Here is a 144,179-nt window from a genome sequence, read left to right as displayed (position 1 = left end):
TCTCCCACGGCAGCTGGTCAGCTAAAGCCTGATTTGGATACGAACGACTACCTGTTGGTCATCTAGATACTTGGAAGTTCAGGCTGGGCTCTCCTGTTGTGGCTAGTCTACAAATGTCTTTCATTTTCTGTTGACCGGTGGTCGATGCATCTTCTCGCAGCATTATTAGAAAGCCTCTGCTGTGGGGAACTAAGGAAACCCTGAGGAAATGAAATTCTGAACAAATGTGCGTTGATGAGCTGGCCATGTCGAGGATTCCAGAGCCTCAGACCCATGAGAAAATGGCAAAGATGCCCCCACCCCCACCCCGTGAGCTAAGGCTCACAAGGCAAGGCAGACCCTTACTCTGGTCCCTGTGTGGATGTTGAAAGCATATGCAGAAAATGTCTACCATAGCTATTTCTCCCTGGATATTTATGGCCCAAAAACCGCTCCCGACAGAGCTGTTCCTACTGAGATGAACTGAACCTGACTCCTTGATAAGGTGTGTATAACAGCCCTGTCTCTTTATTCACCTGTGTGTAATAAACCCACCTCTTTGTTCAGTTTTATGCCACAATTCTGTTTTCCTTACTCAAATGTATCCAGTAAATATGCTAAGCTTTCAGGGTGCTACTTGTTGTCCATCAGAGAGCCCAGTCCACCCAATCCCAGTGTTTCTGTGTGTCAGTGTGTTTGTATTTCCTTCATTCCCCTGCTGGTCCAGTCAGGTCTGTCCCTGGAGCTGGGATGGAAATAGCATTCTCCTGAAAACCAGCTTTAAACGCCAACTTTGTCATTCATAGTACCTTGCTCAATCAAAGAATAGTCTAGATATTTCTTTAAAGATAATTGTAGGTTAACATTTGAAAGCAGCTGACTTTAACCCAAGATAGGATTGGCTTTACAGAACAACTGTAGGCATTAAGAATAAAAACAGATTTTTTTTTCTGGAGAAAGAAATTTGCCAATAATATAAAAGTCCTGCTGAAGTGTCCAGGCTGTTTGGCAGATTGACAGGCCTCAATCACCTGAGTCAAATCTATAAAACAAATCTCTCCATGTTCACCGCGTGCCTCTCTGCAGATTCTTGGTTGAAGAAAGTCTACCGCGCTAAAGACTTTCTTCTTTTTGAAGAAACCATATTGAAGTTGTGATCTAAAGGGTAAGTGAGAGCCAGGATAAAGAGAGATTGAAGAAAACTTTAGGCAGAGAACATAAGATAAAACACAAGAAAGACTGGAAGGGCGGAATCTCATAAGAAAGATTAGTGCTAAGAAGGAGGGGCAGTCACCTGAGGTCACAGGTGCTCTGTGAGACTCAGAATTGGGGGTTCTTATTCTGCCAGTAACGTGGCAAATGTGCTTTAAACACAATAATGTAACAAATTCCTTTTATCACCATAACTACTGGGTGGAAATTAGAGACCAAGAGGGTGTGAAACTAATTAAAAAGTTCAGTCAAGTCTAGACACGAACTGATTCTTTGTTTCATTTTGTTTTGTTTTTGAGACAGGGTTTCAAAACCCTGTAGACAAGGCTGGCCTGTAACTCAAAGAGATCCGCCTACCTCTGCCTCCTGAGTGCTGGGATTAAAGGCGTGTGCCATCACCGCCCAGCAGGAGCTGGTTCTTTTGGACTGGTTTGATAATAGCAGAGAAGATGCAGGTATAAGATATGTGAATCATATAAAATAAACAGGATGTGGTAACCTCTGGGAGGAAATGCCATTTATCGAGAGAGAAAAAAATGAAAGGAGAGCCACCATTGAGAAAGATCGGTAAAGGTAACTTTTAAATTTACTCTATTGAGGGATGGGTTTACTTTTAACACCAACAAAAAAGACATTTTCTTTTCCTGTTAATTGTAAAGTGGAAGTGTGAGCATGCTCGTAACTTGAATTAATCTCAGGTTTATATTAGCTCCTGAAACTCATTCTCAAAATTACTTCTTAATATGTGACTTGAGATCAGTTAATATGAGCCCAGACTGCTCTAATAATTTATGGAGTATGTAGAATGAACTAGACTTTTGTGTTATCAATATCTGTTTCAACAAAATGAGACTATTCCAAAGCTATTCACAAACTATGGTGACACATTGAAAATTACGTTTGTAGGGTTCCAGGGTTATGGGTTTCAGTATGATCATTTACTCTAGTTCTTTGCAATAAGATAATCTTATGACAGCCACTGAAACGAGTACCAGAAAATGCTTTAAGGTTGGCTTGTGTCAGACAGCAGAGCTATTATTAACAAAGCTGATAAAAACAAAACGGAAAAACTGCTAACAGGAAAGCAGCCTCATTGTGTTTCCTGATGGTATCTGACTGCACATACCATCCATATGATTCGCCTGGAAAATAAATGTGCCCAGTAGCCATGCTTTCTTCTTGCCTTCTGTAGGAGCACGAGGAGATGCTATCTGTTGGCTGAAATAGCATCATTATTTTTAGTTCAAACCTTGCTAATAATACATGTTTTGCACTGACATATTTTCATAAATATTCAGCTTTGAATTTTTTGAGAAAAAAATCATGCATTTCCATTTTTAGGATGTGAATACCCAAGAGAATTTCCCACGCATAAAAATTAAAGGAGGAATAGATAAATGGGTAGATTTCAGCTCAGTGTGGGTGGGGACACTTCGGATGGTGATTGAGTGACAGGCAGCTAGCTCTTAACGGTCTATTTTAAAGCAGTTAAAGTTAAACTTGAAAACAACAGATATATTCAGAATCTTCATGGCAAAGTGCATATTTCTATGTGAAACGTTCAAACTCTATTGTTCTGAAATCTGGAAAATACACAGCATTTTCAGCAGCATAGTGGGGTCACAACACGAAGAACCTTCTTTTGGTAGAGGGAACCGCCTAGTTCTCTCTTCTAAGTCTCTATGGCAGTTATGGAGGAGTGCTTCTCAGCTCTCACTTCCAGAGAACTTGTCAAGTGGAAGGCTGCCAGTTTACAGCTGCAGCATCTTCAGACTCTATGGTGGTATTCAAGCCAAAGCCTACTGACTGGTTAGGATGAAAATATACATAGAGGACTAGAAATGCAGGGTGCATGTAGAATGTTCTAGAAGGGAAGTTACTACACTTACTCTTAAAGGATAAAGAAGTGATACTCAGGTAAGGGTAAGGGAGAGTGAAAAGGCCATTCTAGGCAAAGCCACTACAGCCAGAAGGATCTGGTAGTACCAGGAACATGGAAGACGGTGTTCAGTAATGAACATATCAGCGCAGAGTTAAGTATGTGCACAGTCACTGCTAATCATGTTCATTGCTAAACATGTGCCATGATAAGCATATTCGGTGTTGAGTAAGTTCAGTGCAAATCAGTGCTAGGCGTGTTCAGGGCCGAGCCTACTCAGTGCTATGTTTGTTCAGGGCTATGAAGGTTCAGTGAGAAGTGTGTAGTACTGGACACATTCAATCTGAACATGTTCGGTGGCTAGCATATTATTTACGAGGTCAACATGTTCCATGCAAAGCATGTGCATTACTGATTATGTTCCACAATGCATGCTCTGCGCTAAGTAGCAATATTGTGTAATAAGAATCTGAGTGGGACCAAACAGATGACAAGGGAGGAGATGAGCACACTCTATGACCAGCCAGGAGTCTCAGCTGGGTCTGTAGGTTACAGGAAATCCCCAAGTTTATTAATCCACTAAATGCATGCATTTCCAATTATTCTTGAAATACAGTTCACTAAGTATACATAGTCAGAGTTTTAGGTAAATTTCTCTGACGACAGTGTGGAGAAAGAGTTTATAGAGGGATCAGATGAGAGATAGAGAGAACACAGCAGTTTAGAGAGGTGGCTCAGCTGCTAAGGTTTGGGGCACCCCCAATGCAAACTTTAGATCAAACACCCATTTTGTGTCCTGAGGGAAAATTAAACCTCCGCCCAAGATTTTTTTTCAAATTCTCAAAGTTTTCAGTGGAAGACTCCTGTGATAGCTTCAGGTTCAAATTATCTTCTTCAGTTTAGTTTGTAAAATATCTTATCCCACGCTCTGCTATCTTCCCTCCCCACATATCCACCAAGACACAGAATGCAGGGCCTGCTTCATGTCCCACCCACCTTCTCCCTCTGCACATACTTCCAGTACATTCCCACAAACACAGCCTTTGGGTAAATAGCAAATTGTGCTTCAGATTTTTAGGGAGGGTGACTGGGGTGTTGAAGAATGAGTTTGGGTTGGGAATGCTTTCTTTGGAGAAATAAAAAGCTTTTTAATGTTTGTTTTAATCCCCTGTCTGTCAGTATCTTAAAATATTCTCAGTATTTAATATAATCCATCAACCTAATGCCTAGTAATTTACTGAAAACTAGAAGCATTTAACTTGTGTGTATACTAGGGAATGAATATACAGCTGTTGATAATTATACAATGGAATATATTCAGAGCTAAAAACGAAATGATTTGACAAGCTGTGAAGACATGAGGAAAGTTAGTAAGTCCAAGAAGCTAGTCTGAAATGGCTACACATTATATAATTCCAAATAGGCGATATTTTGGAAGAGGGGGGAAAAGATAAAGAAAGTAGACAGACCTGATACTGACAGAGATGGGGGAGAAGGGAGAAATGAATAGGCAAGATGTGGGGGTGGGGGACGACACAGGTTTATAGGGCAGAGAAACTTCCATGCAGCAAAATAGAAGGACAGACTTGTCATTGTGCATTTGTCACAATCCATAGGTACAAAACAAAGAGGGAAGTTTAATACCGACTGTGGGTAACAATGAGTGTCATATCTTAATTATGACAAATACCACAGATTTCAGGCTTATTATAATGTAAGCTATTAATAATAGAGGAAATATGTGTAGGAGTAGATCTATAGAGTTTTAGTTTGAATCTGCTCTGTTATTATTCTCTAAACTTAAACTCATGGGTTCTTAATTCAAAATATCAACCAATAGCCTTAATAGAGTCTTTGAGGGGCCCTAAAAAATCTCTCTTTACCTGCTGAGCCATCTCACAGCTCTAAGTTTTACTACTATAATAGATTCTTGATCTATCTAGAAAGTATCAGGACACAGAACATGAAAAATTTCAATCAAACTTAACATTGAATTTCCTCTTTGAGATGTAGTAGTTAGTCCTTAAAAATGTGTGTATTTTTATAAGTCCTTTGAGAATTTCGTAAAATGAGTTTTGATCATATGAACCTTTCCTCCAACTCTGCTCAGATCCTGTCTCCCTTCAAAATTTTGTGTCTCGTCTCCCCTCTCCATCTATCAAGTTCAATTTGTGGTGTTTATATATGTAGATATGTAATCTTCCCTGGAACTGTGGTCAACCTACCACTCTCTCTGTTTGTTTGTTTGTTTGTTTTGAGACATGGGTTTCCCCTGAGGACTTGATCACTCAGTATCTGAGGATGCTGTGCAAGCTGCCAAGGGGAAGGAGCAATCAGTAGTACCACCAGCTATAAAGCCTGTGAAACACAACATTGTGGCAAGCTATCCACAATGGTGCAAGGGTGGCATTTTCATTTAGAAGTCAATTAACAGGTCTAATTGGAGTTAAGACCCGAGTAATAGGAGGGAAGGAATTCATGGTAGGTACTGTAGATGTAGCCAACTACCTGTGTCTCGAGGGCTCATAGACCCTAGAGGAGAACCCATTACTGCCATTTGTAGAAACCAATACAATTTTTAAGTGTCTTATAAATACTTAGCTTTATACTCAAAGACAAGTGTAGTTCTTGATCCACATCAAAGGAGCTTCTTTTGGCATCAGGTGGAGACTATTAAAGACATCCCCAAGCCAGGTGGTGGTGGCGCACACCTTTAATCCCAGCACTTGGGAGGCAGACGCAGGCGGATCTCTGTGAGTTCGAGAACAGCCTGGTCTACAAGAGCTAGTTCTATGACAGGCTCCAAAAAACCACAGAGAAACCCTGTCTCGAAAAACCAAAAAAAAAAAAAAAAAAAAAGACATCCCCAACCGGCAAAAATACAGAGAACGGTTGACTGTAGTGTGTCCAACCACAACTGATAAATCTGCAATGAAACCCCAATACCTACAGCCCCAGGAAAATGTGAAAATGGGGGCCAAAGTTCATATGAGCCAGAGGCTAGGATGCCTAATGTCAGTATCCGTCAGAAATGGCAGGTAACACTCACTCATGAAATCTCAACAATCTTGTTGCCTGGATAAGATCATCATAACGACAACAACAACATACCTACCAATGAGGAAATTCCACAGACTCCCCACCCCAAACAAAGAGCTATGGGGGGTGCAGAGACTGCTCAAAGAGGGGGAAGCAGCTTCCTATGGGGATGAGCTTCCACATAGGTTATCCCACCCCAACTGGTCAGGCCTGGATACATGTGTATGAGCAATACTAAACAGACTCAGTATGGTGTGCATGGGTATGTATCAACGATAGTTTAAACAGATCATGAAGTGAATTTCTGAGTGGGGATGAGAGGACTTGAAGATGAGAGAAGGAGTGGAAGTGACATAGATGCAGTGGTCATGTATGACATTCTCAAAAATTATTTTTTCAAGGTATCACCAGGATAGACACATTGATGATACAATGAAAAAAAAGAAATATAAAAGACCAACATTAAAATTGGGAATCAATCTACTGTAAGATCCAGCTCTACAACTCTTGGGCAATATACCCACAGCATGCTCAATCATACCACAAGGACACTTACTCAACTATGTTCATAGCAGCTTTATTTGTAAAATCCAGAACAGGAAACAACGTAGATGCCCCTCAACCAAAGAATGGATAAAGAAAATGTAGTACATTTACAGAGTGGAGTATTACTCAGCTGTTAAAAACAATGACATCAGGAAATTTACAGGCAAAAGCACGGAGCTAGAAAACTCATCCTGAGTGAGGTAACCCAGACCCAGAAAGGCAAACAAGGCGTGTACTCACTCATAAGTGAATATTAGCTGTAAAGCAAAAGAAACTCTGCTTTTAATCAGCCAATATTAATTAAAACCCAATAACTTCCCATTGGACTGCTAGATCAACAAGGTGTTTGAGCTGTTGGAAGTTTGAGCTAAGCACGAAAGCCCAGAAAGCACAGTCTCAAGTGGGTACCCAGCACTGCGTATGAAAATCACATGTGTTGAATTTGGACCTCCACTTAGCTGGATGATACAGATGTGTTGCAACAGAACTGGAGAAAGAGGACTTCTATTAGGGACCTTTCTTGGCTAGGTGTCTCTAAGTTTTGGTAAGACAACAACCTCCCAAAGAGAAACACATGCTAGGCATAAATTTCAGCAAAGTGGGGACTTACACCAGCCCATACAAAGGGCAGCTTTAAATGTGTGGCCACTTCACAGTGTGCTGAGCCAGAGCTCCAAGGCACCATGGATTTGCATGTTCCCTTGGCTTCATCATCCTTCTATATTCCAATGATGCCAAATATTCCAGAATCCCCATTATACAAATGAGACTCACAGGAGGCTCTTGCAATTACCCTCCCACTGCTCCCAATGACTTCCGTCCTTCTACCAGAAGCACCCTCCCTAAGTTCTCTAACAAGTTTCATCCACACAGCTCAGAGTCTGGAACTGTCTTACTTCTAAGGTCTAGGTGTGGATGCTGCACCTGGGGTGTAGTTTCAGGAACACAGGTCTTCAAGTGAAGTTCCTCTCCGTCTGTGAACCTGTGGCATCCGCGAATCCCATATGCAAGAAGCCTTGTCTGCAGAGGAAGTGAGGAGAATATCTGTGAAAAGAAAGAACTCAGAGCTGTTCACAGAACCTGTATCTTTTACTATTAACACTCCAGATTTCACCAGTCACACCCAGTGAGGCAGATGCCACAAAATCACAATAGGAATGCCATATGCCAGATCGTGTTGCATAGCTGTCTTTCAAAGTCAAAATACAGTTTCTTTTGGAGAGGTCCCATCATATAACTAGTGTCAATGCTTGAAGCTGCCAACCTGTTATAGTCCAAAACCCAGGCAGTGTGGCTAGATCCTTCGAAAAGTACATGGCTTGATTGTTCCAGAGACAGTCATCACTACAGAAGATTAGAATATGTTTTCATGGGTGCAAAATGATACCATAGAGTCACCCACATAAGGTGTCAGCTAAGGGAACCACCAAACACAAGCCCCAGACCAAGAGCTGTGGCAGAGATGAAACTTCATCAGGAAACCTTTAGGGGCATCTATGTTTTTATTTATATTCAAGATGCTTTTCTCTACTTATTCTCTGGTAGGAAATTCAAAATGAAACCCCGGGGGAAAACATATGCATTTAATCACCCTGCTTTTTTATGCTACATAGTCTCCAAATGATTTTTAAAAGCCCGTACATAGACTTTACCCAAATGCTTTCAATTTTAGCTTTCTGCCAGTATGAGAAGAGCTCTATAAATTTCCAGGCAAGCAATTATTCTTAAGTTGGAAGAATATTTTATATTTGCCTTGTTTGGATGGGATTTGAACATGGAGGATAGAAAGAGAAAGAAAAATCAAGTTAAAATATGAATAGGTATTGTGGAACAGTAAGTAGATCATAGGAGTTTTGGGGCAGGAATGGAGGAAGAGGAACTTTGAGAGTGTGGACTATGGACTGTGTGAGTTTAGAGAAGCCTTAGCTCTTTTCATACCACCCCCAGTGCCTACATCTCTATTTCCAGCCTACAGACAACTGGTCATTACTATAAGGGCTGCGTCTCCCCAACTTCCTGTTTGCTTGGGCCCTGGGAAACTTCAGACAGGGTGTGGAGTGACGTCAGACAGACTAGTACATGATCAGAAAATAAACGACTCCTCATTCTGGTTCTGATCCTAGAAAAAACAAACAGGAGACTTTGTGCAAATGATCCGATTCCATTGGATTCATTCTTCTCCATCTCTAGAACAAAGGTCGGAGTTCATTACCCCTTACACTGTCAACAGATGTGAGAGGCTATGTTTCTGGTATGTTTGTCTTTTCCATTTACCAAATTGCCTTCTAGGTTAAGACTTGTGGAAGTTCCAGTTTAGTGGAGGGCATTCCCCGCTCGAGCCCCCACCTTAACGCCGGTACACACGCCTTCCCTGGACCAAAGGGACTCTCTGTTTATGACAGATTGTCATTTTGCAGCTTCTTCTCAGTCCAGCTTCAGCGATCTTAAAGGAAGACATTTTAAACTACAACTATTAAATTATTCTTTATTTTAGACTATTGGCTAGAACGAAATCCACCAAGGATTATCTCTTAGCTAATACTATGTTGATGAGTTTACCTAAATTTTTCTATTATTGATAAAAACTCAGTAATCAAATATCAGGGTGAAAACCTGGTTAACCAGAGAAGAGGTAGAAAAGCCACCAGTGACCTCCTCTCTCTCCTTCCCTGATTCAAAGGGGCTCGAGAATCTTTCTAAGCCCCTCCCCACTACTTCCTGAGTCTCTATACATGGAATCTGGGTCCTCCAAAATTTCTATGGCTAATTCTGGTCAGCAAGTCTCTAACTCCACTCTAATTCAAGGTTAAACTTTATCATAAATAGTCTCGGAGTGTCATTATGAACTGCAACACTGTGTAATTTATTTGAAGCAGTGATAGATAACTTTTCTCTTTTCTGTTTTCTCTTTCCCTCTGAAATGTTCCATTGAAAAATTGAAATTTTTTTCAAAAAATATTTTCAGAAAGTTGCCTTAGATTTGAGATTGCTCTTCAGAACGTGGGACAAGGTTAAGTATAACCAACCAAGTAGAAGACATACCGAAGCATCTCCTAAAACAGGCTCGGATGACAGGAGACAACAGGGACTCCTTTGTTCAGAGAGGTTGTAGCTGTCAGTCCATTGGCTCTGTTCCCACAAGACTCCTCCTCTCCCTGTGATGATGGCAACATGCTTCTAAACCAGACTTTTTTGTTTGTTTGTTTGTTTTTGTTTTTCGGGGCAGGGTTTCTCTCTGTAGCTGTGGAGCCTGTTTTGGAATTCGCTCTGTAGACCAGGCTGGCCTAGAATTCATAGAGATTCACTTGCCTCTGCCTCCCGAGTGCTAGGATTAAAGGTGTGTGCCACCACCCCACGCGCAGGTAACATACGTCTTGATGGTATCCTCACCTTCAGTTTCCCTCATCTCTGTCTATTGTCTGCTCCAAGCCATTTTCCCACACCTGGAGATGGTGATCACTGAATAAAAAGGTCATAGAGAAGCCACCAGACAAGAATTTTTAGCATCTTTTGTTAAAAAGTAAAGGACTCTGCTAGAATACAATTTCCACCAGGCTCTCTGTGGTTCTTCAAGATTTCAGATCAAGCCGATTTCCAGGTGTTTATTCTTAATTTCTGTAAGCCTTTCTTTTCAGCTGGAGTCAGGGGCATAAGCCTATGTAATCACAAGTATTTTGAAAGCTGAGGCAGGGCTATCACACATTCAAGGCCTGTCTGTGCTGAACAGAGAGTTTAAGATCAGTCTGGGCAACTCAGGTGAGTTTTCTCAAAAGAGAAAGTAAAAATGGATGAAGGTGCAGGTCAGTGGCATAACACTTGCCTACATGCACTGAAGTCCAAGTTCAACCCCTAAGACCACAAAACAAACCCCTCAGTGTCCAGACACAGAAGAGCAAGCCTTAACCTATCATACACTGTTGAATGTATTCACTCCCCTCATCCTCCGAGTCTGGAAGTTGTTTCTCCATCTGTCTGTAGTTTATCCATCCTTAAAGCTTCACACATATTCTTTCCTTCCTTGGCATTCTTGATGGTCACAGACAACACAGTTCTGGATTCTTCTTTCCCAAACCACGTCACTTTGTCTAGCATACATCTCATCCTAATTTGCCTTAAAATTACAGTTAGTCATATTTTTTTCTTCCTCAGAAGCCATAAATTCCATACGACTAGGGTAAGAGTATGTCATGATAATTTTCCACACCCACGGACTTGGCACAATGTCTAGAACATAGTGACAGTTCAAAGAATATTTGATGAAATTTAAGGCCATGCCTTAACTCCAACTCGCTGCCTCAATTTGTCATACCCACATCCAAAAAGCATCAGAATGGGAAGCAATTCTGGAAAGAGACTAGCTCTGATGGTCTTGAGGAGGGGGATGGACTTGGAGAACAATGTGGGAAACCCTCTAGATAGGAGCATCCAGGGAGACACACTATTAGGATATGAGTATCCCGGCAGGCAGTCTTACAGTCAGGAAGCTTACGAGGCCAAGGGTAGCAGATGGTCAAGGATCATAAGACTGAGAGAGTTAAGTTTTGGGGTTATTAATATATATGGAATTCTTGCAGGTGGTAACTGATGGAAGGAGACAGTAGCTCAGGCTAGGAAATGCTGGGGGGAAAAAAAGGAAGCCTGAAACTTGTAAAGTACATTTAGAAAGCCCTAGAAGAGCGTTTGAATTTTGGAAGGAAAAAAACACAGATCTGTGACTAATTTGTAAGTCTTACTGGATTCGGCATTTGGAGTTGGAAGAAGAGGGCCAGTAACTGTCATGCCCAAGTGGTCTCTATCTGTCTGGAGGGGCGCTCTGGCTGATGAGATGAGGTTGCTATTGTACCATTTTTATCATGGCCGAAAAGTACTTCCATCACCAAGTGGGCCAGAGATAAAGGTCACAGCTCCAGGGATTAGATCTTAAATCTGGAAAAGGTGTGGCTGGGAGCTGGGATTAGCCAGGCTCCTGCCAAGGTAAATCATATACTTAGATTTCAATCCATTTGGATTGAAACCTTATTCTAAAACCTGCCTGCAGCATCTGTGGGGATAATGGAAAATGTTACACTGAAAAATGTAGGAAGGATTCAGGGATCATGCTGCAGTTTAGACAGAAATTTCACTTCTTATACACGGCTCTCCAGAATTGATTCCTCAGCTCAGCTGGCACCAGAGCACAGAGAAAGGAGGAAGGAAGGGGCTGACTTCTCTGCTAATTTCTGTGCCTCTATCACATATTCTGCCTACTCCTAGGCATTTGACTTTCGCTTTCTATAAATGATCTGAAGGGCCCCGCTGTAGCTGAGGCAAAACAGGGATGTGGACTTGGAATCTGACTTTTTCATTTATCTGCAGACCTGCCTTTGTTTCCCCAAGATTAAGCTTTCCCACTGACACTCAGATAGTACTCAATTACGGGTTTGCTGTGGGAACAACCTATTATTGTTGTTTTTTATTATTGTTATTTATTGTTATTATTTTCATGATTGGATGTGGTTGCTGCAATCATGACCATCAATGTCACAGTTTCCCAAATGCTACTTGTGAGTAAACAGTCCAAAATAATGACTTAACTGCAAGACTCTTTTTGAAATAACATATTTTACACTTTATGCAACAAGGCTTCAGTGCTCCATTTTTATATAATTGTTATCTTGCCAGATCCCTGGGTACTAGTTTCTAAAACACTGAAACACAATTACAAAGCCTAATGGGCTTTTAGAATACTAAAACTGTAATTATCTCCTAATTCCATATTTTAGTAGTTTCTCATGTCTAGGCAGTTACTTTAAAAAAAAATAAGTATCTTGCCAGTCATGGCAGTGAATGTCTGCAATCCCAACATTTAGAAGGTAGACGCAGGAATATAGTTAGTTTAATGCCAGCCTACACAACAAGACCCTGTCTCGGAAAAAGCATGTCTAAGACTGGGGCGCTATCTCTGTTGATAAAATGTTTGTTATATAAGCATTGGGGTCTGAGGATGGGTTCTCAACACTCATGTAAAAGTGGGGTATGGTGGCACATGCCTCTAACTCCAGTACTGACAGCTGAGCCTCATGGGTCATCCAGCCTACTCAGTACAACACGATTCAGGTTCTTTGGGGAGATTCTTTCTGAAAACCAAAAGGGAGGAGAAGGGGGTAGAGGAAGACATCCCAAAGTCAATCTCTGGCCCCCATATGTGAATACACAGACTAATGTATCTGCACACACCTGTGCACACACATGTTCACACACACGATGCCTTATTTTATAAGGTGGTGTGGGCCCATGGTCTGTATTCTGTCAATTACATTTTAAATAAATGCTGATTGGCCAGTAGCCAGGCAGCAAGTATAGGCAGGGCAACCAGACAGGAAATAGAGGTGGGTCAAGGAGAATAGGAGAATTCTGGGAAGAAGGAAGCCCATTCTTCTGCAGTCCTGACCAGCAAAAGAAGAAGCAAGATGTGACTGCCTCGCTGAAAAAGGTACTGAGTCATGTGGCTAACATAGACAAGAATAATGGGCTAATATACATTATAAGAGTTAATACGAAGCCTGAGCTAATGGGCCAAACAGTTTATACCTAATGTAGACCTTTGTGTGATTTCTTTGGGACTTAATGTTTACAGGAACTGGGTAGGACAGGAAACCTTCGACAACAATAAGGTATATTAATTATGTGTAATGTGAAAGTTACAAGAATGAATAAAGGTTAAAATATTCTACATGCACTATTAATAATTTTCTACCGTTTTTTTTCTACTTTTTACACACACTTATGTATAAATATATGCTATTCAAAACTGGATCATTCTGCATGTTGACTTTTAAATCCTAGTTCTGATTTTCTTAACACTTTTTTCTATAATATGACAGTCAGTGGCCACAAATATTTATTGTAAGAACGTATAAAGGGGCTGGAGAATTGGCTTAGATAAAATCAGGACCTGAGTTCAGATCCCACATGAAAGTCAGACATGTGGTGCACATCAGTAAACTCAGTGATGGGGAGATGGGCAGAGCTTTGTTAGCCAAGCAGCAATGTGGAAACAGCTCTGGGCTCAGTGAAAAACTTCGCTTCGAAGAATAAGGATACTAGACTGCACCTGTGCATGTTCACAGATGAGCACATCTGCACACAGACAGATGCAATACAGACACATGGAACACACACATGCACACACACCAGGTAATTAAGCATTTCCTACTTTGCATATTTTGGAGGAATGTTTCAGATTTATGCTTTGGCATCCAGATGTTACTTGTGATATTTTCTATAAGAACTCCTGAAGATTTTCATGTCTATGTCCACACCCTCTGCAGAACTTTCCTCTAGTGTTGGGCATATTTCTATGGGGATGACATTCCCAGGGCCAGCTCTGGCTCTCTTGTCTTTCATCACACTGTATTAATCTAAATTCTGAAGGGTTTAATTTATTTCTTTTCTTTTCATGCCTCTCTCTCCATTCTTCAAACTCTGACAAGAAACCGAGACCTTTGCTGCAATGCACATACACCATTCCACTGGGTGCTAACAACTCCAAATGAAGCTGTGTTGGATGCCTGTTAGCATTTGTCTAGAAGGACAGTTAAGACCAAAATCAATTTAAAATATTATTAGCATTTTATTAATGCTACGTCACCAAAAGATGAAGAACCTATGGGATGATGCCTGTGGCTCTCTGAGTCACAGGTCTTGCTTGGCTTTCTGACGGGTTTCTCACCCTTCCCTGCCACTGATGCTCTTTCCATTTTTCAGAATGAGCTTCCATTTTCACACCTGATAATTTCCTTCCTGTCTCTCAAAAATCAAGTCAGAGTTCACTCAAGTGTAGCTGAATCCAATATCTCCCAGAAAGTGTTCACTTATTTTTTTAAGACCAAAGAGATCATTGTTTGTGTGACTTTTAATGTATTCCAAATCACGATGAATTAATGTACTTAATTGCCTTTTTCTTTTTTACAGATGAATGCTTTGTACTCCAATTTATTAGTGTCATAAATAATCTTATTAATGACATTCAACATTAAACGACAGTTGGTAGAGGTTAAGATAAAATAGAAACAATAGTGAATTATATATGGCAAGAATAAATGTTGATTTATGGGAGTCTGAATATGTTTTGTGCTCATGGAGTATGATGTATAATATAAAATGAGTTTCTTACTTTGAATTACAGGTGAATTGCTTATTTTACCTTTGAAAGTAAGAATACATTTAATATCTTTTAGTCTGAGAGTCTTTAATGGAATCTAGTTTTGCCACACAGTAGGCAAGCAAGAAACTCTTTAATGAAAAAGTGAATAGATGTATTGTATTATAATGTGCCTTTAAGCCAGAGGAAGTTTGTCTCTGAAGAGCAAAATATCAGCAAGACAAAAACTTGAAACTTATAGTTTGATGAACCAAAGGTCAGCTAAAACTTCAGTTCACAGTGGTGTCTCCAAACACAAGACTTCTTGGGATCTCCAATTCCATAAAATACTTGACCACTTCATTTCCCGCAACTTCAGTTTCTTCCTGTATTTGAAAATGTAGTAAAATAACACACAAGAGTCCCCAGTTCTGGAAGCAGGGGACAGTTCACTAAAGAGCTGGCTCTACAAGTGGCCTTCTCTGTTGATGTTCTAGCTCTGACTGTTACTTTATAAGCTCTTGTTACTTTATCTCTAAAGCAAGGAGATACTCCTGACATCATGAGCCCAAAAGTCTGCACTCTGCATACTTTACATATCAGAGTTGATATTTAAAGTAGAATTACTGTGTGACCCACTCAAGACTAGTTCTCTCTGTCCTTAGAAATAGCACCCCATTTTCAACTAAAACTTTAGACTCTGAAGCTATCTCTGAAGGTAAGTTGACTACTGAAGAAGCTTCCAGAACTCTCTATAGACAAGGGTCTTTTTTAGATCTGGCCTTTAGCATTTTCTATCTATGTTTTGCTTCTTCTTGGAATTTAAATATGTTAGCTGCCAGGAAAGCTACCATACTTGACCATTATACAACCTTGGACATGAAAATGATGTAGATGGTAAAAAGATGGTAAAGCAGAAACAAAGGCCGAATTTTAAGAGTCCTGTTTCCATAGCAGCCCTGAAGTATAATGCTCTAAAGATTCTCTCACATAATGGGAAATTTAAACCCCATATTATTTCCTTTGGCATATAGCAGAAAGTAATTCTAGCATAAAACTCACTAGATAATGGAATATTTTTTTTCATATTAAAAACAGTTTTGGGGGAGGAAACTTAGCATTTAAATTAGCATCCATCATGTCATAGGTACCAGGATGCATTTCCCCGCCATTTAGTTATCACAAGACATGAATTACTATTTTTCCTTTCCAACTAAGGAAGTTTCAGTGAAGAGACTAAATAACACGGCCAAGAACACCTCTCTTCCCAGTAGATATAGAAAACGTTTTAGGACATACAGACGGTTCATTTCCAATGACACGATCAGCAAACATCACTGAGAATATAGGGAATAAAAGCTATTGTTCAGATATGAGCAATGCAGATGAGTTAGAGAGCAGAATAAAAACGCATGTCAATTTTAAACAAATGTACGATCCAGCTTTCTAGAGAAGTGCGTCTTCCAATAGGGATTCTTCAAGGGCAAAGTGGGCATAGCACAAGCTCCTGCCTCTTTCGAGGAGCAGGGGTGGTTCTCTTGATTCTCTAGTTCCCTCCACAGTCAGGAGCCTCTGGTGGGTGGGGTAATCCCCTGGTGATTTACCACTGCTGAATCACCGGCCCACTTGTCCTTACCTCTGCTTCCAGCCGGGTCTCAGTTCTGAGGAATGAGCCCTCTGCCATAGGTTTGCTGTTCCTGTGATGGAGCTACCTTGACCTTAGCCTTGAAAACGTGGGGAAATCCTCAGTGCTGTCAGATGATAAAAGCTGGTATCGTCATTGTTAGTAAGAGGAAGTGATGAGCAAGCCTTGCTGTTTATGTGGCTGCAATTTCCGGTATTTCCTCAGTTCTGCATCCCACTTTACCCTCCCAGTCTCTTACATAGATTTTCCTTTGATACAAAGTGTCAGTGCTTGTCCTTGGAAAGCTAATGTACTCAGAAATGCGTTGTTTCTGCCCAGGGGTTACAAGATGTAGAAAATGCAATCTGACTAGCCCATTACTATGTCTCCTAAGAAGCAAATTACTTTAACAATGCAATCTCATAAAGTTTATTACTGGTATTATTATTATTAAAGTAATACATGATCATAGTTGAGAAGTGAAGCTTACTCTCTGCCCTACCCCATTTGTGAGCATCAGAAGCACTGTCTGACTACACTCCATGCATTCGCTTATATGAGAGTGGACACCGACATGCTTTATTTTGCCATTTTCTACTTCACTTGCTATATCTTAAGCGTGTTTAAAAACCTGTGCAGTTTGTCTCCTTCTGCTGGTATTAAGAAATATTTTGAGAATATCTATTTCATTGTATGGGTAGATCACAAGCTATGAACTTGGAAACTATTGATAAAAACCTATACTATTTTCAGCTGGGTTTAAATTAATAAAAAAAATACCTATTCAAGTACTTAAAAAGACAATTTCTCTTTGACAAACAAGTTAAAAGAAGAAGTTATAGCATGCAGTCAAGAGAAAAATTATTCTAAATATCAATGCAAGTAGTAACTCATTCAATCTAAGGAATAACTTATAAACCTCATATGCAGGAAATACAAATTAAATTCTTCTGATAGAATATCACTTTTTCCTACCCAGTCAGGAACATTTGACATATATAATACACAATATTAACAAGGCTTGGGGAAAAACACACTCAACCATCACTCAAGTGTTGTTGACTTTGTACAACCCTTTATGTAAGGCAATTCAGAAGACACTGTGAAAACTCTAAAGGCCAAGTCTTTGTGCTCATCTCGTCTCCTGGGTGCCCTTGTTCAGATATGCAGGCACATATATTAATATATGTATTAATGTGTATTGCAGTTTCTAGTTGAGATTGTGACCTAACCGCTGTTTTGTCGTTGTTGGGTTTATAAGAAGGGAATAATACTTTTGAGGTTAGATTGGTAAGGGTAATCCGTTTAAAGTTCTTAGAATGGCGTGTGAGCAGAGTCAGTATGCAGTCAGTGATGGCTACTGCAGGTCTCAGGAAATGTGACGCTTTCCCATCTCACATGGAGACAGAGACTGGCTGTCTCTACCACAGCATCACTCTGGGGCAGAGAATGAATGAGCTCTTGAATTATGGCTCTTTCTCTGATAGTGTGACTTGCTTGAACTGGGGCACCGCCTTCTCCATTGCTCATGTATTTTAAATTAGGGAAATTTAGAACTAGGCTTCTTCATTTTACAATGTCTTATTGTCAAATAATTGCATTCACTAACAGCAGCCTTGCATTCTCATAGTGGATAAATAAAAACAAATAAACAAAAAGTGAGAAGAAATTTCTGGGCTTGTTAGCTCAGCAGGTAGAGTGCATGTCCAAAAAGCCTAAGAACATGAGTTTGATCACCCAGAAGTCACAAAAAAGTCAGGCATAGTGGCAGATACTTGTAAATCCAGGGAGATATGTTGTCTGAGGGGTTTCTGTCCTGCCCAGTTCCCGCAGTCATTAAGTCCCAAAGAAATCACACAGAGGTCTATATTAGTTATAAACTGATTGGCCCATTAGCTCAGGCTTCTTATTAACTCTTATAACTCATATTAGCCCATTATTCTTGTCTGTGTTAGCCACATGGCTCAGTACCTTTTCCAGCGAGACAGTCACATCTTGCTTGCTCTGTGGCTGGGCCAGGATTCCCAACCAAGCTTTCCTCTTCCCAGAATTCTTCTGTTCTCATTGACCCGCCTCTATTTCCTGTTTGGTTGTCCCCACCTATACTCCCTGCCTGGCTACTGGACAATTGGCATTTATTTAAAATATAATTGACAGAATACAGACCATTGTCCCACAGAGATATTTGACATTTTCTGCCCTCCTCTGGACTCTGTATGGGTGTGTATGGACTCATGTGCATACAGTTCCTCCACACATACCATAACACACACACATACATGCATGCACGTGCATGCACACACACACACACACACACACACACACACACACAATCTAGCTATAAATTCTAATTATCTATTCAAGTATTCTTTTCCCAAAAAGCTTGTGAATGAAGCATCATGTCTTAGCTCACCCAGAGCTACTGAGAACAAAATGGCACTAGAAGAAGACAAGGGGCTTGAGCTACGTCCTGAAAGACATAGGCAGGGTAGAAGCATTTCCAAGAGCAGTGATCTGAGACCCTTTCATACACAGTGATGTCTCCATCACTTTCTTTCCTATAGATAAGTCACTGCTGTAGTCAGTAGAAATCCATTACACACCAACTCACTGAGGACCCAAGGCATCAAACCAGTATTGTCCTAAAGAAAACTAAACGATGGGAAAGAATGCCAAAAGTAAAGAAGGAAATACATGCATGCAGTTTATAGAGATCAAACAAGGTGCTACAGGGCAAAGGGGAGTGTACCTTTAGGTGAGTGACCTGGGGGAGGAGTCCAAACTCGTGCCAACTGAAATATTGCATTCCATTGCTTTTCGTTGCATCTGAATTCTTTTTGTTTGTTTGTTTGTTTGTTTGTTTTCACTTCAGGGCAGCTGTGGAGGTGGTGACAAACTTCAGGATAGAATAGGTGACCAAATGAATGAGGCTAATAATATTTTATTACTCATTAGATGATACCTTTGTGCCTCTTTACTTTCTTTTACCCAAATATTAGTAACAGGGAGGACTAGCGGAGAGAGCCCATTGGAAGGAAACCTCGTTCTTGTTGATATTTCAGACTTAAGATGAGTACCAGGGAAGGATTGAACATGACTGTTTTGTCATCTCTCCATTTTGTTTTGCTGGCAGAGGGAAGTGTTCCCCATTAATCTCGTGTAATATTTAGCGTAACGTTTTGTGCTTTTCACATTAGGTTTAATTGTTCAGCAAGAACATGTTACTACCTTCCGTTGGATTAAAATCAAAACAGTCTTAAATGGTTGGTATAAGACAAGCCTCCTCTAGCCATCTGTTTGCAGAGAGAAAATGAAGTTCAGAGAAAATAAACAATTTGATACCTGATTTTATCATAACATAAGAGCGGGAAGAGACCTTGTTGCTTTAGAGGCCTCCACTCCATCCCTCACCTGAGAATGTTGATTCTACAAGGAAGATGGAGGTGCTCAGCTGTAACCTGGCTCCCTCCATCACCCTCTGTACCAAGTCATGGGAACTTGGAACCCTAGATTCCTTGTCCCCAAAGCCCACAGTCTGCTCCAGGGCCATGTGGGGCTCTCCAAAATGCTTGTCTTTCTGAGATGGAACATTGCCGCACTGTGTATAGAATTACGCCCAGAGAGTGGCTACTAACTAGGTAGCTGTTTGCTGCAGGTAGGTGCATTTGTCTATGTGGCCTGGGTATTCACCGGCATGTCCCGGAGTTCCCTTCTGCATAGAGAATGAGAGGGACAGGTATTAAAATGGGAGAAAATAGTAGGCCCTCTTCATACTCCAGTCAAGTTTTCTGAGGAGAAAAACTTCTAAATTTAACTTGAAGTTGTCAGGATAGGAAGGGAAATCATTTACGATTTTGAATGTCTTAACATTGGAGAGTTTATTGGTTATTTCAGAGGTTTAATGGCAGGTTGCCTTTGCAGTCTTAAAATTGCTGAAAACCTATAAGACTTTTTTCCTTATAGCTGTCGGCAATATCTATTGATATTTTGACACTGGAAAGTTAAGTCAAATTTTAAAAATATTTACTTACTAATATCTCTAAAGTGACACAAATGAATCCATTATGTTAGTGTCCACATAAACAACACGTTCTTATGAAGAAGCCCACTTTATCTGCATAAAACATTAGGAGCGAGAATGCTAGTACTTTTAATTTTGCAGGCTATTGCCTGACTTGAAATAAGACAGCTCGATCTTATCTGCTTCAACATTCAACCCACCCTAATAAGTAGTCTTGGCTGATGGAGTTGGAAGAAATCTAGCCTGGCGCAGATACACAGTTGGAAAAAGAAGGGCTGTTTTGATAGCCTTTTCACATAACTGTGAATATTTTTCTTTTCTTCTACATCAAATCTTGACAAGTAGTAATTTCTTGAAGACTCTCCCACATTGAAAAATCTGAAAGTATAGAAAAGAGCTGTTCAGGCTTGTCAGTCCACGGTAGTCTTCTACAAAGCAGGAGTGTGCTGGCTCACATGGCTCTTTAAACATCGGCAGGTTTCTTCACGCAGTTCTTTTCAAGTTCACGCCACTGAGTTATGATTGACAAGCAAGCACGTGTATACCTTTAATGCATCTAAGCAGATGAGTTTGGAGAGAAATGTGTGCCTGGAATATCACAACCCACGACATAAATCTGAGCACCAAATCCAAAATTTATTCCTGTTTTATTTATTAGTACCACGACTGATAAGAGCACAGTATAAAATCTGCCCTCTGAGCATATTTCAAGTATGTAATACAGCATTGTTAACTATAGCCACTATATTATATAGCAGACCACTGAGACGTGTTCACTTTTATTATTGCATGTGGTACCTTTTGGATAATGTGTCCTTATTTTTCTGGACTACCTCTGGTTTCCTTGGCAACCAACATTCTATTTTCTGCTCCTACAAGTTTGACCATCCTAGAAGCATTGCATACAAATGCCATATACTCCATGTACTTCTGTTTCCAGTGTAACTTATGTAACATAGTGACTTCAGGGCCATGCATTTTGTCAGCCGTGAAGACCTGCCTCCTCTGCTAGCACTGAATAATATTCCGTCACCTGTCTATGTGTGGTTGATGTAGCCATTCACCCACTGGTGAATATTTGTTTGTTATTGAAGTGGAGGCGTTTTTTGTATTTTAGATATTAATCATTTTCATTTTTGCAAATATTTCTTCCACTATATACATTTTCTTTTCATTGTATTGATTGTTTCATTGGCCATGCAGAAGCTATCAGTCTGATGTATTCCTTTGTGCTTCTAGGGTCAAACCAGGAAACAATTACTACAATCCATGTCAGGAAACTTTCTCAAACATTTTAATTTATGAGTTGTATAGGTTCAGCCCTAAATCTGCGATCCATTCAGAGTTGATATAAGATATGGGTATAATTTTATTTTTTCATTTGAGTCTCATTTTACTGGCATCATATATGAGAACCACTGCTTCTTTTCCATCTTGTGTTCTTGGCATTCTTGTTGAAGGTTACTCAATGATAAACATTCAGGTTTATTTTTGGGATATGTATTCTGCATCATTGAACTAAATGCCTGTTTTTATTCATTTTCTGGCCTTTATTCCTATTCTCTGATCCAGGTACTACCAGAGGCATCCTTCTCAACCTCAAAGCTGTAGGAAAATGTCTGTGTTCCTGAGCCCAATTATTCTGATAGTGGACTAATTGCGGACCAGCCTGCTGTTCTATCTCAATCTTATCTCAGGATCCAAACACTTGCTGTTCCTGGATTCACACGTAGTTTAATGCCTCTGGCTCTCCAGAGGATACTTTTTGTCTGAAACATTTTTCTATTTATAGTCGACATTTGAAGATGCATATCTTTCATAATAGTGCAAGACTCATACCCCTGAAGGCAAACAGCTGACCTTCATTGTACTCTCAACCAACTAGACTGGTCCCTAAGTGATACATACACCCATGTAGTGCCTTACTGGTTTGCTTGTGTTGCTCTGTCCCAATCAGACTGCACTTACCTTAATTTGTATAATTTGTCTCTGTTTTATTGGTTAGAAACAAAATTAAGGTGAGATTATAGTGATGAGGGCGGCTCCTAAGCTATGACTGATGCACTTACATAAAGATCAAAACATGGACACAAACACATAATTATGTAAATTATAGCAAGTAATTTCTGGATTTCAGGGCTACAGGCAAAAAATAAGTCCAAATATCTATAAAAATGGGAAAGGGGATGAAGACAAAAGTATTCTTAATTGTGCACAATTTCTGTGTATGAACCCTTTGTTTTATGTGTGCAAATGCATTTCATAGTGTGGTCTTCGAGTTATGTACAAGGAAACGGAGCATAGTCCTGAGCCCTGTGATACACCCCAGTGATCTTAACACATGAAGAATTAAGCATAGCTTTTCTTTTAAAATCCTATTTCTTTTCTCAGAGATGACTCCATATGGGGTTATTCAAATCTGAGAATTGAGGAGAAATCTGGGAGGGCTAGGATATCTCAGGGCTATGCAGGTGAATATACCTAGTGGTCCAGACTGATTTGAAAAGCTAAGATGTCAACTTCCCCTTAAAAAAGGGAGTGATGTAAAGGAGAGCTAACAGGCCATTACAGGCAGTGGCTGAAAAGAGAACATTCTGGGAAGCAGTGAGGGATGTAGCACAGATGTCCTGAAGGACACCTACTTCTGGCTTAGAACAGGAAGAGCTGACCATGAACGGATCCGTTCTGAGTCACGGTCTTAGGTGCTAATTTTGGTGAGACCTTGTAACTTCTACAAGAAAGAAGCTTGGGGGAGGAAACTGACTTGTTCAAGGTCATACAGTAAATTCACGGCAGTCATGAGAAGATTCCCCGCAGTCCTAAGCCAGATTCCTCCCAGGGTTCTGCTGTGTCTTTAACTAACCCATTGTGTTCTCTGACAAGATGCAGTTTTAGAGGGCATGGAACCACCTCACAAGATGCTCCCAAAGGCAACATTTATGCTTAGATGGTAGCTCTGGAGACTAGAAAAAAAACAAGGACACTCCAAAGACACTAGCAAGTGGCAATGTACTAATTACAGACTATCAGGATAATAACTTAAGCTTCTAATTTCCCCCAGTAGCCCACTTCTTTAGGAAAGAGGAAATACTTTGAGCTCATTTCATGTGGCTGGCAAGAACTGACTACCAAAACCGGGCATGTTTATTCTTTCGGATTCAGCTGAGTGACACGTACTATTCAAATTGACGCTACCATGATTCTCTTTATTATCTACAAACCTTACAAAGCTTGCACAAGCTATTTATCCTGTTTTGGGGACATTTCACTCATAGTAATACCAACAGAAACAAGAAGACAGAGTGCCCCCGGGACAATGGTCCTAGAAAGCAGTTGTTAGTCCAATGCAGAGGAACTTGACGTATCTAAGGAGAAAATGTTGACTAGCTAATTGTAGATTGAATTTTACTTTCTAAAACGATATATTGTGACCTTTTCATTCCTGAACACAATGAGCTGTGATCACCCACAGGAGACCTGTAGAAGACTGAGCCTGCCTGGAGTTCGTCACGGATGGCAGAGGAGCTCACAAGGCCCCAGCCTTCCCTAAAGATCGATAAGCAATGAATGGTTGTGGGAACAAGAGCGTTTTCTCCGGTGGTGTAGCCACTGGTACGTTGCTCATGCTTCAGGAAATAATTCTTCACTCATACCCTTGGAAGCAATCCTAGAGAAACTCATTGGGCCACTGACCTCAAAAGACATAAAAATAGAAGGTGGCAGTTGGTAAAGGAAGGGGATGAACAGGAGTCAGTGGCAGGCAAGAACTAGTAATGAGGGTGAATATGACCCCAAAACATGTATGAAATGTCATAGTTCATCATATATAAATCTATTATAATTAATATGTGCGGATAAAATGCCCAAGGTAACATTTTAAAAAGATGTGTTGAGGGGCTGGATCAATGATTCAGTGGCTAAGAGTGCTCTTGCCACACTGGGTGGCTCACAACCACCTGGAATCCCAGTTCCAAGGATCCAGCATCACCTTCTAGCCTCCCTAGCTAGGTACCTGCACTTATGTGGTGCACATAAACTCATATAATCAGACACACATCCATACTAATAACATAAGTGAACGACTTTTTAAGTAAGAACAACCAAACAGATATAAAGAAAGTTGGTTGTGATGGTGTGTGCCCATAATGCCAATATTCAGGAGGATTGCTCTTAGTTTGACCGCAACCTGGGGCTAAACAACAAGAATCAGGCCAATCAGAGCCACATAATGTGACACTGTCAAAATAGAGAAAAAAATTAAAAAAAGAAGGAATAAGAGAAAGAAAGGAAGGAAGGAAGAGAGAAAGAGAGAAAGAGAAGAAAGTCCTAACTACCAACACCTGAACATAGCCTTATTTGGATACAAGGTCTTTATTGGCATAATTATATCAAGATGATATCAGACTGAATTAGGATGACTTTTCCATGGATATGACTGGTGCACATATAAGAAGAGAGATATGTGGACTCAGGAGTTTAGATGGAGAGAGTCATGTGACAGTAGAGACAGAGATTGGAGCGATTTGCCCTTAAACTAAAGAATGGCAAAGACTTTGGCAATGATCCACCCCTTGAGACTTTGCAATGAGGATGGCCCATTGATTTCTGACTTCCAGTATGTACAGTCATGAATAAATCAGTATCTGTGGTTGTAAGGCATCTGGTCTATATCTTGTAGCAATATATTCAGGTATAATTTGAGTTAGTTCCCACAGTTCCATATGCTGAAAGTTTGGTTCCCAAAGTGAACTTATTGAGGCCATAGAGCCATTAAGAAGGGTACCCAGGGTGAAGGTTAGGATATTGTAAATGCTCTCCTCAGAAGAGATTCACACTCTTCTCCTAGAGTGGGTTGGATCTTGCAAGAGCGGGTGACTTACAAAGAATGGATTTTCATAAAGAGAAATGGCCTGAGATCTCTGCCAGTTTGGGCTTCCTTTCTTTCCATGTAATCTCCTCCCAAATGTTCCTATCACTGTAACTTCATCTGTCTGCCAGAGGCCTTCCAGAGCCCAGCGCAGGCCAGTTGCCAGGACGACGATTCCTTAGAACTGTCAGCTAAACCTTGAACACTTGTTATAGCGATGTGAAGCACACTAAAATGGAGTTCTAGGAGGCGAGCGTTTCAACTTGCCCTTACAAGATGTTACTAGATGGTGTGCTGCATTCTGTCAGTCTCGCACGAACTAGAGTGGCTTAGCCAAAGGGAACCTCAACTGAGGAACTTCCTACGTCAGACTGGACTGTGGACATCTATTGGGGCATTTCCTTGATTGATGATTGATGTGGAAGAGCCTAGCCCACTGTGGGTAGTGCCACCCCTGGGAAGGTCATCTTGGGCTGAGTGACATACAGCTGAGCCATGGGAAGCAAGTCAGTTAGAAGCACTTCTCCATAGCTTCTGCTTCAGTTCCTGCCTCCAGGTTCCTGCTTTGGCCTCCATTGATGAGGAACTATAACCCATAGGTCAAGTAAACACTTTCTCCCCCAGGTTGCTTTGGGTAGGTTTTTATGACAGCAGCAGAGAAGCAAAGGAAGACAGATAGGGTTTAAGACCTGATCATTAGGTTGGGACAATCATCCCTCTATTCGTGGGAAACTGAAAAACCTGTGTTCGGGCTCCCTGTCACCTAGGAGACAAAAGGAGAGCTTCACGTGGGCCTTTGGAAAGTTGACGCCTGTTTATCTGCTCAGCTTCTTATGGCTGCACCATTTTGCTTCAGACCCTAAGAACCACTTATATTCCCAGCATGCTTTTCACCATCTTCAAGGCACATGTTACACTGTTCACACCTGGAACACCTGGCTTATCCCGTGTCCACCCGGAGAGCATTGTTTATGCTTCACATCTCAGCTCGAGCATCACAGCTTTTGTGAAGGCAAATTTCCCTGTCTCCCTCCAAGTTCACCATGTCTTGTGTGGACACTGCCAGGTCATCATATCTTGTGGAACAGTTCTTACCTGTTTCGCCCCTCAAATGATGGAAAATATCCAGTCCCTCCTGGGAACGATCTTGAGTTCAAGGCTGTCCTTTCTGCGTGAGGCCTGGGAAGAGATCAATGAGCTAAATTTCAAACAAAGTATTACTTACATTGAGAAACCACAAGTTTTGTCTTCATGATGAACAGCATTGATACTTTGGGCAGAGTTCGTTGTTGTGGGGACAGTTTGTGTGGTCACCTTTAACTTAAAAACAACTGTTCTGGGCAGGTGAGTTACTTTTTTGTGGAGGCCATTATGTCAATTGTAAGATGGTTAGTAGAATCTTGGTCTTGACCCACTAGAGACAAATTGTAGAGTCCTGGCTGTGACAACCAAAAAAATGGCTCCAGAAATTGCTCAGTGAGCTCCCCCTGGGTGGGGGAGGGCACAAAAGACCTTGGATGGGAGTAACCGACATAAAGACAGCGGAGTAAAGCAGGACTGAGGCGGTGAGCTATTGGTCACCTTATATCAAAATGCAAAGTACTTGCCCTCTTCAGTCAGACAGTGTGGGGTTGTATAGAATGAAGACATTGAGCTCAGCCGGCACTGAGTTCATATTCTGACTCTGCTAGTTAACAGCCATGGGATCCTGTGATTTGGTTTTAATGTGGATGAGTCTCAGTTTCTCATGTGTGCCGTGAGGATGAGGCAAATGAGTAAGTACCCCAAGACCTGACTAAACCCTGGCGCATAGCTCGCTTCTCCTTTCCCACTGTGTTGCGGGGGGGGGGGGGGGGTACACAAAAACTAAAGCCCAGGAAGTTTGAAAGCTGGGGACATTCTCCCAGCATGAATAAGCAATTGAACAGGAGAGCTCTGCTTTCTGGGGCAGAGTGGGTAGAACAGGTTATTGGGTGGGAAGGGATGCCAGGCATTAGAAACAGAAGCAGAAGACCTCTCGGGAGCCTTGGGAACTGACAGTGTGTGTCAGAGCTGGAATAAGCAACACCGGATGTGTTTCAGTATAATTTAAAAAGCAAAAAGATGGCAAGGTATAACAAACACTGTTCTCACGATACACACTCAGAGCCCCGGAGAGACGCAGTTGGGGGGTGTATGCATCTTGCAGTCCCCCATATTCTTATTTTGTGGGACATGTGCTTGATTGGGAGACTGCCATATGGTACAAGTTGGTAAAGGAGTTTGGAGGGCCCTGCTCTGGTGGGACCCACATGACACACACATACACACACACGCACACGCCAGCTAGAATTGCCTTATTAGGGAACCTGTGAGCACTGGGCACAATAAAATGGTAATCACTGGAAAATGACTGCATCAAACACAGACTCTCTGCTCCACTTACCTAATTACTCTGCCCTTGAGATATTTTTGTTTGAAGCCACTAAGAGTGGTGTTGCCATAACAACCTGCTGTTGGATGCTGTTTGGTGTCTCCGAGTTGACTAAATCACCCACAGTCCTCATCAGTGATGCTCTAGTGGTATAATTTCTAAAAGCCGGGTCCGTTTTTCCTCTTGATCTTCCTGTCATGTCGAGATGAAGCTGGGCGGCCTCTGTCTGTGTAAGGTCTCAGTGTGTGTCGCTAGCTAAGAGGCTGCAGAGACCATATTTCAGAATGATGCTGTGTTTTCCTGGAAGGAGCCTTGGAACTGGAGTCAGAAGATTGGGGCCTTCATATCCCCAACTGAGAGATTCTAACAAGGCCCTTTCTTGATATCCCTGAGACTTAGTCTCCTCACCTGAAAAACAGGCTCGAGGTTGTTTCCTTTCTCCCCTCCAGCCTCCTCATGATGTAGGGGCTGCGTGAGACTGTCTATCGGGAGCTCATGGGCACTGGGGTACAGCAGTGTGGAGAAGGAAGACTTTGTGAGCCCCTGAGGCATGGCCCTGGTGTGTGTCCTGTTCATGGGGGTTTATAAAGGTCGTCTGCACGGAGTCAATACAAGCCAGATCTTGGTTATGCTATAGACAGAATTCTGATCTATAGAGTAGCATTTCTTATATAGAATTCCCAGCTTCATATGATTATATTGTCCTGAGAGGAGTGCCTCTTCTAGCTCTGGGTTTGTGAAATGAATCAGGCCAGACTCTGATATTGGAATTCAGACATGGGCTTCTGCCTCACCTTGAGCATACCGCCTCCCTTTTCTATGGAGTCACATTACGTAGGTCTGTGTTGTAGATTATTCTGTCTTTACAAAAGCTATGATTCTTAGCACTACATTTTACCTAGATCAGGAGCCCCACAAAAAGTAGCTAGTAATGATCATGGCCACATTTTCCCAATTACCTGAAATTTAAAATAGAAAAAAAATAGGTTCAAGATGTGTTATCCAAAATTTTTCTAAAGTGCATTAGTCCACTGACTTACTCGGAGGAAGAGTAGAAAGCACAGTTTAGTGACTCAGCAGTGCAAGGCAGCATTGGAGGGACACGAGCCTCATTTCTTGGGGAGGAAGTAGGGTTCTTGGGAGATGGTGGAAGGGCTAGGGTACAGCTTGGGCCAATGTAATACTGGCTTTAGATCCTGATCTAGAAAATTACAAAACAACTAGATTTCTATTGTAAGCATTTCTCCTATGAGCTTTCTCCCCCTCAAAAGTTAACAATATAACAAAGAGCAAACGCTAATAACGTCTAGCAATATAGGCTGTAGCCACTTTCTGTCCCCCCTTCTGGACATCAGGCACACTCAGTCCTACCTGGCTTGTGTGTGCCCAAAGAAAGCAACCCCTATACCTCATACTTTAATACCTCATACTGTCAGTTTTAGGACAAACTTAAAGAGTATCCTGAGGCATGATGTCAGTGTTTGTCGGTTTATTCTAGATCTACCTGGCTTCTACCTCCTCCTCCTGGGACAGGGGCCTCTACGCTGCCTATTTTGTCTACTTAAGACTGGAAAGAGACACTAGCGAGTGAGTCAGGCCCTCTACCCCTTCCTCACACAGCCTTTCAGAGTGCTGTTCCCAACTCAGTAGTTCTCCATCTTGCCTCAGAGAAAACGAGAAGAAAGCACACCGGGGAGAAAACAGCAAGGCTTTTGAGACAGCTGAGCATCTAGGAAGAATGCCAGTGGAGTAAGCTCCAGCATTCCAGAAGATGTAGATCAAGTGGATAAGGGAGAGTAAAATTTCACACAGGCAATTATCAGTTATTAGCTGGATAATGGTTCACATTGGAATTGGTGTTTAGTAATGCTTGCTTGGCTTCCTGGGGGCACCTGAAAATGGTACCTTAAGGACCCTGGATTCATTCAAGTTACTTCCTGACTCTTGACAACTTAGTCATTCATCAAGGCCTGCTTCAAATGACACATTCTGCAAAATTCTTTCTGGTTCTTTCTAAACGTATGCCAGTCCAACACCTCACTCTTCCCATCTCTCTTCCCATTTAACTCTTGCTAAGCACGCTGTGCCTCTCCTGAGACTCTCATCCGACACCAGTTTGTATTGTGTTGCTCAGCCTTCTTGTCGCTTCTCCCTGGAACAAGACTGTAAAGAGATTCAGAGGGTAGATGACCAACAACGCACCTCTGCAGTCTATCCTGCTGAACTGAAGGTTGCTAAAGCGAGAAAAGGTAAACGGTGTCTCGCGAGTAGTCTACAGGCTCCTATGAACTAGACTTTCACCTTGAGTTCCGTCAGCAAGGGGAGCCTTCCATCTGATAAACCAAATTGGAAACACAGGCTAAAATCTGACAACTTTCCTCAACGCCCAAATATGTAGATCAAAATTCTGAGTGACTTTCTCCCTAATGTATCTGATTCATCCCCACTATTCCAGTCACATTGCTTTTGCTCTTGTCTAGGGTTGGCTCGTTTTTCTTGTCTGTTAATAGCCAGCTTGTGAATATTTAAAGGGTTTTGAGAGCATACGCAAGTTGTGCACCATGTCTTCCCTTCTTTTTGCTACTGCTGAGTTCGTGACTGTCTTAGTCCCTTCAGGTTCGTATAACAATACACCATACACTACGGGCCTTAAAAAGAAAGGACGTTTCTCTCCCCACAGTTCTGGAGACTGGAAACCCAAGATCAAAGTGCCAGCCTGTTGGTTCCATTGAATGCTCTCTTCATGAATGCAAGCTGGTAACTTCTCTGTGTCCTCTCAGAGGAAAGGGTACACTCTAGGGTCCTTGTAGGAAGGTCATAAACCCACAAATGAAGATTCTACTCTCATGACCAAATTGCCTCCGAAAGATACCACCTATAAAAACCACCGCACTGGGGTATGTGGAGGGGGGAACAATTTAGTGCGTAAATTGGATTAAGACATTTCATCTGTTGTAACAATGCTTCAAAGTGAATTGAATTTTGTTCTTGGACCGTATGGTTTCCCAACTCTGCTTTAGTCCAAGCCAGCCTATCTTTTTTTAAGCTGCTTTACCCTTTATCCAGGATCTCTATGCCTACTCTCTGCCATGTTTTCAAGGTGTATCACAGTTATTAATAAAATTAATGCCTGGCTAAAGATAGCCAGGCATGGTGGTACATGCCTTTAATCCCAGCACTTGGGAGGCAGAGACAGGTAGATCTCCATGAGTTCGAGGCCAGCCTGGTCTACAAAGTACTAGGCCAGCCAAGGCTATCACATAGAGAAACACTGTCTTAAAAAACCAAAAAGCAAAAAGGAAAGAAAGAGATAGAAAATCTCTTTAGCTTGGCCAGTCAAGCCTCCAGGAACTGCTTTCCTTCCTCTTACCCTTTTCTTAGATGCTAAAGGTACCAGAGTTGCAGGACATATTAGCCTATCCCAATCAGAATTAATTATCAGTTCAACATAGCCTAGAGTCACCTGAGAAGGAATCTATTATTTTTTAGATTTTATTATATGTATGTATAAGAATACTCCTCCAACTGGATGTATGTCTGTGCACTACATGTAGACCTGGTATCTGTGGAGATCAGAAAGAGAGCATTGGATCTCCAGGGACTAGGGTTACCCATGGCTGTGAACCAAATCTGGGTGTTAGGAATTGAACCCATATCCTCTGGAAGAGCATATGCCAGTACTCTTAACCACTGAGCTATCTGTTTAGGTCTGTGAAGGGAGTCTTAATTGAGAGAGTTCCCGGATGAGACTGGTCTGTCTGAGTGTTTGGGAGGAGCATATCTTGATCATTAGTTGGTGTAAGAGGGTACATCCCAATGTAGTCACTACCATTCCCTAGGGAGGCACGGATCTTTGAGAGAGCTATCAATCAGCATTTCTCCAGGATGGCGGCTATGCTTCCTTGACTGGGTGTCAATTTCACAGTCAATGAATGCAGAACAAGCTGCCCCATGTCTCTGCCATCTTCACCACTGATAAGAACATCTGGACAAGGCATAAATCCAGCAGCAGAGTTCAACATCGGCATCTGGAGAAATTGGTCAATCGAGCTCATTATAGTTAGATACCTGTGACATCATTCTCAATGGCCAGGACATGTAGCAAGGATAAATTCACCTCAATTCAACCTCAGCCTGACCAGGTGTCTTCTTTACTTTCCTGTTGCTGTGACAACATGCCAGGATCAAGGAAAGAAATGCTTTCTTTCGACTTGCAGTTCCAGAGGAATAACAGTCCCTCGTGGCGGTGGCACAGGCGTGAGGGCCAGAGCAGGAAGCTGGGAGTGCATACTCTCCTTGCAGAGCAGGAAGCAGGGTGCCTTTAAGCAGGGAGTAGCATGAGGCCTTCAATCTCAAGGTCTGCCTCAAGTGGGGTTCCCCAAACAGTCCTACAAACTGGGAACCAACTATTCAAACACCAGAACCTATGAGGAGACCTTTCTTATCCAAACAGCTACACCCACACCGAGGGAGGTCTGAATCTTAAGCTATGCCTCTTTGTGTTGTGTCTGTAGAAGGCAAGGAGGCTGAACATTGGCTTTCCTAAACTGGGTAAGGCACTTGATCTCTTCGCCAGCTCCCACCTCCATGTTTGAAGGTGACTTCCCAGTGCGTGTTCATGCAAAGACTCCAAGAGTTCACCTTAGAAGCCAGCACTCAGAGGCTGGGAGAGAACCTCTTGTATACAGACAAAGGGAATCCAAAGATTCCTTTCGCATGCATGCTTCAGCTTTTCCTCCTTTTCAGTTTCTGATAGCCTTGAAGAGGTGTTATTTAATGGCTGCATTTTATACGGCAACCAGGGGCTGGCTGTATCTGTTTTATTCTATTCCACGGACTTCCCATACTACCTGGATCAGCAGATATCTGTAAACTGTTTGGTACAAAAAAAAAATCTACTCATATAAACTAAATTCAGAATTTAAGTAAATTTTCCAGGAACAGGAAAATTAATGAAATTTAAAAGACAAATGTGAGAGAAGTCATCCTTAGCTTTCTCTATGGCCCCATTTGTCCTGTGCTGTCAAACTCCCCAGGCCTTTGGGCTGGTGATTACTGGTAATGGAGCTGGGAGTCCAGGTAATGTGGTCAGAGCCTGTGCCATTTACAGCGTTCTCACTGCTTCTCGCGCCCTTTAATGGCAAATAACAGTAACTGAAGCTGTCACTTCCTGTGCTGCCTTCTACGGCCACAGTGGTGGATGCTCCTCCGGTTCCGAGGCTATGCTGAGAGACGTGGCCTTAAGCAAGTTCTCACCTTTGTTTTTCTTTCCTGTCTGAAGTTCTTGGCTAGTCGGCTCGGTTCGAATGGAGAGCACACAGTTACTCCTGGACATCCCAGCTCCAGACCCTCTGCTTCTTGATGAAATGAGAATGAGAAAGCTGGGTTGCTTTTCAAGACCCTATTCTGTCACTTAATAGTATGATTTTTGATACATTGTTTAAATTCCTTATCAATGACTTTGCTATTTAAAAGGTATTTGGGACCCCACTTAGGGAAAAAAATTCAAAATTACTTCCAGCTCTTTGACATCAAATTTGTTAAATGAAATGCAAATAAAAGTAAAGTGTATCGCTTGGCCACAGAACCATTATTTATTATGTTTTCTCCTTTTCTGTCATGAATAGAGGCAATATTGCAGACATGAGCACTAGAGTCAAGCCGTCAAGAGTAGTAGTGAGCACAGCCATACTTCATAGAAAAGAACATGCAATATTAACAAGAAATAAGGCATGTGTGTGTACATGTGTGTGCATGCATGTGGTATGTGTGTATGTGTGTGCATGTGTGTGTGCGTGCATGGTGTCTGTGTGTGTGTGTGTGTGTGTGTGTGTGTGTGTGTGTGTGTGTGTGCTGTAGCACAACCTGGGTTATCCTCACTAAAACTAATCTTATTTCTGAGCCTTTGACTCTGTAAAATACAGTTATGTAATAATTCAATCTCTACAGATTTACTTATTCATCTTCTCTTTTTCTTAAGCCTGTTTAAGAGCAACACACATACTAGACACCTATAGGTACCAGAAAATGCAATGGAAACAACCTCGTCACAAATAAGTACATAGGATTATAAAAGAAGGGATAACATTATAATCAGAATCTGTATTAGAAGTTGCTCAATGTCACTAGATATGAAGTAACTATAATACGTGGTTGGAATTAAAGACACAAGCTGTTTTCAACTAAATGCTCAAGAGATTGCCTTTATAGGAGGATTTGACTTTGATGGTTGGGTGGCCTTGAACTTGGGAAGCTAGAATAAAGGAAGCATTTCTTCTGACACTTTTTTTTATAGATGAAAATGACTTAAGCATAGGGAATCATAGTCCATTGAGAGATCAAATCAAATGTTTCTGAGTGTTTGTGGACTGACAGGAAATTAAATACCAGTGGTACTTGAATGTCATGTCTTGGTTAGACTGGGTAGGAAATTCCATTATTTTGAAGAAAATTAGTAGCATTAATTTCCAGAAGCATAGTTTGACTATAGTTTGTAAAATGAGTTTGAAAGAGAAGAAGTAACATGGAAGGCCAGTGAAGGGACTGTGTATACATTTCCAAAGATCAAAGATGAAGAATCTTCACCTTTGGGGTCATATGGTCTGTATTAGGACTATGTAACTATGGCCCTGTGAGGGTAAAAGAAGATATGGACTCAGTAAATAAATAGGTGAATGAGTGGATGTAGTTATGTTCCAATAAAACCCTCAGCCCTTCTGGAGATGTTCTGGGAGGATAAAAAAGGCCTCTTTCTTTCCTTTTCTCAGGGTTCCATGGCATCCTCTACTGAAAACTGATATTCTGGTTAATGACTTCATTTGAGGCACTAGTATTTCTGCTTCACAAATGAAGTGATCACATCTGCTCTGCAGGACAAGTCAGGAAGATTTAAACTAGCATGGTTAGGGATGGAGAGGAGGAGCAGAGTGAGGAACAATGTTGGTACTGGGGGTGGGGATTACCGTAATAAAGAGCGCTGAGGGTGGAGTGTCTTTGAGAGAGGGAAATTATTGCAATTTGGACATGTTGAGTTGGATGCGAAAGGCAAATGAGATAATGTAGGAAATAGTGCTTCATGAACTGTGAAGTGTTTCAGAGATGGATGGGTTATTTTAAGAGGAAATGGCTAGGACCATTTTTGTGACTCACCGTGAGCCCATCAACACTGAGGTAAAAACAATCAGAGCTCATGAGCCGTCGATTGTAGGAGAGCCCTGTCATATGCCTAGGTCAGCCCTGTGCTATTTTATTATTCCCACTGCTGTGATTTGCTCTCAAACAAGAGGCGGCTATTCCTATAGCTTGGTAGGAGTGAACTAAGTCTGATAGCAGCCTCAACAGACCTGAAAGATGCAAAGCCGTGTCCACCCAGAGCTTTGACCAGCTCTGAACTGGGGAAGATAGAATGGAGGGCATGTTTTCTCCTTGTCACTCTGAACTGGGGAATACAGAATGGAGGGCGTGTTTTCTCCTCGTTACTCTGAACTGGGGAAGATAGAATGGAGGATGAGTGTTCTCCAAGTTAAATATGATTTAAGAGTAAGAAATCATTCAAAAAATACTGCAGAACACTTGAGAAGGGATTGGAAATTAATATCGAAATGACCTTTGGGTACCATAGCTGAGGTAGCTTTGACCTACAAAAATGGCTTTTATTTCATAGAGACTTAGGATGTTTTGGAAGCTGAGTGTGGCAGTAGGTGTTATGAGTAGTCTTGCTGGCCTGAAGGAGGAATGAATGGAGTAGACACATGGTTGTTCTCAATAGAGCTGCCCACACGGGAGACAAGGATGGGTTTTAACATCCATGAGGGTTACCAGCGTGACCCCTGGAAACCAGCAGCACAGCTATAGTATTGAGCTATGTTTCTCTTAGCTGTGCAGCTCTTACATAGACCATTGGTTCTATTGTGCCTCAGGTTCTATTGTTTTAAAGTGGGAAACCCACCGTGACTATAGTACATCTCCTCTAAGACACATGTATGGAAGGCTTAGTTACCAGCTGTGGCATTATTGAGCTACAATAGATCATTAATGTACAGACTTCATCAATGATGAGTTTATTCCCCAATGGAAAATGAGAAGGCGGGGTCTACTTGAAGGAAGTTGGTCAGTGTGGTGTATGGTGTCCCTGAACCCTTCTTCTTTGATTTTTCTGCTCCTGGTGACCTGGGGTGAGCAGTTCCATCTGCACAATGATGATTCCACCTCCCCTTGGGACTGAAAACAATGGAACCGAGTAACCAAGGTTGAAGCCTCTAGAATCACACTTCTAAGTAGATCTTTCTTTCAGTGCTTTATCTTAGGTATTTTGTCTTAGCAGTGGGGAGTAAACAAGCACATCTTGATGCCTACCTGGAGGGTAGTTTAAAGGTTATACTTTGCTGTATTTGAAGCATGAGTTGCTAAAAACAGCATAGCAATGGGAACCTAGAGGAAGGGTTCAGAGTTTGAAGTGTTAGAATTTAGTGTCTTTGGCAGGGATAGAGCAGAGCGTGTCCAGATTTAGTATTGAGTGTAATGTGAAAAATACAAATGATGGCAAAAATGGGGGAACAGCATCACAAAGACATTGAAAAGCCAGGGTGAGTCTTCTCTGCTTGTAACAGTAGGGCAATCGCCCCCTAATCCCAAAGATAAGTGTTACAAGATGCCTGGCAGATACCTGAAGCAATGGATAGCATCAAACCCTGCATAGCAGCCTGTATGCCCTGAAGCTGCCACCTAGAACCAGAATTGATCTGTTCTTCCATCTTTTGTGTCCTGGTGTACCCGTTTTAACACCACCATTAAACTTAGGAGCCTTTGTTAAGAAAAATAAAGGTTACTTGGACACAAGCACAGAGATTCAATGGCAGTCCATCTTGAAAACTGAGATGGTCGCTGACTAATGGGAGGGTAGTGTACATCTTATCGTGCTATTCAAAGCAGCGTCCAACTTTAAAATGGTTTATTTCTATAATCTATCTAATATTTCCAGGCCGTAGTTGGCCAAATGGTTCTTGAAACCATGGGAAGTAGAGCATCAAAGGGGGACCATCTCGATGATGCACGTTGTTATGAGGGAGGAGGGAAGGTGCGTGGATTCAATCCATGGCCCCAACTTGCTCAGCGTGTGTTTCATCACTGAACCACACCCCCAGGCCTCCTGTACTTCTTTCTTTGGGACTATCTCGTTTCTTGCAGAGTTACTCCATAGATCTTTAAAGCCAGCATCTCAATCAGGCTAGTTGGTCTGATTTTCTCTTTTAAGCTAAATTGGGGCATTTTAGTGTACCATATTCTCATGTATCCCAAAACTTAGAAGCTTTGATTTGTATATATATATATATATATATATATATATATATATATATATATATGATACCGCTTTTTCGAACAGACTCCAGAGACAGGCGTCTTTGAAAGAGTGACACACCTCAAAACAGTGACCCAGGGAGAGGGTGGCACACTACCTCAGGTGGCACCGTCAGTGCTGAAAATATTCTAAGCCAGTTAGTGTCGAGAAATTTGTAAAAGCATTGTACAAAAGAGCAAAGGTGTCTGAAGAACTCACTATTGTGTGAGTTGATAAAACCTGGATGTACAAATTAAAACAGCATCTTTCATAAGTTCCTAGAGATGACAGAAGCCTGAATGAAAAAATTGACTTAGCTGCAATGTTAAGGGCTGAGGTAAAGGAGAAACTACAGCCGGCCTTAAGGGGCTGACACTGCTTTGGGAGGCATGAGAAGCCAAGACTGTGCCCTGGCTCCAGTTTCCATTCTGTTTTCTTTCCCTCTCTTCCTAGTCTGTCTTTGTAACCAACCACGTGTCCCTGGATCCAGACCCCATAAGCTGTTCCCTGGTTGCCTCTGAGATGTTTCTCCACCCCAGTGGTGAATCATTCCTGGACTGTTCCTCAATCAGCATCTTCCTGGTGTTTAGATCCCAAACAAATTCTTATTTTCTCATTTATTCCAGGCTGGCCTTGAACTAACTATGTAATCAAGAATGAGCCTGGGAGCAAGAATTCCTGAAAAGCAGGTGCTTCTGTATTTTTAAAATGCCTTTATTTAACTTTGTTTTGTTACCACACACACACAAAAGAAAGTACAAACAAACAAACAAAAACCTCCATGAAACTGCTTCTACATTGCAACACTATATTTCCCATGACCTAAATCTATGTTCCTAGGCCATGGTCACTCATATTTTGCTTCTGGATAAAGAGTGCTTTCTATTCTTTTGATCTGAGAGCTGCTTCTTTCAATGACAGCCTTAAACCTCCGATTGTCTTTCCTCCACTTCCCAAGGGCTGCATCCCCAAACCCAGGGCTCCGTGCATGCTAGGCAAGCACTCTCGCAACCGAGCTACAATCCCTAGTCCCCACCACACTTTAAAATCTAAGCCCTGAGAGTCATGATAAGGACAGCAGCCGAGACTGTAGCAGAGCGTGTGGGGATCTTGTAATACCCAACACGTTATAGCAAACCCATCGGTGCACAAGACTCTGCTCACATGGAATTCACATAGGAAGGACAGATGAGAAGTGGGACTGGGGTCAAAGGTCACGCTGCACGGCCACCCCCCCCACCCCTCCCCACCCCCCCCACCCCCCCCCCCGCCAATCTATGGAGGAGCCAGAATTAGAATCTAGGTCTGCCTCCTGGTAAGGTTCAAGCACTCAGCATGGCATACTGTCTCTTTCCACCTGCACAATGCAAATGAACTCCCACGAAATTGCTGTTCTATCTTGGGCTAAGCCTTTCAGAAGAAAGATTAAAAAAATCTTTGGAATAAGGTTGTTTTGGATCTTCCTCCACTTCTTGGAAAAGAAAGGCTTTGTCCCCAGTTAGTTAATTGTGTTGCTGCCTCTTCAGAAGGATATGCCGCCTGCTCGTGTCAAGGGTCAGGGTCAGAGTCCTTGGTTTATCATATGTGGTTGTGGAGTCAGACATGTTTCCCAAAAGCCACGCACACTGGGAAAGTCCCCGTGTGTCTTCCTGGCATGCGGCCCTCTCCAACCCCATCTGTTTGCTTGCTATCCTTTAAAAACTAATAATCGCGAACTGTCACTGATGCCAGGGCCACTGTAGGAAACAATAAAGAGAGAAGGGGTTTTCTCACAGCTTAGAGAAAATTGTAATCCGATAGAGGGTAAATATACCCTAACGCTGAGTTCTGGCTCACATCTGGCTCCAAAGGAGAAGCAATCCCTCTTTGAGAACCTGAAGGAAGCAAGGCAACCTGCGGCAGTGGCTGATTTCCTTGTGTCAGATCACATAAATACTTAAGAAAGATTCTCTTTTGGTCACCAGGAACAAAGTCTGGGGGACTTTCAGATTTTACCTGCACACCACGCACAGCTCACACCCTGCTGTGTGACGTCACATTGCAGGGAAGAAGCAGCTCTCTAGAGCTCCTGTCAACAATGCCTCCCAGACGAGCAGCCTTCCAAGGCTTAAGGAGCTCCTTTCTGTGCACGGCTCCATTTGAGTCCCACAGCCCGGCTGGAGACTATCACTACCACCACTTCCAGCGCCAGCTGGTTGCTTCACTGTGGCTTCTCTCCCATCCAACCTTACTGCGGCTCCCAAATTCTCGCTTGCACACTAATCTGTTTAGCTTCAATTCTTTGGCCAGCTCAGACCCTCATCAAGTAAACCATGGTCCTCAGAGTGATCAAATCAAAGATCAAGCAAACCCTTTGATTCTCAGAGTGCTACAGAGAAATCTTTTTTTTTTTTTTTTTTTGGCTTCCCTTTGGTCCGCCAATCCATCCCCGGCAGCCTTTAAGACTAGATATCTAAGAATAGTTCCCAAAAAGCCTCATTTCCTTGTGTTTTTCTCCCAAAGAGGCAATCATGACTACATAAACAATAAATGATTCTATCCTTCCTTGAAGAAATGATGCCGTTTAAAGAGATACCTGTGCCCTTTCCTTTGGCCATCAGATTCTTGAGACAATGAACCCAAAGAATTTGGAAATTCCCCCAGGAGCCTCATGCTAGAAGAAGAAAAAGGCTGAAGCCTGATGTCAGCCAGAGGTGGGATTTGTTTTCCAGGAAGAGAGTTCACATAGTTCTGACACGTTGTCAAAGCACCTTAAAGGACAGATTGGGGCCAAGACAGTGACTTGTGGGGACCTTACCTTGAGTGGGGCTGTCTTATATGTAAACCTAAAGCTCATGACAGAACTCAGTATGGGCCTGAACATCTCACTGGAGTTCTTTATGTGTTCTCTTCCCACTGTGGTCACACTGCACGGATCTTTCTTTGCCTTTCACTATTCTTGTCCGAGTGTGCACTGAAAAGAGGAGGCTGGGCCTAGCTTGTCAGGGCTGTAAAGGCCCAGGCTGATGTGGGAGTGTCATATATCAATCTGTTGATTTCATTGGCTCTAAGCAATAAAGAAACTGCTAGGCCCATTGGATAGGCCCACCCTTAGGTGGGTGGAGTAAACAGAACAGAATGCCGGGAGGAAGAGGAAGTGAGGTCAGACTCCACAGCTCTCCTCTCGGGAGCAGACGCAGGAGAGACGCCATGCTACCTGCTCCAGGGAAGACGCACGCTATGAAGCTCCAACCCAGGATGGACTTAGGCTAGAATCTTCCCGGTAAGCGCACCTAGGGGCGCTACACAGATGATTAGAAATGGGCTAAATTAATATGTGACAATTAGCCAGTAAGGGCTAGAGCTAAGGGCCAAGCAGTGTTTAAATGAATACAGTGTCTGTGTAATTATTTTGGGCATAAGCTAGCCGAGCCGGGCAGGCGGCTGGGGTGTTTGGGGACGCAGCCCTGCAGCCGCCCCTATTACTACACCAGGCTCTGACCGTAAGAAATCCAATAACTCTGATCTCCAAACAGTCCACTTTCCTTCATCTTACATGGCTATGATATCATTGATATTAATATCAGGACCTTGGCATTGGATTGCCTGAGATGGCATGCCATTACCACTACTCAGATGTGAAACAGCAGGAAAGTTACTAAAATCCTTTACAAGGACCCCTTTCTTTCAGGGAGGATTTTAGAACAGACAACTGTTATAAAAGCTTAAAATGCTGTCTTGAACAATTAATGACCAAAGAGTTCGAAATTAGTATTGTGCCCTAAATCACAATGATCTTGGCTTCTTTGTGTAACAATTGTGTCTCTAGCCATCCCTGACCCATCTCTTTTGTGAAAACCATTCAGATTCCGAGTTTATTCTCCATCTCCTCAAGCTCTCTTACAATCCTGTAGATACTGAACAAGTTTGCAATAGCTGCACTTAACCTTAGCATCTCCAGTGATCCATTCACGCTTCTTCCTCATCATCAGGTGAGCTGCCGAGAGGTACAAACCATTTCTGATTCCTAATTAAGTCACCAGAGCCTAAGGGAATCCTTGCTCTAGTGTCTAAGAAATTCTAATTTGGAAATAAGTCTCCATTTTGCATTGGACAAACTAATGACTTGGCATTCTAACTGCTAAATCCACTGATCTTCCTGCCTACACACCTTAACCCTTCCTCCCACATGAGCCAGCATGATCACATCTAATACCTGGCTTGTCTCGCTGGACTTTGTGATTAAGTCCAGTCTCCTGACCACAGCTCCTAAACCCTTGCAGCATCCGGTTTCCAGCTGCACCTCAGTTCCAAGCCACTGCCTTCTTATTCTCCATCATCTAGCGTATTACACCTCACCTCAATTCTGTTCTTCCTTAGTTTAAGTAAAAAGTACTGTCACTTCTGGACTATTATTTTCTAGGCTTTACCAGTCACTTTGGATAAACAAACAAACAAACAAGCAAACATCAAAGAAACAAATCTTTTGTCCTCTGGTTACCCTCTGTCACAACCCATTTTTTTTCTTCCTGGTGTGGGCCAACCCCTTGTAACCACTTGCCTTTGATGCTTTTCTGATTCCATCCACTGAGCTAAAAGCTCCGTTAGGGCGGAGGCTGTGTTGTTCGTTCACCACGTGAAGGGAGGGACTCAAAGGTGTGTGTTAAGTGAACGCACACAAAACAGAGCTTTTGAGAGCAAACCCATCCACATAAAAATCATGTAGGAATAAAAAAAACACTAGATAATAGGATTTGATGCTTTGTACCTATCGGGGGGGGGGCACTGTCAGGGTATCATGATGTGCCAGTCTTGCCTCCTCAGCACAAGCAGCAAGTCTCACTTAAAGATGAGCTAATGTATTGGAAACTTTCAAATGCTGTAGAAAGTGTTAAAGCTATTAGGAAAGCAAGGGAAGGCCAAAGAAGTGAATGATACACCTGGACAGAGTAAAGGGTTAAAGAATTTATTTTCTCAGAGAAGTAGTTAGGAAGTATACATGCACGTGCGTACACACACACACACACACACACACACACACACAGCTTCTTGAATAAAAGGTATAAAATTAATACTGAGCTTTAGTATCTGCTATGTATAATTTGACAATAAAAAGTATTTGCCAAGCACTCTGCAGTTTAGAAATATCTCTGTGTACATAGTGCCTCTCATTTGATAAGACCATTGAATGACAGGACAGCTCAATGGACATTCTACACAATCCAGTGTCAAGAAACCTGGGTCTGCATCCTGTCCTGTTACCAGCAAGCTATGGCTTTCCTTCTCAGGAATTCGACTGAGGGTATCGCGTGGTTCTTAAAGTCCATTCGGTTCACTTATCACAGTGACTCCTGCTTAACTGACGTCACACTTCTTTCCTTCTAGATTCAAGGTAAAACGTTCTCCCTTTGGGACTTTCGCATGCCTCTGAGCATCTTTTTGGCTCTTCCACTGATGTTCCCCCATCACACTATCTGAGTGATCCCTCTCTTAGGTGCGCAGGTAAAGAAAGAATGCTCTAGTTCACCGTGGAGGGAGAGCTTTTAACTGATCTCTTCTGATGCAAGTTCTGCCTGCACCCCCGGTCCAAGGTCTCTCTCACTTCATCTTGCACTGTGATCCCTCCCACACTACGGCCAAGGGCAGCTAATAACTTTCCTGAGGTTTTCAGTGACCAAATTTAACAAGTGTTTTTCAGTCTTCATTGGAGGAGGCTGGGGACTTGCCCCATATTGATTTACCCAGTTCTCTCTTTTACATTTCCACCTCCAAACTCTGTTAGCCAAGGAAGATGTGCATGGGGTGTCTGGATAAAAGGGGTGGGGTGTCCAGGGGAACAACCTTTCTGGTACAGACCATAGAGGAACATTACACGTTTCTATTTCCCTTTCTATAGTCTTAGTACCTTCGTGAGAAACCCATCAGTCAGTACCTTCCGTTCTTTGTGCAAATCATCTGAAATCTTATTGTTTTTACTTGGTCTCAGCCAAAGAGATGGAGAGGCAGTGATGTCTCTGTGTGATTTTTAAGATGAAAGCTGCCGTGGTCAGACCTTGAAAAAAAAAATGTCTCCCTTCTAGTCACAGCTTTCCAATGTGAAAATGGTCCCCTTGAAGTGCCGATCTGGGTATTTCAGCCATGATTACAAGGAGGGGTATACTTTCACTAGCCTGAAGAATGCAGTTCACGCTACTGAATGTGGAAGCGTTTCAGAAACACCAACAGGGATGAGTATTCCTGCACCGGTTTCTCCAACCTGTTAGTATTCAGGCAAGCTACATTTCTTTCTGCCTGCTGGATCTACTCTCTCCGGGTTTTCTTTCTTTGTTGAATAATAAATTAGAATTACATAAGGTCTAAACCCAGTGGCAATGAGAGTTGGTGTTTTATGGTTTCTTTACCCCCCTGCTTTGGTTTTCAGCTGCTGCTTTAAGCTTTTCCAGGAGGCAAGCCCCTTCAGGAAAGAATGTCAAAGCTAGGCTGCATCTTGTTCTTAGTGACATAGTTAGAAACGTCTCAAAGTCAAGCTGATTACAGACATACTGGATTTATCTTCCTTTGGGCTTTTGCTATGCTGCCGGGCATATAACTGTGTGCCATCCACACACATCCCTCTGTGCCTACCGATCAGGCAGACTACTTCCACAAATCAGTGCCCAGAGACCGTGATCTTACTACCAACTCCACCTTAGATCGCATAGAATGTATTTCTAATCCAAACGGGAAAAAGCGTATTGAGTCAGCAGCAAGACAAGCTGAAGAATTCTTGCTGGTTCCTTTCTTTCTGGGGGGCAACATCTTTAGACATTGCTTTTACAAGCCAATGAAAAGGCCCCCTATTTTCAGCACCACGGACTTTATATTCCCCTTCCTACAAATCCAGACCTTCACACGTTAGCAGAGACGCTAAGCAAAAAGCAAAACCTCATTCTCTAGATGCCTACTTTGCAAATGGTTTCCCTCTGCTCCGTCCCTCTGCATCCGCGATGCGTCAGTCCTTTCTTCCTCTCCCTTTCTAGGGGCTGGAGAGGCAGAGCGCCAGAATGGAGCTGAGCCTGCAGATCTGCCATCTGATTGGCTGCCCGGCCCGTGGCTGGCCTATAAAAGAGACCCCTACAGGCTTGGAAGCCAAAGGCTCAGAGAATTCTGACCGCATCTTTGTCTAGCAGAAGCAACTGTGCTCAAGACAGAAACGAGCTCTCCTCCTGCCTTTCTCTCCTCGCTGCGAATCACACAATTAAACACCATGTGCAAAGGACTTGCAGGTCTGCCGGCTTCCTGCCTGAGGAGGTAAAGCTTGGTTTCTGTCACTGGCCAGACTAAAGTTTTGCATAGACTTTCTTAATGACTTGCATGCTTTGCTTAAGTTCTTTGGGGTTAGCGGCGGGAAAAACAATCGTAGCTACTCTCTAGGACTAGCCAGACACTTTGATTTAGGGAGCGGGCTCCTTAAATACTGTATCCTGTGTGTTTTATTTCACATGACTTTAGGTTCTGACTTTTAAGTTTGGTCCCTTAGTCAAATTGTTTGGATTGCAAAGTGATAGGAGGTCGGGGATGGATCTGTACTCTCTTTGGGGATGATTGTCCCTTGTTTGAGCATTGCTGAGCACCCAGAATCACTGCTCTCTGATAACACGCTAGTTCTTGTGTGGGGAAGAAAGCCCAGAAGGAAGGTTGGAAACATTGTCAGAATGCTCTGTGTGGGTTCTGCAGTTGCTCCGCTCAACCAGAGATGCTTTTCCAAACCAGCTCTCTCCTATCTTCCTACCCCACCTCCAGTTGTTGACGGGAGACGTGGCTGGGAAATAAATCCTGATTGTAACTCATCAGCTTACAGTTTTAGAGGCATCTATGTGTCTTTTTTTTTTAAGGGCATGAATAAATTATTTCATAGAGCACTTATAGAGTAGCTGGGTAAAAAGGAAACGCGAAGCTAGTGTGTATACATGATTTCCTCTTGAAATTAAAGGTCAAAAGTGGGTCTCTCTGTGTGGGTCTACCAACTCCCTCTACCCCCCAAAGGATAACATTTGTGTGTTAGTGGGCCTGCTCTCCACAGTCTACCATCAATATATAAACACACTGACCACTTTTAAAAAATGAAGCAGGGGGTTTGGTGGAGAACTGGAAGGCAGACGCCTGTTCATCTTCACCCTTAAGTCCTGGAGTTAACAGAAGGCAGCCTTTCCAAGCTCCTGGCAAATGATAGAAAACCAGCCATGCAGAACTTAGGAGTGGTGGGAATCAGATTTGCCCCCAGCAAATAGTTTTTGGGACAGATGAAAGAATGTCAAGGGCTAAGCACCTCTGGGCTTCAGTGCAAGGGCTTCCAGAGGGTCTTATGATTGGTGGGGGCAGAGGAAGGAACCCATCCAGACTACCTGTCTCCAGTGACTTCCAAAGTCACTTTGGTTTTATTTTTATGCTTCTGTTGTGGTACAAGGTCCTTGCACGCACCCTTCCAGCTCTTTGGAAATACGCTTACGTTAGTGTTAGCAGTAGCGGCTGGGACTCAGACGGAGGCAGCACACAGAGATAGGAGGTCATTTCTCTTTGGGCTAGATTACAATGCATTCATAACATCACCGTAAAACTGGCCCAGCTCTGGTGATTTTATCTTGCTGTCACTGGGGAGGACTTTGTCACCAGTCAGCACCTGGGAAAAAAGAGAAAAGCAGAGAGCTTTGAGAGGGATGGAAAAATACTGCTTAAAGGGCAGCGCAAGAACAGCGCCGAGACTCAGACACCAAGAAAGATCGGCTGAGAAGCTCCCAGTGTGCCAGCAGCCTCCTAAAATGCCACTGTGCGCCACCCTTCTTTTTCGGCCCTCCAGGCAAGAGCATCTCATTCCTTGTTGCTTAGGAAACACCACTTTCCTCCAACCACTTCTTGGCTTTTATAATAAAAGAGATAACAGTAATAAAAAAAAGCTAATAAGAAAGAACGGCGGAATTGAGCTGGAAGTTCAAGTAGTCAGAAACTCTGCTATCCCCTAGTTGCCTATTAAATGTTGGCAGTGAACTGGAAAGCGCTCTAATTAAATAATTACTCACCTCAGTGATGACTCTGTCTTGCTTCTCTTATCCCAAAGTCTCATACGCCCTTTCCTAGTGTACATCTCCCTGTAATGCAATTTTTTTTAAAAGCTCTTGCTGGAGATTGCCTAGAAACGAGCCTAGTGGGGCTCAGCTTTCAGCCTGAGAATTTGTGTTGTTTCTGTTCCTCTTTACAGGGATGCACACATAAGCTTATGCTCTGTGTACACACACACACACACACACACACACACACACTTAGGAACTGCTTGGCTACCACACTCAGGGCTGGCCGAACTCACTCTAGTTTACTGAAGTGCTAAAGTAGCTCTCTCTAGGAGACAACACCCACCTCCCAGGAGGTGTTCCCTAAGGAGAAGATGTCAAGTTTTGCAGTTTTTGCATGCATTTCAAAAGAGCAGCCGTTTATTAGCATGGTTTCACCATAGATTTCAAGGGTCATAGGCAGACACAAGGAATCTTTTCCTGGGTGGCCATGGACTCTCAATGCCCACCAGTCTCTCTTTTAAAGAAATCTGCTTTTCATGTCAGTTCTTGTCTTCCTTGCAGTGCAAAGGATATGAAACATCGGCTGGGGTTCCTGCTGCAGAAGTCTGACTCCTGTGAGCACAGCTCTTCACACAGCAAGAAGGACAAAGTAGTCACTTGCCAGAGGTGAGAGAAGTGGCCTTGCAAACGAGCGGTTAGGTAGTAACTATCTGATGATAGAGAGGTTGTACGAGAAGAGTGGGTGGGAAGGCAGCCCTTACTTGAGCCATATTTGGATAAAGATGGTCTCCATTTCCAAGTTGAGGGCACACAATTGTAATCTCAGCACTTGGAATGTTAGGAGGATCATGAGTTCAAGACCAACCTGAGATTTATAACACACACACAAGAGAGAAAGAGAGAGAGGGAGGGAGAGAGAGAGGGAGAGAGAGACTCTATTTTCATGGCAACCATAATTAGATTTTAAATCTCTACATATTTTATGAAAAAAGACCCTGATAAACAATATATCACATCTCATCTCAGATTTTTTTCTTCAGTTCTATGCTATGTATTTAAATCATTCTTTTTTTCTATAATGTCTCCAGGGTGAGCCAAGAAGAAGTCAAAAAATGGGCTGAATCATTGGAAAACCTGATTACCCATGAATGTAAGTAGCCATGCCTCTGTCTTTCTCTCATCCCAAAACAAGCATGCGTGTGGGTGCACGCGCGCGCACACACACACACAGGAGACAGGAGGAGGATAGCAGTACTCTATATTAGGCAAGTCATCTCCTAGTATGTTAAACATACATAGTGGGAACTGCAAAGAAGGCCTGGATTGCTCTGTCTTCCAGATTCAGGGACAAACATTTTTGTCTTATAGCTGATGTATTTGAGAGCTTTGTCAAATTTGATGGAAAGTTAATTTAGGAACCATCTGGATCATCAACAAGAAAACCAATCTCTCTCATTGCATGGGCAAAATGGCAAAGAAAAGATTCACATAGTGAGATCCTCTAGCACAATGGACCACAACTCTCATTTTAAACCCACCGTGGCAGTTGATAGCCACACGGATGTTTCAGAATTATAGTTCCTTGAAAGATGATTCAATCTTATGTAGAAATTACTAGATAAAACTGGGGTCTTTTAGATATCAAACATAAATTTTGGCTAGCCGACTTCCAAAAAGGGAAGGAAGGGGGAGTTTCTTCAACTCACACCTGGGTTCCTAATTACCTTGGCTTTATTTGAAGTGTTCTATCGAGCAAGTCAACCCGTGTGTTAACTCTGGCTTTTTGTCATCCTTCACAGGTGGACTGGCAGCTTTCAAAGCATTCCTGAAATCAGAATACAGTGAAGAGAATATTGACTTCTGGATCAGCTGTGAGGAGTACAAGAAAATCAAGTCACCTTCGAAACTAAGCCCCAGGGCCAAGAAGATCTACAATGAGTTCATCTCAGTGCAAGCAACAAAAGAGGTAAGTTTCCATGGCAGAGAACTTTCTAGATCTAGGAATCCTAGGAGTGGCATTCAGTGTCAGGGATCTTTAGATCTACTAGTTAAAGGAAAGGATGGAGGAAACTTTTATAATCTTATCAATCTTTCGAGTAAATCTATTAGAAAAAAGGTTAACTTTGTCCATATGATTTCAATGACTCTCCTTAATAAATACAATGATAAATCTCCTCAATACAAAAGAGAGTATAGGAAAATAAAGCGCTCTCCCCACTTAGGAGCAGGGTGAACATTTTATAGTCTCACATATGCCAGGACAGAACCACATGCCATGGTCTTCGTTTCTGGAAGGAATGTAAAGAAGGTTCCTGGCTGTTTCTTATTGAGTAGAAGCCTGCAGCTTCCTCCCTTCATCGGGGTTCTAGATCTAATACAACCTTTATCTTTGCATTTTAGGTGAACCTAGATTCTTGCACCAGGGAGGAGACGAGCCGGAACATGTTAGAGCCCACAATCACCTGTTTTGACGAAGCCCAAAAGAAGATTTTCAACCTAATGGAAAAGGATTCATACCGTCGCTTCCTCAAGTCTCGATTCTATCTCGACTTGGCCAGTCCTTCCAGCTGTGGGGCAGAGAAGCAGAAAACACCCAAGAGTTCCTCAGACTGTGCCTCCCTGATGCCTCAGTGTGCCTAATTCTCACCAGAGGCAGAAAGCAGAAATGCCAAGACTCTATGCTCTGGAAAATCTGAGGCCAAATATTGATCTGTATTAAGCATCAATGCTTTCTCCACATTGTAGCCTAGTGTCCATGCTGCCTGCTGTGTGAGTCACTTCCATGTAAAACTAGACTTAGTTGTGGGTGTCGGGGTTTTCCTTGGGGTATGACCCAATTCATTTCAAATTTCCCCCAAGTTTCCTTAAGGGTGTCACATGAGCAAGTCTCCAAATAATGTCCCTGTAGGCCTGGATTTTCAAAGGTTGCTGGCAGTGCTCCCCTTCCAGCAGTTTGACCTCAAGTCAATTGGTTGGTCTGCTTCCTGTGACAACACACGCACACGCAACATCAGCCAGCAGCACTTCCTACAGACTCCCGATGTTTAGGTGAGATCGATGTGTGTGTATATGTATATATTAAATATATCTAATATATGCATATGCATTTTGTATATATTGTATCTATGTATTCAAATATGTCTGTGAATGTACATTCACATGTGCACACACATTTCTACAAGACTAGATGGGAAAGACCCTAGGTGCTCAAATTGGAGTATGCACGCATGCTTACACGCATGTTCTGATCTCTGGTCCTTCATACTGTGTTTGAACAGGGCAAACTAAATTAACTGCCAGGCAGGCTAAGAAAGGAACACTGGCTTGTGGAAAACAAGTTCTGTAGAACCACTGGGTCTTGATGCTAAGCACTGACGACACACCGAGCCCTAAGCTAAGGGGCGAACGCTCTGAAAACTCTGCTGGCTGACACAGAACTGCCTTGCATCAGTGGTCACGACTGGCACTTTTAGGTCCCTATGTTGATGGTTTTCCTCCTTTGCCTGGGTGCTCAGGGCATGCCGATTTAGCTGCTGGATTGGTCTGGAGTTGGGAGATGGGATATTTGAGCCCAATGAAGGAAAGTGGCCCAGGCCTTGCCGACTAGCCTGCTCACAGGCCACTGGCCATGTGAGGGCAGAGGACCTAAAGATTGTCCTGCTTCTTTCCTCTCTTGATAAGGTGCTCTCCTGTTCCCACCCCCAAGAGCTTCAGCCATCAGATGAGCCTCCTTAGTTTGCTGTGGTGGATGGTTCACTTTGAGAACCGTGGCCTGGCTCAAGGCTACATGCCTACATTTGTAAAGTCTCGCCACGGGGAAGGCCTTGTTTTGTAAGGAGGATGTAAGTTCTCACACACTGAAAAGCCCTCCTTGCTTTTCTGCTTTGAGGTAAGAGTTCGTCCACCCTATCCCAAACATCAAGGGTAGCAGAGACCGACGGAAGGAGAGAGGAAAGAAAAAGAAGAAAGAGGTCAGGATATCAGTTGGTAGCACTACTGTTTGGAGCTTTTCAAGGCACATGAAATACTTGAAAATTTCTCATTTGTGTTATTTATGAAGTTGTTTTGTACAATGTTTATATTACTGTATTGTTTTATAAGTGGAAGTACAGGATATTACCCGAATTACTAATGGATGCCCAGGAAGTAATTTTCTTCTCATTCTTCTAAAACTACTGTCTTCGAGAGCACACGCATACTCATGCGCACACTGTGCCCATTGCTCCAGCCTCGGTCACAAGCACAGGCACCTTTGTGGCTAGTAAGCCAATGTACTGGGCTGCAAAATGAAGACACTGGAGAAGTGTGTGTCCAAGTCTCATTGTATTGAAGAAATTGGTTTTCTCACTGTTTCCTGTTGTCTCTTTGACAGTCTTGTTTGTCCCTAGAGCTCCCCATCAGTGTTCCCCACCCCCTCTTTTGTTATGCACAGTTCCACGATCTTGTTTGTACAACTTTCTGATCTTGCCCTAATGTTATCCTAACTTGAGATTGTACCTGTACTCACAGACTGCTGTCTCAAAAATAGGTCTGGAAAGTCATTCTGAATGAGAAGTAAATTATTTTCTGTACTACATTTTGAGTGTGTTTTCAGTTGTATTTCCTTGGCTCTTTGATACGGTGAGCCTTTCTGCTGCTGATCCACACAGAGACTACTTCTTCCGTATGCATGCCTGTTTCTATCATGTGCTTTATGGGCCTCGATGCTGATGCTTCCAATGAAACACACATAACAAGAGTAAATAAATGCTTCCCACAAAACAATCGGCTTGGAAACACATTAATGACCCAGAGAGAGGCATGCTGTGAGAAAGAGCAGGGCCTAGGATGCCCTTCAAAAGTGACTCACTCTTGAGTCTTTTATCCCTTCCCTGCCAACCCTGGGAAGGAAAAGCAGAAACTGCACTGTTTATGCTCTGGTTCCCTTCACTGCTCTTCCTGCTTCTGCTCACAGACCCAGGGAGCTCTAGGTTCCGAGACGGCTGGGCAGACGCAGTGGTCACTTGCAGGTCTTCAGTGGGCTTTAAAAACAAAAACAACAGCAACAGAGTCTCACTCTGTTTGGGCTGGCTTGAAACTCAACTATGAAGCCTGGTTTGGGCTCAAATTTATGGCCATCCTCCCGGCTCACCCTCCCAAGCGGGAGCATGACGGGTACAACTCTCCTTGCCCAGACTCAATAGGGCTTTAAAGGATCGGGTTCACCTCCTGAGGGGCTGCTGCTTTCATCTACCTGCCCGAGTGAGAGGAGGTGATCATGGGGAAACCGGGAAGGTTGGGGTACCTCAAGGTGTCTGGGAGGCAGCTCTCGGCCACGGCTGCTCGCTATCCTCTTCGCCCTTTGCTAATTTCGGAGGAAGAGGCCACAGGGTGCTGGCATCCACAATCAGTGCTTTGTCACCTCACAAGAGCCCCGTGTCCTGGTGCTTTCCCTTCCTGCTCTAACAGCTATGCACACAGGGCAGCAGGCATAGACGACCGTAGACATTTTGAGTAATGCTCCTTGTAAAGTTCTGGCAGAAACCCTGGAACCTATACTTAGACAAGTACACAAAGGAACCCAAATTTCTCATAAATATTTATACAAAATGTTTACAAACCACCCATCGAAATACAGATTGAGATCTCCCTGTTCTTCTCATGTACACTTGCTTCTCACAACAGCCCTGAAGTGGAGATGTCAATCATGAGAACTGACTCTAAAATCTTTCACAGATGAGGTAACGGACTCAAAGAAAAAGTAGCTCACCACCATGCAGACAACAGAACTGAGGTGTGCACTCGGGCATTATAGCCCACAAAGAACTGGCCAGAAACTCACAGCAGCCTCCAAATAGCCACACACAAATGGATTCAAAGCCCCAAAGGTGTCAAAATGTATTTCTATTGTTCCCTTCTTCCTGGCAGCTTCCTAAGCTAGGTGTTCCAGAAGGTGCAGGCACAAGATAAAGGAGTGTTGGTGGTTAGAAGGTATGCAGGTTCTTGGCTATTCCATAACACTACTACTCAGACTGATACAGAGATCTGCCTCTTGAACTCTGCACGGTGCTGTTGCTATTCATTTGTGTCTGTGGTGGTGGCGGTGGTGGGGCAGTGGTGTTCCAAATTGTGGATTTAGATTTCTCATTCATCTCTATGGCTGTCTGTAAAGAGAAGCTAGACTTTGCTGGTGTATTCTCCCCTGTGGGCCTTGCCCTGTGTTCCCAAAAAGACACCTGTTGCCAGTTTGAGAAATTGAGAAATTTAAATTTTTAAAAAGATGACAAAAAGATAAAAGAAGAGAAAGGATGAAGAAGAAAGAAAAGACAAAGGGAAAAAAAAAAGAACCAACTGTGTTTTAATCCAGGCTAAACACATGGGACAAAGGAATCATTCCAGCAAAGAAAGTTCGAGTCAGCTCAAATAATTGATGTGACCAGGCAGCTGCAAAAGCTGGGGGTGCAGCCACCAGACAGCCCTGGTCATCCCACTGGAGGCCGTATTCAAACCAAGAATCTGCGTTAGGTCCTCGCGCCCAACATGATCCGCTTTTTAAAAACCTGTTGTTTTGCTTCTTTTATGCCTACGTGGTGCCTGGCAATGATGTGAGAAAGGAAAATGCTGGGATCTCTCCTTTCTGTTAGAAAAGGAGACAATTGGGTGAGATGGCTCAGTGCTCATTTACCTTTAGAACCCAATTATCTTAGATCGCATATGCAAGGGGCTAAGAAAGCCAATAGGAAAGGCTGTTCTGTGACTCCTACTGATGAATAATTCCCCAAGAGAGGAAAAGTTTCCCAAAGGAAGCCCACAAGTCAATGATCACACCTTACACACCTGCCATGAGTTCTGAGGGCCAAGCAGGTGCTGGATGCTTATGTTATCCTGTTTAACCAGGGATGATCTTTGTGTCTTTTCACTGCAGATGGGAAAATTCAGATATCGGAAAGTCCTGAGATGTGCCCAGTAGCATATACTCAGAGAAGGGGTGGAGGCGGCCTGGTGCCCAGCTTTCTGACTCGGGAGTTCACCAGTTTCATTACTGTAGCTGAGAAAAAAAGAAAAGGAAGAGGAAAAGAGGTGGGGAAAGGAAGTCATAGAAAGTGCAGGAAAAGTCCCAGGAAATGGAGAGAAAAGGTTAAAGGATAAGGCAAGTGGAGCAAGAAAGGACGAGGAGAAGAAAGGAAGTGGAAGAGAGGGACAGGAAAGCAAGGCGGGGTCGAAGGTGAAACAGAACAAAATGCTAACCACCGATCCTCTCCATGGCACAAGCTGGCTGGAGCACTGAGTGGCCACTGGGGTTTGCCCACGTATTGTCCAAGTTGGGGCAAGTGGGAATTCTTCACAGATCTGGCCAAAAGTGCATTTTGGAAGCAAGTATTAGATACTAAAGACAGTTCGGAGAGTCACTTTATGGTTCCTCTCTGTTCTCTAAACTTGCCAAACTCAGTACCATGCATGGAGCAGCAAATAGACAAATACTTAAAATAAAATTTAAAAAGAATTAAAGGTACCCTAGATTCTCAGACTCTACAGGGGTGGGGTGGGGGACAGTTACACAACAAGGTCATTCTGCCAGTAGGAATTATATGCATCCAGGACCACAGCTGGAAAGAGGCAGGAGCCCATGGTCCTCCTCACGTTCCTGCCTTCCCTCTGGGAGGAAGCCAGTAGGTCAAAGGGCCCTGTCCCCACTCCAGGAGTTCAGTTAAGGCAACAACATGTGCAAACCAGTGAGCTAGACCGTGGGAACCAGAGAGCGACAGCCTCCCAAGATTCGGCAAGACTGATTTGGGCTCATTGCTGCTGAAGTTAAAGGAGGCTATCCGCTCCCCTCTCCCACCCCCTCCCCCCTTTCATGGGGTATTTTGTAAGATTCCCAGATTATCCACCAACTACTTTCTCTCAGGACAGCATATCCCCAAAGATCCCCTTGATGATAATGAACTGTGGGAAAGGGACTAGCGTCTCATTGAAGACAAATTATGCATTCTGTCTCCTGCCACTCACCGGTTCTAACACTTGCTTTTCTATTCTTCTCTCCACTAGAGGACTTGGTCTTTTTGAAAAATTTGTCTTCTATGTGCGTGATCTAATGGGAGCTCAACAAATCCCTGGACTGGGACTGAACAAGCATGGGATTAAACTGGACTCTCTGAATGTGGCTGACAATTGGGACAGACTGAGAAGCCAATGACAATGGCACTGGGATTTGTCTCTACTGCATGTACTGGCTTTTTGGGATCCTATTCTATTTGGATGCATACCTTCCTAAGCCTGGATGGAGTGGGGAGGGCCCTTGGGGCAGGGTACCCTGCCCTCTCTTAGGACTGGAGAGGGAGGAGGGAGGAGGAGAGGGAGTGGGAGGGAAGTGAGAGGAGGGGAGGAAGTGGAAATTTTGAATGGTGTTATTTATAAAGTAATAAAAAAAACAAAGTAGCATTAAAAAAAGAAAATTTTGTCTTCTAATATTTTCTTGCCTTGTTGGCCTTGAAGAAGAAAACTGTCAGGAATGTTGGCAAATTCCAGCTCAAATGTTTCTCTCCCTCCGCTATATCCTACCTTAGCAATGGCCCTGAGCTTACATGGAGTCACCCCATCTGGAAACTTCAGAAACTCAGCAGACATCTGGCTGTGTAGCACTCTCTGGATGGAACTTCTCAAAGTTTCTCCACCTGCAGGCATGTCCCCTCATCCAGGGCCTGAGAGGGCACAGCCTGGGCTGTTGACTTAAACTGTCTACGGGCCTCTCGGTCTTCCAATGGGTTACTTCATTTCAAGTAACAGTTATGGTGTTCATAGGTGTGCACCTACCTTTTCCTGGAAAAGTACAGTGCTTCAAACTCTCCTGGCTGCTATTCCAGAGTCTGTAATATTGAAGTCTCTCCACCTTTCCAGTCTAACCTTCTACAACTCTCTCTTGGATCCTGCTGTGAAGATGGGCAATTTCTGAAGTGGTACATGGCCAATTGTTCCTGTGATGTTTCTGGTCAGTGCACCCCTTTCATTTAGTTGGTGCCTACATTCATTACAAATCCAGCTGAAGACCTATCCCCATTGAGAAACTTCTTCCACTTTCTGGCATGACTTAACTCTTCCCTAGGGATTTCCTTTACTGCTCAGTGTGCTTTTATTCCCAAAACATTGTTCAGCAATCACTGATTTTTGCCTTCCAAATCTGACGGTCAAGTTCTCAAGGCCATGGACCATGCTTCGTTGCTTTCATAAGGCCTGCACCAAGTCAAGAGCCTCGCATGTAGAGAATGATTGCTGGTGGATGACTCACATCAGTTTACAGACTTCTGGATGCAAGCGGGAAGTGGTCCATCTGGCTCTCCCCACTTCCCTGAGAGCTTACTGCAACCTGAGGATTGTTGGGATGTGATCTTCTCAAAGTCTACTATGTTCCTGTCATTTCTTGTAAAACACAAGGATGTTTTCCCCAGCCTTGTGGAGGAGGGGTGGGAATGACATGGAGTAGAGAAGGTATTGTCGGAGCCACTTACAGAAAGAAAGATTTTGTGAAAAGCCACAAGTGTGTTCATGTGTTGATTTTACATAGGTAATTAAAGTTCGTTCTGTTTCATAGATGGAATACATCTATTAGGTTCCTATTTTACATAGGTAACTAAAGTTAGTTCTGTTTCATGGATGGAATACATCCTGATTGGGTTCCTATTTTACATAGGTAACTAAAGTTAGTTCTGTTTCATGGATGGAATACATCCGGATTGGGTTCCTCTGTGTGCACCATCCCGTCAGTGACATTGCAGCAAATTCATTGACATTCATCATTTATTTTGTATTAGTACCACTTCATCTGCTCTAACTCTCTTAATACATAGAACCGCCATGATAAAGAGACTGTAACCAAAAAAAAAAGAGACTGTAACAATCCATGACCCTCCTTTCACAGATGAAAAACAGATGCACAGATAAGCAAATAATTACTCAAGACCACATATCTCATGAGCAAAAATATCAAGGCTTGACCACAAGACAATATGGTCCCACAGCCCAAGTATATCTCATAAAAGCCTGGAGTTATATAATATATATTACATAAATATATATTTTTTCATTGTCTACTTTTCTCTCAAGATTTTCTTCTTCTGAAAGTTTCTTTTGCTCTCTTATATTATAGTTAGATGCTCACTTTTGTGCCTGTCTTTTGTTTCTTAAAGGTTTCTGAACCTCCTGCCCTGGACCGTCATCTAACACCCATGTTTCTCTCACATCCCCCTTCCTAATCTATGTGAGATATCCATGCACTTCTGATGATATTTAAGACATTTAAAGTTGAACTAAATCCAGATCACAGCTGTACAGGCATTTTCATAATAGCCAGCTGCTTCGCTGCGCCTGTAATTCCTATCTTCCCATTAGCATCTGGACCCAGTAACTCCCTCAAATCGCTCTTTCACTCACTAAGGGTGTAATATCACCTGAGGCAATTTCATGTGATGTTAAACTTATCTAGCCTTAGATAAAAACTGATTAGGAGCAAGAGAAAATGCTCGCCTAAAGCAAAAGTTGGAGAGATTTATTGAAAGTGATAGATTCAGAGCCCCCCCCCAACACTAGAGGTTTGGTGTTTTAGGGAGTGTCTTACTTGATTTCTATTACTGTGATAAAAGCAGTTTATAGTCCATCATGGGAGGAAGTCAGGGCAGGAGCTCCAAGAAAAAACTTTGCAGCGGGAACTGAAGCAGAGACCATGGAGGAACGCTGTTTACTGGCTTGTTCCTCCTGACTTACCCACTTTGCTTTATGATATACCCTAGGACCACAGTGGTCTGAGCCTTTCTAAGTCAATCATCAGTCAAGAAAATGCCCAATAGACTTGCCTACAGGTCATTTTCTCAATTGAAGTTTCAACTTCCCATGTGATCCCAGATTGTATTAAATTCACAAAACCAATTAACCAGCACCAGGAGTGATTTAAAAAAAAAAAAGAGGGAGGGGAGGGAGGGAGGAAGGGCAGTGAAGGGAAAGATGGGAAGTACAGGGAAAGGAATAGAATAGGAAAGAGAAGTGAGGGGAAGTGGGGCAGGGAGGGAAGGAAGCAGATTTATGTTAGCAGTAAGTTAGCCGCATATCAACTTCAGTTAGAAAGTATTGAGCTAGAGAAGTTAGCTATGGTACAAGGAGCTGAGGCTGTGCAGGCACTCATTCAGGTAAGCTGCCATCACTCTCTGTGTCTTCACGTTGCCAAAATGAACTTAGGGCCAGCCCTACCTGTGAGTCAATGCCAGGAGCTCTGCAGGGAATACAATCTGCATGTAAGGAATTTGAAGGCTGACGGGAAAGGGCCCTTGGCCCAGTTACTTACCCTGATAGAGACCAGGAAGCATAATATTTTGGAAGTCACAAGGCTCATTGGCTGAGTCTACACTCGCAAAAGCCTATGAAGTGGGTGTTATTCATTGTTCTGATCTCCATTTAACAGGCGAGAAGAGGAAAATTCACATAGCTAATAAGTGGTTGAGTGTCCAGTCATTTAGCTCTATGTTCTTTCCATAGCACCATAAAGCTTTCTAAATTATAATTATCACTTCCTGAGTACAAACAACAGGACAAAGGGAAATTTAATAGGGACATTATGTGACAGTGTATTGAGAGGATATGGTTGTTGAGGGAGCTCATGTACCTTCAGAAGTCATAGGTCCAAAATTTTGGGCTTACCTCAGGTATCTTTGAGAGACATGTTTGCAAATAATAAATGTGGAGTGGAAACAAGCTACCCTGAGTACTTATCCCTTCTCATAAAGATGCTCTGTAAGTCCCGAGGATGACACTAAAGTCTCACACTAAATATCGAGTCAGGTTGAGAGGAAGTTAGTTGTAGATATTTCCTTCAGTTAGATCAGCTGTTATACAAAGAGCAATGTACCACTCGAGGTCAACGATACTTCATGTGTAGCGTCCATGTAGTTAAATGTTCTACTGATTTGGGAATGCTAGGGTGTATCTTTGAGAGTCATTGGGCCTTTCTGGGGTCCTGGCTACCAAAGCTAAGCAAGTGGCTTTAGGGTTCTTGTCTCAAGAAATTTGAACAATGTGGAATGCGTTCATACTTTTCTTTTTACTTTTAGTGAATCTATGTGTGTATTACTACTAGCCTGTATCTCACTGATTCTTTGTTCAATTCACAAAGAACCTAGAAGTTGAATCATGGATCACTCCCCAGACACCCTTCAGGGACATAAGCAGCCTGTGTGCTTGCAGCAAGAGGCACCAGCACAGTGAAGAGTTAGGCAGAGCTTTGTTTAACCAACCCTGTGATTTATCTATTAGGGAAAGGTCATGTTAAGATGGCTAAGTAACACCCGTCAAATATGTTTATTTGAATATAATGGATCAAAGAAGAGTCTACATCAAGGACATACAAATGGATCTCTGATATAAACAAATATCAGTGAATGATACCTATTATACTGTAAAAGAAAAGTACTCTCTTTCTCAAAGAACAAAACAAAACAAAAGCTCTAGAAAGACCTAGATGTAAGAAGAGAAAGAAAATTAAAGGTAAACCCATTCTCTTCTTGTTGGCTTGGTAATTTCGTCTCTCCTCCTGGCTGTACCCTCTTTCATCTTCTCTTTAAAAACCCTCTATCTGAAAAAAAAAACCCTCTATCTGCTTTTTTTTTTAATTCTAGTGATGCGTGACTCTTCTAGGAAGATATCAGCAAGCCCTACTGCACCCAGCAGCTCATTTGTTTGCTAATATACACACCTTCAGCAAAACTCAGCCTATGCTGCCTTGTATCATTTGTTGGTATCTTCCTAAATTCTTGTTTCCTTTAAAAAGCAGGGAGGTTTTGATAGCAGCCTTCATACAGAAGGTTTCTTCTGTGTGCTCCACAGGTAGTAGGCATAGACACCAGTGGCCAGCACACACTCATATCATGACATGAACTTGCAAAGGTAATCTTACGATGCCATATTGATTAGTGTGTTTCTGATATGGGCACAGATTCCTTACACGGTGAGAATTTAGGCTCTTGGACCTGAGTCATTTCTGGAGAACAGACATAGAACTAAAGTTGATATCCAATGGTGTCTATTGGATGCAGGAAGGGAAACTGAATGAGGAAAATAATAATTAAAAAGACTGAGTAAGGAGGAAAGGAAGAAAGAAAGGAATGAAGGAGAGAGAGAGAGAGAGAGAGAGGGAGAGAGAGAGAGAGAGAGAGAGAGAGAGAGAGAGAGAGAGAGAGAACAAGAAAGAAAGGAAAGATAGATTCCTAAAAACAGAATTTCATGAAACATAAAGGCAAACTTGGCAGTAAGAAAGCTAGCACGTGACCTTCAGGCATAACTTGCCTGGTGACCATTGGTGCTTAAGTGAACACACTCCCTGCCCATTGAGTTAAATTACCTGAAACAGTTGAAGTGAAAGCTGTTGCCAGAGAGTTTTGCTGGAGAGTGAACTGTCAGCTGTGTTTCTTCACCACATATGCCCGGGAGAAAAGTCTACACAGTGACCGCCACTGGGCCAACAAAGTTATCAACAGGATCCTTCCTTGCCCTGCAGTCTTTCTCTTGCATAAGCTTCTGCCAAGAATTCAGCCAGTCCAAATAAGTTTAGGCATTGCTTCAGACGTTTATTTTAGGTGAGCAAGTTCTTCTCACAGTGAGGTCTGTTGACTCCAAAATAGGACAAGACTCGTTCTTCGGAACATTCTCCTTACCGCCAGAAACTTCTGGCTTCACTCTGCCTATTTTTCCACTTCTCTTCGTCAGGTGACAACGATGTAGTCACTGTTGCTACCATAAAGTGTTAGGTGTAGCTGTCACCTTAATGGTTCTAGGTGTGTCTACCCAACAGGGTTCTCTTTGAGACCTTGAGACAATACTGTGTGTTTTTTCTCCCCATCCATCAGCATTGAAGGGCTGGAAAAAAAAGTGAGGAAGGGAGGGAGTTCACCAACTGTACAAGTTCAAAACAAAGCTGAATCTTAATACATTTCTTTTATGTGGTTCTTCATTTCTAATTTGGTGTGGGATGTGATCTGTGATTTCATAAAGGTAAGTAGAACCTGCTTAAGCTCCCCGAGTCATGTTTAGGGATGCTGCTTGCTGGCTGGGTCACCTTGCCTTGACCAAATCACTACCTCATTATGTTAGCAATACCTCTCTATTTCATCTTCCATTCTTTGAATGGGGCATAAGGGGTTTGATTTAAGCCAATCAACCACATCAAAAGCCATACTAAGTCTATGTTTGTTCTGCTGAGTTTTAGGCTTAACTGCTCACACTTGAGGTACATCTGGGTGCTGCAGCGTCATGTGGATGTACCTTGAAGCACCTCTCTGGGACTGAACCATGGTTGCCTCATTTCTAAAAGATGGGTCAGATCCAGAGAAATAATAGTAAAATTCCACAAATGAGTACTTGACCAGGTCATGCACGTATTAGATTCCTTAGTAGGGCATTGTTTCACCTTTATGTGACCGGAAGTCCCATGTCGGCTCCCCACATGTAGCACTGCTAGAACTTAGCTGGCGATTTACGGGACTTGCAGGTATTTGGATTTTTCTCCCTTTCTGTCTTTGCATTTGGAGGGTAAAGGCTTTATACTCAGCCTTATTGAACTCTGAATGTAAAACCAATCTCTGGGCTACACAGCTGAAGAGGAGGCACTGGGAAACCTAGAGAGAAGGTGCGAAGATGTCTTTAGATGGGGCTATGGTTTGGACCCGAAATGTTCCTAACGTTCATGTATAGAGGCTCGGTCCTCAATACATCACTGTTCACAGTTAAGGCTTCTGGAAGGTGATTAAATGGTGAGGGCTCTAGCCTCATCAATAAATTAATCCATTGTATAGAGTCCTGTTTCTCTCCCTCCCTCACTTCCTGGCTACAAGGTCTTCCCACCGCCAACACTCTGCTTTCTCTCAGTTGAGCCAGCCAGCCATGGACTGAAACCTCTGAAATCCTGAGCCCAAATAAATCTCTCTAGAAGTTGTTTTTCTTAGGTATTTTGTCCCAGAGCAAGAAAACTGATAAATGTGACTCCAGGTAAATCACTTTTTTCTGGTCCTCCACTTCTTCCTCCATTCCACAGGCAAAATCTTAACTATATTATGGGATTTCTGTGATATATTAGCTACTCTAACACCAACAGCTCTGAGCCCATAGAAATTGCATTTCAGTACTGAAAGCTCGGGAAAAATTTGTATTTTTCTTTCCTTTTGCAGCATAATTTCTGAGTGCAAATTGGGATCTACCGAACGGAGGGAAGTGTGTGAGTCTTTAGTGTCAAATGGAGTTAGATTGGAAGAAAGTCAAGATATGACACCATTGTTTCTCTGGCAAGGCAGGGGTGTAAAATTCTAGGTCCAGCATTGTCGAGGTGACCTCTCTACTCCATCAACCTTATACTCACCTTGTCCTTACTCGCTGAAGCTATGGCAACTTCTCTAACTCCATAGTTCCTGGGGAGGGGTATGAAACAGCTCCATGTGGTGTTGAAGTCATTTCGGAAGGCCCAGCTGAGAGTCCAAGTCTGTTGGCTAGCTTGGCCAACAATTAAGTGAGCTGTCTACAACTTTTAATAAATTTATTTTCTCCCAAGCAATTACAGCCATTTCATTTCTACAGCTAGGAACATGATGAATAGCGTTCTTTCTGAAGGTATATCTCAAGGGCAGCCTTCTTTTAGGGAATGGCACTTGTGATAATGGAAAAGTTTTGTCTTTTGGGTCATTATGTATTCAAATCCAGAAGCCTCGTCAGGCATGGAACATAAGATAATGACTTCACTAGTCTGCTATTCAGGACATCCATCTGTAAAATGTTGTTTATATCAATACAAAGAGTCTTCTATTTATTAAAAATATTTATTAGCTATTTTCTCTCATCCTTGGCCTGCTAATTTCATATTCCCTGATTCCCGAGGACAGAGCTGGCCCCCTCTGTTTTCTGCTTCCATGAGTTTCTTTTATATTTATTGTTATGTTTAATAGTTACTCTCATCTGTCTTCCTCCCTAGGCTGAGTGCCTAATAGGATAAACACATCTCATTCACATTTCAACCCCCCACATTTTTATTATCACCACAATTTCATTATCATCACTCATATTTGTTTCTATTACTTGACAAAAATGTTTGTTGACAGACTAAGGGGTAAAACGAAAGAAGGAAGGGTGGGAGGGAGAAAAGAAGAAAGGAGAGGATATAATTTATATCATTCATGACTTGTCTCTTATATTTGTCTAGGGGAATGCGTGTGTGTGCACGTGCTAAAGAGAGAGACAGAGAAAGTAAGTAACCTAAACTGGCCTCTGATCCCATTTTCTCCTGCCTCACCTTCCCCAGTGGCTGGGATTACAGTCCAGTGCCACAAACTCATTTACTCAAAAGGAAGAATACATGCAAATTTGGGAGAAACCCAGAGCTCTTAATGAAACTGTGAACACATGTGGGCATCTTGGTGCTGATGATACAGAAAGGTTCCTGCAGGTAATATCAACAGTTTTAGTGGGAGGTTCCATTTTCCTAGGAAAGGGATATTTGCTTGGAAAATATTAACATTCCTAATTCAATAAGCTGACCTCCCTAAGCTGGAAAGGAAAAGCAGGTCTGTGTGTTTTCTGCCTCATGAGGGGGAATTTTCTCCTTATCATTATTCAGATAAAGCATTGATTTGAAGGGTTTGATTTGCTTAATGAGTAAATGAGTCCTGGTTTATTCCATCACAGGACATTCTGGAAAATACAATAGAGACCATTCCTGCTGATTCACGGTTTCTTTTCCAAGTTATGTTGTCTTTTCGGAGCCTTGTTTCCATAATGCAAAATCAAGGATATTGGAAAGAGCCAAGACAGTACTAATAAAAACACAATTCATGTTCACATAGGTTTTTTTCCTCAAAGGCTAGCAAATCAGACGGCATTCTTTTATCTCTTTTTGTGTGTGTGTGATTTTCAAGACAGGGTTTCTTTGTGTAGCTTTTGTGCCTGTACTGGAACTAGCTCTTGTAAACCAGGCTGACCTCGAACTCACAGAGATTTGCCTGCCTCAGTCTCTTGAGTGCTGGGATTAAAGGCGTGCGCCGCCACCACCGCCTGACTATTTTATGATTTCTAAGATTACATTTATTTACTTGAGGGGATGTGGTAACTTTAGGTGTTGGTGAGCCATTAATGCGTATTTAAGATTTCCCTTGACTTTAAGCTATTTTTTATTCACTCTTTAGTGTGTGTGTGTGTGTGTGTGTGTGTATTACCAATTTCTAGATAAAAGGGGGGAAGCCAACAAGAAGGAAACTGCAGTGATGGTTGCATTTGCCACCTATATTTAAGAGAAAAGATTGTATAAGAGTCAGAGAAACATGGTCAAAAGACAAATATTGTTTTTATAAATGGGACTGAGTCAAAAATTAATGCCAAAATGATGAAAAGTATTCATATAGAGCAGGAAATGGTGTGTTACAGAGAGTTTCATATGGTGGCATTGATCCTGGTGAAGTCAATAGGACCCATGCCAAGCCCCAGAAATTAATACGATGTTGCTACAAAACTAATTGCGTCCCTTCTCTCTCAGGCTTGCTCAAACTCCTAGCCCAGTGTGTGCCTTTGCCACACATCTCCATAGCCTGAAGCTCTATGGCTAGAGAGGACACTTCTCCTCTCCCAGATAGTCGGGTTTTCTACTGATATAATTAATAAGTGAGGAGATGTTTTGTACAGAATGGATCTGGTATTTGAGCCATGAGTCACGAAGGCTGCTGAGAAGTCAGCAGAGAAATGCTGTTCAGCCAGAGGCAATGGAGTCCATCATTTTTCTTTTTCCTTTGACAGTGATTCCACTACAGAGGAAAATACTACCTTGAAGTTAAGAAGAATGTGTTGGGTCTGACGTCATCACCACTAATAAGAGGAGCTGGGGTTTCCTCCAAATTTTGCCATGTTCTTGGAAAAGTGTTAAATGCTTTGAAAATGGGATCTTGGCTAATTATTGCCACCTTGATGCTATTGTTATTATCTCAACTTATAGAAGTTAAAATTGAGTCCCAGAAAGACTAAACTCCCTGAATGAGTTTGTTAGTCAAAGGGCAGCCCTGAACAGAGCTAGATGGTGCTGTATTCTGGAAAAAAGAAGAGTGGATATCTCCAAGAAACTTTAGTGGGATGCAATGATGCTGAAAGCTCTAGACTGGAAATGACTCAAAAGAGAGTAAACAAAAGGACACCAACCACACAGGAGCAAAACAATGAGAAGAAGGGATCCAGTTCTCAGTGGGAGAATGACCGAGCCAAAAGGGACCCATTAGCGGGCATTTAGAGAGGAGCCTCGGCTTTGTAAGTTCAAAGAAGACTTGACCAGTGACCTGAGTCAGTTCCACTCAGAAAACTGACTCATTCTGATATAATTCACCTGAGTCTTGTGTTGATAAATGAAATAGCAGTGGGCATCTGCACGGTTCTCATTAAAGCACTCTTCTCCTGCAGACAAAAATAAATAAAGACCCTGAAGCCCAGAGAGCAATTTGAATCTATTGCCCTATTACCCCACACCATTCTTTGTTTCCACTCATGGTTCTGTCTGCTGCTTTGTAGTCCCAGGCAGCAAACCAGCCAGAAGCTATCACTAATTCTAAAATCACACACACACACACACACACACACACACACACACACACACACACACACACACGACACACAAGGGAAGGGAAGGGAAGGAAAGGGAAGGGAGAAGAGAAGAGGAGAGGAGAAGAGAAGAAGAAGAAGAAGAAGAAGAAGAAGAAGAAGAAGAAGAAGAAGAAGAAGAAGAAGAAGAAGAAGAAGAAGAAGAAGAAGAAGAGAGAAGAAGAGTGAGGGGGAGGAGGGAGAGAGAGAGAACATGCAAAAGCAATGTATACAAGATTTACCTGAAGTTCTTGGGATGCAAATGGATTTTTCAGTTTAAGAATAGCTAAAACTTAAAATCCCACATTAAATGTCCCCATTCTTTTTGTTTGTTTGTTTGTTTTTGTTTCTGTTTTTTTGAGACAGGGTTTCTCTGTGGTTTAGGAGCCTGTCCTGGAACTAGCTCTTGTAAACCAGGCTGGTCTCGAACTCACAGAGATCTGCCTGCCTCTGCCTCCCAAGTGCTGGGATTAAAGGCGTGCGCCACCACCGCCCAGCGAATGTCCCCATTCTTAAAACTACTTCAGTCTCTCTGCCAGAATTACCCAATAACACCTTCTTCTCATCTATTTTCTTTTCTTCCATTGTGTCTCTGGCGTCCAAATTTTACTTCCCTTTGGTTTTTGTTAATGTTTATTTTTAAATTATATATGAGACCCACAATTACATTGAAAACAGTAACAATATAGGACATGGGCAATAAAGGCCAGTCTCAAACCAAAATATTTTGCTCTGTATTTTTCTTGAGTATAAAATTTACACCATTTTCCTTGCTTGTGTTGGCTCCTACTTGGAGAGTTCCTCCTCTAAACTAAACCTTGTCAAGGTATTTTCCTAACAGTCACAGTTCCTTCCCAAAGAGTGTTCTCAGACCAGGGCTTAGGAGCAATTTTAAACCATGTGATGAGGTTTGGTGGTGAGCACAGAGCCAAAACACAAGGACATGCTTGATATTCTCAAGAGCTTGTTGGACTTGGTGCTCGAGGCACCTACATGGCTCCCAGGCTGTTGCTTTTGAGTGCTCTTTGTATCCATCTCGAGCACTGTAACTCTATCGAGACTTCTGCTGAGCTGATGTTATTATCCCAAATGAGTTTAAGTTTCCATATTCAAGAAAATTATATTTCAGAGTTCTGATAATAATAAGCCTAAATCATGGTCAATGATAACAAAACTTCAAATCAAATGATTATTCTCTAATCTTTACATTATTGAAATGAGGACGAAATCCATGCAAGAGTCTTGTGAGCTCAGGAAAATCAAAGATGTTCAGGAAAGAGATTGTTTAGAAGGCCATGCAACTAGGGAGCTCTCAGCATTACCAGAAGAAAGCAATGTTTTATCACGAGCAAGTCAAGCAATGGATTTTATGCTTTATTAGATAGATTTCCTGGAAAAAGCAACAGGGAACATCAAAGATAACTATATTTATATTTAAGCAGAATGGCCAATATCATACTTTAAAATGTTTTTGGTTGTCAGATGCAAAAATGTGAGATGAGCAAGAGCTCTGAATGCATATATGTTATTAATAGCAGCATCTGAAAGGGAATGGCAGCATCTGGACAGGGAATAGTTGAACAAAACAGACCCAAAGATAGGAGCCATGTGAACATCTGGCAGGAAAATAATAGTAAGTGAAAGAATAGCAGGTATAGAAGTTTAGAGTATGTGTGGAATTTGTGGGATATTTACCGTGTGGAGCTGAGCTTTCGTCATCATGAGGTCATGGAAGATGCTCTGGATTTAATTCTAAGTGTGGTGAGAAGGCATTGGGGGCTCTCAGCTAATTTATGTCCTAAGTTTTTAACTAAAATTTTAATTTGAGAGAGAGAGTGTGTATATGGGGTGTGTGAATATATGTATATATATACACATATATATGTATATGTGTATATGGGTGATATGTGTATGTATATAGGTATGTAGGGTGTGTATTTGTGAGTATGTATGTGGCGTGTGGCATGAGCTTGTATGTGATATGTGTATGCTGTGAATATGCTTTATTATCATTGGTTAATAAAGAAGCTACTTGGATCTATGGCAGGGCAGACTAGAGCTAGGTGAGAAAACTAAACTGAATAGAGAGAGAAAGAAAACAGAGTCAGAGAGATGCCATGTAACTGCCAAAGGAGAAAGATGCCAGAACCTTACCCAGTAAGCCACAGCCTCATGGAGATACACTGATTAATAGAAATAGGTTAATTTAAGATGTAAGAGCTGGGTAGGAATACACCTAAGCTGCTGGCCAAGCAGTGTTGTAATTAATATAGTTTCTGTGTAATTATTCAAGTCTGGGCAGCCAGAAAACCAATGTGCAGTCTCCGTTTGTATGTGTATGTACGAATGTGATTTGTATATGTGTATGGGGTGTGTATGTGTGTGTGTGTGCGCGTGCGTGCATGCATGTGTTTTAGGTAACTCAGGCTTCACTGTGAAGGCTGTATGAGAGGAAATAGAGTATAGAGATTGGAGAAGGAGTCATTCCAGAAGCTTAGAGGAACAGTAAAAGAAACATAATTATAATGTTTTCTGATGAAAATCAAGTTTTTTCATACAATATATTCTGAGTATGGTTTCTCCTGCCCAAACACCTCCCAGATTCTCCCCACCTCTTCACCCACCACCCAAATTTACACCCTTTCTTTCTCTCCAAGGAACACTTGGATGGACTGGACAAAGGTCCAGTGGCAAGGTTAAGAGACAGATGCATACTATTCATGAAGAAAAGGAGTACAGTGTGCAGACAAAGAAGGAAATAGAATGACTACTGACTCTGGCCAAGTTAATTTGAGGGCAGACAGCACAATGGGAAACACTAGAGAAGGACCCGATGAGCGTTGTGTTTGAGAACACAATGTCTGACTGATATGAGTTACATTTGTTTTAAGACATCAATTTTGCTTCTAGCAAAAGGCAGCATCTCAAATCAGTAAGAAAAAAAAGCTGATTATTAAGTAAATAGTTTGGAGAGAAATGGAGAGCCATATGGTAAAAATAAAGTTTAGCATGGACCTTATGTGAAGACACATACCAAGTGAGTCAGTTTAAATAGCAGGGGAAGCCATAAAAGTATGTGAAAATCATTGGGAAATTATATCATTGTCTTAATTTAGAAGGCAGTTTAATTATGACATATTTTTCATAAGCTCTCCAACCTTTCCTGATTCAAGGTAAATTGTTCTAGAGCTCTTAGCTCTCATTCCAAGAATGTATTAATATGTCTGGAAAATTATATTCAGAATTTGGGTTGATTTCTCTGCAGTTTCCTTCCCTTTCAGTGCTACTGGCTTATCAAATTCTGACTGTCTCTGATCTCCTTTTTCAGTCTAGTGACTGGACTATGAAACTCTAGGCTACATCACCACCTTTTTAGAATGTATACTGTATTAGGAATCCACACATTCTCTGAGGAGAAAGCATAATTCTGTAGTCTTTGAAAGTTTTGAAAAATGCCTATCCACCTGAAATACATCTCTTTACATCTAGAAAATCTAACTAATATGACTACAAGCTTGACTATTATAGATGACTATCTATTAACCTATATTTCTTAATAATACATTACATTTTTAAATGAACTGCACACACATAATACCTTAATCAAGAGCAGAAATATACATATAACAAGATTGACCTTACATTTGAATCAATAAACCAAGATCCATGCCAATGAAGATCTATAAAAATGAACCTCAACAAATTTTCATGATTAATTTCTGTAAAGTTGACACATAATTAAACAATATAGTTAAGGTAAGAGTAGACAGAAATAAAGAACAATAATGAAGCGAGAAAATACATGTGGAAACTGGGACATGCATTGCTAAACAACTAGCAAAAGAAAACTGTAATGGAAAGCAAAATTTACTTAGAACTAAATAGCAATATAATCATTATTACCAAAATTTGCATAATGGCATTGCTTTGCAGATGTATCATTTAAAAAGCTACAGCAAAAACATTAGAAAAGCTAAAAATAATGAGATAAACATCCAACTTCAGATGTTGCAAAACAGAACCAGATAGACCATAATAAGAATGTAGTCACTAAGCTGGAGCAGAAACAAATGGAAAAGAATAATTAAGTCATAGAGATAATCAGTAAAGTCAATAAACTAATTTTTTTAAAAGCTGGTAAAAAGAAATACAATTCACAGATGACTGACGACCGGAAGAGATCACAACCCAGTGATTTTAGAAAAAAAGTGTATGTGTATGTGTTTATAACAACTACAATTACTCATTGCTAAGATATGATGAGAGATATTTTGAATCACCATGTAATGTTCTAGAACATACATCATTTTAATATAAAACATTCCTCATGAGAAATTAAGATTCAGCAGATGATTTATTGGATGCATTTTTGCTTAATGGTATTTGAAATCTATGATGAGCCGGGCAGTGGTGGCGCACGCCTTTAATCCCAGCACTCGGGAGGCAGAAGCAGGTGGATCTCTGTGAGTTCGAGACCAGCCTGGTCTACAGAGCTAGTTCCAGGACAGGCTCCAAAGCCACAGAGAAACCCTGTCTCGAAAAACCAAAAAAAAGAAAAAAGAAAAAAATGAAATCTATGATGAGTTTATTATTGCATAGTCCTATCAGGACTTGATGAGTATCCATGCTGAAAGTCATATGACATCCAGGAAGACTGAAGCAAAACAATATAACAGATACTCATCCACAAATTTGTCTATAAATTCAAAAATATCCTAACTACCTTCTCAGAAATTTTAAGAACAAAGTTGATACAATGATTTAAAATTTTACATGAGTGTACAGAAGCCCTATAATAACCAAAACAAACTTTAAAAGGATCAAGTTAGAAGATTTAGCTTTACTTCTTTCAAAATTATTCTTAAACTGTAGTAATAAATGGAGACCAACACTGTTCCCATAGTGATGCATGAAAATTGATCAACTTAAAATCAAGACCCCTATATGTACATCTAAAATAAACAACTTATACAAAGACTCTAAAAACATCTAACTAGGAAAGAAAAGCATCTTGAACAGATGTTGCTGGAGATACTAAGTATGTATATGGGATAAAAATGCAGCTTGGCCTCTTCCTCAAACCACTCAAGAATTAAAATTGAAAATAAGTTTTTAAGAGGATAATATAAGACAATATTCTCATGATCTTGATTTATATCAAGATACTTTAAACACACACACACAACATTAGCCATGAATGAGAATAATAGAAATGATTTTGTATAATGTAAAAATTCTTCTTAGTAGATGATGGTGTTAAGAAATTATAAAGGCAAGCTCTACCCCAGGAGAATATTTGAAATAAACCTGACAAATGACCTACACACTGAATAGAGAAAGAATTCTTTTATTCTAATGATGAAAAGGCAAAACATTAAAAGTTGTCTACAGTATGAACAAGCATGGAACCAAGGAAAATATACAAATAGCTAACAAGTCTATATTTTGAAAGTGCTTGTCTGGGCTGGTGAGATGACTCAGGGTTTAAGGGCAGCTCTGTTGAGCTGGACAACCTGAGCTCAGTCCCTGGGACCTGCATGACAGAAGGAGAGAGCAGATTCCCAAGAGCTGTCATTGGATCAGTACCACACAGGTGCCATGGCACACCTGCATAAATGTGCGCACACACACACACACACACACACACACACACACACACGAGTTGTTCATCATTATCAGTAATCTGCTAAACCACAAATCAAAACCACAATACATGTATTCAAATGACTGCAATGCACAAGTCACGATGATCCTTGGTGAGAATTTGGGGCAATTTATTCTTACATATCCTACTGATGACATAATAGTAGAAGTATTTTTGAAAGCCACTCAGAATCTCTTATCGGAGTGACTATACGCCAAAGTGACTTTGTAATGTGTCAGCCTGACCAAGGTGAACTTCACTTCTCCAGATTCCTCTCCTGGTAGGTCACCAGTTAGAGCAGAACACAAGAAAGCCCCTTGTGAGAGATAAGAGTGGGAACATCAATCACCCACCATTTCTTACAACCCACACATCTTTCGTCTGCTGATTTCATTCCTATGGCTTGAGGTGATGTCTGGACCTCCACCCTCCTCTCTCTCTCTTCCAACTTTCCCATCACAGAAAGAGACCATAAGAACTAACACCAGACAATCCTGCCTCCACTTTGGGTGCTAACTAGTTCTTTTTTTCTCTCTCTCTTATTTTACATCTGCCTTTCTTCCCCAAATGTCCTCTCTGTGGATGTCAAGCTCCTGCATCAGACATGACTCTTGGAGGCATACAGAGACTGCAGGCAATTTCTATTGCATATTGTGCAATCTTTTTTTCTTGTAATTGCTTCTAAAATATTGTGGAGGCCCAAAAATGTGAGCCTATTTCCACCTCATCTGAAGGTCACAGAGTTTTAGCTTGTTCAAAGTTTTTGCCTGAATTCCCCTTCCTACTCACTCTCTGCCTGAAATTTCTTCCTATACCTCCTCCCTTGCTATTGGCTGTTCAGCATTTACTAGACTAGTCAGGTGCATTAGGCAGGCAAGGTAAAACAGAGCACGTCTTTACACAGTTAAACAAATGGAGCACATCTTTACATAGTTAAACAAATACAACAAATCTGTACAAAGTTAAACAAATGCAACACATCTTTGCATAGTTAAACAAAGATTCCACAACAAAAAAAAACATGTTGGTTGTCAAAGTATTAATTTGGCAATTATTTTAAAAAGTCCAATAAGAAACTTCCGAGTGGCTTTCAAAAACACTTCTACTATTATGTCATTGCCCCTGCCCCCACAGATCCTACCTGATTATAATTAAATATAACAGTTTAGCAGAATCTGGTAAATGATATGCTAATTTCTTTTCAAGGAAACCAGTTCATGTACACATAGCGGGTAACTGCAAACAGCTGAGTTTAGGGCAAAGGTTTAAAATGCGAAAAGCCCTGGGATTTGATCCTCTACGATCAAATTGGGACCATTGTGTTTATTCTTCTAGACTGCCATTCCCTACAAGGTTTTGTTTTGTTTTTTTGTTTTTGTTTTTGTTTTGTTTTTTGGCTTAATGTAACTTGTTCCAGTGATTGCTCATGATCCAGAAAATTGAGCCGTTTTCCTTCCAGAGCTTAGGAATGTGTTTTCCTACAGCTGCTGATTGACTACCATGACTCCAGTAATACAAACATGGTGTCTGGGCAAACTCAGAATGTAGTTGGGAGAAACACGGCATCGGACCAGTGCACTTAGGAGGAGAACAAGAGAATATTTGACATGGCAGCTCTCATGGAAAATCTCTGTAACACCTTGGAGCTCTCAGTATGCCCATGCCTCCTTATGCTCGAAGAATATATGAGTTCCTAGGAGTCCCAGAGGTGACACTCTGTAAGGATGGGTGATCATGGTCTTCTACAGAAGACTGGGGTACTAAGAACAGTTGTTCCGGTGGGGAAAGCAGAAAAGGCAGCCTGAACACAGAGCTCTATGCCACCGCATACCTAAAAACTCCTCAGCTTCCTTCATTGCAAAATGGCCTGTTTTGAAATTTAAAGTGGGGAGAAATCAAAGTAAAAGAAAGAGAGAATGCTCTGGGTGTGATGCTCTTCTCCAGCTGTGGGTCTGGTCACTTCTGACTTTCTTTGAGTCTTAGCTCCTCATGAGAAAAATGGAGTAAAAATCCTTATACAGTTCACTTTGTGGGGTCTGGAGAAATGGCTGGAAGTTTGGAGAGATGGCTGGCTACCCCAGCAAAATATCTGAGATCTATATTCCAGCTTCAGGGCATCTGACACCCACTGAGCTATCTCCCCAGCTCCAGCGAGAAATGTTTTCATTATTTAAACATTTTAATTGCATTTTTTGATGGTGATGGATATGCCAAGCTACATCTGTGAAGGTCAGAGGATAATTTTCAGGAATTGGGCTTCTCCTTCCACCATGTGAATTCCAGGGACAAGGCTCAGGTTGTCAGATTTAGTCTCAAGTGCTTTTCTCCATGGAGCTTTCTTGGTGGTACCCTAAATGAGAAAGACTTTTAATGAAAAAAGCTATATCAACTATTGTATACTTATACTCATGTCTACAATGGATCACCAATACATAGTTACCACTCAGACACCATTCAGGAGCTTCCAGTTTGTATAACCAGTCCAATACTGTAAATATTAAATTCGTTGACAGCAATACATAGAATCTGACATAAGAAAATGAGCTCCGAAGCTGGGCAAGGAGCACACAATCCCAGCACTGATGACGTAGTATCAGGGCACGACCAGTTTGAGAACAGCTTGAGCTATAGAGCAAGGATCTGCCTCAAAAAGAGAAACAAAAGAGAAGCAGGGAAGAAAAGAGAGAGAGAAAGAGACTGAGACAGAAATAGAAAGAGCACTCTGGCCACAGGGCCCAGCCCCCATCTCTCTTGTGCCATCCATATTAATTCTGCCGGTATTGCCAATGTGGTTTTGCACAATCTTTAAATTTCTAAGCTTCAGACTATTGTAAATGTAAAGTAAGCATTTGGAATACTATCCACTCACTTCATCAAGTTATAGTGGTGACCAAGTGAAATAAAGTCAGGGAAAACTGCACAGGCAGTAGTTATGATGAAGTCAGAGAATAGTTACAGCTAAAGAGTCAAGGCATCTCCAGCAGACATCTGGTAGACCAGGTAACTGCTTGCAGCTCTGTGTAACGAACAAAACACAGCTTCAGGCTTCTTGTAGCTTGCCGTTGGGAACCAGTAGTAAGACGGAAATGATGGCCTGTTGTATTTGCTCTTTCTCCTGATAATAACTAATGAAGTACCTCTTTCTCTGACTGGACCTTAATGATCCATGCCAGAAAGAAGGTGCCTTAGTTAGCTTTAACTGTTAACTTGACACACCTGAGAAGGTAGTCTCAATTGAGAAACTACCCATATCAGATTGGCTCACAGACATGTCTGTGGGAGGTTGTCTTGATTGTTAATTGACATAGGAGGACCCAGCACACTGTAGACAACACCATTTCCTGTGTAGGTGGTCCTTGGCTATAGAAGGAACCTAGCTATGTTTGAGTCTATGGATGAGCCGATGAGCAACGGTGCTCTGTGGTTTCCGCTTCAAGAACTGCTTGAGCTTCTGCCCTGATTTCCCTCAAAACTGGACCATGACCCAGAAGTATAAGCCAAACAAATCTGTTCCTCCCCTTGGTTGCTTTTGGTTACCGTGTTTATCACAGTAAATGAAAGAAGACGAGAATAGAAAGCGAGAGAAACAAACGGGCCAATTAGGGAGCCCAGAGGCAGTTTTGTCTCACAGGTTACAAACCTCTTGTATCACTAACGTCATTTACTTTGGATCACTTCTCTGTGCTACGGAATACAGAAGGGTAAAATGATTCAGCTCAAGAATTATTTGTGCTGTCTCAGGTCCTGGAGAGGAAGAATGCAGCTGCCTCCAGCTCAAATCATGTGAGTCCAAGCAACAGGAGACTGAGTCAATCAGACGGAGACAACAGTATGACTAGAAAGCCATTCTCCCAGCCTTAAGGTCGCCTTCTGATGCCTGTACTTACAGTTCAAAGGGACACGATTTTGTTTTTGTTTTTATCAGTCCGTGCCTTCTGGATCTTTGAGGTCTCCTTTCAGTCTGTTGCATGGTTTGAGGGGTTGGGATCTAAATAAGTGGTTTTATTTGGATTTCAGCTACCTTGATCCTCATTTGCCAGTGCTTTACTGGATGCTGATTAATAAAATATAAGACCCCTTCAAACAAGCTAAAAATATAGGCTGTTTGACTTCCTTTACTTACAGTTAGTCATTCTAAGAGAGTACACTGGGAAGAAACAAATCCCCAACGCCATTAAGCCTTTTTGGAGGAAGCAAGCAGGGCTTCAAATGAGTGAGATTAGTCTGCCCTCCATGTTTACCCCTGACTGCGAGGCAGAACTGGTGTCTGAATGAAAAGTCACGCAGTAGTTACCTGCCAGAGAAAAGAATCTGGACAATTCATTAACTTTTCTTGTTTTCCAGTTGCTGCTTAGAAAATTGGCTGGAGATGCATGGAGACAAAAAACGTGATGGATGCCTGACCTACTTATTTAGAAAAGGTGCCAGTGTCAGGGCCCAGGGAGTGCAATGCAGACATCTTGAAGGAAACAGAGTAGGGACTATCCCCAGAGGATTCCATGGTTATTGATGGTCTCACAGTCTCGCTTCTTCTTTGGTTCCAGCATTTGCTGCTCCTCTCTGAGTCAGTATTTCTCACCTTGGATGTCTGTGCATGAGGAGCATTGTTTCCTGAGGGTAGAAGCCATACTAATTCCAATGTCCTTTCTTCGTCCCTCTTCCTAGGAATTCAGGAGGAGATGGTATCTTCTGCATGCCTTTTTCATAAATTAGAACCTTAATTTTGCTAACATTCCTCCAAGAGGATTTCCTGACTGTTCTGGAAGGATGTCATCCTTGGTGCTTAGCTATGGTCTGCATGGGATTAAGACAGTGTCTCTGGAGAAGGTGACACTTGTTTGATAAATTCTCCAGAAGCGTCTCTGTGTGAATTGGGTGGAGTCAGTGGAACATAACAAAAGGCCTTGACTAGGAGAGAGACTGGCATGGCGGGAGCTTTAAGAGCTTTAGGTAGCAGGTTGACTTGCCAGCTTGGAGAACCATGTGTGACAGCTGAAGACTTAGGATGATAGTCACTGAAGACACAGCAGTCAATTTTAGTTAGAGTAACCTGTTCAGTGTGCAAGTGGTCTCTGAGGGAATCCACGTGAGACTATCTGCAATGCCCCTGCACATTGACTTAAATTATCTAAAATGGCAGGCAGTCAATACTTGTGGATTTTTGAACTGAGTTTGTACTTTGCTTTTAACAACAATGCCTGGGTTTTCACTTTTCTCTTTTTGAGACAGGGTCTCATATAGGGCAGGTTGGACTTAGATTTGCTATTTATCTGAGGATGATCTTGAACTTCTAGTCCTCCTGACTCTGCCCCTGGGTTCTAGGATTCCAGGCATGTACCACCAAGCCCAGTATATGTTGTCCTGGGGATTGAATCAAGAACTTCGTGCATTCCAGGAATTCACTCTTCCCACTGAACTACACCCGCAGCCCCTGAGAGAGTTTAATGCTTGGGTATGTGAGGTGTCATTCAGTCAGTGAACAGTGAAGCTGCCCAATGGGTCTGCATGTTCCACTCTGCCAGATCCTCTGTCTTTTGTGTCTGGTGTCTAAGGAAAGCGACAGAGCACGGGGAGCTATCTAAAGTCCAGAACAGTCTGATCCAATATTCTCGATCGCTTTCTCCTTTGTTTCAGAAAGTATTATTCTTCCTGTGAGAATTGGTTCATAGTGGAGAACTCCGAGGGATGGACAGTGGGTTACAAGTGGCAGCTTGAGACACACACGTGGGAAACAGCGTGAGGACGTATCCAATTCTTCATCTTCAGATAGCAGAGTAAAACACAGTAAAGGCTAGAGGAATAGTCTAAAAGAGCACTCTCTGCCCTGGAATTTATATTGGTCACCTGGCACTGTAAAATAATGGGGCCGTGTACAGTGGATATGGATTGCCAACGTTGGCCAGGACTTTTCATCCCTCAACCAAAGCAATCCTCACATCAGAGTCCCCTAATCCTATGGCTGTCTTGGGGAAGATGTTTTAAAATATTTATTTACTTGTGTGTTGGGAGGCAGGGAGGTGCCTTTGCCATAGCATGTGTGTCAAGGTCAGAGGTCAATCTTTCAGGAGTTGGTTCTTTCTGTCCATCGTGTTGAAGTAAGGAGCCTTTGGTTTGTGTTGTATCTTAGCCTTCTGAGCCACCTCCGTGGCATGGGAAGATTTTAAGAAATAAGTAATGTGCACAATCCAATTAGAGCAACGTACATTAAAGTGCTATGGCTGACAACTTTGCAAGGGGGTATTTTGTACTCAGAAGAGTGGCTTGTTAATGCTAGTAGCTGGAGAGCTGGGAAAATTGTCTTAGCATTTTTCTGAGACAGATTTCTTTAGCATCTTGTTCTGTGAGATCAACTTTAAGAACATCTTTATTATGATATATAATGTGTACTTATATAATAAGTATGTTATATATTATATATGTATTGTATAGATATACATGTCAATATGGCATAATATAAATTTGCAATTGGATTATCTAGAAGAATGCTGAAATTATCCATGATGTAACTGTAGACAACTCCCTACACCTCTACAGACCCAAATTTCTCACTGATGACCTGGAGACAGGGTGGAAGCATCAGGAAGGTGGGGGTGTCTCCTTATGTGTAACAACTGTGTATAACTGGTCACTGGAGAGATTTGACTGCGCAGGAGGGTCCATGCCAGACTCCAAGTCTTTATGCCTCCAGCTTCACGTCCCTCAGCTAAAGTGAATCTTTGCAGAGAGAGGAGAGGTGGCTCCCCATCCTGAAAGTGACAAAATTTTCTAAACCTGAATTTTTTAAAAAAAAAAAAAACCTATCACCTCTACCTACTCATTGTCAGTTAATTGATAGAGAAATCTTAGTAGGTTGGGATTTCAGTTAAATTAAGACATCCAAAGAAATGTTCAGTTAAAGGAAATAAAGAGCATCAGTCTCTACACACTCGAGTCATTTAAGCTTCTGTTGGTGCTCTAATACCCTTTTAAGTGTCTTTTATGTTTTCTGAAATTCTGCTTGGAACAAAGAGGCTTTGGGCATTTAGCAGTATAATTCAAGAGAGATATCAGTTCTTCCAGTTGCACAAGGCACTGTTTCCCCGAGCGTGGTTGTGGTCATGTCAGTCAGCTTAATACCCCATGGTGAAGACTGCTTGGAAACATGGTCTCAATGATAGAGACCTGGCTACCTGGCTAGGCAATCTGTCTGCCAAACATGGAGCAAGGACTCATAAGCTTGCCTTTTAATAAAATTATCATCCATGTCTTTCATTGATCTAACAATAAACCATTAAGAATGGTAGGGTTTAACCCAAAAGTTTATTATTTGAAAAGACCAATACCTGGCCTGATGAGACTCATTCAAACACAAACTGCACCCAGAGGCCATGACAAAAAAAAAAAAAAACCCATGGGGGAAACTGCTGTATTAGGAAAATTGAAAGACACCGATTGTGGTGTTTTGAATGAAAAATGTGCCCCACAATCTCAGGTGTTTGAACACTTGGTCCCCAGTTGGTGGTCCTGTGTGTGAAGTTTTAGGAGACCCTTTGCTGGAGGAAGTGTGTCCCTGGGGTGGACCCTGGGAGGTTACAGCATTGGCCTGCTGTAGTTTGTTCTCTCTGCTTTGAGCTTGTGGTTCAGGATGTGAGCTCCCAGCTTCCTGCTGACGCCACCATGCTTCTAGTTGACCATCATGAACTCTTTTCTCTGAAACTATAAGCTAAAATAGACTCTCCCTTCCTGAAGTTGCTTCTACTCATGGTGTTCTATCACACTAATACCAAAGTAACTGGTACACCAACAATTCAGAAAATGTATATTCATCAAAAATAATTGCTTAGATTTTCTAGTTTGGAGAGTCTGTCTTATCTGGGTCGGTTTCCCTGACACACAATAGGATTGAGTTTCACTTGGACATTGGTTCATTTGGCCTGCTTTTCTCAAGTTAAAGCCTTGAATCCCAGGTTTCAAGAGACTCCATGTAATTCCTCTGACCCTGGTGACCAATCAGGAATCTGAGAGCTGATCATATCTCTAAACTGCTGTGCCATTGTCTCCACAGTGATGCTAACAATGCCACCTGAAGTGTCTGTGGTCTTTACTAATAGTACTTCTTGTGGGAAACTCTCAGAACTCATCCAAGATAATAAAATCATAAAAAATAGATGGTATTGAAATGATTGAAAGGCATTACATCTACATTAAATATAGTTGGGCCTTATGGGGACTAGAAACAAGAACTCGCTTCAACCGCTTTCTAGGTCCCTCTTCCTCTTTCTCTTTCCCACATTCTCATCTTTGCTTCTTCTTTGTAAATCTAGCTTTATTGATTTCCTCTCATTTAATCTTTCATTTTTTACATAAGCTCTACCCTTCTATCCAGTTCCAATTCCACTAGATGTGACCTTAACACCTCGTCTAAACTATCTTAGTATCAAATCCAAAATCACAGGACTTGAAGTTAGTGGCTCTGGGATTTGTGGAAAGAAAAGGATTGCTATGTGCATTGACTAATACAGGGCCCAAACTATACTACCCTCCCACATCCCACATCCTCTACCCGCTTCTAACAGTGACCACAGCTGGGGCAACCGGTGATTGCTATCCCTACCTAAGGAGAAGGGGTCACTAGAAGGTTTGACACTTTGTATATTTCATTTTATTTTCTGAGTTTTGTTTAGCAGCCTCTTTTGGGATTGACTCCTGGTGAGGTCCCTTCCATGGATCAAGGCTTCACCTGTGGGACGCAGTGTGGGGAAGAAATGATTCTTTCCTAGGAAAAAATTACTTCTTGAAAGAATGCTCCAACGCCAAGAGAATATGTGAGACCATTACATAGATATATATTTGATATGTGATTTCTGTTACAGGTTAATATTTATTTTATTATCAGTAAGAGTGAGTTACATATTACTCAAAGTATTGGATACAATAATCAGAAAACAAACATAATTGGTCCAGAATTTAAAACTTCTGAGAAAAGTGCTGGCACAGGACTTGATAAACCTCTCATTTCTGTTCCATTTTACCCAAAAAAAGAAAGACTTCCCACGTTGTAGAATTAAAAAACAAAACAAAACCAAGTTTCCTTATATTCTGACAACTTCAGGACAGAAAATTTGCCATACATTATCCAAATTCTTTGCTCCTGTGGCGTATTCCTCAGCGCTGTCTTTTCTTTTGTCTCTGCTTTCACCTGTGCCTCTTCCTAAGTAGGAACTGAAGTGCTCTTAACATGTTTATTATTACGGAAGAACAGTGAGACACAGCATTTCAGACAGGGAGGGGAGAAGGGGAAGTGAGCGAAGAGGGAAAAGGCATGTATGTCAGACAAGGGAATAGGTACGAAACATGTTAAACTGGATATGAGTCAGATGGCTACATGGCTTCTCTACTTGATGAGTATGGTTATCATTAAGCAATTAAACAAGGTTAAAACTCCAAAGATTCTGAATGTGTGCTGTATTAATCACTCACTCTCATAAGCTTTCATTTAGTTTCCCGGATATTTCCTCAGTGGGGAAAGTCAACCTTTTCCGTTCCAAGATGGTTTTCTGGGGCTACAAAAAGCTCTTCTTTGGCTATCAATTCCTCTGCTTAGCCACTGGACTTACTTAGAAGTGTCTTTAACACAAGAAGTAGCTTTTAAACCGTTCACCATCGGGCTTTGTACTAAGAGAACGTTAAATGGATGCTAGAATGTGGGTAGAATAGAGAGACTCAATGCTTGGGAGCCTACACTCCAAGACTTTATATCCCAAACCTGCCTAGAGTTCCCTAGCTCTGAGGCTTGGGTGCTTGGATGCTCCAGACTGACCTCTCCACTCCCTGCTCTCTGGCACCCACAAGTTCCATGGGAATGCACCCTCCATAGTTGTTCTTGTCTCTAATCAATTTCCTGTAGGATCTTAAGATGAACGTCTTTGTCCTGCCTCATTGTGAGCCCCGAAAAACCTCTCTGCAAACCCACAGGAAGACAGCGAGATGCACTTTGGTCATCTTTCACACTGGGCTTTTCCCTCTGTGTTTCCCAGCCAGTGGGCTGATTTTACAGGACCAACCGGTGCTTACTTCTTTGCTAGTCCCTCTTTCTGCTTTATCCTCCTTCTCCATGTGTCCCTGGGTTCCAAATTTGCTAAGTTCCCAGGAAGTGAAGGAAACGCCTGGTAGGGTACTCAGTTTCGGGAGTGAACGTCACTTACAAATGAACTAGCCACCTACGTAATTCTTAAACCACCACTTGTATAATGGCATCATTTGGCAAATTCCTAGAAAGGAGTGCTTACTAGTTTATTAATTGGTTTGCTAAGGGAGATCTACTGCTCTTCAGGAAATAGTCAAACTCTTCTTGTTGAAAAGGATTTTACACAGAGAACACAGTCCAGTGAAGTCCATAAATGGGATTAAAATAAAAACTTTTTTTGATGAAGTTCACCTAATGCATTTGAAATGAAAACCTGCTTAAAGTTTAATTTATACAGTTAAGGGTGGTGGTGCTTGGAGTATGAGAAAAGAGAAAAATACTTCCATACATTTGGTTCTGCCTTTCAAAAGGTATCATCTATATAGGAGAAAGTGTGTGTGCGTGTATGTGTGTGTGTGTGTGTGTGTGAATCTGTTTACACAAACAGCCCTGTTCTAACAGACAAACATAAGACACAGCCTCCTCAGTTACTCTTGGAAGGATGGCTTCTTTTTGCTGATTTGATTTAAATATCAATCTCAATCCAGAACAATATCAAGCTCAGACAGAAGCCCAGATTATGGGTCAGGTCTGAGGCTAACCGTAGGCTTCCTTCAAGAACGAGAAGCGAATCCTTCTGTGCACTGACCACAATTTAGTCCCGACACTTTCCTACATCCCAGACCCACTTTCGGCTGTGGCTGTGCTCAGAAGCATGAGACACAAGCACTCCGGGGCTCACACACTAAGTTTCCTACTTTCTCAGGCAATTTGCTCAAGGGAAACTGGGGTGGGGAGGAGGCAGGGAGGCAGGGAGGAGGCGGGGGGATGCTAAATAAGTGTTATGCATTCTTTTCCTCCAGAGGTCATTCTACTTTTTCTAATTTCTCATATTTAAAAGAATGTATTTTCTTCTCGTTGCCATGGAAACTGCTGTTAACACAGAGAGGTTTTTTTTTTCTCCTCCAGAAAGTTTCCAGGCCAATCTTAATACATTTGGCCTCTCCTTTGGAGCCAGAATACTTACCGCCCATTTATTGCCTTAGATGTTAGAAGAATACACATGTGTATATATTGCTCTAAATTTGAAATTATATAGAGATACGGCAGATATACGGATATATGATGCTGCTGTTGGCTGCAGAAGCATGCCTTCCTGAATTCTTTCTTAGCCCCAGGACACCGCCCTTGAGGCGTCTCACCCCCACTCCCACACCTCATCCTCCTTGGACAAGCGTGGCCACTCACACAGCTTGTAAGAATAGTCAGTTGAGGTCCCCAAAACAGGAGCCACCTTGGCGAGTGTGAAACACTGAGTTACCTCTTTGGGCAGTTTTAGACATTTTGCTATTTCAATTAATATGAAGAAAATATTTAAAGTCAGAAAAGTTTTTTTTCCAAACAGTCCAATCAGATTCTTGGGTACTAGCATTTCTAACTGGGAGAGGCAAAGGTTGACTTTTTTCCTCATGGTTTGGAGGTGTAAGGGCTGAACTGAAATGGATTGGGCTCAGACTGGCTTTGCAAAGCCTACTCTATGCATTGTAGCTCCTCTTTAGAATGTATTAAGGAACGCTAGGAACGAGAGGCCGGTGTAGGAAACAAGGTACTTGCTTAAAAATCGAATGGTGGCTGCCCTTTAAACAGCTTCCTGCTTTTTACTGACTGAGTTCAGAAATCGTTAGAGGATGAGAATTAAAACAATAAACAAGACCAGTCAAATGCCCTGAAAGGGGACCATTTTCTTTTCAGCCTGGTTCAAAGAGCAATCTAACACCTATTCTTTTCACAGGCGGCTTTATGGTAAGCAGTATATTTTTCTGTGACTCGGGCTGACAGAAACTTGGTGGACAGACCTTCATTACAAAGCAGTCAGAAGGAAGAGATGGAAGCAAAGGCCTTTAGTAGACCACAAATCCACATCTGAACCAACATGAGCGAAAGAATTGGCAACAGTCTAGGGGTTGCCTTTTTTTGGGTATCTTGGAGCAAAGCTGCTATGGGAAAATGTGCAGGTGCTTGGGAGATGCTGTGTTACTACAGAGGATAGACATCAACTCACAGGGTGATTTTTGAAGCCTGGTAATCTGACAATTGACCAGCTGACTACTTGATTAGCTCCTTATAAAACTTGGAGCGCACAAAACGGGGCAGCGAATCCTTCTCCATCAGGGCGTAGATTCTTTTCTGGGCTAGGTCAAAACTGCTCGGGGACGGTTCCACCAGGTTCTTCATGGTGATGTCTTTAGTGAAATGATCGATGTTCACCTGTGGGCCAGGAAACAGGGTCACTGAGTCAGCGTAGGCTTCAGGATTGGATGAGGGGCCAGAGCGGCAGGATTCTCACCAGCAAGACAAGGACAGAAGGGATGCCATGCAAAGGGAGAAAGACCACTGCTGTTTCAGAAGCAGTGGGGTGAGGAAGCTGATGCTGCAGCGATCACGTGACTCGGATTCAGAGGCAACTGGCATTAGACACCTACCAGGGGCCTCCACCTGTAGCCAATCTATGCATATGCTATTTCATCCTTCAATAACCTAAGAATATATCTACAAGTTAAGCGGCTCAAGATCATATCTCTGGTAAGAGGCTTTTTGGTCTTTTTTTTTTTTTTTTTTTTGGTTTTTCAAGACAGGGTTTCTCTGTATAACAACCCTAGCTGTCCTATAAGTCACTCCTGTAGACGAGGCTGGCCTTGAACTCACAGAGATCCGCCCCTCTCTGCCTCCCTGGCTCTGTTAAGTGCTTTTATCAAACAGATTTGAATGCAAGTGAACTAATACCTGATTTCACAGACTTTCTACCCATTAGGTGTCCTGCCTTCTGATGACAGTGAAGAACTGGTGACCAGGGAGCCTTACTTTAGAACGAGTCTTCCCCGGAAACAAACCAGGAGGCAGCAGTTCTGACCAGATAACACGCACAGCGAGGAACCAGCGCTTTATCTACAGAGTGGTTAGTTTGTCCTGGGGGATTGAATCTGGGACCTGCTGCATACACACTAACCAAGAGCTTTACCAACTGACTAACATCTCCACACCCACATCTGTCTCTTGAAAGGACCAGCTAAGGATGCTACACAGCCAAAGGAATAAATATTTCATGTTGTCTTTATAAGATTTGTTACATATGCATAAGAAGAGAGATGACGGGAATCTTTCCCTTTACAAATCATCTATCAGTCACCCATGTGCTGGACTTGAAACCTTGATGACAATTCAGTGTCTACGTTGGATTCAAGAGAACCATGGACAACAGGACCTGACCAGATGGACAGGTCTCGCTGTGGCCATCTTGGATTTTTCAACAAGCTTTTTGGTTTGGTTTCATCGATAGCAAAGATAAGAATAGACAGATTTCCCCAAAGTTTCCTTGAAACCTGAGCATATCTGGTCTTCATCAGCCAATTAGTGGTATACTGGCTTTAAATACCTTTTGCACTGTTACCTTGTTTTATTTTGGTTCCCATGAACAGTAAATCCTGCTGCCTCAATAAAGGACGAATGTCAAAGGCTAGAAACAGGGGACTCACTGGCATCGATTAGTTGGAACATTCATGCACTTTTTTCTACATCTATTGTTTGTTTAATTTAATTCTCATAACATTACAAAACAGCTGTAGTCAGTCTTACATCCCAAATGGAAGAAAATAGACCCCACATTTTATCCCAAATCTTACATTGGGTTCCTTCGTCCTTAAGGTTGGTTGTATGGTACTGAAGAGCCATTGCTGCACAGTGGTCTGTACAGCATTCAGGTCAGACGTGCTTGACGCTGTCACACTGTCCTTGTATTCAGTAGCTACATACTGGGCACAAGCATAGGTAGCCTTCAGCTCAAATGCTGTGCCAGCAGCTCAGGAAGTTGTGCCTGGGAATGTGCTGATCTGGCTCTTACATGGATTCACTCAGCCACCTACCCACCAGTACCAACCTCTTTAGGGGCCTCTGTCTGGATGAATTCCTCATAAATTTGCTTTGCCTTCTCCGCCATTTTGACTGGGGATTTTATCTTCTTGTAATCCTCACAGGCAACCCAGAACTCAAGGTTTTCCTCACTGAACTCAGATCTCAGGAAACCTTTGAAGCTGGCAAGTCCATCTAGGAAGTGAAAAGTCAGTAGGGAGATTTCATTAATTGATTTGACAAACTATATCTATCTAAAAACCCCAATTTTACTTCCAGTACATTCTGTCATTGATGCAAAAAAAAAAATCTTACAAATGGAAACTCATTTAAATTTTATTATACACACAAAGAGCAGGAGCTATAAGTGTCCTGTTTTATAAATGAGGTCACAGAAGTCAAGCGACTGCTCCAGAATGTCCAGCAAGTAAGAAGAGGGTTGGAACTTAAAACCAGGTTCTGATTCTGTAGCCGCGCGCATTTGTCTGTTATTCTAAACTACTTCTCAAAAGATGTGTGATTCTGTTTCTTGGAACAGGAACCTTCCATTAGGAGTTTCCTATTCTCACCTGAACTTGAACTGAGAGAAAACCATAAGGTGGAACAAAGATGCTAGGGATGACATGGGAAGGCTCCATCATGCTGTCCCATGCGCTGACTTTTAGTTTATCTGCCTTTACCCCTTCATCCACATGCAGGCAGGCTGGGACAGAGATGCAGAGGCAGCAGAGAAGATCGCTGCTTGTCATCCACTCTGACACTGGACAGAGGCCTTTGCCTCACAGTCTTTTACACAAGCGAATGCATTCAGGTGGCAAATGTCCATGACACTGAGGTTTTGCCGTCAATACTGATGACATTCAGGGCACACATCAACTCCGAGGAAAACCTTTATTGTTAGTAGTGGAAGCTGAATGAAGAGCCTCGTGCATACTACACAAGTACTCTACCACAAATCTGTATTTCTAGCCCCCAAAAACATATTTAAAACTTGGTTTGTCAAAGTAAGTAATATTTATAATGAATGACTGCCAGAAACTATTATCCCGTTTCCTCTTTTTGCAGGTGACTTTTGAGTGACTGCAAATACGTCACTCTGGTAAATCAAACAAGCTTGGTTCCCTAGAAGACTTTAGAGATTCCACGGAAAGTAGAAAAAAAAAAAAACAATGAAGACTTATTGATCATCTGTACAACAGAAGCCATTGGAGCATAGCAACAGAGTCCCAGAAGGAGCCTAAGTTCAGTTCAGATAGAAGAAAGGTAAAACAGGAATTTACAGATTAACATCTAGATGACGGGGCCAGGTGAAGCTGTCACACACAGGTCGTTCCTGTGTCCACCAGTTGGGTTTGTGTCAGTGTGTAGAAGCTATGTAACAGAGCGACTGTGAGTCTGTAAAGGACTGTACGTGCTATCTGTGTACATGTGATAATCATGGGCTCTGCACTTTCCTCTTTCCTTCCCACCCTTCAGTACTAACCTCCCAAGTGGTAGATGCAGAGAGCTCATGAAGAGGACTTAACAAGGTAGTGGAGATGAATAACAAAGAAAAATAAATCTAAACTTATTTTTAGATTTAAAATGGGCATGTGTACGTGTGCATTTGCACATCATACATAAAACTATCTAAACCAAAACTAACAGTGATCTTAGCATTTGGTTCACAGCAGGAAGAGAACTGGTGAACCAGTTTCCCATTACAGAGACCTGTGCCCTGAATACTGAGTTCATCGCTCTGGTGAATTCCACAATACTATTGTAAGGCTTTTTGTCAATGTGTGTGCTTTAAACCAAAGCACACAAAATAGCTTTACGCCCCATTGGGCCGGAAGTCATTTAAAGCGACCCCTTCTCCCATCTAGCTTCTCAGTATCTAGGGTCATCCGCAGTCACTCCTCGTCAGCTTTCTGCACTCTGGTTTTCTACTGGTCTTTTCCTCAGAGGCTTTTTCTGTTGAATTTCTGTCACCCCTGGACATCTTTTTTGAGTCACAATTTTTCTGATTCCAGGCCAAATAGCTCTGTTTTACAAGGTACACGTATCTTTCTTACCCCACTTCTTTTACCTGGGGGCTTCCCAGCATGGAACTCTAGCACAAAATCCCAAGAAAGCACTCCAGGGCCTGTATGAACCAGCACAGAGCCCCAAATTACCTCTCAGCATACCCAGGCATGCCACTATCCAGGACTCTGATTAGTGGGATGCCTGGGTATCCATCTGATGATTGGCCATAAGCATTCTGTGGGTGTGGTACCCATACATCATATGGCACCAATGCATTATAATTTAGAGCTCACTCTAATGAGTGATAGCAATTTTTGACATTAGGGGAATCAAAGAAACAGCCTTATATAAGAGGGGAAACCACCTGTAAAACCCCTTTGAGGATAGTAGGCGCATTAAACAAACCCAAGACTCTAAATCAGATTGTTATAAAATATTGAAAATGAGATTAGTACAAATACTTCAGCAGAGATGAATTAGGGGAAGACACTGAAATAGCATTGGTAATTTATATTAAAAAAATGGCATGATTCATTGGTTCAAAACTCAGACTTCAGACCCTAGATTGCTTAGTGGTGAGTCTTGACACCTTTATTATGAAAGGACACATTTAGCCTCACGGAGCCTCTGTTGCTCTGTATGTCAAATGCAAACAATAATTAAAGCTGGATGACAGGACTGTGGTACAGGACTGAATAGCTCACGTGTGGCTTTTATATGGTGGCAAGCATAATTTTATAAGTTCAGTACACACTGGCTTTCTTCATCGTCATTTGCACCAAATTCAACACTACCACTTGTCACCATTACAAGCCCAACCCAAATGTTGCCTCATCCATGACATCACCTCCCCCCCCCTCATCTATTCACCCTTGAGGATTTTTGTCAATGGAGGGGAGACAGCGCTTTCTCCCTGGCCCACCCACCCCCACCAACTGGAAATACCTGCTGTTCAGCCATCTTTTCCATGAGGCTGTTAATTATTTGAGTTCTGAATCTTTGCTTCCCCTTTTTTACCTCCTTCCTCAAATATATGCACCCAATTTTTACTAGTGGATCTCATTGAACTCAGCAGATCCCTCCAACCCACCGGACCAAAGAACATGAACTTTAAAAAAAAGTAAATACCCCAATTTTGTTACTGCTACAGTATTGAACATCAGAGGCAAGCTACCTAGCTCTCGGAATAATGGATGCTTTTTCTGAAAAAAAGAAATGGTTGTTGTACTTAAGTCTCAAGATGACTTCAATCACTAAATAGACCAATATATGCAAATTTCTTAGTGTGTGTATGTATAGTATTTATAGAAAGAGAGGGAGAGAAATATAATGGAGAAGTGATGGACAGACAATAACAACTATACACACACATGAACAAGGCATACATGATACATGAATAAAAGTATCTTTCATATCACTTTCATTATTATCATTGTCGCAAGTGGAAATCATGGCTGTCCATCAGTGAGATGATGAGAATGGTGGACCAGGACATAGAAGGGAGAAAACTGGAAAGCAGAGAGGAAGAAGCCAAGGCAAGCTGTGAAGATGGAAGCTGAAGGATGACCCTGGGCCGGCTGCTTTGTACCTTGAGGGACAGTCCAGCCCACAGGGGTGTCTGAGGAAATGCTCTGACCTTTTACAACCCTTGGGAAAAGAGGACCCAAATAAAAACTGTGTTGCCACAGACTGACTTTATCCCTGTTTGCTCTTAAAAATGTTCAAGTGGGAAAATCCGTATCCCCGATGGTGCTAGGGGGAGTTATATAAGCTCCCCCCGTGCAATCTATTTTTGTTTTCTTAAAGATCAACATGCTTGTTATGTGCCCTATAGACCTAACAAATGGAAACAGATGGCTTCTCTCTTAGAACTGAAGGAGAAACTTTAAGAATGTGGTATATTTTAAGAAAAACGGCAAAGACCCCAAATGATTAAAAATCATTTTTAGGGCCAGTGATAAGGCTCAGCTGGTGAGAGCATGGGCTGGCAGACCTGATGAGCTAGTTCCATTCCCAAACCCTCAGTAACAAGAGAGAGCGCCAACTCCTGGAAGCTGCCCTCTGGCCTCCCTGCAACAAACACACACAGATGTGTGTGCATGTATTATTAATGCATAAAATAATTGAAAAACAAATTTGAGTAAGTAGGTTCTTGCTAACAAGAAAAGATTGAATAGCAGCCTGCTTGAGTTTATTTCTACTACAGAAAATTTTGATTTAATGAAAGCTTGGTTAACTCTATCAACCCTAAGAGGCAATGGCCCATATTAACACAAAAATTTCCAAATGTTCCTTATGAATCAGCAAAAATGTTACCCCTACCCCTCAGTTTTAATGTGTGTGTGTGGTGTGTGTGTGTTGTTGTTGTTGTTTAATGTCTTATTCTGTAGTCCAGATGGGTCCAGAACTCACCATGTGTCCCAAGCTAGCCTTAAATTCATAGCAATGCACTTGTCTCAGACTCCTGTAGTGATATTTTGTTTGTGATTTAGCAAATAAGGCTTGACTGAAGATCAGAGTGCAGAGCTAAACTATGACTTAGCCATAGAAGCCAGGCAGAGGTGGCACACACCTTTAATACCAACACTCAGGAGACAAAGGCAGGTGGATCTCTGTGAGTTCAAGGCCATCCTAGGCTACACAAGATTGAATCAGTCTAAAAGAGAAACAGAGCTCACACCTTTGGTGTTAGCACTTGGGAGCATACATGCTTTTAATCCCAGCACTAGGGAGGTGGAGACAGGAGTGATATGGCTGGGCGGAAAAGGAATATAATAAGGCGGGAGGAGACAGGAGCTCAGAGCACTCATTCTGAGAATTCCTGGGCACAGGATCTTGCCCCCCTTCAGTCTGAGGATTCAGTAGAGGTGAAAAGTCTCTCTGATGGCTAGCTGCTGTGTTTCTCTGATCTTGCAGCATTTACCCCAGTATCTGACTCTGGGTTTTTATTAGTAAGACCCATTAGAATTCCCGCAACACTTTCCCTACTGGCCATCTGGACAACTCCAGCCTCAGGATGCCCTTTCTGTGTTCAGACCACAACTTGGAAAAGGACATGAGCAGAAAGAAGGCGCTCTGTGTCTGTCCCCATTCTGACCCTCGTGAGAACCACATGAACTTACAGTTGTTCTGGAGAAGCTTGTCCAGGGAATGGCGCCACTGCAGGGCCTCGTCCAGCGAGGGCCTAAATCAATGATAAGGACAGAGAAGGGTGACCGCGTAAGAAGGAAGTTAACCACATGCATGACAACGACTCGATCCTGGTTTCTCAGATGGAAATGACACAACAGTCAGGACTGGGTAGTAGGATGATTTTCTGCCTTTGGGTCTGATGAGCTGTTGGCTATCTGGTATCTACAGTGCATTTTTATTGCCTTTTGAACAGTCTGACCAGACAGGTCTTTTTTGGAGTCTATTTGTTCTGCGGTCATATCTAACAGTCTTATATATTCCATAGGAGTAAGTCCAAAGACAATCTTTATTTCAAATGTGTTAATGAAATCCAACCATCCTGTCACAGAGGGTAAACTAATCTTAAGTTTCACTACTGACTTAATAGATGTGGTATTTGATTCTACATCCCAATGCCAAAGTCATCTCACTAAGACTAATAGAAGACAGTCAGCTTGATTTTGTCCCATATTAGAAGTATGGTTGAAAAATAAAATCTATATTTATTTATTATTCTCCTTCCAATTAACATAGAGAGACACTTTTGGAAGATTTTTTTTTCCAAAAGAAAAGCATTAGTATCTCCTAAGTCAGAGTGTCAAGCTTAAATGCTGGAGACACTGACTCAAAAGGTTTAGTCACCAAGATATAACTTATGCCTTGACTGCTGTTACCTGAACATCTGCATCCACAGAAAGCCCACAGCTGTACTTTGTTAACCACCAAGTCTCTTCTTTCATCAGAATGCACAAAGGTGAGCTGCTGTTGTCTGAGGGGAAAGAGCTGACTTTATCTTCCTGTGTTCACCGAGTTTGAACCCTTGAATGACTACATTTGGTCTTTATCATCCAATTAAAGCAGACTGGCAACTTTTGAGATAAAGTTGAAGACGTGTTTTTATCCCCAAGGTCTTAGATTGTTTAGTAACTGAGACAATTCACACGTGTATGTGTATTGTGTATGTGTGTGTTTATACTTTATTGTAACCTATATTATATCTAGAAATAATATATATTTTTTGCATGAACATGTTTACAATATGTTTAGTACTTTACATATAGCAGACAACCATCAAGTCCAGATGTTCTCAGAATCAAGAGACTGTTATACAATGGGACAATAGGAACTAACTCAAAGCAAAGGGTAGGCCTGGGTCACTCCCTGAGCCTCCTGATTTTATAAACAGTCTCATAAAATGAAATAGCTTGTCCTGCCCTTGTTCTTTGGTTAGCATAAAGGCACACAGGAAGAAGCAATGCCCTGAGCAGGTGCCCTGACTTACACATGTTACCAGATGCAATTTGTCCCAAACGGTCTCGTTATAAAGCCAAGTAATGGTCAATATCGGCAGCACAACATGACCAAGATTAAATTCCTGAAAGGGACATGTGCTGAGCCTGCTTGGGGGTGAAATTAGACCAAATTGATTTAAGGACATAGTTGAGTAGGACAGATCCCCCCACGGCATGTAGCCAGCGTTCTGATTACCAGTCGAGGAGGTAACAGGTTCATCCTGTCCTGATTCTCAGAATTTGCCAGCCCTCATTAAGCGTGACTTCTTTGGAAACAAGAGAGATGCAGATCCAAATGACCAATGAGCATCCGGATTGGCAAGGTCATTGCTGACCACGGAGCGTGAGCACAGAGCTCTCCCTGTGTGGGTGTGAGTGACGGGGAGGAAGCTGGCTCAGATGAAAAACAAGATAAACATTTATAGGAGTGACTGACTATGTGTTTTATAATGTCCAGTGCAAATACCACCTGATTCAGGAAGTGACCACATCGGTTTGGAAACGACAGCTTTTTCCCCTCCTAACTGCTTTCCACTTGCTAAACAGTTCATATACTAATAGGACACACAACCCCTGCAAAGGTCGGGTATCATTCCTAGAGAACGTTCCCATTCTTTCTTATTCCCACAGAAACAATCTGAAGGAATAAGTGAGGTTGGCTGCAAAGACAAAGAAAATATGTTCAATTTGGGACCTGCATATGGACATCAAAACAAGGCAAGTAGCTCATCTAGAGTTCCCATCTGTTGGCCATTGGATAAAGACTCAATCCATGTTTATTTAGACCTGATGGGTCATGAGCAAAATGTACTGTGAAGGACTTCTTTCAATAAACAGGGGCCAAATTGATAGGTAACCAAAGTCTGGCTCCGTTTACCCAGAGGCAGCTTTGTTGAAAACCACAGATGACTCACTATTTAGATTTGAATGAACAGAGCCATGAGCTATACCTGTTGGCAACATAGGTCAATACTAGTCTTGGGGAAGAATTTAACTTGGTAGCACCAATGGCTGGATTTTATAGTTTTGGTTTCCTTTTTGTTTTGATTTAGTTGGTGATCTATACAGTGTCTGGTGTATGTATACTTGATTATGCTTGATCATGTTTTCCTGGGTTCTTGCTTTTGACAAAGAAAGCAAACCTCGAGTTCATTGGTGTCATTTGTGAGCGCCTCCTTTTTTCTTCCTTACTGTCCTAGAGAACACATGCAGGCTCAAATCCATGAGCATTTCTTGTGTCCTTACCCCCATGGCCTTTTGGCACCATGAATATGTTACATACTTTTGAAATGCCTTTTCTTTGTATCCGTAAAGTTGCACATATTCCCTGTCAAGGCTCACTCTACAGTTAACCTGGTGCAGGAACACACAGGATGCCATGCTGTGAATGTTCGTCACCAGCCAGGGTTTGGACTACCTATTTGTGAAGGTCATTCTGGGGCTTTAAAGTGGTAAACACAATAATATCAATACTTTCAGTTAAAAATTGATAACAGATGTCAAAGAAGGACGTTTAGAGTATAAAAACCTCAAAGAAGGACATTTAGAGTATAAAAACCTCAAAGAAGGACGTTTAGAGTATAAAAACCTGCTTGAAAGAGTGTCTGCCCCTGACATCTTGTAATTCAGCATATTACAAACCATAATGCTATTACAAACTCAATGTATGTAGCTTACAAATTTTGGTTATCATTCATTCTGAGGACCTGCAGCAGAGCCTTTGGAAAGACAGAGAGTGGGCAAAGGAGGGGAGGGAGAGGGGAAGACAGGGCCAGGAGTTAAGGAAGAGAGTTCTGATAAGGAGGGAGCTAAGACAAAACAGGTCAAGTCTGTGTGTAGTCAGACACCCAGCCTTAGGAACAACAAGTTCATCAAGGAAGTAGGGCTGACAGAGCAGACGAAAGTCTGCAAACATCATCCAATGAAAGCAAAGAGAGCGAAAGGTATTAAGAGCCAAAAGGATGAGGGAGAGAATTTTTTCCAGCATGAAATAATACTTGTTTTCTCCTAATGGAAGAAGACCCAGGACCAGATTTTGAATCCTGAAGTAATAATAGAAGCTGGGATTTGGCATAAGACTATGGATAGCTTATTTTCTGTTGTTTTCCAGGGTCTCATTTTTTTTAGTCAGATGAAAAGTTAAAATATATTACAAAATAGAAAGTACTTCCTCAAAGTAATTGCCCAAAGAAGACGAGAGAAGCTAAAAATACATATGTTCAATCAAGAGATTTATTTTCTCCTCAGAAAATAAATCAGGTTAAAAAAAATACAGAGAAATGTGTAAGTGAAGATATGAGTTTGGCTGAGCTCAGGAAGAGCAAGGCCATTCCCTGAAGGCTAAAAGCCCAGAAACCCACCCTATGTAAAGAGGCAGAGCAGAGCATGCGTGCTTGCAAGGGGCACTCGTTCAGTTCACTGTGGAAGGCGGCAGTCACGCACAGCAGCCCCTGGGGATGAGAGGGGTTGTTCTTTTTCTCAAAGACAAACAATATTTTTGGAAGAAGAGAGGGGATAGAAGACAAGAAGAGCAAATAAGACAATGAATTTCAGGCCTGGGTTTCTCCAACCGTGGCTCTCTTGACTCCCTAAGAGCCAAGTGGTTCGGGTGTCTGGGTGTCTGTGTGGCGTTCTAGAGAACAGATCAAAGCAGGAAATAGAGAGCTACATTTGAGATGTTAATCTCAACAGATCAATAATTACCACATTGTTTGCCTCAAAATAGACTTTTTGACCCGCTGGCTATGCAGTGTGGTTTTTGCTGTCTACTAGGACAGGCAGCCTGCGGCTTCGGGCTTCACATTCAATTAGCTTCCCCTTTTTAAATGTAGAAAATCCAATTATGCCTCACTTCCGGTTTGGGAACACTTTGAAGTAATAAAAGGAGGAAAATGGAAATATCCACTTAGGATGATGGAAAATGACTTTAAAGCAGAATAACCCAGTTCTGCATCTTCCAGCCAGTCAACTATTATTAAGTTGAAGGTCATTTGGACAAAGAATGGGTTGGCCAATTTATACAAATATTAAATTAAGAAAGAGAAATGGAAGTTAAAAAGAACTCCTGTACTTTCCCCACACGTCTGTGATCTTGAAGCTTTTAGGTGGCGTGATGAAGGAGTTGGCATCCTTTTAACTTTCTGGCTTCCCTTCTTCTTCATTTCTATGGGTACCTCTGCTATAAAGGGGAGATTGAGAGCATCTGTCTGAACAGTAAGCGTCTAGCGAGCTAATGGAAGACGGTGGACCATGTGATGGTGTGGATGGCGTTACTGAGTTAAAGTAGGTGGAGTCATGGGTGTAGAATCAAGCTTTCCTGCCATGCCTACACTGATGGAAGGGCACGGGTGGGGAAGATATACACAGCTGAAGTTGAGACACAGAGGACTGTAAAATCTCTGTCGGGTGTTATGTTTTTTGTAAGTTGGGAAACAATGCTTGGTGTGCAGTGAGTGGGAACAGCTAGGCAAATCTTCATCCTGCCCTGAAGCTGTGGCTCTTCTCTTCTGCTGGACCTGGAAGGGAACCTTGTATGTTCAAGAAGAGACTGTTGAGTCCTAAATTGTCTGCTTTTTCCTTAGTGTGATCTTGCTCCATTTCCCTTCCAAGGAAAAGGCTTGGCTATTACTTTTTGGTGAGTGTGCCGAGCTCATAACTAATTGGATCAAGGTTACTTGACCCCAGCCAATAAATTATCAGATGCTTTGCCCTTACAGTCAATAGCTGAGGGGCTGTTGCCACTTCATAAAGTACAGTTCATCTTTTCAAAGATGAGGCAAGGTTCTACTTCTTTTCATTCTTGCAAATATTTAATGTTATGGTCTATACACGGAGGAGTTAAAAAATAAAATATTTATGAACCGACTCTCTGAGGACTCAAATGATCTTCAGTGAGCAATTGAGAGGGTAGCGCTACAGATGAATGATGGTGCTGTACACGGAAAAACAGCCCTCGTCTGGAGGAAAATATGCGGAATCCATATTCATGACTCACTTGTGGGTCTTGGCTGGCTTCTCCGGCTTCTCATTATATGGAATGACAAGGTCAACAGCAGAGTCTGGCTTCTGGAGGAGAATTCCCAACTTGATCTTGATCTCCTTGGCCCTGAAAGGAAAGATGTCAGGGAACAAGAATGACACATGAACACACAAATCTAAAACAGTGATTTCTTTCTGCATCAGAGGAAGAAAAATGGAAAGAACCTCATTTGCTCCTTTCACTCCTGTTGCGACAAAAAGAACATCAGGGTAGCAAATAGGATGCCCAAGTTCCAATAATAGTGTTTAGAAGACACCGACTAATTTGTATTATCTTATCCCATTCTAATGTTGTCTTCATATTTCCTAATTTCCATATGATTGGTAATCCAGTCTTATTCCCATTTCACAGAAAAAAAAAACTGAATGAGAGGAAGTTTAAATATCTCAGTGCAACCCAGTCAATATGTGGTGAAGCCTGATCAGTCTGTCTCCAGAATTCTCAAATATCTAATTACTAACTGAACTGTCTAGCTTGGCCATCAACTAGATGCATTACATTTGGGCAAGTTTGATTTTATTTTTACTGACAGATCGCTGTTCCCTTTCTATGAAATGACAGAGCAATGCTAGATGCCTTCGTAAGCCATTTCCAATCCTAGAACTAAACTACATTTGGCTGAACTTTTCTAAAAATCCTTGCTCACTGTCCCATTATAGCTGCTGTAGTATCCTCCTCTCAGCAACCTTCATAGAGGAGAAGAATCTACAGCAGATGGGCTACAGATTCAATAGTCTTTTAACTTCAGCATTGTAGTGAGCAGATATGGTCAGAATTCCAGATGGTCTTCCATCATAGCACAGGATGTGAAGATTTTCACCTAGTTTTAAAACCAATTTTTGAAGAAAATCACCTTTATTTTATACTTTAAACAGACCATGGAAACTGTATATACATCTATCTATCTATCATCTATCTATCTATCTATCTATCTATCATCTATCTACATACACGTACCTATAGTGTGTGTGTGTGTGTGTGTGTGTGTGTGTGTGTGTGTGTTTGTGTGTGTGTGTTCACATTTGCCAAGACACATCTGTGGAGTTCAGAAGACAATTTTTGTTTAGTCAAAGTCTTCCATTTCTGCTCCTCTGAGTCCCCCAATCGATGCTCTGGGAGATCCAAGGTAACTCTCCCATTCCCACCTCCCATCTCATTGTAGGAGTGCCAGGGTTGTAGGTGTGATCCACAGCTTCAGGCTTGTGTGTTTCCTAGGGATGAAACTCGGGTTATTGGCCTGTCTTAAAAGCATGTTTACCAGCCGAGACATCTCGCCAGCCCTAAAATGCTAATCTCGGATACGAGTTCCCAGGACACCCCAGACTGCCCTTCCTTTGTCACTGTGGCATCCCACGTGCACTTTTAAGATGGGGTTTATTGGGTCATTGTACTGCATTATGGTTATTGATCTGCGCCTGTTTTCCAAGCTGTATAGAAGAACCCTTTAAAGGTGGGAGTTGAGTCTTAAGTGCCTTTTAATCTTTGTGCCTGGTACTGTTGCTTGGCAACCTGGCAAATATTCGATAGTATTTGTCACGGTGAACTAAAATTATCCTGATTTTGTTTCTTACCAATCTGTTAATATTTGTCTCCAAGTCAGTGTCAAACATCAGCAAAGCCTTAAAGAGCTATGATGGGGTCACACTGTAGCCAGGCAGGATTTTGATAGTGCAAACATTCTTAATTTATGCACAGAGATGACAAAGAGGTGAAACACATGGCCAAGATGAATAACTATGCATATATTAAAGCCAAAGTTTAAAAAGCCTGGTCTTGTAACCTACAAATCCCACAGATCTCCAATTACTACATTGAACTTTCTTTGAGATCAAAATATGATGCTGTAACTGACTTAGAAATAGTTAACTCTGTGATATCTATTTATATCTCTCTTTGCTTCCATTCTTTCTCTAGAAGCTTCTCGGTGAGCAAAGCTAGCTCTAGCACTCTGTAACATCAAGTAGAGCTCAGCAGAACAAAGCATTGTGGTCGAAAGTATTCTGATAGGTGGGTCTTATATAACACATTGAATAAGATACCTCTCCCTTGATCCCAGGCTCTACAAGTTACTTAAATTATCTGATGTTAAGTTTTTCTGGCTTGGAAATTGGAAATCTGATGGAATGGTAAGTTCTCAGACTTTTGTGATGATTAAAGGTGCTAGCATGTGTGAGTCACTAGGCACAGCGTTTGGACACATTTCTGCTTCTGCAAAGTTAGCTTCAGCTGCATCATCGCTGTTTCCACAGATTTAACCTGTTTCCTACCTAAAGCACCAAATAGAGGGGTCAAAAAATTACATAGGCTATTTTTTAAATCACGAAAGCTTCCTCGAGTATTCTAACTCAGGAAGTACAACTATCTATATTACATTAATTGGAATAAAATTATTATTGGGAGTTGTTTGGGAAATGTAGGCAGCCCTTGGAGCTGCCCTCTGCTGGTCAATATGTAGCATTACGGCCAGAGATATAAGGTTTATCTTCTCTCTGCATTATCTGATAAAGAGTTCCCGCCTCTTGGCCTCCACATACCTCTTCCTCTGCACGTAAGGAGAGATAATAGCAACATCACACCCACCAACACTTACATAAACACTAGTGGTAAGTGCTCATGTTTGGGGGCTTCCTATTCTTCCTTCGCCCCCCCCCCCCCCACTTCTATGTCTTTGACCTTTTCTCTTTTGCTTTATCTAAGCCATTTTCTTTTATAAGGTAGAAAGATACTGGTTTATAATCTCCTATGCACAAGTAATAGTCATGCATTAGAAGGTAGTTAGAACAAAGCAGTTGGGCATCTTTAATATATGCATTCATTCACTCACTCATTCATTCATTCATGCATACCCGTGTTACTAATTTACAAACTATGTTTGCTGTATTAGGTAGCACATAATAAACACACGAACACCCATAGGCCTTGTGGTCTTCGCTGTCCAGGTGCCTACAGCCCATTGAGATCTTACATTGGGCTTTCCAGAAGGGAACAGGCCCTGCAGAGGAAGTCCCAGTCCCCTTTAGGGAGAGTCCAGGGGACTTCTCAGGGGAAGCAGAGGTAGAGCTGGAGAATGGCCAGTCATCACCCAAATGAGCGAGACCTGCTGTGTTCCTCCAAACTGGGGGACATTCACCTGACTGGTCTTCACGGCAGAGAGAAGGCCCTGAATGAACCGCTGGCTCGTAAGATGCAATAGAGATCAGACTGCTGAATTAAACGAGGCTGTCATGTCTTCTTCTTCCCAATGGAAGGGTGACAAGGGACACCATGCTGCACCTAGCCTGTGGCACACTTGGCATGAGTGTAAGAAAGAGTTAAAGGTGGAGAAAAGGCAATTCAAAGGCATCCCCCAAACCCCAGGAATGTTTTCTCTATATCATTTGTTCGGTGGGTTTGGCCTTGTGTGTGTGTGGAGTGATCTAGAGAAGGGCTGTTTACATCAGCTATTTTTTTAAAAAAAAATCACGTTTTGAGGCTGGGGATGAATCACGGTTGGCTGGATGTTCACCTCCCATGGGAGAAGCCCTGGATTTGACCTGCAGAGCCAGTTAAACTGCGTGTGGTGGCAAAGGTCTATAACCCCACCACTTAGGAGGCAAAGGCAGGTAGATGAGTAGTTTAGGGTTGCCCTTGGCTACACAGCCACCCTGAGATGTACAATACTCACTATATAAACACACACGTATATGTTTGTGTGTGTTTTCCCTTCTCAGAGCTGGTAACTGTACCTGAACACCAGGTACTCTTTTCCTCCTGTTTGCCTCGGGAATGCAGGTGTGTGTGTGTGTGTGTGTGTGTGTGTGTGTGTGTGTGTGTGTGTGCAGTGTTCTTTGGAAAATACTGTTTGGGAAGCACTTCATTCCTGCCTTAGAATACAGGCTGATGGAGAGAACATTGGGAAGTTAGCGGGAAGTCACCTGACCTAATTATTCATTTGCAGCAACACAGAAAAGCATAATTATTATTGCATTTATGCTCACCAAGCGGTAATCGTTTAAAGTTGACAAATAATAGAGTCATAGCCACTCTGAATACTGAGCATCTTAGAACAACAAAACAAACAGAAAGAACACAGAGTTGCTACACTGCTTGAGAGTTCCTGGAAAACGGCTTCACCTCGATTGCCTTCCTTCCCGTCAGGAGTCTCACACAAGTGTGGGAATAGCACAAATCCACAGGAAAACCAAATTAGCTCCACCTTGCCGAATTAGCTCCCCCTCCACTTTAATGATAAACTTGAATGCATCTGACATCAATTTGGTTTCATAAGCATCTCTATCTGGAGAGGAAAACTTTCTAATTTGTTTACCTCGCCAGCCACAATCTCTCGCTTTCTTTGACTGCACACTAGGCATTTTTCCCAGGTTAAATTACATTAATGCTGATTAACAAGGAATGATTTATATCTTCTCTGGTCTACCTCCCCCCTCCTCTTGTTATCCTTTTGTGTTACAAGTGGGAAAAACAAAAACAAAAACTTGTTCTGAAATAAAATCAATTGGAAACGCCCGGCTGAGAGTTTAATTGCAGGCTTGGAGGAAGATAGTTCTAGAGATGAGTCACGCCAGCGACTTCAAGCTGCAACGGTCTGCATAGTCATAGCCTTATGCCAGGCTCAGTCGCTCCCGTGTGGGGACGCTGGCCAGGGGGTTGGAATTCCAAGTTCTAACCTTCAGAGGCAATGTGTGTGTAAGGCCAGCACCAGGTCTCCCTACAAACAGAACCCACTCAGCCTCTTTAGAAATAGAACTGCACTGGAGAAAATGTGACTGAGAACCTATAGAGAAGCTCGGATTCTGGATGTTTCAAGGATTAAGATGGCGTTTCTGGCCATGGTGATGTTTGGAACAGCTCCAAAGGGCACAATTGTACACCGTACAAACGATATTGTAGATGTTTTCTCTATCACTGAAAACATTGATGAGATATAAGGGGAAAAGTCTATGTGCCTTCTTGCTTCCTACAAAAAGCAATAAACACCCATGGAAATGCACAGACGCACCCCCATGTTTGTTAGCGACCATCTTCAGCTATGCCCCCCCAACTCCCTGCAAGCAATAAACACCCATGGAAATGCACAGACGCACCCTCATGTTTGTTAGCGACCATCTTCAGCTATGCCTCCGCCCCAACTCCCTGCGATCTTCTGAATACGACTGCTTCAAATCACAGTCGACTAATTAGGTTCACTGGGGAGACATAAAGCCACCAGACGACTGCAAGGACCATAAAATGACTGAGTTCGGTTTCTCCCCTATAAAGTCACTGGCGATAGAGAGGTGTGAGGCTGAGGAGGAAGCGTGGTGAGTGCTTGCCTAGCATGGGCAAGGGCCTGCGTAGCTTTCCAGTCCTAAAAATAAGAACAAGGAAATGGAGAGGGAGAAGAAAACCGGCAGGCAGGGCTTAAGTGGGGCACAGATCCAGTTATCCACATCGCTCACATAGGATATATTCTAAGGAGACGAGAAAGCTGGAAATAATGCAAGGCTACATCTGACTATGTTAAAGACACAGAGGGGCCTTTAGGGGCCCCGTGCTTGTAACACATCTGGCAGTCACACACAGGTTTAATCCTAGACTCCAGACGCATTTCAAGTACATCCATGAAGAAAGACACTCTGCTGGAAGCTTGGGATGTGTAGAGCAGCATTTTCAACCCAGGTTTCCAAAAGCCTTGATCTATTATTGGATGGTTAAACTCAAGGCAACCCAAATCTGTGTTGCAGATGCCCCCTGCTGGTCACCAAGAGGCATGCGTCACAATGGCTGTGGGTTAAAGAACCTTGGATCTGGGTCCTTTCCACAAAAGTGGAAAACTGTATGTTTCTTCCTTCCTAAAAAAGCGATAAATACCTACAGAAATGTGTACACACATACACACAGACACACACACACCATATTTGTTATCTACCATCTTCACTTACCCCCCACCCCTCCCAGAGTTCTTCGGAACATACTGCTTTAGTCATGATCAACACTCAAAGTTTGGGCGAAGGCAGGGCCGGGCCACTGGAATAGGGAAAGACTCCATCACTCTGGCATCTGCTACTTCCACCTGGCTAAAAAGAAACCCCCCATTGCACTTGCTCTAGCCATCTAATACAGAGTGGTACATTAAAATACATTCCCATCTTCTTACCTGATTTATGTCATTTCTATTTGGTACCTTAGGTAAATGACCCTAGGGTTAGTTTGCATAAAATAACCCTCAGTGACAGAAGTGGGAGAAAGGTGGAGAACGACGGCAAGAGATATCCATGCTGTCATTGTTAAGGAACTGAGATGTGGCTGCATCAGGGACAACTGTTTCCCAAGGCTCGTGTGACTGGCTACATTATATGACACTCTGAACTATATGATGGTTGGAAACAAGGAATTGACAATGCCAGCTGTCAAATATGGTATATTTATAGAAAACACATTTATCTCATACATCCTTCAAGCTCTTGCTATGGTCAACCATTTCCTGTCAGACTTAATAACAATCACTGCCACTTTGTGTGCAAGCTCTTGCCTCCGCTGTACCCAGACTATTGTCACTTGGATGCCCTCACAGGCCAAGGCAACAAAGTGCTGGGGAGGGGCCCAGTGGATAAAGTACTCAGCTTGCAAGCATGAAGAATCCAGAAACGAGGTTTTAAATAATGTAGGAATTGTGACATATATTTATAATCCCATTTCTGGACAGTGGGAGACAAGTAGGTCCTTAGGTTCTCACTGGCCAGTCGGCCTAGCCTACTTTGTGGGTTACAGACCAGAGAGCGAGCCTATATGAGAAAATAAAATAAATAAAACTCCAAGGGATGACAGCCAAGGCTGTCATCTGTGCAAATGTATATATACAAACACACACATACACACATGTAGGTAGTCAATATGACACTTGTTTAAATAAGCTCTTTCACAAGATCAGAGTGCCCATTAAAAAACAGGGCCATATGCAGTTTCTTCTTCTACTCTCTTGCTTCTTTAACAGACTGATGAGCGGTATCTTTGCTTGGTGCCTTCGTGTTAGCTCATTACACTCTTGCCTGCTTCCGACTGCAACAGTGTGAGGTGGGTATAGGGTCACCGGGTACTTGCTCCAGTCAAAGATTCACTTCTCAGTGGTGATCAGCAAGCTCTTTAGAAAGTTCAGCTCCTGTGGGGCCATCTATAACGGTTCCCTCTGATCTGATCAAAATCACTGTACACAGAATGTTTGCTACAAATAATGGTCTCTCTCTGGTCACAGGAGTGAGGCTCGTATGGACTGGTAAGCCTGTTGTGTTTACCTTAACCAAGGTAAACTGAGTCTGTAAAGATGCACCTCACCCTTCACTCCTAGGGATGGCGCCTGCGGCTTAACCCTGCTTAGCCCCAGATCCCGTCATTGACGCTGAGATTTTCCGTTGTCTAGTATCAACCACGAGGGCATCAGAATCTCAACTCTCCGACCCTGTTGTGGGCTAGTGAATCTTTCATACAAGGCGCAAGAGGAACACAAACAACTGGAACTTTGTTGATACTGTGGAATAAATTATATAAACACTTTTCATCAGCTCGTTAAGTGTTTGCTCAAAAAGTACGTGTTCAGTTTGGTTTCGTTGTAGCTACAGCGGTCTTGCTTGCAAGGTTATTGAGAAACAACCACCCACAACTAACAATTAATATAGTTAGTTCCTTACCAAAAACAACCTAGAATTGGTCTTGAATAGATCGCCTTATTTTCCAATAGTCACTTACTATCTGAGTGACTTTACACAAGCCGTGTAACCCTGGGGCTCAACAACTTGATCAGTAAAATGAGGATGAATTAGGAGATGTTTAAGACGTTCCTGTGAGTATGTGAGAGATAATGACAGTGCAGGTTGGCCCAGTCCCTGGTACATAAATAGTATGCTGCACATGCCAGCTATTGCTATTACTGCCATTGTGACCACTGTCACCATCATCTTCGCCATCAGCATCTCTACTTATTTAACATCTGTGTGCTCAGTACGAGTTCTCACTCCCAATATCCCTTTGACTTGGGGACTTGTAACCCTGAGCTTAAAAATCAATGATGATGGAGAACTGTATGCTACTTCCATATCTCTTCTCCATAAATCATTGAGAAAACACCACATAGCTTCTTCCCCATAGTGTTGAAGCCAGTGTTTGGGACACAGAAGGAAACAAAAAATAGAGTAGAGAGAAAAAAAAGAAGAGGAGAGGGAGAGAGAGAGAGAGAGAGAGAGAGAGAGAGAGAGAGAGAGAGAGAGAGGAAACTCCTCTGGACAAAAGGTCACAACACTGCCATTTAAGCCTCTAGAACTAGTCTGTCCCACCCCACCATAGCTGCATGTGTCTTCCCATTGTCACCCAGACCAGGACAAATGGGGGACTGCGGAGGTGGGGAGCAGAGGTGGGAGGATGGAGAGAACGATGTCTGTAGTGATTCTGAACCCAGAGCTGCAGAGCTTGAAGTTCAACTTAAGATGACACCTCCACCCAAGCAGCAGACCCTGGACAGACCGCCAGAGCCTCCGGAGCTTCAAACAAGACCCTTAAAAATAACAGTGTCCATCTAAAATGATTCAAATGTCAGAATTTTATAAGTATAATTTTATAATGCTCTCGCGAAGGAGAGAGAGATTGCTCAAATTCAAACAGAAGGCTTTTGGGAGAATTTATGAACCATAACTGTGGGGAAACCATGGAAATAGTCAACAATAAATGTGGAGAAGTTTCCATTACCAAGAAAAGCCATCAAGGCAAGAGTAGCAGCCAGTTGCTTTGGATAACTGTGTCATGTGAACACCTGGATCCATCTCCATGACATCATAAGATACTTTCCAGATCTCCAGTCTGTTTCACGCTCACAAATAATATTCCAATCCCTGTTTAATCTCTGCCCTGCACTTGGCAGAAAAGAGATGTCTGCCTGTAATTGATGCAAACCCCATCTCAGATTACAGGACTGGAAGCAACCGTCTACATGTTGAACGGGTTGTTCCTTGAGAGAAGCCAAGTGGAACACTGAATCACTTTCCAGAAAGCTCGAACTCCCCAAAAGCTCCTTTTCCTTAAAGGAAAAAATGAGATAGCCTAGTGACCAAGGTCAGGCATGGCCACCTCAGACTTCTCAGCCCACCCACCGGGCTTTGGGTACTTTCTGAACCCTATTTACTTGATTTCTCATTGCCAACAAGAGCAAGTATCTTTTGTGGTGGTGAGATGAGCTACTGCGCGTGAGGCATTTCTCTCAGTGCCTGGCACACTGACCACAGCACACCATAAGCCCCAGGGTTTATAATTTCTCATGCGATTACAGAAAGTCCTGTGCTATGAAAGGAACACACGTAGTATAGACCCAGAACAAAAAGCCATGGGCAATAAAGGGAAACACATGGCGAGAGTCACTTTGCTGGGTAAGCTTGAATGAGATTTGACTTCTTTCCTCTAATCCAAAGAAAGAGCAGGGAAGGGCAGGATGGAATAAAGGAAACAGGAGATAAGATTCCTGCTAACCGTCTAGCCACAGTAAGATTTTACAGTTGTAACATTCAACATCTTTGGCACATAAGTGAGAAAAGCAAAGACCCACGATCTTCATGGCTGAGAGTGGCACCATCATTACCCATCCTTCCACGCATTCCCAATGACCCATCTCAGCTGTAAGTACAACCACCTCATTCTCATAACCTGTACCCCCTGATCCTTACGGACTCTCTTCCTCATTCCAACAGCTGATTGTCTACGTGTGTCGCTCCGTTTTCCAGAAAATTCTTTCAATGCATCTTCCCTCCTCCACATTTCAATTTACCAGTTCTGAAGAACTGAACTACCGTGACATCTGACTCACTAGCCTTACCCTCCCCTTTCCACGCCACCCTCCCCCCTCCCACACCCTGCTTGGTCTATCCCAAACTCAAAACATCGGTTTCTGGCTGTCCATGTCTCTTGTTACCAGTCTTGTTTCCCGCTATCCACCACAATTTCTTGCACGCCAAGCACCTCCTTGACAGCTCGCAAGCATTCCCCACAAATCCTCTACCACACACCAGTTTAGAATCCTTCTGATTTCATTCCTTCCTCCAAACTCTGCTACCCCTTGAGCCTATCCACAGAGAGGGGAAAAAGGAAGTGGAGTCACAGCCCATGGCTGTATCTTCTATTCTACCTTCCACCATCCAGCAGCGTCCCTTCCCATGTTACTAAAGAACACAACTCACTTCACGTAACAAAATGGTGATGGAGCGCCATGATGAGGATGCTAAACTATCCATGCGGCGCCGACAGCAGCTTTTTGGTGCAGAGTAAATATTTGATAAACGTGTGTTATTGCGAGTGCTGCCCCTACCATAGCATTGTGTACACAGAATCCACACATTCATTCTGTACTGATCTATATGTCAGACTTCAGCGGAACAAGGGCTGTCTGTCATGGTCTCTGTGGGATGATAGGCAGACATTGAACAAGGAGATGGAATAGGCACAGTGGGTATGTGTGCTTTACAATTAGGTAAGCTTCTTTCAGACAGTCTCTACCTCGTCACATGCACAAACCCGAAAGCATGGAGAATGAGGTAATATTGTCTTCATTGATGCTGCTTTTTCTAAGACCTCGGGGGGCTGCCCAGCACACTGCAGCCATGCTGTGACATCATGTGACATCTCTCCTCTTGAGATGGTGCTTTAGTTTGTATTTTTACAATAGCATTGTTTTTCCCAAGCTCTGTCCACTCTCTACTAAATGATTCTCATGGAAATTGGGACATTTCCCAAGATTTTATTGTCTGTTTCTGACATACTTATTACTCCGGGTAGGTTACTGGGGGTAATAAAGAGACAGTGTAGGGACAAGACGGACAGGCCAGAAACAGCTTTCCCTTTGACCTTCAATTCCCCATCTTATTCAAAATAGCGCTGGCAGGAACGCTGGACTTTTGGTAATTCAGTTTGGAGCTAGATAATGACGAGTGGGAAATGGCCCTCCAGTTGAGGAAGACAGATATTTGTGGAAATTTTGAGTTCCAAAGGTGGAAGGGTCAGCAAAGTTCCCACGAGAGCTTCTGTGGACAGTGGTGGTACCCACAACCGCCAAGCATTCTTTTATGTTCAATTACAGAGAGGCTCCGCAGACTAAACACTTGCTACTGCATGTGGCTCCTACTTTAAACTCATTTAGCATATCCTAAAGAAAAGATGAAAGAATAAATAAGGGGTATTAAAGAAGGAGAAAAGGAAAGAGAAGAAACGGAGAACACCAAGACCGAGATCTTACTAAACACCAATATGCATTCCATCACTTTGCTAACTCGGTGCCTTCTCTCACAATGCATTGTCAGAAAAATTACCTGAGAAATCAGAGGTCTTATTCAGTGTTTCTCTTTGCCTAATGACTAAAAATGGGTTGTTGAGAAAATAATGGCACAGCAATGAGGACCAGAGGACTGTTTCTATTGCTGCAATTCGATTTCAAATCATCGTTTCTCTTTTTCTGGAAAAGAAAATGTTGAAACAGAAGCTTATAATTTCTCGGATTTCCATTTTCAAGAATGATCTGTTGTTTCATAAGTTCATTTCTTTAATAGTTTACTTGTCTGGCTTTAATGGAACAAGGGCTGTTTGTCATAGATTGTAATAGATACCATGGGAATACTTTATGATATTAATAAACATTTCTGGCTTCTGATAGCTTCCCCTTTACATGGAGACAAGAACAGGATGAGTTATTGGAATGCAGCCTTGACATGTGCTAAAAATCCTTGATTTGGAGCTAGCATACCATGCGGCAGAGCTGAGGTTTGTGGGGTTTACTTTCTGACTCTGAGCAGGTGTTTGTTAGTAAAATAGCAGCATGATGATGCCTACATTATATGATTGTTCTGAACATTTGATGCCAACTGAAGGTGAATCTGAGGATGCAGGTAAGATGTGAGGTTCTCCAGGCATGGTGGTTCATACCTGTGAACTCAGCACAAGAGAGATCAAGGCAATTGATCACAGGTGTGAAATCACCCTTGTCCCACCTCCCACCCCTAAGAGGTGGTATGAGCAATGGAAGGCAAAGCATTGTTGTGTGGGAGTTCAAAAGAAGCAGAATGGCTTTTCCTTGGCTGGGGAGCATTCTTCCAGAAGGACCAGTGTTTGAGGGTACATGATTTGGCAGAGACTGCATGCCAGGGGGGAGGTGGTATGTATGTTTTGTTTTGTTTTTTGGTCCCCAGAGATCTAAATCTCTTTTTTTCCTTGTCCTAACTCTTCAGAGATTCGTCCTAAACTTTCATGTGGAAACTTGCATTTTCCTAAAAATACTTCTTAAAGCTTTCAAAGCAATCAATGCATTCTGCACTACAGCATCCAAACACGGAAGACAGAAGAAGAATAGGAACTCCCTGAAGCTGTTATTAACTTTTAGATCTGGGCTTGTTATGGAAACAGGGTCCAGAAACCAGATAGGCTGCCACAAGCCAGGAGACACAATGTTGACAAACATAGGTAAATATTACATCAGCCTTCAGGCTGAGAGCCTCCTCGAAATGAGGGACTTGAACCAGAATGATGGAAATCTAACATGTATTGCAAATGTTAAGTCAAGATTGATACAGAGCACACATGAGAAAAAAAAGTCTAGAGATTTGGAGGAACGTTGCCAGAGGGACCTATGAGTGTCCCACAGAAAGAATGAGCAGCATCTTCTGGTTGGAAAAACATCTGTGTAAAGCCTTGAGAAGGCATGGCCTGTGACTGAGATATTTCCACTGACAACGATGGACAATAGCCAGGAAGAAATAGGAACAGGTGTGAGGGTAGACTGAGTCACACTAAATTTCATTCCCATATCTCCTGTACGCAGACTAAAGAATGGCTCTTCAAGGAGCCCATCTTAGCTTGTAGGACCTGTGGATACCTTATGGGGCAGAAGTGATAAAGCTACGGTGGGCTCATTGTAGAACGGTCGTTGTACAAAGAAAGCAAGAGGACCAGGTTCTTAAGGTGATGTGACAATGAGCGGAGATCCTGCAAAATTGCTGGCTTTAAAGATGAAGGTCAGGCAGTATGCCAAAGAATGCAGGTCACCTCCTAATGCTATAAAAGACGAAGAAATGGGATCCATTTCAGACTTCTGACCTCTAGAACTGTGTGAGAATAAATGTGTATTATTTCAAGAGCCCCAAACAAACTTATGGCAACTGTTACAACGGCAATAGGAAATGAATCCATCATCTCCCTTTTGCTTTTTAGGTATGGTTAACTGTACATAAAGGAAAGTTTAAAAGCCAGACTGAGCGTTCTCAGATCCAGAGAGATCTGATGCCTTGGGTCTTCAAGGGCACATAAACATAGTCCGCCCTTACTCCCAGCCAACACACACACACACACACACACACCCCACAGGGAGGGGTGAGAATTTAAAACTTTAAAGGAAGAAATTAAGAAATTCAATGGATGAAAGAGACATTAAGAGGGTTAAAAACTAAGGTTCCAAGGTGACAGCACCAGGAGTTGGGTGGATGAAAGCCCTGATGTGTTTACCTAAGTTTAAAGAATTTATAGGACAGCAGCTAATGAAACCCTCACTACAGTTGCTTGAAGCAAAAGTCAAGATAAAGACCAATAAAGGGTCCCTAGGCCCAAGTCTCTGCTGAGGACCCAAGTTTTGGTTTGTTTTTAACATCACTGGGTGAAAATGATCATAAAGGTATGCTTCCAGAACTCCTTCATATGGGAGCTTCTTGCACCCTGGTACCCAATCTCCCTGGTGATGACCATTTCAGTTGGAAGAAGAACACAGACAATTAAGGGTTAGTTAAATAACCAAAGTTGACCTCTGTGTGGGCCTTCTGTGTTTCTTTTCCATTTACGGACACTGTATCTGACAGAGAAATGGCTCTCCCTCCTGGGATTGTAAAACAGGTATTTAGATCTGATCTCTAAGCAATGCTGAGTATGTTCAATGGGAACCAATATGGTTGTCTCTGCTGGGACAGCCCGGAGTCAAAAGCATGTGTTGAGTGGAGAGACTGCCTATGGCTCTGTGGAAGATTTCCTGGCAGGAACCTTGGAATGGAGCTGGCCAGGAAGCTTGAAGCTGGTGGCCTTGAGGGTTGCAGACAGGTCTTGATGAGGGAGGTCACTGAGTCCTACCTGAAGACTTCTCACAGCAGGAGTTAGATGTGACACGCAGAGTTCACAGAAGAACTTGAGTAGAAACCTTAGCATGTGATTGGAAGGCTAAGGAGTAAACTCTCCAACATGTAGTGCTCAACATGGAATGGGCAGAGGGACAAGGGAAGTGAACTGGCAAACTGAAACACTGGTTTACGAAAGCAGGGCAGGGTGAGAAAAAGGCACGGAAGGGGGATCAGGCACCTTCTCTGTGCTCATGTTCAACATGAGATGGACTGGGTGCCCCTGCTACGTATCCCTGTTCTGACAGTGGATCCGGGGAAGAGGAGGCAAGGGAGAAGGCTACATCAGTACCCTTTTTCTCTTTTGCTAGATCACCTCACCACCACTCCCCGCCCCCAAGAGACCAGCACTATACAAGTGTTGGGTATTTACGATTGATTTCCAAAGACTTGATAGAGACCGCCTTCTTCCTAGTTAGCAGAACTGGAGTCAACAGTGAACATGGCGGTGAAAATAACCCTCTAGTTGTGGGCCTGAAAGACAGCTCACTGGGTAAAGGCGACTGCTGCCAAGTTTAATGACTTGAGTTTCTGGGGTCTACGGGATAGATGAAACAGGAAAACTCTTATGGGACAGAGACCTTATCCGGTGGAAGTTGACTTTAACTCCAGACAGATAGCGTCAAAATTGCATTCAATTGCAGGGCACTGCTGTGAATTAAATATGGTTTCTCCTTTCCAAACTATAAAGCGTAATTTATCACCGAGAGTAACAGGCTGGGAGGTGATGAGGCCTTGAGTGGAAGGCTAAGTCATTGGTGGGACTAAGGCAGCTCTCTCCGGGGCTGGATTGGTGACTCTGAGCCTCAAGCCACACACAGCAGGGCCACCCCCACCCAGGCTCCTGTTGACTCTTCCACAGGCACTTACTTGACATTTGCTCTGTCATTGGGCTGTGATTCAGTATGAGAAGCTAACGGTCTGCTCTACAGAACTGTGAGTCTAAATAAATGTCCTTCTCTTACAAGCCACCCGGTCTCAGACATCCTGTTATAGCACCAAACTCTCGACCAAGACACCCAATTACTGCCCACAGAAAGTGAATTTCTTAGTGTGGCCCTCACAAGTGGTGCCTGAAATGATGTAAAATAAAACTATGAAATAAAGAATCATCTATTTGTCAAAGATCAGAAAATAGTTTACCAGCTTATAATCATCTTTGACAAAGAAGTTATTCCCTAGAAATGGCTAGATTACACAGTGGATAATAGCACTTGCCGACATAACTGTAAGCCTGACCTGCATCTTCAGGACCCATGTGATAGAAGGAGAGAACAGAATCCCTCAAGTTGTCCTCTGGCCTTCATATGAGCACTGTAGCCCACACTTGCACACACACATACACACATACCCCAAACAACACATATAAACATACATGTACACACAAATAAATGCAGTAAGAGGAAGGCACTTTTACTAAGTATAAACCTAAGTAAATCCCTGACTGCAACAAAAGATGTCTTTTATCAAAGTCATAAGAACACCATACAAGGATGTATGTATTCATCTATGTGTTCGAGTGGCATACTTGGGCTATACGTGGGGGATTCAGAAGCAGATGTAAGATTCTAGAAATTTGTAATACAGAAAGGGCCAGATCACCATAGCAGACAATCCCCAAAAGGCATGTGGTTAGGTCTCACACTTCCACAGACCCAAGTATCCCTTGTAAACTACCACTTGAAACAAGCTGCCAGGATACAGGAAGCCACTTTTTAGACAGAACATCTTGAGTTTTTCCAAACTTCTTAAATCCTGTAGACGAGTGTCTCATCAAGAAACAGCTGTTCTGCACACACACAAATCAACAAAAGTCACAGCTTGACCAAAATAGCTGTCCACACTTCACTGCTAATAATAAACACTTGGGGAGCGGGGCGCTTCATGCTGCCGCATGCGGTTTACTTCCTGCTCCATCTCCTCCTGTGACTCTAAGGGACAGTTCCCATGGCTGTCTAGAATAGGGAGCTGAAGAGCTTTACGTGAGGACTGGTCCAGAAGAACTCCATGCTGCTTGAGAAGTGGCTGGAGAGGCCACTGGAGTTGACAGGATACTAGTCTCAGTCTCGTTTGCTATTCCTGAGGAAGTGAACCTGCTCAAGAAGCTGCTGTCTGGAGGCTTCCAAAGCTGTTTGACTAATCCCTTACGCCCTGAAGCATTTCCTTTTTAAAGGAAAAGTGCCTACTTAGGTTGCCTTACCTGAGTACAGCAGCAGTAGAATACCTTGCCAGGAAACACCCTGTGGATGTTCTAGGACCTCTAAGACCAGATGAACAGGCCAAAGCTGCACGTGAAGCTGCAGTGTTAACTAGGTATGCTTCCGACCTTCAGACTGATTAGATCCACTGATGTTCCAGAAAAGACTCAACCCCCCTCCGCAGTCCTCTGTGTGGGGGGGGGGAGGGGGTGCATGCACGCATCTGTGTATGTAGATATGTGTGTGGCCAGGTGTGTGTACACAGATGTGTGTGTGCAGGTGTGTGTATACAGGTGTGTGTGTGCAGGTACAGGTGAACCTCCAGTATATAACCTCATCAATGCTCATGCAATAAATATTAATTAAACTACATGGGTCACACATACACACATGCGTACCCACAAAACAAACAAACTACATGGAAATAAGAATGAGACTTGTTGGGTAGAACACAAGGTTCAATCAGACTGGGAAGAAGATGAGAGAGGGTAACAGAGGGACTATAATCAATACACATAATAGACACTTAGGAGCTATTTTTTTAAATTCTAGGTTATACATATCTCAGTGGACAGGAGCACATCTAGTACAATATAATTGCTACAGCTTTTAAATATATGACTAGATTTAGGTACAGAAAATAATTAAATTAAAATGAAAAAATTAGTAATACATGAAGTCTGAATTCAGAATAGCAAGGTAGTTGGGGGAGAAGGCATATAGAGGAACATGCTTGGTCAGGGTGAAAAGAATTATAGAGGAACGTGCATGATCAAGGAGAGAAGAAATGTACAAGAACATGAATGACCAGGGAGAGAAGAATTATAGAGGAACATGCATGATCAGGGTGAAAGAGAATACAGGAACATGCATGATCAGGGTGAGAAGGAGAATACAGGAACATGCATGATCAGGGTGAGAAGGAGAATACAGGAACATGCATGATCAGGGTGAGAAGGAGAATACAGGAACATGCATGATCAGGGTGAGAAGGAGAATACAGGAACATGCATGATCAAGTCTTTCAAGAATGAGTCTAGAGGGTGCCCAGAACTGCCCTGTGCCTATTAAACTTCAAGATTATCGTTCAGGATCCCTGCCTGCTCCCTATCTAGAAACTCTTTTTAGAGTATAACATAGCTTCATAAAGTATACCTGCAAATATTGTGTTAGGTAATGGAGGGGAGTTGTTTATGAGATCTAAGAACGCTAATCTCAAATGTGTCAAGTTTTGGATCCTAATTCAAACAGAACAACTGCAAAATGGTCACTAAGCGTCTGCATGTTTACTGGGTTAAGGAGTTCTACTGTTGATTCCTGAATAAGAATCGTAGTTTTTAATGTGTTTTCTAATGTTTTATACTGGGCTCACAGTGTGTTTTTTAAAAAGGAGGAACATGAAGAATGCTTCAGGAAGGTGAACAACTGTGCAGGAAATAAATGTTTATCAAAGACTTTGACACCTAACTGACTAATACAGTGTTTCCCGGCTGCCTCCAGAGATTCTCAGTAGGGTCTACCCGTGATGCCTGCCACCTTGTGAGTTTTGTTGCTTTTCTTTCTTGTGCCATTTCTTTCCAACAAGATAGATACTCATTTTCAGAGGAGGAATGAGGCTCAAAGACAGCCAGTGCTTTCCAGCTCCTACAGAAAGGAATCCAGAGGACAGCTGTGGTCTCTGGTCTTTCCATGTCCCATTCCAGGGCTAACGCAGAGGCAGAGAGACTGCAAAGCCACCCCTCCTGCCCTGAATCTGCCTTCCCCTTTTTGCTGCTAGTTTGTCTCCCCAGCCACTTTCTGAGACAGTCAGGCGTTTGCTGTTCTTATCCTCGGGCAACTGGACTCTGTCTTTAAAATATGGTCCAAATCCCACGTTATCTGAGAACTGATTGAAACTTTAAAGGAAAAAGAGAGACAGGAACCCATTATTGGCTGGCCTCCATTCACATCCTGCTTCCTGTTGCTAATGATTGATTTTGCCTGAATTAATTAAAGTTTCACTCCTTTTCTCTCTGGTCAGCAAGACAAGCCATTAACACTGGCCCAAGAAACAAACTTTATTTTATTATCATCCATCCGCTATACTCTGAGTTCTTACTAGAAAAGGAGAAAGAGATTAGACAGCCTTCCAAGGACCCTTCCCGACTAAGCTTCTGGGCCCTGAGAGCCCGTGATACAGCATAACCCAGACTAAATGAGGAAAAGGGGGAAGTGTCCTGTTAACAGAGGGAAGAGAAGCCACTGAAGGAGGTGAGACAGTGGCTCCAGGAGAAGCATCCCAAGTTGTGAAGTTTCTTAATGGCCAAGAGCCAAAGGCTTGCCATCCTTGAAGACAAACCATCCCCTGCTTACCAAGTGGTTTCTGCCTCTAGTATAGAAACACTGGGTTTCTTTTCACCTTGCCCTTTCCACCCCCTTCCCTCACCCCTACAGGAAACCCTCATTACCTCAGTATTTAGAAGCATGGTCTTTTCTCCCATTGTGACCTAACATATCACTACTAATGTCTGTTCTTCGCCATCCCCGTGGAAAGCAGAGAAAAGCGCCAGGTTGACTATGGGCAGACCTGTCTCCAGCGACTCTTGATTACTGAAGAACCTTTCCAGGAAAATATTTATCAAGAGCCTACTATGTACCAAATGCTGACTGTCTGTTTTGAATTCTTCTAGGCAAAGAAAGAAAAAGAATCTTGTTCCAAGCGAATATCTTCAGTTCTCAGAGTCAAGAAGTTTGGGTGAGCCCAGGCATTTTTAATCTGTTCTGATACTATAACAAAATACCCGAGGCTTCCAGCTCTGCAGCATCTGCAGGTTTTGGAGCATGGTCCTTGTATCAACTTGGACCTAGTAAGGACCTCATTACAGATGGGATAATGTTCTAAGAGGAAGAACCCACGCAGTGAGTGGAGGGCTCCCATTAGAAACACCCACTAAGCCCTACTATGGCTTGTATCTTAAATGTCTCCACAAAGATCCAACGATTCAAAGCTTGGTCTATAGGAGGTGCTGATGGGAGGTGGTAGACTCTCTAAGAGGCAGGACCTAGGGAGTCAGTGGTGGTGTGTCCTCTCAGTGGGGTGGGAGACCACTCTTCCAGCTTTTGTTACATGGGTACGAGGTGAGCAGTTTTGCACTCTGTTTTGCAACTCCAAAAGCAGCATAGCCAGCTGATTATGGATTGGAACCTCCAAAAGCAGGAGCCAAAGGAAACCCTTTCTCTTTGTAAGCTGATCTTCTCAGGTCATTTGTTATGGTGATAGAAAACTAACTACCCCACCACCACCAAAGCTCGTAAATATCATACGACACTGTTAGACAGTCTCCGACATACTCCTCCAAGGGGCACAAACCAAATCCAAATTACAGAATGGTGAGTGAAGTGTGCTACCTAGGAGGCTATGCCAAAGATGAGTGAAAACTTGGGGGTTTCCTTCCTGACTTGCCTGAGACTTGGTACAGATTGCATTAACATTGGCCCAACTTTCTGTTACATTCACGTCTGCACACGCAGCTGTCGCCTTGGCCTTGAAGGCATTCCTCAGATCCCTTCCACCTACTTATATCTGCCTGGCTCTTCTGCCCTGTAAGATTAGTTGAAGCATCATTTTCTTAACTCCCTGTGAAGTCCTCTCCAATGATCGAAAACTCTGAGGCCCACCCGGGTCCCCACTTTCTACTTCTAGTACTTGGTAGTTTATTCCTCTCCACTGGACTATAGCATTCAGTAATATGCATCCTCATTTGCCTTCCTACGTGGATGGGGACGCTGTCCTGTGTGCAGGGTATGGCTTGTTGTAGGGATAAGTCCCGCCCCTTAGGGGGCGTGTTCCCCTCGGGCAGCTCCTGGTCTCCACTCGCCAGATTTATCTGTAAACTTTAGCCCGAGGGGAACACGCCCCCTAAGGGGCGGGACTTATCCCAACAGCTGTCGTCATTTAAGGAGTGTATACAGGCTTGAAATACCTGAAATTGCTTCATTAGGAAGAATCCACAGTTTCTCGGCAACCTCCTCCAACATTATTAGCTTATTGCATTCTTAACATTACGAATTCTTCAAAATGCTCAATTATGTCACTAGCCTATCCACCACAGTGGGCTTCAAACATATACATTTTCAGTAAGACTAACACTAACCCCCAGCTAGAAATAAAGGGGATAAATAATAAATGTGAATATAAATAAATTCTAAAGTTGATAATGAATCTAACACACGACAGTAATAGAAATAACTGCAAAAATCCCGTCGCTGTATCTCTGTAAACATTGTGCGCTGCATAAGAACAGAGGGCAAGATGAGAAGCAACGTCAAGATGCCCGAACTCCTGCAGGCTGACACAGTAGTGGCGTCAACTGTTCACCGCTGTGAGGAAGGAAGATAGCTCAGCTGCAGATACCAAGTGGGCTGAAGGCATCCACCATACTGTGCAGTCAATGTGCGACTCTCACAGCTAAAGAGAAAAGCAAGATGCATCACCTGCTCTTCAAAGAAGTCGGGCTGCTTTGCAGCTCTACGCATGCTGCCTATTTCTGGAGCTTTCTACAGAGGAGGTGGAGGTGAGAGGGAGCAAAGCAATCAATAGTTCTGAGCCCCGGAACCCAGCCCGCACCCTCCACCCCTCCCAATCCACACCCCCACCCCTGCCCAACGAATAACAGGCTACTGAGTTACCAGCCAGCTCCTACACACTCCACTGCTACTGGCTTCTCCTATGTTCACCAGTTTAAAACCAGTGTGCTTCTGACTCCGGGGAATACGCTGTAATGCCTTAGCTTATTTTCAATCACTTCAAATTTATTGCTGTGATGGAAAGCACCAAGGAAAATGTGAAGTTCTAAAAAGGCAAATGTTCTTGATGCCCACTAAACAATGTGACCGTCTCAGACAAACATCACCACTGCCCTTAGAAACAGAAGGAGGTTGTATGACAGTCATTTTTACTTCCTTTAATGACCGAGGGTCAACATACATCTAACCAGACCCATTTCCTAAAAGAGCAGAACTCGGCTTCCCACCCAGATCACAGAGTTACAATGTCATTTTTAGTAAGATGTTTATTTTGGATGTAGAATTCTTTGCAGACTAGATAGTACAGTCCAGGACAACTATGTGTCTAAGAACTTTAGGTAATAAGCAAACCTTGTATCTCAGGAGCTTGTCTTTTGCCAGCAACCCAACTACTTCTATCTAATGAGGTTAAGGTTCTGGGGAAAATGAGAAGCTCCCTCTGTCCCACTGCAAACCCGGCAGAGGCTGCAGTTCCGATTTCTAGCCGTGAATAAAGGTCATTCCTCCCACAGTTCTATCGTGTCAGACTTTCTTCTGAGCACTGCACACATGAGTGCTTACCGGGTTCCCCACAGCAGCCTGTGAAGTAGACAGATAGGCTGCCTCCCTCTACAGATATACAAAGCGAGGGGTTAAGGAAAGGGCTCAAAGCTACACAAGTCATAAGTAGGGGAGCCAGAATTCAAACCCAGATAATTTTATGCTTTGATGTTGGAAGCTACCTTTTAAACACACACACACACACAGAGAGAAAGAGAGAGAGAGAGAGAGAGAGAGAGAGAGAGAGAGAGAGAGAGAGAGAGAGAGAGAGAGAGAGAGAGAGAGGAGACACACACACACACCTACAGAGTAGGCATCTTCTGGAAGGAAATGACACTGTGTACTAACTGACCCATGAATTCTCTCCTGTTGGATCTCCAGCGCAGATTTTTTTCCAAATCTCTGTACTACTACAGATGTGTGGATGCCAAGTCTATCACCAACCAGCTGCTTCATCCCCGTGACCTCATCCCACGGTGCCTCGGGGCATCCCCCCTTGAGCAAAGGCGCACCACATCTTTATCTCCTACACAGAAGGAGTTCGGGTCTCACCTTTCCAGGCACGAGTGCGGCAGCGCTGCCAGTCCCTTACACATTTTGGCAAACGGTTTGGGTCCTCAGTCTTGAACGCGAACTTCTCAACAGCTGAACAGGTCTCTGGAAACTTCAACACTGTCTGGGGCAGCCTTTCCCTCTGAGGAATATATACACGCTCTCTCACAGCTCCGCGGCTCTGAGGACCAATCCGGAGCTCTGGAGAAATTGTGGGCTGGAGCACAGATGCAAGTTGCCTGAGGTGGGGGCTGGGAGGCCTCCCTGGCTGCAGGCACTGCTGGGGCGGGCTTCTGGCTGCTTCTGTTACTACAGCCTGTTGTTTGTTTAGTCAGGGCTAAATTGGACCCTAACTTGTGATAAAACGATTAGTGCACAAAGTCTGCAATCCCAGGCCAGCCACAACGGTGACGTGGAACCACTTCCCAGCTGTCACGGGTCGGGGGATACATCACTGAACCCACCTTTCTCTCACAAACGAAGAAACGGTGCTCCTTCTCATGGTGGAGAGAATGTGTACCTGAGAATCCCATGTGCTGGGCACTTGGATGGATGTTAGGAATTCGGAGTTGAAAGGACCAGCCCAGGCTCTAACAGCAAGGATGTTGGTGCAGGTGTGAGCTACAGAGGCAGGCCAGATTCAGGGGTTATGGAGCCAAACTAATAGTGAAAAGCAGAGAAGGGAGGTTTGTTCACTGTGGCCCTGGAAAGACTGACAAAGAGATGATTCTCTTTGTCAACTGCCTGACGTAAGGGTAGGGTTTAAACACAGAGCAGGGGATTCGCATAACTAGTCAAGCAGGGTTATTCTCTGCCCACCTGTGTACAGCTCTGTTCTCTCTCTCTCTCTCCCAGGTCAGTCTGCTGTGAGGTTAAGGTCATTGCACAAGCTGCAAATCTTTCTCCAGGAGACAAATTCCTGTTCCGGACGCCCCCAGGACTTCAGCCATTTCCTCTCCCAGCAGGAGAATGCCAGAGGGGGGTCTAATTGCTTAGAGTCCTTTGTTTCAACAGTCTGACAACCAACAAGCCTCTCCTTGAAAAGTCTGTTCCTGGGAGGTAGATGGATTACATTCCCCATTCTTTGCCTTAACTCCTCAGTCTTGAGGCGAAATATGCCTGTGATTGAAAACAAAATCGTATAGAGACTACAAGCAGGACTCAAGGTCAAAATACACCACCATAGTGCCAGGTTCTGTGCTAGGAACCATTTCTGCATAACTCTTGGGTTTAGTTTCTTTCCCAAGGCTAGAGCAAGCAGCTCAATCCTGTAGGTTTGAAAAAGGGCCTGGCTGTGAAACCTAGGCTGACCTCAAACTGTTGTTTCTTCTGCTTCAGCCTCCCAAACCGTGGGTTTACACGCAGCCGCAACTCTGGCCAGCGTGACTCCATTTCAATCCTGACAGTGTTCACCCTTGTCTCTGCACAGTGTCCTCTGAAGACATGATTAAGCCCCTGATGGTTTGTTTTCTACTGACCCTGGTAACTGTATAAGCTGACAACATGACCGCTCTATGGTATGGTTAAGGGGGAAGCTTTCATTGTATGTAGATATGAGAGAGAAACAGGCAGGGGCATCTGGAAGAGCCCAGAGCAGGAGGAGAAAAATGTAGACTAAATGTGGCCAGCAGATTTCACCTGGCCACGAGAGACAGTGGTACAGAGCAGAGCAGAGAGCGAGAGAGGACCATCCAGGAGGAAGAACACTGGAGAGCAGAGAGAAGGGGAGGGAGAAGAGGGAGACGGAGAAGACAAGGGAGAGCCTGAGAGGAGTAGACGGACAGAGCCAGCGAACCACAAATAGCAGTGTTAAAAGGAGAATGAGTAGCTGGGAGGGGAGAGGAGGGGGGGGTTAGGGTAAGGGAGGAGGGAAGAAGAGCTAGGACACTAACAATGGGCTTCCGAAAGTGTGACACGTTTTTGTGCTACCAAGAAAGCCTGGAGGCCAGCATGAGCTAATTGGTACCACAGACAGCCCCTTGTCCCTTCTGCTTTTTGGAATTTGGGGAAATGGAGTTTTCTTTGGACCTGATAGTAGCCAGGGTCACATTTGTCATGATTGGTCTCATTTGATCCTATGCTGGACAGGAGGAATGATAGATAATAAGGGGTTAGTGGCAGTAAACCCTTTAGGCACATTTTTAATTGAGCTCTAAGACGTATAGAAGGAGTAGCTCTTAGATTAGGGGTACCTAGGATGCTTTCTCTTTGTTCTGTGGGTAATGTCTTACTACCCTACATTTTTGTTGTTTGGGTTCTCTTTTCAGAGAACTACTGTAGAATTCTGACAGCTATAAAGCTTCACAAAAAAACATAACCAACAAGAATTATACTAATTCAAAAATGAAGTGTAGAAGCATGGCCTGTGGGTTATGAGGAGCTCCACAATGAGGAAGACCACCCAAGATTTGACTTTTAAAGTGCTCAGTTTATTCACACAAACATTCCTTATAATACCATGCTAATATACAAGTTAAACAGACATCTCACCAAGCAAGCCAGGAACAGTGGTTGGAGAGAAAATGCTGCTGCAGGTTTCACTGGGGAATGCCTCAGTGAGGAAGGTTCAGAAGCTTGCAAGCTCAACCCATGCCTGCTATGAAGTCCTTCATCTATGACAGGCTGGGAGGATAGCATTGGTGGAGGTCCAGAAGGTCCTTGAAGAGTGTCCAGCCAGCAGCTAGCACTGCCAGACTGGCATGTATGTGCCCAGTGATGGTGCTGGAAGTTCAATGGTCACTGAAGTCAGGGACACATGGACAGGCCTTTAGAAACACACAGAGCCCTTTTGCCACTGAGAATCAACACATAGGCTACAGAAGCCATGTCTTGGGAGCAGAGTAGTGCAATCCTAGAGACCATTTCCAAAGTTTCAATTTCTGTATACATCACTGGGCAGTAGCTTTGTGTTATCGGGGTCCAAGGCTTGGAGCTGGTTCATTAACCTATCAATGTCACCTTGGGGTTAGTTACTTATAGCACATCTGCTATGGAATTATCCTCTTGTACACTGTAAAGCTATGTCATTCAAATTGATTTAATAAAATGTTGTTTAGCCAATAGCCGGGCAGGAAGTATAGGTGGGGTGACCAATTTAAGGATGATGGGAAGGAGAAAGGCAGAGAGAGCAGTCGCCAGCCAGATGCAGAGAGACCAGGAGATGAACATGCCATGATAATAAAGGTACCACCACATGGATGAGAATAAATCAGGAATATAAGTTAAGTTGAAATGTAAGAGTTAGCTAGTAATAAGCCTGAGCTATTGGTCAAGCATTTGTAATTAATATAAATGTCAGTGTGTTTATTAAGGAGCTGCTTGGGGGACAGAAACTTTGGACTTCAAATATAAAAGCCTGTCTTGATCTTAGTTTATATCTGAGCTGTTCTGTGGCCATCCCTGAGCACATCAGATCTTGCCTCTGAGGCCTATCTCTTATCAGAGCTGCCTAGTGGCAAACGCCTATCTTACAAGCATAACATTATTACATGTCACACAAAATGGTTTTACTTATGTTTTTAACATTTTGTTTCACTTATGTTTCCAACAGTGACTCACAGACTTAGAAAAATCCAGTGTCTACCAATCCATACAAGACTTGCACAGTACTAGAAGCCGCTATACATAGACAAGAGCCAGAAACAACTAGCCTCATTCCACAGAAGAACTAGATAGACACCTATTGTGTATTAATTTAACCTCTACTTCTAAAGGAATAGAATAAGTCTACATCATTGGCGACAAAAATGTTAAATCTCTTCCCAGTACAGGACCCATGTTAGTTATAAAAACTGTTATGTACAAGTGAAGCTCATACATTAACAAAAAGACAAACAGGATTATACCAGCTTTTCATATAGTCTAGATGACAGTTTTCCCAGTTATCTTTTCAAGCCTAAAAGTCTTGAAGACTCTAAGAGGTCAGCATTATACCACACATGTAGGGAAGCCTTTCTCCGGAGGGTGGCCAGGCCCTCTGAAGAGCCAGCATTACCCATTGTAAGCAGGTTCCAGTTGCTTTCTGGAATCAGTTGTTATTGGAACTAAACAAAAACTGTAAGAAGTCCCAGTACACCATGAAAAGATTCCTTCATTTGTATCAGTCGTTGCTAAACAATCACCATTAAGTACAACTTTGTGGATAGGAGGAGTTTCCTTACTAGCTATTCATGAGTCACAAGCTCAATGACTTGTTCTTCTTTCTCATCCAGGGTATCGCCATGCATTTATGGGTTTGCCTGGCATTTATCCATGGTCACCAGGCACAAGTTATTGAACCTAGTCCAGGGTAAAGAAGAAGTTAGGTCACTGCGCTCCAGCCTTCCCTGACCATTGCTCAGGCTGTCTCTGGCTGCAGCTGCTGTCGTTGTCCTTCCTTTAGGCGTACACAGATGCGAGGAAGCCTGTGTTAAGCACTTTGTGCTCTTTTTCCATGTAATAAACTTACATGCCTTTAGCACTGTTACATTTTTTCCACATGTAAATTTCAAATTACACAGCTCTACATATTTCTAGTTACAGATGCATAGGGAAATCAATGTATTGAAATAGTTGCTTACACTGTGGTCATTTAAAAGACTTTAACACAGATACTTAAATAAGTCTTGACTTTTTTAAGACAATTCCGTGAGAAGATAAAAGCTCAAATGTAAACATAAAAATTATTTTAATAAAACATAAATATCTTGCCTTTCAAGTGAATCACAAAATGTTATTAATGTTAGAAACAAAGCATATTGTGGGTATCATGCTAAGGAATGCACACACACAAAAAAAAAAAAAAAAGAAAAGAAAGTAGCTTGGCAAGAAAATTATTTTGCACCAGGCCCCAAACTAGGCACCCTCATACAAGGTGGCATCCATTCTTATCCCTGATATGGGCAGTAACTGTGTCTCATCCCATGTGTTGGAGTTCAGATTTACAATCTGACATAACCAGCTAATGTGTGCAAGGGGGAAGGAGAAGGTTCAGTAAATATGAATCTTGCTGAGCTAATTGCCTTTGATAGAAACAATCTTTTCTCACAAGAGCAGAGAACATTTTTAAAAAAATAGGTAAATCTTATTTAGTAAGGAGGGTATACTAATTTTTCTCTTGAATTCTTCTTAGCCTTTTTTAAAATTCTCCAAATATTCTAGTTAAGATTGCTATTGGTATAATGAAACACAATCCACATCACTGTTCATCATAGAAGGAAGTCAGAACAGAGTTTCAAACAGCACAAGGTCCTGGAGGCAGGAACTGATGCAGAGGCCATGGAGGGGTACTGCTGACTTGCTCTTCCTGCCTTACTCAGCATACTTCTTAGACAACCTAGAACCACCAACCCAGGGGTAGCCCCGCCGGGGCTGGGCCCTCCCCATCAATCACTGATTAAGAAAATACTCTGCAAACTTGCCTACAGCCTCAGCCCAATTGTTTGTTTTGTTTTGTTTTGCTTTACAAGATAGGGTTTCTCTGTCTGACTTTGGAGCTTGTCCTGGAACTCACTCTGTAGACCAGGTTGGCCTTGAGTTCATAGAGATCTGCCAGTGGATTCCCAAGTGCTGGGATTAAAGGTGTGCACCACTGTCCTGCCAACCCCAGCCCAATCTTATGGAAGCACTTTCTCAACTAAGGCATCCTCCTCCTTATGATTCTGGCTTGTATTAAGTTGACAAAAAACTAGCCAGCACAACAAAAACAAAACATCAGAAAGATTCAACAGTATTAACTATTAATATTTCAGTTTCGGAATGTCAGAAGATAACAGGTGGTCATTTACAGAAGTGGATCACCTCGCATTTCTTCCAGCCTTGCAACAGACAACAACTGTGCCAAGCACACAGATTGTTTTACAAACAACCACCATATCCACCCAATACATAGTTTAAGAGTCAAGCAACTGCCAAGTCATGGTTCTCAACATCCTTATGACCTCTACCATAATAAAATAATCCATGGGTGAATAGGAAAAAATTAATTTAACTACATTTTTAAATTTTGAGATACAGAAATGAAGGACATGAGAGGAAAAGAAGCCTTTCATCCCAGAGTCCGAAAGCCCCTTGCCACTGAGAAGCGAGGGTTTCAGCACAATTAATATTTACTGTAAAGACTTCCCACAGAACGTTAAAGTTTTTGTCACAAACATATTTTTCATCATTTATATTATTTTGTATGGTGTGTTTAGATTATATTCCCCCCACCCCCAAACTCCTCCAAAAGCTACTCCTACTCTCTCCACACCCAACTTTGTGTTCTCTTTTATTTTCAACAACCACGTTCAATTGGCACTGCCCATGGAAGCTTGGCTGTGTGGCCTTTCTGCTGGAGTGTGGTTAAAGCAGCCTTAAAGAAAGCAGGTGCTCTCTTTCCCAGTAGCTAAAGTTGTCTATAGTTCCTTAATTAGAGGTAGGACTTTATGCCTACCTCCTTGCTCCACACTGGGATTTTGTCTGGTTTGCGCAAGTCTTTGACCACTTTCCTAACTGCTGTGATTCCATTTGTACAGCTGCCCTGCTATGTCCCCCACAGTTTCTTACGGTCATCCACTGCCTCTGACTCTAGCACTCTTTTGTCCCCCTTTCTGCAGTGATCCCCGAACCTTGGGAGAATGGGTGCAATATAGATATTTTATGCTAAAACAACAGTGACTGAAGTGTCGGGCTGAAAAGCTGAACACATATGCTCTTGAGCAAGACAGCATTCTTTTTCTCTGACATTTCCCCAAAATCTCAAACAAGAGTAAGTCAAGGTTAAAAATATCTTTCCAACTCTACTTGAAATTCATTTCAGCATCAAAACCAGGAATCTTGGCTAGACCTGAGGTAAGGTCCCTACAGCTCTAAAGAAACACTTTTGCTGCAGAAGGGAGGAGTGAGGAAGTGTGCCTTTTCTCCCCATCCTTCAGAACAGTGGCAGGATTATGTCCAGTCTATAATCCACAAGTACTAGGACTTTGTTCAAGACTAAAATCTCAAAGCAGAACAGTCAGCAGCAGACTGAAGAATGTGTTCCCCAGAAAACACAGCAATAGCATCGCATGGACAAAGACCGAAAACAGAAAGGGAGGACCAGCTCCTTGGGTCACAAAGAGAGGATCTGAGTTTCATACAAAGCTGGAGGAAAAAGCAAGCTCCCAAATGGGTTTTTGATGCTGAAATTCTATCAAGAGATGCCTGTACCCATAAATGCACATTTGTAGTCATCGTATTTTAGAAAAATACCTGAATAAAATATCTAATACCATTTTCATCATGTTATATCTGCCAGAGTAATATAGCATATCATATATATGTGTGTGTGTGTGTATATATATATATATATATATATCCTAAGTATTCTATCTATAAATGTGAATGTCAAATATAAATAAAGTAGAAACACTAACACTGTTCCTTTGTGAACAGTATTTCTTTTCTTACTTATTTTGCAATGTACACTTACACCCAACAGTTAAGCTGGCAGGGAGAGAGTCAACACTTGACTTGGAGGTGAGTGAGGATGGACCCACTCCTTCACAGGTGCCTGTGGACTCTCCTCATGCTATTTCAGCAGGTAACACATACCCAAAGTGAAGTGCTGGGATTGCCCTTTGTGAAGATCCGAAATACCTCATCGAAGAGAGGAGGACAGAAGTACCAGAGCTTGCCCAAGAACCACTAAGTAAAAGCAATTTCTCCAGATGAAAAGAGAAGCCCCTGGATTCTATCTCTGGTCCTGGTCCTCACACTCCAATCTGACTCCAGAATCATAGCCTTGCGCACGGAGGTCTCCTCCCTCCATGCAGCTATTGGCAGATCTTCACTGTTATGCTCATCTGCTTTCCCCATTCCGAGTAAGAAAGGAAACTTCTCCTCCTCTCCATTTTCCATCTCTTCATAGACCATGAAAAAAATACCAAACATGTCTGTCTTGACTCTGGCCATTTTGATTTAATCTCTGAAGACCCTCAATCCTCCACATCTGGCAAACCTCCATTCCAATGTTCTCCACTCTACCTTTCTCTCAAAGTAGTAAAGCCTCCTTAACCTTCCTTGTGAGGCCCACATCAGCAAGACTAAGAATCCATAAAAATGGAATACTGATTCCCCAGCAACATATTGAGATCCTAAAGTATGTAATTTTACAACACGGTTTTCAGCACAATATGTAGTCTCCCAACAATTATCTCAAAGTCAGTTAATTAGTCCATGTCAGCACTGACAAAAAATACACAAATTTTTAAATGGACCAAGCAAAAATTTTCCTGACATGCAGATCAATCCTAAAATTGATCTTTTAATTATAAAGTTTAGTTTATCTAGCAAAAACAGCTCAGAAATTTTATGAGTATTTAATAAAATTATATTTTAACTGTCTCCTAAAACCCTGCAATAAAACTCAGCTTCACTTTCCAAAATTAGCATTTAAATGTGCTGAACCCAGTCACTAAGAAGCAATCTTAAACTGGGCAGTGGTTTAAGCCCAGCACTCTGGAGGCAGAGGCAGGCGGATCTCTGTGAGCTCAGGATCAGACTGGTCTACAGAGTGAATTCCAGAACATCCAGGATTACACACAGAGAAATATTGTCTTTAAAAAACAAGCAAACAAACAAGAAAGAAAAAAGAAGTAAGCTTAAAATTAACCTTTTAATTGGTATTTTAGATAAGCCTGCCAGGGGGAATGTTCAGCAAAAGCAAGTCCTTAGCTTTTTTTTTTTTAACCCTTAAATTCAATTTGTATCTAAATCTTTACATTTTAGTGAATGGGATGGGGGGGAGAGAACATGGCTACTCCTAAAACATGGAGAAGATTTTTATTGTAGATGTAAGGGAGAAGGCTGGCAGAGGGATGGCTGGCAGACTAAACCAGACCATGAGAAGGGAGAGGGGGAGGGAGAGCAAGAGAGGAGCCACCAACCGAGAGAAGCATCTGCAGTAAAGAAACCAAGAGATCAGAGCAGCGGTGTAACCAACATGGCTGTGTTATATAGGGAAAAGAAGCTTGGGAAAGGGCCCAGTCCTTAGACTGGGGAGTTCAGGGGAGGATCTTGTGACAGGAGGGGACTGAGGAATGCTGGGAGAACTGGTGACCAGCTTTGGTATGCTAATAGGCATCTCAGTGGGCCATTTGTCCTGTGTTTGATACCAGACATTTAGCTATCCTCAAAGGAAAAAAAAAAAAAAAAGAAGGAACCAATTGTTCTTAATAGTTTCCAAATCACAAACACATTCACATACACTTTAAAAAAAATACATGTGCCAGCTGTAATTTTTAGTACACAGTAAGTTTTTGTTTTTAAAAAAGGGATACAAGAAAGGTAGGCACAGGTTTCTTAGCTCCAATACTGACTTACAAAGCCTCCTAGATTTATACAAGACCAGTCAGTTAGAATCTTTATCCTAAGGGGTACCAAGATATTAAGTTTTACTGTTTTCATAGTCAGACAAATCTTAATACCCTTGTTTCTCTGTCTCAAAAGGTCAACAGAACCCGAAACCTTTCCTGTCACCTTAGAAAGTCAGACTTCATGTCCCAAGAAGCAAGCCATCTTTCCTTCTGGTCTGCCTCTACTGTGAAGATTTTGTTGGAAATAAGCTTGGGGTGACAAAGAAAGAGGACACCACGCCAACTAAAGTCAAAGGACAAAACTACTTCACCACAAAGCAGAGGGGCAGGCACTCAGGAGCAGGAAATCCACTTGGCTTCTCTTCTAACCCAGGTCATTACTGTGCCTTTATCTCCCCCAACTTCACAGCCTTTCTTGATTGGCTAGTTATAAAAGAATAAAAAATGACACAAGGGGATGGAAGGAAACTCAGGAAAGGGTTGGCCACTTAACTCACTAAAGTTCTGAGAGGGCAGGGAGATCTTTGAGTAAATAAAAGTTTGACTGGTAGGAGTGGGTAGCAACATATTTTTATATAAGTCTCGCAAGGAGGGTGGAAGGATCAAAAGTTTTCTTTCTTTCTTTCTTTCTTTCTTCCTCTTCTACTTCTTCCTCTTCTTCTTCTTCTCCTTTTCCTTCACCTTCTTCTTCCTTCCTTCCTTTCTTCCTCTTCCTCTTTCTCTTCCTCCTCCTCCTCTTCTTTTTCTTCTTCTCCCTCCTTTCTTTCTTTCTTTCTTTCTTCCTTTCTTTCTTAAACAGCTAATAGTTAAGGTTTTCAACTGTTAAAATATACAGGTCTTGGCAGCAGAAAAAGCAAACCCAAGGTAAAGGAGACCTAGCCTTGCCTCTCCCTTAGCCTCTGATTGCATGGGTGGTAGAGGAGTGTTCCCCATCTCTGCAGCCCCCAGGGCCTCTGAGAACACTTTCTCTCTCCTCCACCACTGTGCCCACTGCATATCTCTACTAAATAACATCACAAAGGATTCAACACAAGAACCTCAAAAGACAAACCCCATCACCAAATAGCTGCCAAAATAGTTCAAAAGAACCCCAAAATTGCTCAAAAGATTCTCCAAATAAATAGAAAAGCAAAATCTGAGATGCATCAATTGCGGAGAAATTTCACAAGGGTTTGCCTTTCTGAGAATTCAAACCAAAGTCCAGACACTCATTTTCCTGCTAGTGCCTACTGAAGCAGAAAGACAAAAAAACGTCCCTGGACTAAAAAGATTTTTGTAGCTGCTGGGAGCACCCATCTCTCCTCTCCATCCGGGATCAACTAGCTATGGGCAGCAGACTCCCAACTGTGTCTTCTGTTCCTTCATTGTCCCCTTATTGTCACTGGACTTAGGGGGTCCCAGCCTGTGCCCTTCACAAGACAGTTTCAGTCACCAATCCTCAATAAGTTAACTATGGGAGCAGAATTAATAGTGAAAAGCAAACGAGAGAGATTTATTCAATGTGTCCCTGAGAAAAGGTATGAAGTGACCTGGTGACTACCCCAACACTGTCTTCTGGGGTCCTGACGTGAGAGTAGAGCTTAAACGAAAGCAGGAGATGCACGGAACTAGACTCAGGCAACGCGTGGTTCCCTTGTCTAAGACTGTCTCAGCTGTAAGTCTTTCCTGCCCAATTGTCTACTGCAAGATGATCTGATAAGATGTTAGTCTCCTGAAGACAAGATCCTGCTCTGCACGCCCCCAGGGCTTCAGCCATTTCCTCTCCCAGCAGCAGACACCTGGGGAGATTTTTAATTTATTGGAGTCCATTTCAACTGTCTGACGGCAAAAGAAAGGAACACAGGTGTCTCCTTAGAACATCTTGGTTCCTGCCAGATAGGTCCGTTACCACATCAGGGAAGATCTTTCTGGACCTCAGTAGCAGAGGAAACAAAATGATCATCTATATAAATCAAATCATACATTGCTGCTATGTATGGGTTCATATGAACTTAAAAGCATTTTGAAATGTGTGGAAGGCAACATAACAAAATCTCGACAGGGTTGGAGTGTGACAGAAGCGGGAGAGGATGGGCATTTCCATCCTCCAGATATTTCCCCGAATGCTTCTAAATCAGTGCTACTGTTACCTTGGCGAGCAGGTAGGTGCTTCCTTGGGACCTACCAAATATAGTTCCTCTTTACTAGGTCTTTCTTCCTCTCTCTCCAAGCTTTCCATGTCCTCGTCACTCTACGAGTTTTTAGACCAAAATTTACTTTAGTTGTCCTATGCAGAGGAATTGATATGTAATATCTGTAAATGCAGGTGCCTAAAGTACACTTGAGTGCAAGCCCCTGAAAGACCCCTACTTAGCAGCATTAAGTTAGCAGCAGCAATAACGCTATTTTACAAGGCTTGAATTTTGAGTAGTATAACTAAAAGCTAAGACAGGGGAGTTCAATTTAGAGATAAGGGCATTGGCCAACTTAGGGGCAGGGGCGTTGAGCAAGGCAAGATATCTATGGTCAACCATCTGGACTGCCAGCAGGGGACTTGGGGTCCAGAAGAAGAGTTGTACCCTAGATAGGCCGAGGCAGCATGTATATCTGATTTCCTGGAAACCGTGGAATTGTACTCAGTTTGAACCCGAGCCTTATTTGAATTGCCCAATCAGAACCCTGTAACTATGCATCTCGCTTCTGTTCCTGCGCTTTTGCTTCCCTACCCTATAAAAAATCCACTGCCTCAACCTGAAGGTGCGCTAGTCCCCCGAGTGACTAAGCCCCAGGTACCTGTGTATCTGAAAAACCCTCTTGCTGATTGCATCCGCACGTGTGGCCTCGCTGATTCTTGGGGAGGGTCTCCCCAGACTGAAAGGCAGCCCACCTTGGGGGTCTTTCACCACAAATGAGTGCCATTTCATAATCCCCAAGAAAAACTCTGAATCTGGCATTAAGTTTCATTCTCATGACCCGATTTTTCCCCCTGAAATTATTTGTATTAAATCATGTCTTTCTCATGCAGGTTTTTTTCAAATCTCTGTCTATAAACTGACCACATGACTGCTCCATGGCTAAAGAGAAGGTTTTTATTGTAGATCTGGGAGAGAGAACAGCTAAAAGAATCCAGAAGAGTCCAGAGCAGGGAGAAAAAAGAAGTAGACTGGATATGGCCAGTAGACAGGACCTGACCAGGGCTGTCTGTGAGAGAGAGGGGATAGAGGGGATAGAAGATACAAAAAAAGAAGTGGGGCAGAACAGAGAGAGAGAAAGGGAAAGAAGAAGAGGAAAGAGAGAGAGGGCATAGTGAGAATAGCGGAGTTAGATGGAAAATGAGGAGCTGGGGAAGGGAAAGACTTGAACTGGAGAGAGTTTAGGGTAGGGGAGGAGGTGAGAAGGGTTAGGATGCTGGATGGACTTTGAAATGTCTAATAGATGCTGTGATAGTGAAGAAGCCTGGCACCATAGGTAGCCTTATGTCCCTTCTGCCAGAAGTAAGGGAAAAGATTCCTATTGGTAGAGGGGAGCCAGCTTCACCAGTTCCCGAAGAATGTTAACTTTCATCGAACTAGCAGAAATCCTCCTATAGCTCAGACTGAACTCATTTCTGGATATTTGGACTGCCTTTTGGAGTTGGAGGAACTGGCGTTTACTTTGGGCCTAACACTCTCCCGGAGTTTTATTAGCTTATAAAGTCCATGTATTCTGACTTGATGTTTTTTAAATTCAACGAAAAAAGCAAATACTCAAGGGCATTGCATATATCATAGCATGCCACACATTCTTTTCTCAAAAAAAATGTGTTTAAATTATGGTCATGTATGTGTGCACAGGGTTGCCAGGTGCTCTCAACCAAAAACACAGCTCTCACCTCAAGTGGGAGAAGAGATGGCTCATTCAGGAGACAAATATGAGTGTCCTGGGAACATAGACTTGGATCTCCACAGATACCATGTGGAAATAAGATAGCAATTTCATGACGTTTTTATATAGTAACAGAACAACAACAGAAAGCCAAATGAAGACACCTTTTAAAATACATGAGCGGGTGCATTGGGTAGGCAGATAATAGAAAAAAAAATGGGTAGAACACTGTCATACATCTTTAAATGCTGCTTGTCTACATCCAGTCGCAGGATGCCAGCTCTAAAACAAAGGTGTGTAAAAAATGGCTAGTTGGGAGCCTAGAGATAGTCCGCGCTAAGATCTAAGCTGCCTCTGGCCCTGCAACATTCCAGCCTCTTCACAATCCATTCAACAGCCCTGTCCAGGACTTCAGCTTGAAGGTACAGTTTCTCCCTGGGAATGCTTGTTCCCAAGTACACCTTCCTTCTGTGGGTGGTAATCAGAGTGGTTTTCTAACAACTAGTTCTCGTTATCTCTCCCTCCCTCTCCCCCCCCACCCGCCCTGCTGTCCACTCCAGTATATGCATGCAATTAGACATCTCAGAAAGGAGCTTTACGTGGTCGCTTTCATTCCTCTATTTCAGAGCACACAGGGACACTTGCAGGCTCATAGATGTTTATAAACACCGCCTGGATGAAACGGACTTTCCAAATTCTTCAATTCACCGCTGAATAAACAGTAGCAAATCAATCGGTCCCTAGTTTGCTTGTTTTGCAGCAAGGTGAGACCACTGTTGACCACTGAGTTTAACACTGAATAGGAGACATGCAGAGGCCACTCTTTGTCAAATGTTTGGCTTACTTATTGATAGGCAAAAGGCCTTGAGGTGGTGAGAATGTGCACAAGGAGGGAGGGAGGGAATGCAGAAAACGGAGGATACTCTGTCTGTGAGGGATAAAAAAATGGGTTCCTAACTGTTTTTACAATGTCCCAAAATCAAATTTACTACAAGACAGATTAGAACCCAAAATATGAAATTCAAGACACTGTACATTAATTTTAGAGAAGAAATGGGGAACCCCTTAATCCTAAAACCTAGCATGTGTTATTGTATCAGTAGGAAGGTGTGGTCAGGGGCAGGAAAGGGGAACTGAGGACTTGCTGCTCAACAGATGTAGAGATTCAGTTCTGGAAGATGGAAACTCTCTAGAGACCTGCTGGAGCATTGTGCTTACAGCTGCCAACTCTACTGTACAGCACACTGAATGATTTAGTGAGAGATTCTATGTGTCTTAATCACACTTGAAAAAGAGAGCTTACTCATTGTAAATTAATTTGAAGCATTTTAAAATTAAAGTGAACTATTTTTGTCTGCTTTTGCCTTCTAAGAATCCCTTAACATAGTAAATGTATAGAAAAGATACAGTCACACAAAGGATGGGCTTGGAGAGATGGGGCAGTGGCTAAGAGCACTTGCTACTCCTGTAGAGGACTCCACATTCAGGTTCCAGTACCCACAATCAGCTGCCTCACAACCATGAAACTACAGTTCGGGGGCATTGAGCACCCTCCCCAGGCCTCCACAGGCACCCATGGGCCTGGTTAAGAAGGTGACAGTGAGACAGAGGGAGGAACTGAGAGATGTTCCAAACAGGTTCTGTCTTAAAGAAAGTCATAGGGTTCACTGCCAGTAAATTCCACAGAGAGCAGGTGCTAAATGTGGAGGGTGTGTAATGGGAGTTTCCGAGTCTTCATTGGATGAAATGAAGATATTGTTAATCATAATTAAAAGAAATATTTAGTATAATTGCAAAAATGAATTAAGGCCTGAGAGATCACTCGGTGGTTAAGTGCAATGAGGCACACTCGTGCACTCATGTACATAAAATTTTAAAAAATAAATTTATTTTAAAAAAGAAAATGAATTAGCAATAGATCAGAGCAGTCTATAGACAGAAGACTCTTTCATCAAGTATTCACTCTTTGCAGTCATATTATTTTAAATTTAGTGACCAGGCTTTGCTTGCAGAAGTTTTTAAGGAAGCAGAATCTGTTGGTTGTAAATGCCCTTGTTTTAAAGAGAGCAGTTTTGCTCATTAGATTAAAATTTGTAAAGAAAAGTTTTTATATCAAAAAATGTATTTCAAATGAGTTAAGCTTCAAAACGTGTAGATGGGAGCCCTACTAGACCTCCTAGCTAAGACTCAAAATTAAAGACAAAAAGGAAGGTATTGCCAAATTTGCCTACTTTATTAATAGGTAAAGACTAAAGTCTACACGAAATCAAAAGAAGTGAAAGATTTCTAGAAAATCTATAGGCAAGTGATTAATTTTCCTTTAGATATAATACATTGTTTAAAATGTTAATAGCGGAGCCTGTAATCCAAGCTCATGAGAAAACCAGGCAGGAGAATAGTATGTCCCTGCTAGGCACAAACAATCTCACAGTGAGATCCTATCTGTGATGAAGAAAATGAAAAGGGTTTAAAAACAAGGACTAAAGGATCAAAATGCAAATGAAAGATGCTTCTGTCTCCACCTCCTGAGTGATGCTGGGTGTAAGGGGGAGCAAGGATTGATCCCAGCACTTGGTGCATACTACACAAGCACTCTATTAACTGAGCCAGAGCTGCAGACTTGATTCTGCTTTAGCCTTTTGATGACTAGAATCCTTGTCTGGGAACGGACTCGCTGTGTCTACACACCAGTCAGCTGCCCAAGATGACTGTAGTGGGAATTCCAGGACTTGTTCACTACATACACTAAGCCAGAAGTCAGATGCTGCTGGTCCCCTCCTGCCTCCAGGAGATACGAAAACAAGGCCCTCTCACTTCATCTCTAAAGCGAAGAGACAGACGTCAGAATTTTGTGAGAGCCATTCTGCCGGAGTGATTACCCTAATGCAGTATTTATCTTCGAGGTCAGCCGTGGCTGTCAAAAAGCCTGTCCCCAGAGAACAACATTGTTCCCTGACAAACAATTCCTGCAGCCGGAACATTCTGTCAGTCCGTGTTCTCACCACACAGTACTATCCAACATAGCAGTGGGGGACATTTGTCAAAACAAACCCTTTCTTGATTTTTCTACGCCAAAATGGCTGGGACTCAATTCCCACAAAGTAATAAGGATTTTTGGATCTCAGGTTAGCGTTTCCACCTTTAGACTCCACATTCTCAATATTTTCTAACGGTTTTATTCTGCTGTGAGAATGAGGGCTTTGGCTACGTGGTCTCCAAGCTCCCTTCCATTTCTAACATCATAGACTCCATTGAATATGGGTCATCACAGAGATCGGTGTCCTTATTCCTTAGTTTATGCTTGAGTTGGTACAGGACTGGGTTTACTTCGCGATGCCTTTATCACCCAGACGCTGTTACTGGAAATGCAAGTGCTGCGGTTGAGTTGTGTCCTGCGCTGTTAGTTGTGTGAACAGTGCTTTCTCAGGCTGTGTCCTGTCTGGAGAGATATCTTCTGTGTAGCAATCGACTCCATTTTAAGAATGAAAGATGATTCTGCTGCTCAGTGGACATATAAACAGCATGATCTGTCCCCACACATCTCCCAGGCACAAGTAGATAAGTAGCTTATTCCAAAGAGGAGGGAGAACACTGCGCTTCAAACCACCCCAGTAAACTGGGACCATAGGAGCACAGGAGTGTATGAAAATCATATCAGGAAAGCCAGACCTGAGAATTTATTGGACACACCAGATTGAGGAAATGGAGTATTTCCCCACTGGGACCTCATAAAGAAGAGGACATCTTTTGCAATGGAAATGATTCCACTGACCTATCTCTGACTACTCAGTGTGGAAGCCAAGACCCAGGGCGGGAAGAGAACTTGCAACCGTCCTATGGACTGCGATCATTCCCCACTTGCCGACAGCGTCTGCCGCAATCAGCCCACCCAACCCTCAGAAAGTTGATCCACGTGGGTTCATCATGCATCTGCCGCCCTGTTGGTGAGCTTATACCTGGTCCTGCCTTCCGTTCTGCAGCCTCTGGACCCTCACACCTCCCTTCCCAGGCTTAAGTCCAACCTATGGCTTGACAGCAGCCCGACTGTACAACCACATCTTCAGCGGATCTCCAACAGGGTCTTCATCTGACCCCTCCCACCCTCTACTCCCACCACACAGAGACTATTTTTGCTTTTCTATCTGCTTCTAAATCCTTCTTGAAACTCTCTGGACTCTCCTGTGACCTCTTTATCCCTAGGTAACCTATAATCTAGATAGATGATATATGATAGATAGATAGATAGATAGATAGATAGATAGATAGATAGATAGATAGATAGATAGATTTACTCTATGATGTATAATGTGTGAGCTGCAAGCTAATATTAGTAACTAATATTGGAATAAAGAACCTCTGTGTGCAATGGCTGGCTATCAAGGAGAGTGGGACTACTCTGAGTTGTTACCACAGTACCTTGTGAATTTGTTGTTAATGGATAGATTTTGGCTTTGTGGACATCAATCGATCCGTGGAATACCAGCTTTATTTTTGTTCCTAGTTCCTATTGTGGTCTTGAGTTCCTATGCAGACTACACCTTCCAGAGATGGGCTGAGCACATCACATCTTACCTCCAGAGACACGTGAAGAACAGGCTGTGTTCTAGATGCCTAATTAGTCTGCATGTAGCAGGAAGGAACAGCTGTCCTGGGGTCACTAACCGTAATACCATTAATGATTAATAGCATTATGTATTGTGCTTTTGTTACAGTTTCCATATGGCTTGACCAATGAAACTTGGGTAGTTTATGGCAGCAATGGAGTGCTGATTAAGAGAGCTGGACTCTCCAGCAGCTCTTCACAAGCCCCTCCCCCTTCACATCCTCCCACCAGCTCCTCTGTGCCTGCCCTTACCGTCTCCTTTCCTCCTCTTCTGGTCATCTCTTATCATTCCTCCCACTTCCTGGACAAAACAGAAGTTGAACTGTGCCTCAGTTCTTGTCTCTTCTGTTGTTTGCTCTGTAGCACGTACGCTGTAGATCACAGGATCAAGGGCCCTCCCCTCCCTCTGAACCATTACACTCGGCTTTGTAATCTTCCTTGCTTTCTCAGAATCAGTTCGATCAGTTCATCCTCAGGTCACATCCTGTAGGTTTAGGTGGACAGTCCTATCAAACACCTGTGCGTCGCCTCTTCTGTTTTTCTTCTCAAAAGACATGGATAGCCCTACACAAAAATAAATTTCTATTGTTACTGAGATTGGCCAAGTCAAATGTTTTTAGCTAAAGTGTACTAGACAGAAATAGCTAATGTGGAATAGGCAGATAGGCCAGGATAGAATTTGGGGGAGCTCATTTGATAGGAGTGAGGTGAGAGGGAAACTCAGTCTTCTCCACTTTACCCCTTCTCCGTCCCTGAATGCAGTGATAACACAATGCCTGGTCTTAGTACCCATGGACAGCAACTATGATCTCAAAAGCAACAATTAAATGCAGTTTTGTTTACACAAAAGACCTGGAGAAGTCTGACAGCTGCTTGGAAAGGCTGTAGCCAGAAGTCTCATCGGATAAGGAAATCGAAAGGCGCTGCTTTCCTAGCTCAAACTAACGAAACAAAGCTATCTTCTCACTCCTGACTTTGGATTTTGCAAACACTTCAACTGCAGGTCTCAACCTTCCATTTGATATGACACTGGTATCCAGAAGGAAACCTCAATTTATATGTATGGGCTGGTGCTGTTTAATACTGATGATCAATTTGACAGGCTCAGGGATCACCTAGGAGAAAAGCCTCTAAGCACACTTATGAAGAATTACTTTATGTTAGCTTCTGCCACGCCATTGAGGGACGGTCTTGACTAGGTTAATTGATACAGGAAAACCCGTCCTAACAGTGGGCAGCACCACTCCCTAGGCTGAATAAACAGGAGAAAGATAGCTGAGGAGCAGCAAGCGTCAGCACTCAGGACCATGCGTCCAGATTCTTCAGGGATCCTGCCAGCCTGATTTCCCTCTAATAGGCTGTTCACTTAAATTGTAGTAAACTCTTCTTTCCCTAAGATGTTCTGTTGGGGTTCTTTGTTCCAACACTAGGAACAGTTACTCAGACTGAATCTTTTTGAAAATTCATTCGTCATCAGGACTGTTTCATTTCACCAAGGACATACCACGAATGAACCATTTCCAGAAGCCGACCCAACTTCAAATCTTAAATTTAAATCGTTCATTTTTTCTGAAACCAACACTTATTACTTGATCTAGGTAGCTCATTAAGGTGATCCTTTGACGCTTTTCCATCTCCCTCTTGAAGAGGCAGCTTCTGTCTCTCCCCACTTCTCCCCTTCCCCCATCTCTCTCTCTCTCTCTCTCTCTCTCTCTCTCTCTCTCTCTCTCTCTCTCTCTCTCTCTCTCTCTGTTCTTCTCCCCCCCCCCCCAAATGATCCTTTGATATAGTCAGGCATGAATACATTGACCTCTGACCTTCTTGGCCTAAAAGTCCATGCACACTTCCCTGTTTCGCTGTTCGGTGACATGAGATGAATGCTGGCTCTTTGTAAACACCAGTCACCCCCTCCTTCTCCCTCCCACTTATTCTTCTAGAAAGCACTGTCTAATTTCACCAACAGGGTGAGCGTGTTTGAAGAACCTCTCTCAGATTTTTCACGCTGAGAACAGGTTTTGTATGAAGCTGGTGTCCAGTAACTTCAATAGGTTCTAAGTCCTTCTCTATAGTTCTTCTAGATTGCTTTTAATAAATGTATTTCCCCACTTAACCCAGTAACTGTCTCATAGGTTTTTGTTTAGAACCTTGCATCATTCAAGAAGTCCTTGTTTTTTACTGCTGAGTAATACTCTAATATGTATATATTCCATACTTTCTTCATCCATTCTTCCGTTGAAGGGCATCTAGGTTGTTTCCAGGTTCTGGCTATCACAAACAATGCTGCCATGAACATAGTTGAGCATATACTTTTGTTGTATGATAGGGCCTCTCTTGGGTATATTCCCAAGAGTGGTATTTCTGGATCCAGGGGTAGGTTGATTCCGAATTTCCTGAGAAACCGAAACACTGCTTTCCAGAGTGGTTGCACAAGTTTGCATTCCCACCAGCAATGGGTGAGTGTACCCCTTTCTCCACAACCTCTCCAGCAAAGGCTATCATTGGTGTTTTTTATTTTAGCCATTCTGACAGGTGTAAGATGGTATCTTAAAGTTGTCTTGATTTGCATTTCCCTGATCACTAGGATAAAATGGATGGAAATAGAAAACACTATCCTGAGTGAGGTAAGCCAGACCCAAAAAGAGGAACATGGGATGTACTCACTCATATTTGGTTTCTAGCCATAAATAAAGGACATTGAGCTTATAATGCATGTTCCTAGAGAAGCTAAATAAGAAGGTGAACCCAAAGACAAACACATAGGCATCCTCATGAATATTAACCTTCATCAGGCGATGAAAGGAGACAGAGACAGAGGAGCACGGGACAGAAATCTCAAGGTCCAAATCAGGAGCAGAAGGAGACGGAGCACGAGCAAGGAACTCAGGACCGCGAGGGGTGCACCCACACACTGAGACAATGGGGATGTTCTATCGGGAACTCACCAAGGCAAGCTGGCCTGGGTCTGAAAAAGCATGGGATAAATCCGGACTAGCTGAACATAGAGGACAATGGGGAATACTGAGAACTCAAGAACAATCGCAGTGGGTTTTTGATCCTACTGCACGTACTGGCTTTGGGGGAGTCTAGGCAGTTTGGATGCTCACCTTAGGAGACCTGGATAGAGGTGAGCGGTCCTTGGGCTTCCCACAGGTCAGGGAACCCTGATTGCTCTTTGAGCAGATGAGGGAGGGTGACTTGATCGGGGGAGGGGGAGGGAAATGGGAGGCGGTTGCGGGGAGGAGGCAGAAATCCTTAATAAATAAATTAATTTAAAAAAAAATAAAATAAAACCTTGCATCACACTCCAGGAAAAGTGTCTTTAGTCACTGTTACGCTGCTGTGAAGAGACACCATGACCACAGCAACTATTATGAGAAAGCATTTATGTGCAGGCTGGCTTACAGTTTCAGAGGTTAAGCCCATTGTCACCGTGTGGGGAGCATGGCAACATGCAGACAGGTGCTGGAGCAGTATTTAAGAGATATATCCTGATCCATAGGCTGGGTGGGGGGAGGAAAGAGAGAGAGAGAGAGAGAGAGAGAGAGAGAGAGAGAGAGAGAGAGAGCGCTGATGTGGGCTTTTGAAAATTCAAAGCCCAGCCTCACTGATACACTTCCTCCAACAAGGCCACACCTCCTAATCCTTTTCAAATAGTGCCACTCTGTAAAGACTAAACATTTAAATGTATGAGCCTATGGGGCATCATTCTTACTCAGACCACCACATAGGTGAGGAGGGGGAGCTGACTCTTTACCACACTGTCTTCTTCACATTTCTGTTATTACATCTGAAATTCCTCCCGGCCCCTAATAGAGCCTGGCTTCTCTATACCTTCTCTCCCTCTCTTCTGGCTCCTCCTCACGAGCATGCACAGATGTTCCAGATGCTGAGGATCCATGCTTGATCTCGTTCCCTGCCTCATCCAAAGCTTCTCTGTCTCTGGCCCTCTCTTTATGCTTAAAGATTTCTGAAATGTTTTCCTGCTTCTGAACTCCACACCTTTTCTTGCATCCTGCTTATTATTCATATTTGTTTTGTTAATTGAGCTTTAAAATGCTTCTTTTAGAGCAGTGGATGCTCTAAAACACTTATGACATAGAAAATTGTGAATTTTTAATCTTTTTCTACAGATTCATTATTTTACCATATTAAACAAATAAATATTAAAAGTAAATCCAAAAATCACTTTTATTCTGGCTGTGATAATATGAAGCTCATAACCAGTGGTGTTAGCTATTAGAAGGTGTAGACTTTTTGGAATAGGTGTGGCTTTCTTGGAAGAAATGTGTCACTGGGGGAGGGCTTTGAGGTATCAGATGCTCAAGCCAAGTCCTATGCCTCACTTCCCGCTGCCTGCCAGATGTAGAACTCTCAGCTTCCTCCCCAGCAGCTTGTCTGTGTGCTACCATACTTCCCTCCAGGACAATGATGGACTAAACCTCTGAACTGTAACCCAGCCCCAATGAAACGTTTTTCTTTTGTAAGAGTTGCTGCAATCATGGTATCTCTTCACTGCAATAGAAACCCTAACGAAGACACATATTCTTAGAAAAAAAATCCCTCTATTATCAGGAATATCATTATAGCACATAGTTTATTTCCAGATCATAATACTACATTATTTACACACCCAAACACACACACACACATTTATATACACTCCCATATACAGGCACTCAAGCACAGACACAACACACCATCAAATACATACATGCACATACTCACCACACTCTCATACACATTTTTTTTTGGTTTTTCATACACATTTTATATTACACAAATGGACATGTGAAATGCAAAAGACCTCTCAACCCCTTAGTAAACCCGCAGCTCTAGCATGTTAGAAGGAATGGTTGTCAGCACTCAGATCGGGATAACTCATGTTTAAATAGAGCCATTGCCTAAGTGTGGGATGAGAACAGGGAACCATGAGGAATATGCCGGTTTGCAATGACAGGGAGTAGGAGCTGCTGGCCCATCTTAGGCATAGAAAAACAAAGACTGTCCTTAGGAAACAGACTGTCACTGAAGCTTGGTGACCAGGTCACTACCAGTGCTTTCCTTTGTTCCTGACAAGAATTGGTATTATTTTCAATTTTGGTCATTATTAATACTCTTTCTGCAAGAGCATCTTTTTGAACACAAAACATTTTTTTATGTTCAAATATATATATCAAGGAATAACGTTGTGGAATATATCATGTATAGTCTCTAGTAGAAGACACCATCAAAGAGTTTTTCACATCTACCAGGAGATAAAACATTTGTGTGGCTCATTTCACTGCAGTATTTTGTTGAGGTGCTTCGGGCCTAAACCCACAAAAGCTTTGAGGTATGCCTGTGCTAGCCAATCCCCAGACCCAATTATAATTTTTCTAAGCCCCCACTCTCTATCCTGAGGTCAGCTATGTTTGCATTTAATAAATTATATTATTCCCCATCTATAATAGTGCATTCCTTTCTTTCTTTTATGTTTCTGACAGTTTTAATAGATTCAACTCTTTCACTCTGCATGGGGACTTTCGTGCTTAATCCATCTGCTATTTGCATAGGATCAGTTCTGAGGATGATTGTAATTGATGCTGTGCTCTGGCAAGATAGATGATGCCTCCTCTTCCCCACTACTAAAATGTCAATATCCTAATTCCACAAGCCTGTAAATATGTCACAGTCATAGTAAAAGAGATGGATATATGTTATTAAGTTAAGGATAAGGATCTGGAGGCTTGGAAATCGCCCTAGATCATCTCACTGGCTCTCCTTTTACTAGGAACTTTGTAAGGAGGAGGCAGGAGGGTCAGAGTGATGAGTAGAAGATGCAGTGATAGAAGCAAGATGTTGTAGAGATACGAGGAAGGGTTATGGGTCGCAGAATGCACACACCCTCTAGAAGTTTAAACAACAAAACAACAACAACAATTCTCCTATTACCTTTAAAAGTAAATCTATTGATCTCAGACTTCTGAAAATAAATATAAGAAACCACACTTGCAGCAATCTGTTACAGAAAATTGACAATAGGAAACCAATATAACTCTTTTTAACCATAATATAAAGAGACTCTTTGTTAGAGTTTCCTGGTATTTGTATGCAAAATGATACCTTCTGTGGGTATCAATCAACTCCTCCCTGGTGTAGTGTTGTATGGAATATGAAGACAATTAAGCTCTCTGTAGACTCTATTACGGAAGAGTTTATGTAGCCTCAGACGGGGTTGTGAAGTGCCACCATCAGTAAGATGAGACAAAAATCGTTTGTTTCTGCTGTTCTGAACTGGAATACAGAGAAAGCCATTTGGAAGTTCAGTGGCTGTGTGCACAGTACCGGGAGCTTAGGTTGGTTTAGTTGGGAAAATATTATAGCTGGAAAAACAGCTCTGAGTGCTAGAACATTTGCCTTATCAAATTCGAGATCTCCAGTCTTCCTGTGAGAGGCTTTTGTGCTGGACAAAGGTGGCGATAAGAGAGCCGGGAACAACCCTGCATCCTTCCTATCTCTGATGATGACGTCAGCATCTACAGCTGTCTCACAGTCTAAGTCCGTGATGATTCGCTATCCTGGGACAAACTGATGTTCTGTGTTTTTTGCTTGGCTCTTTCTGTAATAATCGTCAGAGGTCCAGTGTGGAGCATCTGTCATGGGAAAGTATATATTTTTTAATTTTATATTTCAGGGCCAATTGAATAGTGGTAAGATGATTGAAACTTTCTGCTTGTCCAAAATTTCAGGTATTTCCTGACCCTCACAAGCCCCACATTAATTTGTGGGCTCAAAAAGTCATCGTAAACTATCCCCTAAAAGACCCGTGAATTCCTTTTCCCTTGCAGATTCTGACTTCCCTAAGCAACAACAGACAGTGCCTTTGGGGAAATACTGAGAAACATCCACAGTTATGTCCTTATGTCAGGACCACATGGACTGCTCTGGGGAAGACGTGGTTTCTGATCCACAGGACCCTGAATAGCACAGGTGTGTGTACTGGGTCAAACACCGATTCTTCGGTGACCTGTAGATCTGAGTTTTTCATGTTACATAAGTCAAAATTTAGTGGTTTCCTTCTTTGTTTCCTAAGATTAATTAGCAACTACAAAGTTTAGTGAGTTAGAAACAGTGGGTTACCACTTTATTTCTGATGCTTGCTAGCAATAAAGGCATCAGCTTTATCAAAGATGATGTGAATTACTAATGGCCTCTTCTACACAAGGATCCCAACATCCTTAGTGACATCAGAAAGCCCATCCTAATAGTTTCATGGCCCACTATTTCAGTGAGAGAGCAGAAACAGCTGCAACTGAATTGCCCAAGAATGCTGATACACCTCCCACTGATATGTTTTTCACTGCCTCAGGGAGCAAATTGCTATCTGGACTGTAGCAAGGGATGAAGCAAAAAGTGGGAGTATGTAGTTCACAAATGATGAATGAACTACTTCCTAATTCTGGGATTGCCAAACCTCTGGCTTCCTTCTTCCATGCTAAACTGGCGAACACCAGACGTCTCTACTTCATTGTGCTTCACTGAAATTTCATTCAGTCTATCCAGTCAACTACCAAAGCTACAACCAGATATCACACCCCTGCGCCCCACATGCATGCTCATGCAAATGAATTGCATCTGGTCTAAGGTTATTTTCATTATGTTCTTTGTCCCATGCGCCCTATATGTATTCCATCAGTTTAAATCATTTAAAAAAGCAAAATCTCCCAAGTGTCTTTGTGTATCAACTATTTCCTCTGGAAATAGTCTTGTGCTTGCTCCTCGTTCCCTCCAAAACATGCTAAAGATCAAACTCTTAATTATAGTCTAGAAGCAACAGAGGCCATTGGATGGGTTTTTAAAGAAAATGAGCACTAAGTAAAGTTATAACAGGATCTTCAAGCAAGAAAAAACTGGATTACTGATACAAAAGACTATTTCCACATCCGGGGGAGGCTCACAATGAGTCAGGGTTTCAGATGCCTATATTCTTATGAATCTGGATTCACTCGTTGCTCTGGTGTCATTCTTCCCAGGCAAGTGTCCACATTTTAAAAAGAGAAACACAAGGAGACCCCACTTCTGCAAGCAATACAATGAAATCCTGTTTGGGTTTTGCAACCATAAAACCATAAGGATTTATGGTTACAAAACTGAGACTCTTTCAGGGATCTCCAGCCATGACTTGAGAGTCTTGTGCCCTTTGCATCAGTAGGCACACTGGTGACGCTTGTACCCTTTTATTTTCAACAGTAGGCACACTGGTCCAAGTGATCACAGTTTACAACTGAGAAAGTGATGCACTGCACTCCATAAGTTGCTAGCATCACATTTCCCATGCCAGAAACTCAAGTCCAAACAGGGATCAAACCAACATTAAAGTTCTACCTTCGCAGAGCCATGCCATGGGGCGATACAGGCTCCAATTTCTATTCAGCCAGTGTCCAGTTATCAGATAAATACTACAACTGATTCAAAAGCCAGAATTTCATACAAAGAGCTGGCAAATGGGTGTAATATTTTTTCAGGAGGCAAACTTTAAAGCAAAAGTGATATAAATACCTTCAGAATCAGAAGAATGAGAATGAGCTTGCAATTCAGCTTAAAAGTTTGATGAGAGTCTGGAGAGATGGCTCAGTAGTTAAGAGCACTGGTTAGAATAACCAGAGGACCCAAGTTCAAGCCACAACACCTACACGGTGGCTCATGACCATCTGTAATACTAGTCCCAGAGAATCAGATACCCACTTCTCGTGTCCACAGGCACTACATGCACATGGTGCATAGATACATATGTGGGCAGACATACATATGCATAAGAGAAAAGTCTGATGAATGATTCTGTGGGTATGTGATGGAAGCACTGCTCAACCATATTAGAGTCTCCAGGTTCTAAGGAAGGGCGTGTAGGCAATAGACCAAGACCTCAAGAATCTATTGTGGTTTCTGAAGGAACTGCTACCATAATGAAGTAAGCTCAATATGTTAACTAAAGCATGTTCCAGGACTTCTCTATGCCCATGAAACAGTTGCCAAGTATGTGTATAGAGAACAGCTAAAGTGAAGAATTACCCTCGTCTAGTCAACTGTAGAAAAGTGAATACATTAGGGCTAAATTGTACCTTATGTATGAATCATTGGACATAGCTGATATCCAGATAAAAATAGTTTCAAGTGATTGGAAGTTTACTGCTATCAGCAAATATAACCTGTATCTGTAAATAGAATAGGATAGCTTATTCTTAGCAGTCCTTTGAGACCAAAGATTGTGCCTTAGTCACTGTTCTATTGCTTTGAAAACTCACCAT

General features: G+C 42.5%; 2 protein-coding genes across 3 annotated transcripts; one reads left to right on the top strand and one right to left on the bottom strand.

Annotated features, from left to right (window-relative positions):
• The first annotated feature begins 43,960 nt into the window (after positions 1-43,960).
• Rgs4 (regulator of G protein signaling 4) lies at positions 43,961-50,641 on the top strand. Of its 2 annotated transcripts, XM_075989032.1 has the most exons (5): positions 43,961-44,308; positions 46,627-46,731; positions 47,154-47,215; positions 47,865-48,031; positions 48,466-50,641. In XM_075989032.1, exons 1-5 carry the CDS (start codon positions 44,265-44,267, stop codon positions 48,703-48,705), a joined length of 618 nt encoding a protein of 205 aa, XP_075845147.1. In that variant the 5' UTR covers positions 43,961-44,264; the 3' UTR covers positions 48,706-50,641. The 2 variants fall into 2 exon arrangements, with proteins under 2 accessions (XP_075845147.1, XP_075845148.1); XM_075989033.1 differs by lacking the exon at positions 47,865-48,031 and having other exon boundaries at positions 44,145-44,308; positions 48,466-48,672.
• Positions 50,642-79,125: 28,484 nt separating this feature from the next.
• LOC142858951 (regulator of G-protein signaling 5) lies at positions 79,126-117,338 on the bottom strand. The gene is made up of 5 exons (XM_075989031.1): positions 117,136-117,338; positions 94,860-94,970; positions 89,525-89,586; positions 84,424-84,590; positions 79,126-82,757 (listed from the first exon to the last, which is right to left on the bottom strand). Exons 1-5 carry the CDS (start codon positions 117,177-117,179, stop codon positions 82,596-82,598), a joined length of 546 nt encoding a protein of 181 aa, XP_075845146.1. The 5' UTR covers positions 117,180-117,338; the 3' UTR covers positions 79,126-82,595.
• Between the last annotated feature and the right edge of the window lie 26,841 nt (positions 117,339-144,179).

Source organism: Microtus pennsylvanicus, chromosome 10, assembly GCF_037038515.1.
Source record: "Microtus pennsylvanicus isolate mMicPen1 chromosome 10, mMicPen1.hap1, whole genome shotgun sequence".
Classification (NCBI taxonomy): Eukaryota; Metazoa; Chordata; class Mammalia; order Rodentia; family Cricetidae; genus Microtus; species Microtus pennsylvanicus.
The sequence above is the reverse complement of the archived record's forward strand: the minus strand, read 5'-3'. Positions and strand labels throughout refer to the sequence as shown.

Bases quoted from the DNA above. Each gene is read 5' to 3' on its own strand.
- LOC142858951 (XM_075989031.1), bottom strand. From the start codon at position 117,179: ATGTGTAAGGGACTGGCAGCGCTGCCGCACTCGTGCCTGGAAAG. The intron at 94,971-117,135 runs GTGAGACCCGAA...CTTTCCTTTCAG, and splicing joins CCGCACTCGTGCCTGGAAAG to GGCCAAGGAGATCAAGATCA. The intron at 84,591-89,524 runs GTAAGTTCATGT...TTCACTTCCTAG, and splicing joins CAAGCTTCTCCAGAACAACT to ATGGACTTGCCAGCTTCAAA.
- Rgs4 (XM_075989032.1), top strand. From the start codon at position 44,265: ATGTGCAAAGGACTTGCAGGTCTGCCGGCTTCCTGCCTGAGGAG. The intron at 47,216-47,864 runs GTAAGTAGCCAT...CATCCTTCACAG, and splicing joins AAACCTGATTACCCATGAAT to GTGGACTGGCAGCTTTCAAA. The intron at 48,032-48,465 runs GTAAGTTTCCAT...TTTGCATTTTAG, and splicing joins CAGTGCAAGCAACAAAAGAG to GTGAACCTAGATTCTTGCAC.